This window comes from Cuculus canorus, chromosome 8, assembly GCF_017976375.1.
Source record: "Cuculus canorus isolate bCucCan1 chromosome 8, bCucCan1.pri, whole genome shotgun sequence".
NCBI classification, from domain to species: Eukaryota; Metazoa; Chordata; class Aves; order Cuculiformes; family Cuculidae; genus Cuculus; species Cuculus canorus.
The window spans coordinates 12808866-12930761 of record NC_071408.1 but is presented as its reverse complement, the minus strand read 5'-3'; the positions used below and the strand labels follow the sequence as shown (position 1 = coordinate 12930761).

Sequence of the window (121896 nt, the reverse complement as noted above, 5' to 3'; positions counted from 1 at the left end):
AGAACCAGGGGGGTGTTGGGATGGAGCTGGAAAAGTTTGTGCTAGGAAGCAGTGCAGCTTGCCTAATCTGCTCCAGGTGTGAAATGCTACAGCTTCCTAAAGCCTCCCTTGCACAGACAAAGAGAGCAGCTGCTTTCTTCTCTGATGTCTGCTCAGCCACTGCTGAGGGGAGGAGTGAAAAGAGGAGCTCTGGCTATACTGAGCTGGCAGCAGAACATGGGAAGCAATGAAGCAGGGCCCAGGGGCCTGGCCTGGAGACAAGCTGGCTCCTGCCTGCACCTTCACCAGAATAAAAACATTAAAAAAAAAAAAAAAAAAGCAAAGGGGAGCTCACACCTTCCCTTTGGCAAGGCTCAGCTGGGGTGCCATCAGGAAGCTATGCTACTGCTGGAGCAAGCAGAGATTGCCATTATCACATACAATCTGCATGAGGCAATGAGATGTGGCTGTCATCTCTGGCAACGGACACAAACAGTGGGGCTGTCTGTGGTGGCGGGTTGCCATGGCATGGGTGCAAACAGGCACCCTTGTCCCCAGCTGAGTCACCCAGGGCGGAAATGACCTCAGCTGACACAGTGTGCTGAAAACGGATGGGTGCATGGCTGTGCGACATCACATGAGAGCAGGGAACTGAGACAGCATGAAGCACTGTAACCTCCACAGGAGAAGGATTGGCTGTGGTGCCTCTCTTTATCCCCTCAGACCTTGTCTTCCCATTGTTGTCCCTATGGCTGCTCCCACTGCTGGGCAACCTTGAGTCTGGAGTAGAGCTGGGGAGCTTGGAGGGGCAGCCAGACAGATTGAGCTGGGCTCTTGGAGGCTTCCGCGAGTCTCCTCTGACCTCAGAGGTGCAGACAGCAACATCTGAGTTGTGCTGATGTCAGCCTGTCATCACTTGTTTGCAACTGTCAGTCCCCATGGGTCCAGGTCTTGGGACAGGGGAGGTGAGGGTGTCTGGGATGCAGTGTGGCAGTGGCTCTGTTCCCATGGGGTAGCATCACCATCCCTACTGGAACAGCATGCCAGGCCTGTCACACCATCACCTCCTTTGTTTGTCCACATCACAAAGTCCATCTCTGCAGCAGGAAACATTTGCCTTCCCATCAGTTTCTCCCACCCTGGGAAAATCGCCCAGGCAGACAGTAGAGCAGATAAGTGGAGCCTTGGTTGCTGGGACTGAGGCCTCACTGCACCATGCTGCGCCGGCGAGGCTGGGATTTGCTGCCTGGCGTCTGACTTGCCTGTGGCTGGGTGCCAACCCTCCACAGCACCAGGCATGTTGTGTCAGCTGCACCTACAGAGCTGCATGCCTGGGGAGCCATGGGACCAGAGACCAGGGGCAGCTGGCCGATGGGGCAGCTGGCCGGTAGGGCAGCCGGCTTCAGGGTGCCACAGGGCTGCTCCAGCCAGTGTGATGGAGAGGGGGAATGGGAGCTCTCAGTGTGGTGGGATAGTGTGCATTCCAGCTGGTGCTCCAACACTAGGTGATGATCTCACTTGCTGAGGGGCTGGTGCATTTGCTGGAGTCAGGAGCCCAAAGGGAGGGTGATGGACAGGACTATCCACTGGTGCGTGCACTGGGTGCTGCAGGAGAGCCCTTTTCTTGGCAGCAGCAAAGCAGGCAGCTGCCCTGGGGAGGAATAGGCCTAGACAGAGGAATGTGTGGAGGGATGGAGATGGCTTTGAGCAGGGTTTATTGAGTGGTCAGCAAAATACAGGAAATCATCCCCAGCTGAAGGTCCTCCTGCTGGGAGACTGCAGCAGGGATGGGAAAATAGCTGTATCATAGAGGGACCAGACAGCAGCCGATAGCAGCAAGGTATGGAAAGCTGAGAAGGGTGCCAAAGACAGCGGAGGATTATCTGGGTCTGATAAAGCTCTGGACAATAGAAAAGGACTTTGTGGCTTTTGGGAACCAAAGGCAGGAACCTTATGGAGATGCCAAACCTGTTAGGAAGGATAGCAAAGAAGCTGAAAGAAAATGCTTTCCAGACCATTAGGAATGAAGTAGGATGTGAGAAAACAGCTGCTAGAGAAGATCTTTTAAAAATACTTAAGCCTGGATAACTCACAACTGGGGTCCATTCAGGGCTGCTGGCTGGTGCAGCAGCCAGGATCCGTGCAACGAGGACAGCAGTAATGTAGTGCTCAGCATCAGAAAGGGCTGCTCTCCCCAGCACCAGGGTGGGAAGGAGAGGCAGCAACCAGAGGGAAAGAGTGCAAACGCAGTTCATGTTAGCAAGCAGGCTTTGCCTAAGGTCTCATTGGACCAGTGTGATTTCTCTCCTCATTGTGAGCAGCCATTTGGCTGCCAGAGGCCATTCCATAGCTGAAAGGAATTTCATGTGTTGTTTCATGGTGTTTGTTGGGGGGGAAAGAGGGAAAATCATAACGGTAGATCCAAAGAGAGCACGTTAAATGGATAATGAACTGGGTAACTGTCCAAGGAACCACCAGTGGGGGTTTTGAGCAGGTGTTATGTACAAACAGACGCAGCCCTGGTGGACCCCACTGTGTTAGCGGAGCAGACTGGTCTTCCTGGCAGGCACTGGTCATAGTTGCTCTGTACTGCCCGCAGTGGGAATCTGCCTCCAGACCAGGCTTCAGCCACGTAAACCCCAGCCAAGAGGTGGACATTCCATCTCGGTGACCCCCACTATCTCCCAAACAGCAGAACCATTTCCCCCCTCCTATCTACCAAGGATTAATCCTTGGGATTGCTTCAGTTGTGAGTCTGAGCCTGGGAACATGCGCTGCCTGCCTAATGTCCCATCAATCTGAAAGGAAAGCCTGAAGCTGGGTGAGGACCTGATCCCCAGGTCTTCTTCCCGCAGCTGAGAAATGATATCATGGTCTGAGAGCAGCAAGGTCTTGTTTTCAAGAAAGCTGGAGAGGGACTTTTTACAACAGCATGTAGCGATAAGGATGAGGGGAATGACTTTCAATTGGAAGGGGGAAGACTGAGATTAGACATTAGGAAGAAATTCTTTGCAATGAGGGTATTCAGGCACTGGCCCAGGTTGCCCGGGGAAGTTGTGGCTGCCCCATCCCTGGAGGTGTTCAAGGCCAAGTGGGATTAGGTTTTGAGCAGCCTGGTCTACTGTGAGGTGTCCTTGGCCATGGCAGGGGGTTGGAACTGGATGGCCTTTGAGGTCCCTTCCAACTCAAAACATTCTATGACTCACAAGGGCCAAGGCTGAGATTTGTAGTGACCCTTTCAGCTGGGAGGGATAGAGGAAGCCTGTCAAAGTTCTGGCTGTGGGGCACGTGGCTATGCTCCTGTGTGGTCAGCAAGAGGCCACCTTCACGCGTTCCATCCCCTGGGAGAGGCAGGAACGGAGCGCCGCCCCCGCGCAGGAACACGGGGAGCGGGGGAGGGGTGGGGGGCAACGCTTCCTCCGGCCGCCAGGGGGCGCCGCCGCGGGGGAGTGGCGGGGGTGGTGTGGCCGCACTGCGCATGCGCGCGCGGGGCAGCGCGGGAGGCGGCGCGCGATGCGGAGGCAGAGGGAGCCGCAGCGGGGCCGGGCGCTGCCGGGCGCCGTCGGGGCGCTGTGCCGGGCCCTGCCACCCCGCGCGCGGCCCAGCCCCGACACCCTGCGCCGCGCCAAGTTCGACCGGCCTCAGGCGGTGAGCGGCCGCCCCGCTGCTGCCCGCCCTCCTCGGCGCGGGGGCTGGGGCAGCGCTAGGCGGGGCTGCCTCTGTTGCGGGGCTGCGAGCGAGCAGCTCTCCAAAGGGCTTGGTTTTCTGGTGGCTTTAACGCAGAGCTCGGTGTGTCACCGTGTCTGCAGCGCCTTCTTGGCGTCACCGAGGGTCGCAGTGCACCCGCTGGGGCCTCTGCTTTGCGGCTGTGCAGGGCGATGCTTGCCAGCCGTCGTCTCACACCGGCTCCGTACCCTGCTTCTTTCCCTCTTTTGTTGCTTTACAAGGGCCGACTGGAATTCCAGCAGCAGTAATCGCTGTTTTGGTTTGTCAGTGCATTACCCTTGTGTGGCCAAGCAATGATTACTAGTTCCAGCTCATTGTGTGCTGCCTCTTGGTGATTTTTTTAATACTATCACAGTCAGATCTTTTCAGCGTCTTCAAGTTCTAGTTTGACTGCAGGTGACTCTTGCGCCATGGAAGCTGCGCTCCATTAGGGCTGTACCTCAAAGCAGAGGTGCTGGGTTGTGCTGTACAAGCAGCGTTAGTAGTCCTTCTCTTTCTGAGTGCACCACACTGTAGGTAGCATTCATAAGACAGCTGATACGTGAACCTGCCTGATCCAACAATGTTGGCAGGGTGCAGTTGTTCCATGTAACAACTGATGCCCAGATACCAGTTGGCTTACCTAATTAAGGCTAAATATATCTCTTGCCTGCTGATGTCCCCCACCCCTCTCTCTTTTGCAGAGCCTGGATTTCTGGAGGCTGCTCTACGCTCTTCTGAAACAAATCCACGGAGGCAAGTGGGCAGAGTCAGATGCCATAGGTAACTTAGTTTGGCTGTGCAATTTCCATCTGTCTTAGGGAAGTACTGGGACTGGTTTTATAGCATCTTTTCTTGGGCTTCTGGTTCCCTGTCAGGAGTGCTCCAGTTTGAATACCTGTGCCACCGACTTGCTGTTGCATCACAGCTGTGCAGGCAACTTCACTCCTGTTTGGTTTGCTTTGTCCAGGAAACTGGGGTGGTTTTGTATCTGCCAGGGGCTCTTGCTTCCTTTTGACATTTTACTGCAGGTAAATCTCTGCAGTGATATTATGCATTCTCAGCATCTGCAGAGATAATTACAGAAATAGATTTGGTTTTGCTTTGATTCCTTCTTTCCCCATTCCACGTATGATGCATGATTCTGTGGTTAATTTTATAGCAAGTCTTCTGTCAGAAATGTGAGCTGCAGCGTATTAGCCATAAAGGCAGTGTTTTGGATTGAAGTTCTACACAAAACGAAAAGTAAAACGTGTAAATATTTCACATGGACCAGGGCCATGTGAATATCTCTCTGGTCAGGGCCACTGTTCCAGAGAGGAGCTGAATGCAGTCAGCTTCTAGCAATGACAGGGCACTATTTAGTTCTTAAATGTATGTTATGCCAAGTACGATACTATTCTCAAAACTTCTTGAAAGATGCCTATCTAGAGAAGAGTTTTGAGAACGGACTGTCTGTGATGGATAGAGGTCTTCTCAGACTGAAACTACTTAAAATCCACTTCTGCCATTGAAAGCAAAAGAAGACCTAAACAATATTGTTTTAGCTCCTGAAGAGCTGGCAATATGGTGGCTCTGTAAATGGTGTTAAAAAAGTCTAAGCATTGTGGACGGCATCTCTTAAGGAGTGTGGACCTGAACTAGTGTCATTTTGCTGGTAGCTCAGTAGTAGTCAGAACAGTGCTGTGTTACTTGCGGCTGCTATTTTTCATTCAGCTGCTTTTGATTTTCTACTCATCCACAATCTGCTGTGTATGGTAGCTCAATTTATCACCTGTCTCCTACAGCTTTGTGGAGGAGGTCCTGCACAAGTGCAGCCTCATTGAATCCTCACTGCTCTGGTACTAGTTGTTTGTAGCATTGGAGACAGGATTTCCAGGTGTGTAGCAAGTTGCTGGCTCTACAGAGAGCAGACACAGCCTCTGCTGGTATATTGTGTGGTGGGAATATGTGGTTCTGATCAGAGCTGCTGAGCTGATTTTCAAGCAACTTGTTTAGTCACAACTCCGTGTTCTTAAACTTGGGTTGGATAGCCATACTGTTTTTCACATTACACTGATTATCTTTGCTTGGCCAAGTGAATGAGTTGTCTGCTGTGAACACAATATTTTACGGCCTTTCTTTTCTGTCCCTGTTCCAGAGCACTTGCAGTCATTCATGTAGTTGTTTCATGGGACCCTTGGGCATAGGGGCCAACTAACTTTCTCAGGTTTGCACACAATCCTGTAGCACCAGAAAGAATTGAAATGGATTCTTCTAATCCATGTTTAGTGCTTTAGTCCATGGATCTGGCTTTCCTTTCATTGCTGGCTTTGTACAGCCTCTTAATTACCTTAGCAAAAACAAGGAGAGCAGCAGTTGACAGATCCCAGAGGGGGGCTATGAAGACCTATTCAATGTGAGGGTCACTGTGTGCATAGGCATGGGAATAGCTTTCTGTAAAAGAGAACCCGTGCTCAAATGATCTTGTGCCCTTTTTTTTTTAGGCTTTTTTTTTTTTTTTTTTGAGCCTTGGCCTGTCTTCTGTGTGTGGTGTTATGATCACAGTGGTTCTTCCCACTGCTCTGTAGAGTGAGACCCAAGTTTCAAGGACTGCACTCCAGCTGTTGGCCTGTTTGCAGTTGTGAGGTGCTCAGAAGAAAGCAGTGCGTTGCAAGGAAAGAATGCTCTTGCAGAATTTGCCTGTGGTAAAGGACAGATTTTTCCAGAAAAGTTTTCCTTAATCTAGGAGATCCTCTGATCAAGTGACTTTTGAAGTTGCACCCCAGTGTGTATTTCTGCTTCAAGTTAGTAATTTTCATTAGTCAGCTTTTGTTTTTATCTTGTTATAGAAGTGAATTTTAGAGCAGATGAAAATTTGCTCTGAACAGAACAGCCACAAGTCATTCCCTTGTGGTTGTGATGTGTTATTTGTTAGAAAAGCGTTCTGCAGCATGTTTTTAAATGGTTTGATATATTTTATTGCCTAGCTAGGAGAAAATAGAATATTTGAAAAATCAGAAATGAAAAAACAAAATAACACAGAATCACAGAATCACAAGGTTGGAAAGGACCCATTGGATCATCGAGTCCAACCATTCCTAACACTCCCTAAACCATGTCCCTAAGCACTTCATCCACCTGTTCCTTAAACACCTCCAGGGAAGGCGAATGATATTGTATAATAAAATTTAGGAACTATTGTGTTCTTGCCAAAAGAAGCCAGAAACCCCACTGAAGCCTGCCAGTTTGTGGTTGTAAAATTCTCAAATGATTCTTTTGGTCTCCTGTTTTGGAAGAGTTTTTTCTTCACACAGTAAGAAGCACTGACTGCAAACCTTGATGGGAAGGCATTAATAACGCTCCAGCCCCTTAATGTGTCAGAACAATGGATCTCTCAGGGGGGTAGGAGGAAAAATAAGCTGTATAATAGTATCCCAGGCATAACTTCCTGATGAGGTCATGATCAGTGGTTTCTTGGTGCTTTTTCTTCACAGGCTGAGAGTGGATGGCCTTGGTGGTCAGCCTTACAGCCACACCAGGCAACACTCAGTATGCGTTTAGATAGCTGGGGAAATACTTTCTGGAGTCTCAATTAATTTTTTATAGTATGGGAAAGAGGTCTGTAGCTGCAATATATTTTTGTTTGTTTGACAAATGAAGCAGAAAATGTTCTTCTGCAGGAGCAGTTTCCCATAATAACACTTACCTATGCAAGTGTTTCTTGCCTGAGTGCATGAAGTAATGTATCTGTGTCTGTTCTTGTACTTGGTTTAGTTCCTTTCCATCACAGCCTGCCAGGTTCGTGCATAACCCTGATTTGAATATCATGTTGTAATTCACTGGAAATATTTTGCAGGACTCATAAAGAGGAAGAGCACAACTTGAGTGTAGTTTTAAGAGAGCTGAACTCTGGGGTTCATCTGTGGCATGCTCTTACTTGCTGAACGCACTTTTATAAATGATGTGCACACAAGAGATTAGTTGGAAGGACTGTGTAGGTCTTCATAAATTTCCTAATCCTAATGAAATGCTGTAAAAAGACATTAAGAGGAGGCGTTTGAGTGATTTGTGTTATCTGCTGTCTGAGTGTTGGCTTTTCCTCTCTCTTGGCTTTGCGTTACGGAGGAATTCATCTTCGTCTTGGGTACTAGTAGACTTCTACTGGCATTTATCTGAGCACTATTTCCTTCTAAGCAGAGAACTGTGGAGATGAGGAAAGCTAAGTGGCTCTTTGTTCCACTTCCATGGTTTGACTGCTTGCCCACAATTCCTGCTAAATACATCAACCATACCCTCTCATGTGAGGGCAATGTGTTGCAGAAGGAGAGATGAAACAGGGGGAGATAAAGGACCAGATCAACAAAGAAATTCAGGTGGCAAATTGCTTTGGTGAATTTGGTATGTCAGAGCAGGGAAATGGTGGTTAAGGGAAAAAACAGCTGGCTTGCTCTCTGTTCCTTCTCTTTGGTATATGATTTCTTGGGGAGGTCCCTGAACTGCAGATGGCAGCATGGGATGCTTGTTTGCTTTGGAAAAGGAGGAAAGTACTTGCTGGTCTTTCTTCCTGGTTGGAGTATTTCTGCCTTTGCCTGTTGTGGCGATTCCTTTCTTGACAAATGCACAAAGAAAAGGAAAGGGCAGCATGAAGACCTAGGTCATGTTCAGGAGTGTTCAGAATAAAATCTCTAATATCCGAGTGCTCCCCCTGTAATTGGAATGCATCTCTACAGTAAGATTGTTAGCAAAGCGCAGGCATTTCTGCCACCCTAGCATTGTGAAGGGAAACTGCTTGGCTTTACAGTCACAGGTTCTGGAAAAAGAGCAAATGGAATGAGTGATTCAGGTGTTTGGGTTTCCGTTTTGTGTCTGGAATGCAGAAACAAGCTAGGTTTAAAGCCACTTGTCCAGCTAATATATCTGCAGAAGTTCTGCTACGCAAAACACTAGTCCTGCTAAAATTAGTAGCTCTGCCCCATTATGTCATCTGCTTAATCATGCTCTTGATCTACTTTTTTGTTCTTCAGTCATGGTTAATGTCTTTGTCAGGAATTCATTTGTAGCTTTCATGTGGTGAACTATGTAGTCCTACTTCTTCTGCTGAAAATGTCGTAGCCTGTATAACAGTTTCACCTGTGGCTTTATGAGGCATATTAACAAGCAAGGACTCAACTTTCGTTTCACGCTAAAACCAAGTTTATTGTTACAAGCTCGTATTTACACCTTACAAAAAAATGTCAACACTGGTCCTACAAGTCCTTCATAAAAATTTCCACAGCATGTTCTTCTCCTTCCAAGCTCCTCGTGACCACTGTTGTTGTTTTCATGCCTTCTTGTTTTTGCTACCAATGCTGATTATTCTCAGGCTGGAGGCTCACTTGATATCAAACGCTCTGCACTCCTGCTCCAGAGGTCCAACAACACTTGTGGCTATTTCTTGCTTATTATGTCTCCTGACATCTCTCCCTTTTTTGTTTTTATGAACTACTAATATTTGTCTTAACACACTGTCAAACAAGCTTTGCACTAATTGGATTAAGCAAGGCACACAAATCAATATGCTACAAGAAAAACAAGTAAAATCATAAAACCTATCATGACTAATTTTATAATCCAGGGTCCAAATCCAACAAAAAGTCCCGCAAGTGTATTCCATTCATTCTATATCGATAATTTTTCTGTTAAATCTTCTAAGGTGTTAATACTTTTATGTATAAATTCTGAGTGATCTGATAAATTAATCAAAAGACTAGATAAAGTGAGCCTCCAGCCTGAGAATAATCAGCATTAATGCCAATGCTTGACGATGGTGAACTAAAGTGTGGTTTAAAATCATAGAAACATTTGGAGTTAATAATTTAAATTTCCCTAACGTACATAGGCCTCATGAAATATAGGTAGGAATATCTGCCCATGCTCTATCTCCTCAAATAAAATAAAATTCTCTTGGTAATTGCAGGGAGATATTGTTGGATTTGGATATATTTGCAAAACGTGTGATTACATCATATAAAATAATTTCTACGCACACTAAGTAAGGCCTTAACATTTTATATAAGCGTTACACTTTTGCCTATATAACTAAAATATTTATTAAAATCTACTTTTATCATACCTAATAAAGAACATCATCTATCGGCAAACCTACTAAACAGGTCTTAAATGGATTGATTAGTGTTGCTACTGACAAACACAATGAATCTTGTCCTGCCGCATTGGCTAGGGTTACCCAGATGTTTTCTTTGGATTGTGCTGGGATCCATGGAATGGTGGTTGCACAGCACGAAATTCCCACAATTACTGCAGTGCAGGTTGTACACATCTTGCTGGCATCCATTGTGGTCCACAATCTGTAGAGACACAAGCATATCCTCGCCCCCACGTTATTAATGGCCATGGACCTTCCCACTGTCTCGTTTCTAAGTTACATATCATTACTTTAGTTTTACTCATGTTATCATTTGATTTCATGATAAAATGTCGCTCTATTGGGGGAATATTGTCTTGGCAACAGTTTAAAAAATTTAGAATATACATAACTTTTAATAGTCTCTCTTGAGGAGTGTATCCCATGCTACCCTTTTTTTGTTTGCAATCATCACTGCCTTCAAAGAACTATCAATTGCTCATTGTAAAATTTGCAGAAGGCAAGGCAAACATGTGACTATGAATAGAAATATACCAATACAGAGTAAAGCTATTCTGACTAGAGATTTCAGCCATCCTGTTAATCCTCTGCTATTTAGTAAGTTTTCTAACCCAAAGAAACCATTATCCATTTCTAATTTTTTTGTTCTATGAGTATTGATATAGCCCTGTGAATGGACCGAGAATGATTACTTAAAAGTCATACAACACATTCCCTCAAAGTCCTCACATCGTTGCCCATGCGCTAGCAACAAAAAGTCGATTACTGCATGATTCTGTAATGTTGCGTGTCTTGCAGAATTGACATTATTCGCCAATTGTGTCAAAATCTCTGATGTTGTGTTTGTCTGTTTGGCCAACCAACATGCCATTCTGTTCAGCTGGATCAGTGCCTTCGCTGCTGCGGCATGTGGAAGAAATAGACTTGCTGCAAATATCTCTCTATGATTCCACAGCTGTATGTTGTCGTTGCAATCACTGGCAAATGCATGTAAAGATCATCTTTCTCTCTGGTGGCTCAAAACAGAATGATTAAACATCATTGCTGTATTAGGCGTAAGAATGGCTAATCACGCTAGAGCACACGGACCTCCCATAATGCTTGATGGTAAACCTGCCCAAGCTCGATCACCACATACAAAAAATACCCCTGGTGGGAGTTGTCTAGGCTTTATGTCTCCAGGGAATGTTGGTAAGCTCTTATTACACCGTAAACTTGCATTTTATCAGCGTCATTCTCTGCATTAACATCATAAAATGACTGACAAGTATACTGACTCCAATTGCCTGTATATGAATTACAATTGAAATCCATACAATAACTCATTTTTACCGATCCTAAAATCTCTAGTTCTTGTGGCTCTACTTTTGATTCCGGTAACTGATACATATTGTGCCCTATGATATGCAAACATTTTTCTGTCGTGTTGTCTCCAGCAAAGCAAACTGTGGGATCCAAACCTTTAATTATTCCAACCATGTTGTCAAAAGGAAGTGCTGCTAGACAAGTATTAAAGGGCTGTTGTGGCTGAGCCATTGACACACAAAAATTTGTCTGATTCAAAGTTTTCACTAAAGATACCCAAATATTGTTACTGTGGATGGGAGGAATCAAACCTTTACTTATCCCCAGCATCACTGCTGTCCATGTTAGTATTGCTGTCATCTTCATCATGATTACCACTTCTGTTCAAGTATGGATGGACACACTGTGCTGGCACACAGCTTGTTCCAGAATCTGTTAAAACACAAGCATAACATCTTCCCCAATTGAGTAGGTCAAATGGACCTTCCCATTGGCCAGACTGTAGTGATTTCACAAAGACCTTGTCTTTTTCAATTTTGCCCAAAGTTTGTTGTGTTTCACTCGTAAGAGTGCGAGGTGCTGTTAAAGCCATGTCTCCCTTAAGAAGAACAAATAATGGACTTAGTTCTGCATTAGTAATACCCAAATAAGGTCTAATTCAATTGATTGTTCCTAGGAACTTTTGCAAATCGTTTAATGTTTTAACTGCTGTTTGCAGTTTGACTTGCTGAGGTTCAATTGTGGCATCTAAAATTTTCCACTCAACATATTTCCAGGTTTGAATTTTTTCAGGTGCAACTTGAAGGACAACTTTCTCTAATACAGTCTTTGAAATGGTATTAATTGAGCAATTCAACTGCTTTGGGTGATATACGCAGGCGGAAAAGGAGTATAAACCATAGCTTGTATTTGTCCAGTTAAATCAGAATTAATAACATCAGGTTACACAAAAAGACCTTGCAAAGTATCACTCGAACGACCCACTAACCAAGCACTTAAACAATTACGGATAGGACCAAAAGTTTGGAGTGATAGCTTATGAATGCATTAATCCCTTATTGCAATTGAGGAGGCTGTGGAGAAGATCTGAGCGGAAGCATTTACTGTTGTCACATGTCTCCGCTGTGCCCTGGGTTGCTGGTTTCCTTGGTTCTTTGATGTTAACGGTTTACCCCCAGTATTGTATTTGAAACGGCACTGATTTGTAAAGTGACAACCTTTTCGATATTTATGGTAATGGTCCAGGCGTTGCTGAATTCCTGGCCCCTTTTGTCTGTTCTTACCTGTATTATAGTATCATAGTATAGTTAGGGTTGGAAGGGAGTTTAACGATGATCCAGTTCCAATCCCCTGTGCTATGGGCAGGGACATCCCACTAAAGCAGGCTGCCCAAGGACCCATCCAACCTGGCCTTGAACACCTCCAGGGATGGGGCATCGACAACCTCCCTGGGCAACCTGTTCCAATGTCTCACCACTCTCATGGTGAAGAAATTCTTCCTAATGTCCAGTCTAAATCTGCCCCTCTCCAGTTTATACGCATTCCCCCAGTCCTATCTGCACAAGCCTTTACGAATAGCGCCCCTCCAGCTTTCCTGTAGGTGCCCTTCAGATACTGGAAGGTTGCTATTAGATCTCCTCTGAGCCTTCTCTTCTCCAGGCTGAACAAGCCCAACTCTCTCAGCCTGTCCTGGTAGGGAAGGTGCTTCAGCCCTCCAATCATCTTTGTAGCCCTCCTCTAGACCCATTCCAACAGCTCCATATCCTTCTTACGTTTTGGATTCCAGAACTGGACACAGTATTCCAGATGAGGTCTCACAAGAGAAGAACAGAGGGGCAGAATCACCTCCATTGACCTCCTGGCCACGCTTCTTTTGATGCACCCCAGAATGCAGTTGGCCTTCTGGGCTGCGAGTGCACATTGTCGGCTCATGTCAAGCTTCTCATCGACCAGCACCCCTAAGTCCTTCTCTGCAGGGCTGCTCCCAAGCATGTCATCCCCCATCGTGTACTGAAAACAGGGATTGTCCCAACCCAGGTGCAGGACCTTACACTTGGCCTTGTTGAACCTCATGAGGTTCTCAGAGGCTTACTTCTCCAGCCTGTCCAGGTCCCTCTGGATAACATCCTGTCCTTCCGGTGTGGCAACTATACCACTCAGCTTGGTGTCTTCCGCAAACTTGCTGAGGGTGCACTCAATCTCGCTGTCAATATCATTTGATAAAGATATTAAACAGCATCGGTTCCAGTATGGACCCCTGAGGGACACCACTTGTCACAGATCTGCATCTGGACTTTGAGCCATTGAACACTACTCTGTGAATATGACCATCCAACCAGTTTCTTAACCACCTTACCGTCCACCCATCAGATCTGTCTCTCTCCAATTTAGAGAGAAGGATGTTGTGTGGGACTGTGTCAAAGGCTTTACAGAAGTTTAGATAGGTCACATCCGTCGATTTACCTGTGTCCACTGCTGCGGTTACCCCATCATAGAAAGCCACCAAGCTGGTCAGACAGGACTTGCCCCTGGTGAAGCCGTGCTGGCTGCCATTAATCACCTCCCTGCCCTCCGTGTGCTTTAGCATAGCTTCTAGGAGGACCTGTTCCATGATCCCAGGCACAGAGGAGAGGCTGACAGGTTGGTTGTTCCCAGAGTCATCTTTTCTACCCTTTTTAAAAATGGGCACAACATTACCCTTCTTCCAGTCACCAAGGACTTCTCCTGATTGCCATGACTTTTCAAATATCATGGAGAGTGGCTTGGCAACCACATTGGCCAATTCCCTCAGGACTCTGGGATGCATCTCATCAGGTCCCATGGACTTATATATGTTCATGTTCCTCAGGTGTTTGCGAACTTGATCCTCCTTTACTGTGGGAGAGAGTCTACCCACCTGGTCACCATCTTGCTGTCCCATGACCCAAGAGGTGTGATGAGAGTAGTTGTCGGTGAAGACTGAGGCAAAAAAGTTGTTGAGTACAGCCTTTTCCTCATCTGTTGATACGTGATCCTCATTTCCATTCATCAGTGGGGGTAGGTTCTCTTTGACCTTCCTCTTTTGATTGGTGTACCTGTAAAAGCCCTTCTTGTTGGTCTTCACTTCCCTTGCCAAGTTCAACTCTGGCTATGCCTTGGCCTTCCTGACTTCGTCCCTACACAACTGGGCAGCGTCTCTATACACGCCCCAGGTTACCTGTCCCTGCTTGCACTGCCTGTGCAGTTCCTCCTTCTTTTTTAGTTTAACCAGCCGGTCTCTTCCCTTTCCTGCCTGATATTCGACATACGGGGACTGAGCACTCTTGCGCCCTGTGGAAAGCTTCCTTAAATATTTTCCAGCTCTGCTCTGCTCCCTTGTCTCGGAGGACCACGTCCCAAGGAGTCCTACCGAGCGATTCCTTGAAGAGCTGGAAGTCTGCTTTCCTGGAATTTAGTGTCCTGACTATACTCCTCATCTGTCCCATATCCCTCAGGACCTTGACCTTCACCAGTGCATGATCACTGCAGCCCAGGCTGCCACCGATCCTAATGTCACTGATGAGTTTGCTTGTATTGGTGACCATAAGGTCCAGTATTGCTTCTCCTGGGGTGGGGGTGTCTATCAAGCTGGACTAAGAAATTATCTCCAATGCACTCCAGGAGTCTCCTGGATTGCCTACAGCTTGCTGTGCTACTTCTTCAGCATATCTCGGGTGGTTGAAGTCCCCGAGTAGGATGAGAGCGTGCGAGCGCGAAGCCTCCTGTAGCTGGTGGAAGAAGGCTTTATCAGTTGTCTCACCTTGATCAGGTGGCCTGTAGTATACACCAACCACAAGGTTCCTGTTGGTTCTTCCGTCTTTAATTTTTACCCGCATGCTTTCAACCTGTTCGTGGCTATTCTTCAATGACAGCTCTTCACATTCTATCCCTTTCCTGAGATAGACGGCAACACCTCCATCCCTCCTTCCCGGTCTGTCTCTCCTGAACAGCCTGTAGCCGTCAGTAGCCACATTGCAGTCATGGGACTTGTCCCACCACGTTTCCGTGATGGCAACCAGATCATAGCTTTCAAGTAGCGCAGTAGCTTCCAGCTCCTCCTGTATGGGAATTCTCAAGGCTGCAAATTCATTAACTTTTCTATTCCTTTGCAGTTTTTTAATCTGAGAGAGTATTCCTTTTGGACTCAAATTATGCTTTTATTAATGTCTGGCTAAAATCCCCTTTATGGTTGTCTGCACTAGGACACAGCAGTTGCTGATCTGATAAGGGACACTGGAATGCAGAGTGTTCTTCGTAAATTGTTACTCTTCTAGAGAGATAGAACGACATCCAAGCTGAAAGAAAAAAACTTCACATTTAAGGAAAAAGGGAGGAGAAGGGGGGGAGAAGTGTGTGTGAGGAACTCGCACACAGCCACAGGGCTGGTTTTTTTCCATTTTTGTTTTCTGTTTTCCATTTTTTTCTATTGTCTGTGTTCTTTTTTCTATTTTCTATATCCTATTTTTCAATTTTCTAATGTTATGGATATTTAAACTATACATAATTCTGAACACATACAACACTTAAAATATGCACGTGTATTATAAAATAAGGTTCGTGTCGATTATTTAATAGGTAATAGTCTTTAGTTGTTACAGCATTTTCGTGGCAAAGGACTGTCATGTGGTCGCTCTGAATTATTCATGCATGCGATAGAGCCGGTTGGCCGCTTCAGGAGCTGCGGCGTGGGGGCGGCCCCTCCTCGGCCAGACGGGCGGCACTAGGACCCTTGTCGGCGCTGGGAGGTGCGGCGGGCGTCTTGGTCGCGAAACGGTTACTACCTTCTCTTTTTACAGCTTTTCGAATCTCTTTTATCGCTTCATAACTAACTGATTCCTGTCAAGGATCTGCGTTTCGTGAATAGATAATGAGAAAAACTTGCCACATTTCAACCTTTCCCCGCAGCTGCGCCTCCCTCCCGACGTGTGCCCATCTGTCTGAGGGACACGGTGGAAATGGCTCAGGCTCCTTCTCGGGATCTGTCGGACCAAAGGATCAAAGGGTTTGTCGGCCTCCCCTTCGGGGGGTGCAGAGACAAGCGCAACCAGTTATGGGGGTTGAGGGGTTAGTGCAGCTGTTGACGGCCCTGCACTCGGTTCCAAGTCATTGGTGTGCTCTTTAGTGCTTCAGAAACAGTCTGCCAGGGACTGAGTGACTTAGCAGCCGTTTTATCCGACTGGGTCGCTTGATCCCATAGTCGAACTCTGATCTTATCCCAGGTTTCTTGCTCGAATGATGAGCAAACATCAAAAGAAGGGTCCTGATAGTGAGCCCACTCCAAAAGTGCTTTAAGATCATTAATTTCTAGTGTTCAGTTTTGTTTCTTTAAAATAGATTTAAATAAGTCTATTACATCTTTCTATTCCTGGGTTATCGTGTTCCCCATCACCTTATCAGCAGCTCACCTTCGGTCCAGCGGGCAGGTGTCTACAGGTGCACCTTGGGCTTCGTTTCAGCCCCTCCGAATGTTCTGCCAATGTCTGTCACTGGACTGTGTTCATCACGCGAGCCTCTGTTCAGACCCTAAATTGGACACCATTTGGGTCATATTAACAAGCAAGGACTCAGCTTTTGTTTCAAACTAAGACCAAGTTTATTGTTACAAGCTCGTATTTATACCTTACAAAAAATGTCAACACCGGTCCCACAAGTCCTTCATAAAAATTTCCTCAGCATGTTCTCCTTCCAAGCTCCTCGTGACCACTGTTATTGTTTTCATGCCTTCTTGTTTTTGCTACCAATGCTGATTATTCTCAGGCCGGAGGCTTGCTTGATATCAAACGCTCTGCAGTCCTGCTCCAGAGCTCCAACAACGCTTGTGGTTATTTCTTGCTTACTATCTCTCCTGACAAGTTTGGACTGAGGACCCCTCTGGAAGTAGGCATCTCCTTAGGCATCTGCACTAAACGTTAAAGTTGTTCCAACAGTACACTCAATGTACCTTCCTATGGTTTGTCTGGGTGCAAAGGGTTTGGTGACTTTCTCTGACTGCCAGCTTCCTCCCAGCAGAGCTGTACCCATGTGCTGCTCCCAGAGGGTTACTAACACAGGCCAGCTTACAGCTCCTGCCTGTGTATTGGCTTTGTATTACTTTTGGTGGATGAGATTCCTTTGGCATTTTGCAAATGAAGTTAAATTGGTCACTCTTCACTGTGAGAGTCTGTTGTAATTGAGAAAATCCTTTGAGAGAAACAGGATTGGGTTTTTTTGTTTTGGAATTGTTCATTCTGTGGTTTTTGAGCTTCAGTAGTTGATGTCAGACAAAGAAAGATTATGACATGTGTCAATGCTAAGGGATGTTTTTACCGCAAGGGGCAAGGAGCAGGTGATCGAGTGTGTAATGTGAAGAACTGGTGTGTTAATTAAGGACAGCAGTGACAATCCCTGACTGTGTGAGGTTTGTTCTTCTTTTATTTTTGTGTGTGTGTGAGTGTATACCTTTTTTTATGAAGCCCTACAGACATACCGAAGCATTACACTACACTGGATCAAACTAAAGGTTCCTCTCTCCATCCAGCTGTGGCAGCTGTTAAAAGTGGATGCCCAGGGGAAAGGAAAGAGCAAATAAAGAAGGATGCTTTTAGGGGTGAATTCTTTAGCCTCCAGTAATTTACGTCTTGGACTTCCTAAACCAGAGAGGATGTCTTTGTATTTCATAAGCTTCCATGAACTTCTGTTCCATAAATCCAGTTCCTCCTTGAGCCTGTGTAACTCTATGTCCATAGTGACCCATGACCAGAAATCTCAGAGCTTTGTTGTTTGTGTGAAGAACGTCTATTTAGCTTGTTTTGACTCACGTACTTATTAACTTTGATGGCTCACAATTCTTACATTGAATGTCATTTAATCAAATTATTCACTATTCACCCATTCCGCAGCACTCACGGGTTTGAAGAGTTTTGTCATATCCATTCTTGGTCGTCTTCTTGGTGTATGTTGTCTGTTTTTACAATAAAGCTGTCCTGTACTTGTGATCATACTTGTGATCTCTTTGGTTGTTTTCCAACTCTTCTGTAGTGTTTTTGGGACTGAAGAAGTGAAATAACACTGTGAATTTGGGATGTGGGGTCACAGTGGGCATAGACAAAAATGTAATGTTGTTCCCTGAGTTCTGTTTAGTTTCCTTTCTAGGTTTCTCACATTCAGTTTGCTTTTGGATGCATAGGAGAACCCAGTGTGCTATTGTAATGAAAAATCTTACCTTGTAAGATCATGATCCAGTCGTCAGTTCTAAGCCCATTCCTGTGCCAGTAAAGTTAGGATTGTTTTTCCCTTGTGCACATGGCCTTTCGTTTTCTGAAAAAGAATTATATCTTCATTTTAAATCTTGGCCTCGTTAGGTTCTGCAGTCCTTCATGATCTGCCAGCATGCCTTACTACTGACTAGTATCACATCAGCACCATATTTTCTGTTACCTACTTTGTCTGTTTGTTATTTTGAGTTGATTGACAGCAACTGCCTAGCACAGAGCTCTCAAGTGAAACCACTGTTTGTTCCTTCCCTCTGGTTCTTGCCTGCTTGGCACCTGTCATTGATTCAAGGGCCTTACCTCTCTCTCCACCACGGTGGCTCAGTTTCTTTGTTGAATCTCACAGGAAAGTCAAAATGTCCTGCGTTGGTTGCATCTTCCTTAATCCCTTGCTTGTTGTTGCCTTTGGAGAACTCAATGGCTTTTTGAGCAGGACTTCCTTTTACATCTACTGTTGGTTCTTCTCCACTATGTACTGTTTATTTTGCCCCAAATTTTGTTGTTATAGTTTTGACTTAGTACAGAGCTGAGACTTAATGGTCAGAACCTTTTTAAATAATAATATTCTTTGTTTCCTCAGTATCTTACAGTTCTGTAGTGATTGTCTTTTGGCTATCAGGTTACATTTGCTGGTGTGAAGGAATACATATCAGAGCATTCCTGAGAATTCAGTAGTCTGGGTGGTCTGGTATGAAGTGTGGTGTGCTGCATTGTCTCTGCCTGCTTACTTGCAGCAAGCTGTGGAACTCCTATCTCTAAATTCCAGTTTCCTTCAGAAGTAACTCAGAGTGTTTACTAATTCATAGCATGCTTGGTGGCTCATGAAAAATGAGTAGGTGAGTTGAAGTCCTGTTATAGAGAGGATGGCTATTTACCTTTTTTGCTATTGTTAATCTCTAGGAGGCCATTACTGGCCTTGATATTAACTTTCAATTCCTCCTTTTCTGTGAGCAGAAGTTCCTGTAAGTCAGAATGAGGCAGCATAAGGAAGACTTCTACCCTTTGCCTTCTGTCCTTTAACAGTTGTTGATAAAGACCATAATCTCCACTGTCCTCCACTAATCTTAGGCTTGATTAAAAATCTTGCTGTCAGAGGAAGCAATGGTTTCTGGAGCTGAATGGGTTAATACATTCAGTAATGCAATTCGTTATTCTTAATTGTTTTCTTCTTTTCAGATAACCAGATTAGGTTTGTAAAATCAGCATTGTGGTACCATGGCTATGGCAGACTGGAACTTTATCAGCTCTCATCTGATGGCTCAGCAGGTAGTCGGGAGCTGCTGCTGGCGTTTTCCTGGGTGCTGCACAGGCTCGACCTCTTGGAGCAGCTTTTGGCTCGCAACAGAGTAAAGACTGGGGATGAAGCCTCTGTCTGCACAGTGAGTGTGTTTGTGTCCTTCCAACTTATCTGTCTGTAAGTAATGTTCTGTGACAGCAACCATGTTATCACTAGCGTGTAATGTGTGGTGTCTTGGTACCTTTACAAATAAATGCTTTACTCCAGCTTTAGAAAGAACTTAACAGGGCCGGCATCTAGGACCTGTTTTCTTTTCCTTCTCTAAACTTTCTGGGTGCAGATGATCTGGGTTCCTTCTCTTTCTCAAATTCCTACCCCTGCGTGAATTCTTTGATTTTCATTTCCAGCATAGGTGAGACCAGTGTGGAGGAGTGCAAGTAAGTGAATGTCTTTGATCTCTGTGCTTCTGAGTTTTGTGCTTCCAGCATGGGTGGTTCTACAATGTAGGCAACAAGTTTGCTGTGAGCACTCACTGGCTGTGTTGGCATTGGACAAAGCAAGTAATCTTAATGCAGATAGTAACTTTCTAAAAACATCAAGATCTCAAATGGCAGCTACTGCACTTGGGTTAACTAATGACCTTGTAGCCTCCTTGAGAGAACAGCTTTTGTGTTTCCATTAATAAAAAGATATTAGCATGTAGAAAGCCTGCTCTGAAGCAAGCTAAGGATAGCTGTATGTCTGTTTTAGCCGCAGTATATATACCTGATCAAAAAGAAAAAGTCAAAACCATGCACAAATACACAGTTTAATAATGTTTGGTAATACTGCTTTTAAAATCCATTCCTTGCATTTAAGACTACAATCCAAATTGCTCTGAAGCAGAGAGTGAAAAGCTCAGGAGAGAAGATGGTAGTTTTTTCCATGTTCATATCTTGTTTGTTGCAAATAAACTGTCCCTGCTCTTAACACAAGTAACAGGTTGAATTTAAACTGATCAGTGCAGTGTGTTAGTGTGGCCAAGGCTTCTCTAGGTGGTTGTGAGTTTGTTCTAAGTTGTCTTCATCTAGTCAGACATTAATTACTGGTCGGTCTCATTCAAAATGACAGGCTCAGAGAACAGTCTCATTTTTTTGTCAAAGGATATTGTAGGTCAGAAACACTCACTGCTGGTTTCTTACAGCTTCTAAGACCTTGTGGTCTTCATGGTCACGTGTATGTGGTCTTGTGGACCGTAGGCTGGCTGGTTTTCTAGGATCTTTCTAGAGGACAGCAAAGCAGGAAAGCGAGTTTGGAAAGCTGCACTATGGATACGATGTCTTTGTTAGGAGAGCACTTGTACAAAAGGAAAGCAGTTCGAAGGGAAGAGTCACCTTTGTCACGACTCATGAACAGTACCTTGAGAAAAGGGACCACTCTAGTGCACTGCAGCTGTTAGCAGCACTGACCAGAGAGCACAAGAGGCTGTCCCTGGTGCCCTGGGTGTCAGTGGCAGTGCCCTCCTGTGATGTTAAGGGTGCTTTGAGACTTCAGGAGAAGCACGCTTCTGGAGAACTTTTTACTTTAGACTTCTCCTAACTTCTTCTTGCAGATTATTTTAATTGTCCTTAATTTCTATTACAAAAGAGCAATGAATGAAGTGTAGCAGCAACATGAATTCAGGAAATGAGGGAGCACCTGTCTTTTTTTTTTTCTGAAGGTCTTGTTTTGCATTTTCCAAATTCTTCCAAAGTTGGAAGAACTGTGGTAATACAATATTATCAGCCACACAGAAGGACACTAAGAAATTTATTGCTATGCCTTTCACTGTAATTCTCACCTTCTCTAACTTTATTTCTCAAAAAGCATGGAACACATTTCATGTTTTTGTCCAACAACTGTCTGAAACAGTGATTGGAAAGGTTTACAGGTCTGGAAAATGTCTTTCAATAGGCCAGACAAAAATATTATAGACTGGGAGCTGGATTTAGTATATGTATGTAAAGCTCATAGTATTAATGGCAACATTTCTTGTTTTGTGTTCAGCTAGCAAGTTTTCATGCTCCAATAAAAATAATGCTCATGGGGAAAAATGATACAATGTAGTTACAGTGGAGAATGTGTAAATTTTGTGTTGTGATTCTGCATCACAAGAAAGCTAAGCGGAACTGTGAGGGACAGGTCTTGTCATTTATTTGGTCAACTGGGCATTACAAAACCAATAAATACAACCAGTAAGACCCAACCACATTAAGTTCCATTAATGCACAGTTACGGAGGTAATGGTGACTGTGAAGGAGAGGGTAGGCGAGTCATGCGTTTCGTTTTACTTAATAAGGCAGTTTCTTGTAAATCACTCACGAAAGCCTGTTGTTTGTCATATGAAAGTGTGATAGCTTCATAATTGTTATATATTATTATTTGATATCTATTGTTATTTTATGTGGGACCTTCATATGGCAACCATATAACCCCTAAAATCATGGAAAGGAAGAAGACAAGGGTGTCAGTTTGATATTTGACATTTTGTGAGTTAAAGTTCAACTGGAACAAGTGAAGTGCTGGAATTTTGACTCTGGGAATGTTAAATACCAGGCATTTGTGGTACTTAAGATGAAGTGTTGGAAAATGTGTAAGAAATTGTAAAGGCATTGCTAAACATGCCAGAGGTGCAGCCTCTGCAGTTGTCTCTGCAGTTGTAACACTTCTTCTGTCGAAGTAAATTGAAGTAAAAAGGTAAAAGAACATAAAACCAGCTTCACTAGAGAAAAATCTGAGTCAATGAAGAAGAAAAAAAAGGAAATGCTCTTTAAATGAAGTCTTTATTTTTAAATTATTATAGACAACTGCAAATATTCTCCCGAAATGAAAATGTTGCAAAATTAAAATGCATGAAATAGTATGTTTCGGTGCATTGCTGAGAATTCTGCCAAAATTAGCAAAGCACGAAAGCCAGTACTTGCTGGCAAAGCACATCTGTTGGTGTGCTGGTGAGAATAAATGTGAAGAAAACTCTTACCATTTGTCTTCATCTAAAAAGCCGGATCCTCAAGACCTGTAGGCGTAGCTGTAGTTCAGAATGGTACTCCTGTAGTTTGCTTTGAATATGTTGTCTGAAATTCACAAAAGCAGGCAGGGTCTGTTATGTGAAGAAGTAGTAACTCAGAGAATCTCTTTAAGAGTGCAATCATTTTCTGACTATGCTTTCAAGCCTAAGTTTGCGACAAAGCCTACAGCCTGCTAAGTTGCTATTTATATGTCAAATGCCCAGCTTATCAGAGGCTAATTAGATTAATTCTAATTAATCTAGTAGTTCCTGGGGTCATCTTTTCTGCCCTTTTGAAAAATGGGAACAATGTTACCCTTCTTCCAGTCGCCAGGGTCTTCTCCTGATTGCCATGAGTTTTCAAATGCGAAGAGTGGCTTGGTCACCACATTGGCCAATTCCCTGAGGATTCTGGGGTGCATCCCATCCGGTCCCATAGACTTGTATATGTCTAGTTTCCTCAGGTGGTCATGAACCTGTTTCTCCCCTACAGTGGGAGGGGTTTTAAGCCCCTGGTCCGCATCTTGTTGTCCACTGACCCACAAGGGGTGAGGAGAGCTGTTGTGAGTGAAGACTGAGGCAAAAACATTGTTGCATACCTCAGCCTTCTCCTTGTCTGTTGATACGAGGTCACCATTTTCATCTGTCAGCGGGGGTACACTTTCTTTATGCTTGGTCTTAACATCTTTTATTGCTTTGATGATCATGAATGTGCAGATTATTCTCAAGTGCCATTAATTGATTGCTGTTTACATGTGAAAATCCTAGAGTACAAACCACATCTGAAAAGAGGGCTGTTGTTCTCTGAACCTGTGGGGTTCTCATATTTTCTGAGAAGCAGATAAATAGTATAAACCTGCCTTTTTTGTGTATTCAATATTTCATTAATTTCTTTTTTGTGTTGCTTTTTAAATTTTAGTGATATCATCACTGCTTTCTCCGAATCTGTGATGATCTATGCAGATAATAGCACTGCACTTTGATTATGTATTGCTTCTGTTTCCAGGAAGGAGTACTGTCTGTACTGTATTATTTCTACAGCTGAAATTAATTTTATGTGTGCCACATAATTAATTATGTTTGGAGGCTGTTGAGTTCTTTAAAGGAAGGTAGTGATGTTTTATCCCTCATTATCACCAGGTTGTGTTGTACAAACACTTGTTCTAGATTCTACTAATTTTCTCTGCCTGCCTTTTGCCCTCTGAGTGAAATTGGATGCCCCTTTTGTGAATTTATAGTAATTAACAAATAGAGCTGTTATGGTTATTATAATTATGTGCATGCCAAACTGAACTCAGTTTAATTTCTTCTAGTGGGGAAAAATGAAACTCATTGTGCTTTCTGACACTTAGGTTTGTGATTTAATTAATCTTTTGTTTATTGCGGTCCAGTTTGGCTCACTGGCTGTTTCCAATATAGTGTAAGGCTTACCTTGGTCTAATCTTGTTGAAATGCCTTTCTCTTCTAGAAATCTCTATCGTCACTGGTGTTCCATAAACCATGTTATTAGTGGAAGGCGTTAACGTAGCAGCCAAGCTTGATGTCCCACACAGTAGAAAGCCACAAAACCTTTGGCACTAGTGTCAGTAAATGTAAATTTTCTGGGTTTTTTCCCACTCTCTTCCCCTATTCCAGTGGGGGTGGAGGAGGGAATTTCATTAACCTATTGATTCAGACTCGGAGGCGTAATTACTTTCCAGATCTTTATGGGCTATAGTAGTCTGTCAGCTTTCATTTTTTGATTTCATTGCCTCACTCCCCGTGCTTACACTTGTATTCTCTTTGTCCTCCTGTCTTCCTGGTAACTATCACCATTATCTTTTTACCATTTTTTGATGCTGTTGTTGCTGTATTCAGTAGCTGTTAAGGTATGCTTTTTTAGAAAGCGGTCCCCAATACCTAAGCAGAAGGTACAGGATCTCTGAAGTTTCTTCTTCCTTGCCTCATTTTTGCCAGTGAGCAGTGCCACTGTGCTTACAGCAGCCTGGTGTTTGATGCATGCTGCATCCCCCTCCTTGCTGCTGCTGCTGCGGTAGCACCAGAGCCAGACCTTTGCAGTTCAAAAGGCTTCTTTGTGGCTGGCACATCTATTGTTGCACCCTTGTTATGATGCTGCCTGCCTTGAAAAGGCTTCTACCAGAAACTAAGGGAGAAAAATGCTTGCATTTTGCTTTCCTGCCTTTTGTACTTTTTAAGTAATTTTTCTGAATACTTAACTGTTCAAGCCTGAAGTGTTAATTTTTATCTCCATAGTTACTGGTATCACCGGTAGGATTACACATATTTTGTGGTCAGAGGTGATTAAATTTGCAATATGTTTTTGCCAGATAAGAACTGGAGCACATTTTAGTTTGGACTTTTGAAATGCACTTTTATTATTTTTGTTGTGTTCTGGATGCTTTCACATGAGGAGGGGAAAGTGAAGACTGGTGTGCTCACAGAGGCTTAGCATAGTCACACTGGTGGTCTGTGCTTCCTTGACAACCTCTCTAGGGATCTCCTTCCTTGGCTGTTGGGGAAACAGGGGTTTTAAGATGTTTGTGCCTCTCCTGCCCTCTTGGTGGCGGGCAGCAGCCAGTATCTCTAGCTTTGCTCCGTGGCCTTTTGATTAGAGAACATCCTCTGCTTTTGATGTCCTACTTCAAGTGATCAGGGTTTAACTCTCTTTGGAGGATCTTCTGAAATAAAGTGTTTTTTCCTCAGGTGGGCCTTCTGTGTATGGCAGAGCTCTGCCTCTCCTCCCCTGGAGGGCAGTTACTATTTCTTTTGCTGTCCTCTTGCTCCAGATCCGCTGCTGCTGAAGCATGCTGTGTCTTTCTGTCTTCACTGGTCACCCACCCCCTGTCCCGCAGCTTGCCACAGTGGAGCACAAGGGATATTGACAAGCAGGGCTGCAGCTGCAGGTGGAGGAAATGCAGTGCAGGGTGTTATCTATATCACAGTTCTTGAGCCCTGCAAAATGCAGTGCTCTGTGAGGTAAGGTCTACCTAGCCATGTGTTTTAGTGTATGTAGTTTCTGTGTTTTGCCTGAATGCATGATGCAGTGAGCTTCAGGATTTAAATGTTATTTCAGAACCTTGCAGCTTCAAAGCTTAGACAATGCTGCTGTGCTCTTTCAAAGGCAGAGTGCTTTTGCTCTATTCCAGAGCTCTTAATTAACCTACTGAATGAGTGAGGAGAGATAGGATAAGGAAGGGATTTGCTCTAGTGCCTCAGGCCTGTAGCTACTGCCAGACGGGCTTGTTTGAACAAGGCAGGAATGGGTAGGAGCTGTGTTCACATTTCTCTGCCTTCTCTCTTCCATTCTTTGCCAAGGCTGAACTCTTGGGAGCTGTTTTGAGAAGTAATTTTTGCAAAAGGCATTGAAATTTAAAAGCTAAAAGGCCTTGTGGAAACACAGAATTTTGCGTTATTTTTGTTTGATTGCAGAATATGCTACAAGCATACATTGAGAGCACTTACGTTTGTGGAAAACACATTATTCTGTGCAAATAACTGGGTATTTAATTGGTATGTGCATTGTCTGGGAGTGGGTTCTTACACCGTTTATCTTTCCGTGCATACTTCTAATCTGGATCCTACTTTGCCTAGGAGGAAATCCAATTAGTGTTGCTGATGGTGCTGTTAATGAAAATAGTGTTTTTCCTTCTGTATTCATCTGTTCAAATTGTTCATTTTCACATTCCCCTCCTGCACAGAGATACATGGCTGTATTAATTAAGAAAGCATGTCTGATACTGTTATTTCTGGTTACGGTGTTTAATTTTACAAAAAATAGCACTCCATTTAAAGATCTGTAATCAGCCAGGTTAACATATGTTACATCACATCAAAACCAGTGTCTGAATTATGAGCTGTTCGGAACGAGTGCTCAGTAAAAGCCACAGAAGCACTTTATTGGCTTGATTTATATGATTGCTTTGTCTTTCCTGAGTCCTTCAGCGAGGGATGCTCCTTCCCACCTTCGTGATACCAGGCTTTGTGCTTAGTGAGAGTAAATAGTTTCTGTCTAGATGTGTGTTAGCTCTAGTGAAAGTGAGTCATGAACTGGGAACATGCATTGATGGTTTCAACGGCAGTTGCTTTATTTCGCTCTGCTCAAGGATTAATGTCAGGGAGTTGACTTAATGCATATATTCAAGGGTTAAATGTGTTATCCATGTTCTAGTAGGGTTGTTTCTCCATGGGAAGAAGCTATTTGCAGACTGTCCAAATATGGAAGCAGAGAGCTGATTCTTGGAGGGATTTGGAAGACATCTGGGGAAAAACCGCAGCCATCTGGAGATGAGCTGGCAGTGGCTGGGAAGTGTCCTTTACCTACAGGTGGCAGCTTGCAATCACAAAAGAGCATCTCTTGGGGAACTAGCCCTGCCATTGCCTTGCTTTTACAGCAATGCAGACAGCACGGGCCTTTTCACTTCCGTTGTGTGCACAGGGCACAGTAAAGGCAAGAATTTATAAGCATTAAGTTACCTCTGTGAATTGGGAAAGTACAGCAAGTATAGGAGTGTGATGACGTTGCACAACAAAAGGGTTTTTTTTTCAGTACTGCTTGTAGCATGTTCTGATATCTTCACTTTAAAACAATCTTTGGAGTTGGTTTAATTCAAAGTGTGTGAACAATTTGAGACCAGCCGCATACCAGGTTACTGAAGTCCTTGAATGGAGTAGGAAGTGCAAAAAATCCCCCTGCTCAAATGTCTGCAAACACATTGATGCTTATGTTGTTCTTTGATAAAAAATTTATATGATGAAGTACTTGTTTAATTTATCTCCATCCACTGTTGGTTGAACTGCTCTCTGGTTTCCAATGCCACGGAAGTGCTCTGTATTTCAAAGGAAAACCAAAAGTTTTATTTCTGCTATAAAGGTTGAAACTTCTGATCTTTAATTTCTCTCTAAGCAAGTTGCATACAAGTTGTTTGCTCATATTTATGGAATGTGAATGAAAATTGCTACATCCCCACATCTTGTTTTCATGCCATCCTTCCTCCCACCCCTGATTCTTTTCCTCTAAGTACTTAGGTGGCTTTTTTACTTCCATGTGTTTCATGAATCTTTCTTGTCTACTCAGAGCACTTGTGCCACAAGGACCATGTTGGCTGATTTTGCACTTGCTGCATTGTCTTACCACAAGTGCATTCACACATTTTGAAGAATGATCTGGCATCTTTTTTTCATATCAACTGAACTTTAAATAGCCCGTGGAGGAGTGTTGAGAGCAAAATTCATGTGGAGCTGGAAACTGAATTCTAGGCTCCCTTGGAAAATTTTAAGTGTACGGTCTTAAAACAAATTGTGTTTAGCTCTCACTAAGCCAGAGATGTATTTAAGGGCTTCCATTATGTTTGTGAGCTATCTCAGTTGGGATGTTGAGGCATGGTATCTGGAATGCGTATTTATTATGGGGCTTAGCTGGTTATTTGCCTGGATCTTTTTCCTCAGGAGAGATGGGTTTAAGTTCTGCTCAAGTGCGGGTCGGGTGGTAGCTCAGGAATTGGTTTGAGGAGAGTTCATGTAAATATATGCATGTCACCTTCATCAGGCTTATGCTTGTTTTTCTGAGTCCTGCCAATGAACAGATATTGAGATCTTCTAACAGAGCTACCTTGAGCTTTTAGAACAGAAAAGTTAATTTGGGGTGGGTTACAGCAGGAGTAGAATTGAGGGGCTTCATTCTATCTTCAGCTTAAGTGACGCGGATCACAAGTGCTCTGTCGAGTCCACGTCATACAGTTTGATAAAGACCAGCTCTCACATTGCCAGTGTAATTGGAAAGACTCTGACACTGCAAATGAGGATGTCAATACATGTTGATGTGGCTTTTGTACTGAAAACCTGTGGCAGTGTTCTGTAGCTGGAGTCTATGCCTCCCTTCTCTGAAACAGAACTGTGGAATCTTAGAATGGTTTGGGTTGGGAGTGACCTTTCTTCCGGTCCAGCTGTCCTGCAGTGAGCAGGGACTTCTTCAACTCAATCAGGTTGCTCAGAGCCCCATCCAACCTGGCCTCGAATGTGTCCAGGGATGGGGCATCCAAAGACAAACATTAATTGCAGCAAACTGTACGCAAGCAAAAAGCTTTTCTGGTAAGTGGCTATGAAATGATCTCTTCCAGAGCTGGTGTGGAGCATTCTAAGTATGGGAAGACCACTGAGAGCCCTGGGTAGTTGCCCTGGCTGCTCTCTTTATGACTTTAACTAAATAAAATGCACTTCTGTGTCTCGGAAGTGAATGTAGGTGTGTACGCATATTGCTGCATAGATTAGATAAATTCACAGTGCTATCTGAAGTGAAAGCTCTGGCTTTGGCTGGTATTTTAGTGATTTTTCTCCCACTGGGAGAGCAGTAAATAGTCTTAGATTGTAAAGATGGGACTAGAAATTGAGGTCATAGTATAATATGCAAGACCTTTTTTTCTTACCTTGTTTACTTTATGCCAGGCTAAGTATTTCATAGCAAAAGTACATTTTTTGTGCAGTTTGTGAAATAAATAATACAGAGAAGCTGTTAAAAATGCATTGACTGGCTTCTTTTATTTTAATATTAATAAGGCAGGTTGCTACAATAAAATTAGCTCTGCATGATGTCTGTCACTGTACAGCCAAAGCAATCAAATCTAATGCCATTTCTTCCTGAAATGAAACCCCAGGAGAGCAGAATTTGTGCTGTTCTGAAACCTCTAACCAGGGAAGTTAAGTTATGGAAAATGCAGATTTTAACCTGGGAATTCCAAGCCTGTCTTTGGCCTTGCAGCTTTCCAGCTGCTTATGTGAAGTGTTTTAATGTTTTGTCTGCTGTAGTGACTAATACCTGATTGCTTGGTTCATCATGTTTATGGACAACTTGGTAACCACACCTATATGGCTTCATAGTCCAAAAACCTCTCCTGGTGGGGGCAAGACAGTCCAAACTGTTGAAGGTACTTAGTGAAGTTCACAGTGCCCTAGGACACAGTGCCTTCTGATTTAGGGGCGAGGTGCAAAAGGCAGCTGAGGAAAAATACTGGTGTTGCAATTGGCACAAAGGAGAGACTCCTTTTTTTTTTTTTTTTAAAGATGAATCTGACTTTAAAAGGAAAAGCCTTTTACCAACTCCATGCCCCTGTGATTTATAGCATGCATTTATCTGAGCCACAGAGCAAAGGGAGAAAAACTAATATTGATGCATTTTCTAATGTGACTAGAACAGCATTTTTGTGCTTATAAATGACTTGAACACTCATTGTATTAGAGGCTCTGTCAACTGAGGTTGTATTTTGGTTAAAACAAGCATTAGGGGATTATTTGATCATGGTTATAGATAACACATGCTGAAAACTGTATTTAAGGCAAATTTAAACTCTATTCATTTTACAGTTTGCGTTTTAAGTTTAGTATCCAAATTGGAATTACATTCAAGCTTTGCCTGCCAACTGAATCTTTATAAGATTTTATTGAACATTGAAGTCTGTGAAGCAGGAAAGCACATATGTTTAAATACCATCAAGGTCTATGTGGCCAAGTATCTGCTTAAGCATTTTCTTGAAAACAGTCATGTTTCAGGTAGGCTTTTTAAATTTCTACTTTAAAGAAAAGTCTTGAACTGGAAGACACTTTCTTAGCTGGCAGACATTCTGAATAACCACGCCTTTGCAGTTCTGTGTTATTTATAGTTCTTATAATAATGCTGCAATAAAAAATTACAAATTGTGTTTACTGTATGTGCTTTCTATGGACTGGATTAAGATGACGGCCCAGCTTTACTTTAAGTGGTATTAGAGACATCAGGAGTAAAACAGCCTATTTCTTTCTCCGTTCTTAATTTGTAATCTGCAGAAGTCAGCTGAAAATGAAGAGAGATCTGTTTGTAAACGTGAATGGTCTCTTTGTGCAAGAGGCCAGGGGAGGTGGAATTCCCTCCATACTCCTTGGGAAAGAGATAAGACAGAAACTTATTGCTTGCTTTATGCCATTAGCCAAGGAGAAACTTCATTCAGAAGATGAAGGTGCTGACTTTTTTTCTGCAGCAGAAGTGAGATGAGATGAACAAAAAGAAACTCTTTGCCTCTCATTTGTTTCCAAATTACTGTAGAGGAAGGCAAAACAAGGCAAGATGGGGGAGGGCAACTGTAGCTTGGAGTACCTAAGACTTTTGACCAATGTCAGCTGGATGATGTATCTTTTCATCTGCCCTACGAGAAGGGAAGTGCTGGATGGAGAAAAGAAAATAGCTGGGTAAGCACAGGCCCACAATTTTGTCCCTGTAAAAGGCACTGATTTACAAAATGGAGTCACTGAATACAGCCTGCAGCGCTTTTGGGAAGACACTGGATCAGCTAAGTCTGGTTTTTGTGTTCTTTGACTTATTAGTATCTCATAAAAATGTGATTTTTCCCATCTGGGTAAAGATCATGCTTGCTGTCTCAGGAACACTATGTCTTCCTGGTTATCGAAAATGAAAGATGAGAGAGGAGACAGCTTACTATGTCACAGCTGAGAAGCTGGTCTTTCTGTCTTTATTCCAGACTTCAGTGCTTCTTTAGGCTGTTCCCAGTCCTGTAGTCTAAAATATTACAATTGCTTTCTACTGCTGGAACTCACTTCCTTTTTTTTTTTTTTTTCCCTCTTTGACGTGTTTGGCTTATATGTGCTTTGCTACTGAATCATTTGAAAGTGTTGAGGCTAACTTAAAACGTTTTGGTATTCTCTTCTGCTTTTAGTGTGAAGATGATCAGCGTAGCAGCCAGAAATGTACAACTGAAACAGCACCTGAATATGGGCTAGGAGGCAGAGTAGATGTTCGATACCTCCAGTGGTTAAATGGGAGGCTGAGGTTCCAGTGGTGGAATTTGCATGCTCAGCACCAAGAGCAATGCAGCCTTTTGCACAAGGTAAATTACTCTTCTAACTCACTATGGCATTGTTTATTATTTAAAAGCCTCGTCAGCTAGTGCTAAATTTACAAATTATTCTTGTTCTGCGTTTTCTATAGATAAAAGTGAATTACTCTAAATATAAATGCCCCCACCTTTCTCCAGTGGGCAGAACGATGAGAAAAAGAAGTATGTATGGAATTTGTAAGGTTGTAATTGTTGTATAAAAGTTTATTGCAGGCTGGCATGAGTCACTTCCACAACCATAGGCTGCCTCTGTTTTTCTCAGAAAATGCCTACTTGAAGCAAGACAGAGCATTCTGGTTCCACAGACAAGAATTAGTGATTCAGAACTATAAATTAATGGAAATGTGGATTCAAAATATTAAGCATGTATGTTGCAAGTAGTAGCAGCAAAACAATATGCAGCTTCCCTTTCTGAAGTACTAGGGAACATCTGAGCAGAACCACAGATCTACCTGCTTTTAAGTCAGGAATCAATAGTGGTCTCTCTATTGCTAAGATTACAGTTCTGTTCCCACTTATGAATAATGTCTATATGCCTGTCTGAAAATCACAGGCATCTGGGAGCATCCTATCTGCTTAGGCTGGAAGCAGCCTGGAGTCCCAAAGCTGACGATCATGGTGGCTGCAGAGACAAAATTGAAAACAAATGCTTCTAAAGATAGTCCTAAAAGTTCTTCCCTAAGGAAGACTTTCCTAAAGTAAGAGTTCGCTTTCTCCAATCATATGTCTTCAGGTAACTTATATAAAACTAGTTAGTGTTGTACCCAGAACCTTGACAGAAAACCTTTTTGAGACTAAGAACAGTTTTGAGAAATTTCTCCTTGAAGAACACCATTTATCAGAAAGCTGTCAGAATTGGAACAAGGGGGTTTTGAATGGAGATGCCTTCCTTGGCTTTAATCCTGTGTCTGACAGAGCAATGCTGAAAACTATAATGAGATTACATTTTGTTCTTTACCTGAATGGATTGCTAGGGAAGATGTCTGATGAAAGGTAAGGTCCTGTGTGTGCAGCATCGAAAACAGCCTTTTGCTTCTCGCTGCCCACTGCAAATGTGCTTGCCTGATCTGGGAATGAAGACAGCAATTCACTGTAAGTGCAGGTGCAGTCCTTGGCTTTTGCACTGAAATTACAGACAGGATTGCTATTGGGAAAGGTCACTTAGTGATAAAAACATCAAATGAAATTATTGGCATCTTCTTCCCTTGATAAGCTACCTCTGTTTAAGGTATGCTGATTTTTATAGGAGGTGAGGCTTGTATCTCATAACTCACCATCAGTGCTCTGATTTATATAGTACTTGGCAGTAACAAATCATTAGGCAACTTCAATGTCTCACCTTGCAGTTAATGGGGCCAAGGAAGAATTAAGAGCGGGTCAAACCCAAGGCCTCAAGTACAAACAGAGATATTCTCAGTGGTCCGGATTACGCACTGAAATGATAAAGAGATGTGCTGATTCAGCAGCATGCTAAACTTGTTGACAGGGGAGATGATGACCTCCTGTGGGCAATGTACTTTGAAATAAACTTGGACTTTTTATTTCCCAAGGAAAAAAAATTTGCTAAGTTAGGACTGTTACAGTCAGATAAATATAAAAGACAGCTTGCTTAGCTGTCACGATTTCCAGAATCTGGAATAATAAGCAGGAGGGAGAATGTTTTTCTCTTCATGCGGCTACCATTTCGGCCTTCTCCAATGGTCATCATTGGACTAAGGTGAAAGCCATAAGTGGTGCTGGTGATGATTCTTACCATCAGACTGTTCTGCAGTGTACGCGGAGGGCTGCCATCTCATATGTGTACATAGGAGTATAGACTGAAGCCCAGCTCCTGCATAGGTGATCACACGATGATATGTGTGCTCAAATATCTGTGTTCAACTGTGGGAGTTCTGTTCAGAGCTATAATGAAGCGCAGTGCTCTGATTTGTATTTTAGTCTGAATTTAAAGCAGGAAAATTGAAAGGTGAAAGTGACTTTGGAAGGGACTTCATTACAGTGCCACACTAATGTTAACTGTTATGGTAACACAAAATATAACATACTAGCTGTATAAACAGTAACAGATATTTCCTGACTCTCTATAGAGAAATTTTGGATGTGCTACTGCATTAATTTTAAAACTTTTAAGCTAGTCTGCAATATGTTAGAAGATTGAACTGACCCCATGTGACCTCTATATGAGCTGCTGCTTTTCTCATGCAAGCCACACAGTACGCAAAAGGCTAATGAGTGTTTATTAATTATGCTGATAGATTTGCAGAGGGCTTTCTCTACAAAATTCTAATTATGGCTTTTATTTACTCTGTTTAATAACTTAACAGGTTTCATATCTCAGCTGTGGAACAGTCTTATTTACTTCTGATCACGTGCTATAGTTTTTGCCAAGTAGTGGTGACGCTTGCATGGATTTCATTCTGTGACTCACATAGGCTCTGAAATAACATATTCTGTATTTGGGGCTTTCTGGAAAAAACAGATCACAGTCGGAAACGATGTTATTATTCAGGAGATGAGTGGTTTTCCGCTCTATATTTTTTAAGTATGGATATTACCTACTGGAAGTAAGAATTGTACATAGAAGAGCAAGAGGCTACCAAGATAGTCAAGAACTAGCAAACTTGGGCATCACCACCGGGAAGAGGTTGAGGGAGTTGGACTTGTTTGCTCTAGTGGGGAGCAGATTGAGCGACAGAGCACCTAGTAGATGCTTCAGCTGTTTGGTGACTGGTTATAGGTATGGATCCATGGTCTTCTCTGCAGTACCAGAAGACTAAGGGGAAGGGGCCACTGATTATACCCTGGAAGGTTCGGGCATATCAGAAAAAAAAAATCTGAGGTGATGGGCAGCATTGGACCAGGTCACCAGAGACATGAATGGTCTCCATCCTTGGAGTTTTCCAAGGCTCACATATGCAAAGCCACAAAGTGATGCTGGCAGTAGTCCTTGTTAGAGCAGGAGGCAGGACTAAAGACCTCCAAAGGTCTTTTCCATCTCTGATTTTGTGAAAAAAAATCTGAATCGATTGGGTGGTCAGGGAGGTGTACTTTCAGGTTAGAAGTAATGACTCATATCTTGAAGACATAGTACTGTAGTGCCTGAAGAAAGGGTAAGGGAGAAGTAGGAGGGAAAGTTCAGCAAGAAATGGATAAAAATAAATGGATGTTCTTTCTCTAAGGGGTGCAAATGATAACTGAAACTGATTGCTGGAGACCCTATTGACTCTGTGTTGCCTGCAGCCTCTTCAGGTTGATGGTATGAAGTCTGCAGTAACCAGTGTAGGTTACTGAAGAAGGAAGCCTCCCTGGAGCTACAGCCAGTCCTGTGTTGGGAATGGCTCGTTAGGTGGTCTGACAGGCTGTGCCTCTTTGGTAGCTCTTCTGATAAGCTGCTTTTCAGTGCCTTCAATTCCCAGAAGGCATATTGAAGCTTACAGACACACACGTCCTGCTGTAGGAGGAAGACTTCCTCAGGGAAATCTCAACCTCTCTGTGGCTGAGGAATTTTGCAGCCTGAGGCTAGGAGCTGTTGAATAACGTTATACTGGCTTCTCGACATGGACAGCTTGGCCTGCTTTGAAAGTGTAATATAATAACACCATCATAATTCCCTTGAAATTCTCAGTGGTACATATTTACCTGATACACCTTCAAATATATGGAAGTGTGAAGGGTAATTACTGTGTTAAGGCATGCCTCTTGTTCCCTTCTGTTCTGTTTTTTCCTCTCTCCGTCAAGGGCCAGAGGAATATCTGTCTGCATGGTGTTTGATCCCTCATGAATTCATAGGGGAGAACAGCTGTGTTTAGTTAGGTTTTGTGTTTCCACTTTGCCTTAAAAAATGTGAATGAGAAGCCTTGCATAGCTTCAGAAAAACAGGAAGGAACCTGTGTAGTTTAAAACTGGTGTTGATTTTTGCATCTGTTCAATGATCTGTGCCACAACCAGCATGTGAAAAAAAAATAACAGAACCAAGAGAGTTTCTGCAAAGCTGCTGGTTTTCCTGTGGGTATTTTCAGCTGTCCTCCCTCCGCTAAAGGCCGGGACAGAAATTGCGCCTGAAATGGGGAAGGTTAGTTTGAGTTCAGAGGTGAATTTTGTTAAGCAGGTCAAAATCTGACTCTGGGCTATGGATTTAAGTTAGTAGAAATAAAATTATATTAAATGGAAGTCTTGATGATAGAAGAAGAGTTTAACATTGACAATATTGGGTCATGGTAAAATGACAATAGTGGTTGTAATAGGCTTGGAAACTGTAAGAGCAAGAGTTATATTGTTTTGCGGAATCAAACCCTATAACCCAAAATGAGTTATAAAGCAGGTATGTTTATTTCCAGCGCTGGGGTGCAAGGGGGTTCTCCTCCTAGTTTGCACACTGTATAGCTTAATAAGCAGCTACTTATAGTGTAAAGACATGCACAGGCATAAGCGCCTACTCCATATTCATACCCTATCCCTGATTTGTATTATAATTAGATCTGGAAAGTTCACTCCAGTGTTGCACCTGCATAGTGCCTCCTGGTGGTCGTGGGCCGGGGTCTTAGGGATGAAGTAGGAAGTCTTCCTCGGGATGAATATATTTCTTTTTGATCTTTGTGCAGACGCAGTCTCCTCTGGCTGTTTTCAAACTCCTGAACCAAATGCAGCCAGTTTTCTGCATTCCAATGCCTACTTATCAATAAACTGCTGCTAGCTGGCTCCTTCATTATCAGCTTTCAAGGTCTTCAAGGCGAACAACGCCAAGCTCTAACGAACACTCCCAGCCCCCCTTGTCTGCTTTCGCACATCAATATTCTGTCTGTAGGAATGCAGAACAGCACTGGCAATACCTCCTGTGAACACAGTGGTTTCTTGTGCCTTCTTAAATAGAAACAATATAAAATAAGATGTATTACAGTGGATTAGATTGGATATATCTATGTATCTGATGTTGTAGTAAAAGAGTAAAGGGACAAGAGCAAAGTCTTCAGCTCTGAATAAAAGAAAGCAGAGACTGGTGCTGAATGATTTCCTCATTGTCAGTAATCTATGAACGAGATAAACTGCAATCTTTGTCTTAGCATGACAAATCTACCATGTTATTCTGTAAATTACTACATTGGTTAATTATACCTTTTCTGTCATGTGATATTTGGTTTGAAAATCTTTGGTTTTTTTCCTAAGGTGAATTTGCCATTAGATCTCAATAGCGCTCTCTTTAAGGCAGTAGAAGTTTTTCCTCTGGTGCAAGCATGTGTGAGATATGAACGAGCCCCCTTTTCACCTTATCTTAGATGAATCAAGCTCCTTTTCTGCAGGGTGTCTGAACTCAAAGGTGCTTAGGAACTGGTACTGGAAACACCTTAGAAGTTATTCTGAGTCGGGGGCTGTGCCTGTTCATGCAAAGATTGGTGTAAGGTTAAATTAGACCTGCCTCCTCCTCAGTCCATTCTCATGCCATGCGGTAACAGCTACACGTGCTCTGTCACTTACCCTCTCACCTCCTGCTTTTACCTTGGTACTCTTTCCCCCTTCTTTCAGCTTCAGTGTATTGTGGCTATCAATTATAGATTGTAAAAACACGAATATTGGATTATTTCAGTTACAAGTACTGGATTATTTCAGTACCCATCTAATCTGGTCTCAGGAGAATCCCTCATTCCTCTGTTTATACAGCTTTAGAGTATTTGTTTTGGGCTTTAGCTAGTGATGCTGCACAGCGTGCTTTTGAAGAGGAGCTGAAATTCATCCCTGGTGCTTGTAGGCCCAAATGTTTGGCAGCCAGAGTTATGCAAGAATGCCGCAGGGAGAGGAGTGGCAAGTAGGAAGAACATCATGTGGGGATGTGCTCTTTTATTTTTAAACTTGCATAGCTCTGCACATGTGACAGATGGTTGTCACCAGAAGGAGTTTTGGAAGAGGAATACTAAAATTTTCTGAAATTTCAGGGAAGGGTTGATAATTACCCAGTGCCTGTCAATTTTAAAATAGTTGTCAATACCCAAGTGTATGATAAAGTTTATATTAGAATAAAGGAAGAAAAGCAAGAAACATTCTCTGTCTTCTGGCAGAAATATTAATGAAATACGAGCGATGGTCTGACAAATGAGCACTGCTATCTTGTTTGGCAGCTGCAATTATTACAGTAACAAAGGGATCAGCTCTGAATAGGAGGAATTGCTTTTTATTGTTCCCTTGACTAACTTTGGGAAGCTTCTTCGTCAAATAATTGATGATACCGTCACCAGTGCAACTGGGACAAGGTCCCAGTAAGTGAAAGACAATTTATAGCAGCAAAAGAGAAACTCACTGTAACTAGGTGGCAATTTCTGCTTTAACAGAAGAAATAAAAATGATATAGAGGGTTTCCTTTACCTCTGTGGCGACTTCTGCTATCTGTGTATGTGATTTTCCCTTTTGTGCTATGCACAAGTGCATATGTAATGTAAGGAAAAAGACTTTAAGACAGGATGAAGGGAGAAGTCTCTTAGTTTTGCTGTAGGACAGCAGTACAATTCCTGCATGTATTTCTGGTAGCAACACCAGGTGGGCCATTTTGTAAGACAATTGTGGTGCATGATCATAATCTCCTGCAGGCTGCTTTAGAAAGATCTGTTGTATTGGTGTGGTAGTAGTTATTAAACAGTTGTACTTGTCCATTGGGAGTGGGCTTGTTCACATCAGCTTTCCTGTGCATGTAGCTGTTAGGGGTAGCTGATGATGTTAATGATCTGGTTGTCGTACTTACAAGTACCTTTAATTTAATCTATTCCAGATCCATTCATCCACTAGTGGGTCTCATATGGACCAGATCCTTGGACATTTTTCTGTCACAGAAACAGATCTTGTTAGACACCCGGAGAACTACAAGCAGGTAATACTTCTGTAATTCTTCCATGCTTAGTATGCTTTACACAAATGTTGTTTAGCGGATGACTATACCCTGTGTAACATGTTTTTAACTTGGTTTCCAACAGAAATATGGGCTGAAATATTGACTTGTCAGTTTCCTCAGTTATAACTTGTATTCACCGAGTTTGTTTCAGTTTGATAGAACATAGACACAAAGGTATTAGGCCAAGTTTTGTAAAATCTACTAAACAGGGCATGGGGAGAGGCATGACTGAAAGTGCCGCTGAGGTAAAGGTTTCTAGACTAAATCATTCTAGATCAGTTGGCCTACTGCTGTTGTATACTACGAGGAACCACATCTGGGCCAGCCAGGTAGCATGTTGGCCTGTGACCTTGCCTGAGCAAGTTGTCAGTGAGAACATACCTGATTTATCTCTCCAGGACAGCCAAAGCGCATCTGATGCTAGCATTCATTAGTTCCAGAAATTATGCAAGTCAGCTACCTTTTGGATGGTAGTAGGGTGCTTTATTTTGAGAAATATTTTAGAAGTGCAGAATGGTAAAGGTTGAAAGGAACCTCTAGAGGTCACCTGGTCCAAGCCCCTGTTCAAGCATAAGTCATCTAAGAGCAGGCCGCCAATGACCATGTCCAGATGGGTTTTGAATATCTGCGAGGATGGAAGCACCACAGCTTCTCTGGGTGACCTCCATGCTCAGCCATCCTCACAGTAGAAAATGTGTTTCCTTATGTGATCAGACAGAACCTTCTAGGACAACATCATTTTTTTCTAGTGTACTCTTTTACCCTTAAGCATATATTTCTGCTGCTCTCAAATATTCAATTCTCATAAATCTTTCAGTCTATTATTTAAGTAGCAGAATTCACTTCTTTTAATACACTATAATAGATTTGTTTTACAACTCAATTTTTAAAAGTTCATTCTATGTGAAACTTAAACAGACTGAAATGTTAAGCTTAGCCTTAATGAAATCAATATTTGGCAAATTTCTGCAGTCTGCTCAAATGTGTTTACTCAAAGAAGATATTCTTTGTGCTGCTACCTTAAGAACAGAAGTGGACATTGTAAATACCATACACAGAGTAATTCAGAAAAGTAGATTTGAAGGTGGGAGATAGTCTTATGTTCAAACCCTTAGAGTCAAGTCCACATTAATCTTTAATTATTGAGCATTCTTTGGATGAGCTGTTCCCATCCAGCCTCTTGATAAGGTTCAGCTGTTTAGAACATTTTCCTGCAAAATTGTTGATTTTTTAGAGCAAATGGTTAAGTCAGCATGAGATTTCTGTTTCATTTCTGTTTCACGGTCCCCCTCCTGTGTTTCGCTCAGTAGCTCAGAACACACAGCAGCAGAGTCCTCTGAAGCCTATACTTTATAGGCTTCCAGAGCTTAGCAAACATCCAGAAAGGTCTTCTGGGCTGGTAATAGAAATTTCCAGGCTTCGTAGGAGAACTTTGCAACTCCTTTTTTTTCCCCAAAGCCTTGCCCTGGATACATCACTGATCTGTTACAGTAAAGCATAGTCATACTGTAATAAAGCCTATTTGGTTTTGATGGCACTGTTAATGAATTGTTCCAGGAGTTTTCTTGCATGCTGCTCCCTTTCCTGGATGTCTGCTCCAGGTGTGCTATTCAACAGATGCTCAGGATAAAATTGAATGAAGCCTTCATTCCACCTTTGCCAGGCTTAAACAGCAAATACATGAAACATGGGACACGTCTTTAAAACGCAGGTAATCATGGAGAGGGACAGAGGCAGAATGGCAGAAGATGTTTCCTTCAATCAAAGTGTGAGTGGCCCCAGTCTCCATCTCCAGTTTCTGGGCTCCAACAGATGCCATCCCAAAAAGGCTCCAGCTCCAACGCACGAGTGTTGGAAATTATTTTCTTATGTCACTTACTGCTTGTACTGGTCCAAAACTAGAAGTGTTTGTCAGCATAATCAGCTGTGAAATTCTTAACCTCTTGAAACTCTTGAACCTATTCAAAAGAAGGGATTCCTCTAAGCTGCTCTCTTGTGCCTGTTTTTAAAATCGACAAGGAAGACTGAAGGAAATCATCACAACACTTCAGTATGTGTATTTTTGAGAGACCTAAAATTCTTCTTGTCATCATTTGAGCAATCCTTGTAGTTTTTGTTGCCCATTACCTTTATTTACCAAAAGCAGCTTCCAAAAGTTGTAGGCACAGTGTGCATGAAGAGCTTGATATAACAAGGTGGCATGGACTTAAAAGGCAATGTTGTTCCAAGTTTCATTGTTCCATATGGATATAATACTTGGTATGCAAAGTGATGTTTTTTCCAAAATGTAATAAAAAGCCTCTAATTTTCAAACATCTTGATAAGATTAAGTAAATTATGCATATTTGAATAGTTTGGTTTTCAAATATCAGTGCAGATGGCAGCATTCTGCTGAATGTTTTTTCCATAAACTGTGAAATTATTTTTTCTTTCTAAGTAATGTGACATTTGTGTTAATGTTACCTCAGATAGCAACCTGCTGCATGGATTAATAAGAAGAGCAAGTGTATCGATATGTTTTACTGTCATGCATCCTTGTTGGTGGGTCGTGTTAGGAATCCCTTCTTAAGTAGGGCATACTTTAAAGGATGGAAATGCAAACTAGATTGAAGTGTCAAAAATAAGCTATCACAGAAAGTATATTGGGCTCTTTTTACTGAAGCCTAGAGTTCATTTTCATCAAAAATACCCTGTGAGGTAAGTTGCTTTACCTGTAATAAAACAAGAAATGTTTATTCTGACAGGAAAAGTATGATGGGATACAGATAGCTGTGAGTTAAACTTGAATTTATGAAATGGAGAAGTTATGCTACTCCTTTTCTATAGAATTTGGACACGAACCTAAAAAAAATGTTCTTCCCTTGGATTTCTGACTATAAAACTCTTGTAGTGCTTTTATGTACAGGAATTTTCCCTACGTTATTATTCTTTTATCACCATAAATGTCTTTGTGAGATTGATAGAGCTGGAATTTTTCCAGGTGTAATATTTTTAATTATGTTTTTTTTCTAGTGAGGCATCATTGAAATTCCAACTCTTGCTGCAGTTTTCCTTGGCTGTAGTTATATGTATGTGTGGCTGTGAGTCACAGGTCATGGATCTGTTTAGTTCCTGTGCTGCCCGGGGTGTCTGTGAATGGGAGGTGGCGTTATTTCAGCTGGTGTTTGATTTCCAGTTGAAGTACACATGCATGCTTATGTTAGCTCGTGACGTGTATCTTTTCTTTCCTGAGATGCTGTCATGTCCTTTTGAGCACTCCCTGGCTTGCACAGTGTTGCGTGAGATATACACCAGTGGTCATTTTCTCAGCAGAAGCACCTCTGTGATGATGGTTATGGAGCCGTTGAGGTTAAGCAAGATCTGCCCCAGACTTTACAGGGTAGTGTGGTCTGTCCTTGAGTATGTGGTCACATTCCTCTTGCAACTTTGAGGACATGCAACTGATTGGGTTGGTTTTCATCATTGTGAGCATAATACAATCCCGTTATTGTCTATGAAGCTCATTTCCCTTAGCTCTCCATTGCAGTGTTTCCGGTTCTGATGTTTTACCTTGAGCTCAAAAAAATGTATGTTGCGCTTAAGAGTCTTATTAAATTAACTTTCTCATAAAATTGTTACCATATAGAGATCAATAAACTCTGAAGCAAAGCAGCCTAGTCCTTCACTTTCTTCTGTCTTTTCATATACTACTTTGTATGTGGAATTCAGTCTTGCAGGTTTTGTGATTAGCAGAGATTACAAATCAGGACTCAGGTCATTGGTACAATGCTGGTGGTGCTGGAGTGATCACTGAAATTGTAATGAGTAAAGATAACACCTTCAAATGCAAGTAGATCAATTTGCTGAATGTGACAGCAAATAAACAACACAGCTGTCTGCCAGATGGACATCGGAGAAATTCATGGAACTTGGGTGTGAATAGCAAATAATTTTGTTTCAGAATTTTATGAAAAATATATTTACTTATTGTCTATAAACATGTTTTAAAGGGAATTTAGTTGGCTTAAGGAGCTAAGGTCCTTGGTAGCAAGTAAATAGGAGCAAACAAATTGTCTTTCTGACTTTACGTACATTAGGTATGGTCAATGCTGTGCTCATAAAAAATTCAGGAGAACTTTAGCTCTCCAAGCAGCAGGGACTAGGTGTGATGGGATATGATAGTATGGACGTAGTGTTGATCTGCTTTGTGGACTGTTCATGTGTCAGGGAAGGAATCCGATGTATGGTATTTGTAGATTGTACTCCATAATTTCTTATTGGGACACTCAAGGGGTAAATGATCAAGTTGTAAGACAAGTTGATTGTGGACCATGAATCTTGTGGCATCTGTCCCAGATGGCTGTTATAGATGGGTGACACAATAGGTTTATTCTCTATGACTAATAGCCTATGTTTTGAATCCATGTGGAGCTCTAAAGAGCTTCTGTTCTTTTCAGAAAAAGTACATTCAGGTTGGGAGCATTAGGAATTCATAAGCTTTCAATTTTCAGAAATGTTAAGTGTGCATTTACTAGTTACTTTGCTTGAAATCTCAGTCTTCAGTTTGCATTACATGCATCCACATGTGGTCTTGTGTACTTTTTGCATAAAGCCATCCTGATCTGCTGAAGTATTTTATCTGCATAGACATGGTAAATGGTGAGATCAACCAGTATATCCAGTGTACAAAGACCATGTGAGAGTTTTTGGCGCTTTTCTGTCTGATTGATGGCACCTCCTGGAATGTATGTGAAGGCAGAGCATCAGAAGTGAAGTCTTATCTAATATGAGCTATTCATGCTTACTGAATAATTGAGTTATCTCCAGAAATGGATCCCAAATTGCTGACCGCCTTGGATAAAAATGGAATAACTATGGCAGGATAATTCCAGCTGCTTTGTGCTGGGCTATATTTGTTGTCCTTCTACTGGTTGTTGAGACTTCATGGAACATTCCTGGTGGTGGCAGACTCAGCAGGCAGGCACTAAATGAAGGTAAACATTCTAAGCTTGACACTGCTGCTAAGCTTGACACTCTGTCACCTTTCTGATTTGACACAGACCTGTCCTGGTATGTAGTGTTTCTATAATCGACACTGTTATGGTCTTGTGTGGCAGGGGTGAAGAATATGCAGCCTTATGTTCATTTCAAAGTGCCTGTTAGAGGATCATCTATATTTTTTGATGTCCTTCATTTTTTGTACAAGAAGGAGTTGAACCAACGCATTTCTTGGAGTGTAGGTACCAGTGCGAAAAAAAAATCACATTCATGCTATAGTCTGTGGTCTGCCATGTAGAAGATTGATTCAGGAAGCAAAGGCTTGTACTGCATGCAAATTCCAGAAAAAAAAATGTTCTTTTCAAGAAAAATGACCTTGAGCTTCAAGGACAAGCTGCCTTTGCTTGTACAAATTGTCATAGATTCATTATCTTCTGTGATGCTCTGGCAACTAATTCTGTTTCATCTGGCCCTCAGCTTTTTTTATGTTCATTGCTTCATTCCCTTGGTAAAAGCCATAGTTCTGTCATTTCTATCCTGGAACAGGACCAGTATTTCTTGTTGTAACTGCTGTTCTAATTAAGGACAGCTTTGCCTGTTTGTCATTGTGTTTCAGTTTCTTGAAAGGAAAAAAATATTTGAAATTTCTTAAGTGGATCCTGCATAAAAAACATTGGGACTTGTGAGTGCTAGTGAAAATGTGGGGATTTTTGTTTTGAATTTTTTTCCTGTGCATATTCTGTCTGAAGTATGGGGAAATGTGGGGAAAGAACCAGGTTGCTGTGAATGAGATGGGAAAGTTGGAGAACAATCTTCCTCAAAGGAATAAAAAGGTGTGTGACAAGGTTCTTGGAGCAATAGGACAGAAGAGACAGCCAAGCCCTGAAGGATGTAAGCACAGTGAGATTTTAGACTTATTCTATATGCTACCAGGATAAACTTAGTTTTATCAGTAGTGACTTCTGACAATGTACTGAATCTGCTCATAGGGCTTCAGATGACTAGAATCTTTGGGCTCTGGTGTGGTTGAATTGAAGAAGTACACTAATAGATTCTGAACAAGAACACTCTTTTCTTTTCCTTTTACAGGACTTCTTTTAAGGTACAGTTTTTTCTAATCCAATGCATCAAAATTTTTACCTGTTTTTATGCAAATTTGTTTTTTTATTGATGATTGGTGCTGGATTAATCTTAAATAAGTTCTTTAATGATGAAATGAGAGGAAGTTCTAGAGCTTCTGACTTTTAATAAATTTCAGGGTTCACCAATGGATTGCGTGTTAGACCCATAGACACACATGTTTTGAAAAGATCAATTATAACAAGCTTTTTGAGTTTGCATAATTGTGCTTGCCACAGCACTTTGAGTAAAAATAGCAAATGCTTTGTCCTTTTAAAGTATTCGGGGTTTCCTCTCTTGCTGTCTTTAACTTGTGTTTACTAAGTCATTCTAACTTTTTTCATTGAAGAATATAGGGAACATGGACTGTGTTAGGAGCTGCAGGCGGGGAGTGAAGCGGGACTCTGAACAGGAAAGGAGTACAGTGGACAGTGGAAAGCCTGCCTGCTCTGGCTCTTGTTCAGTGAAGTCAGGAGCAGGAAGACACCCCTGGACAAGAGACCTTTGTGATGGTAGTGGGGAGTCAAGGTGGCTCTGATGTGAAATAATTCATACAGTCTGGGTAAAAAGAAAATGAGTGAGGCACTGAAGAGAGGCTTTGGCAGGAGGGGTTGAATGTGGACAGAGAGGTTGTTAAACCCCACTGCTTAAGTACACTACTAGTGTTCGGGCCTTCTCCAGCGTGCACAGTCGAAGAAGGAGGTTCGTTTGATATCCAGAGGCCGACAAGTCTCTTAAGGGTGAAATCAAATGCAGGGTTTATTTTGGGCACAGCCAAAATAATTATCTAGATACTCATGTGCAGGGCCAAGGGAGCAACTTCCTGAAGCTGCAAAACTCAGAGTTCAGTCTGTTCAGATTATGATCTGATACCAAGGTCACAAAAACAGCAACTTGAATTTAATCCAACACACACACCACAAGTGCCATTAAACGGAGAGAGGAAACACAGTAAAATAAGTGAGAGGAGGGGAGAATAGAGAGAGGAGGGGAATAAGGGGGTCACCACTCCAATGAGCCACAGCATTTTCTCGGGAACACGTGGTCTCTCCAGCAGCTGCTTCTTCCAGGCCGCGTGATCCAGTCTGATCCGATCGGGATAGTGAGCGTGCCAAGTGCCTCCTTGCAAGTTCTTTTATAAGGCCAGTTTGTGCCCCGTTAGCATGTATGGGGTGGTCTTGCTGTGCGTGCGCAGAAGCTCCTTCAGGAGGGTGTGGGTGTTCCAAGCCAGTCAGGTGTGTGTGGAGGGGGAGACAGCACCTGCTGCTGAGGCAGTGGAGCTTTCTCCTATTGATCTGCAATACTTCTCTGCCTTTGGATTATCAAGTTCCCCATAGCATCTCACAGGATCATAGAATAGCTTGGGTTGGAAGGGACCTTAAAGATCATCTAGTTCCAACTCCCATGCGATAGGCAGGGACACCAAATATTAGATGAGCCTGCCCAAGGCCCCATCCAACCTGGCCATGAACACTTCCAGGGATGGGGCATCAACAGCTTCCCTGGGCAACCTGTTCCAGTGCCCCACCGCCCTCATCGTTAAGAAAATCATAGAATCATAGAATCACTAGATTGGAAAAGGCCTCTTAGGTCATCGAGTCCAACCATTTCTACCTGCCACTAAACCATGTCCTTGAATCTATGTCTAAACCTAGTGGTCTCATAGTGGGCTGCTGACAGGGTGTGTCTTATTTTTTCTGTGTCCATTTTGATGCTCAGTGGTCTGATTTGTGGAAACGTTGAGTGGTCCTAGCTCCTACTGAACTTGATGGGACCTCTACGTGGAGCCCTTCAAGAGTTTCAGCGGTGCAGTTAGCATTAGGCAGTAAAGTCAGGTTTAACGCTGGATGGTGTAGTAAGTCCTTGCAGCACACTGTTCTGCTGAAGGGTTAGGCTGAACCCCAGAGTCAGTAGTGGCGTGTGCTAACACAGCCTGGGCCAGCTGGTCAGGAGCTTCACTTCATGAAGAGTACCTAAACATCTCTGCAAGCTGCTAAGTAGCGCAGGGGAGATGTATCCATGATGTGCTTTATAGCAATTTTTAAATTCTCTGAAAGTCAAGACTTGAAAGTCTCAGTTAGGGCATCGAGAAGAACTGGAAGTGTTTTACTTCCATCTCTTTGCTTTCATTTCCCAGTTTTAAAGTGACAATAATACTGTTGTCTGATCTCACATGGGTCATTAGGAAAAGATAACTTGTTTATGTCTTCAAAATGGGATTTGAATGATGCATGGCAAATAAACCCATGGCTTCCCTCTGAAGAACAGACAGAATAATATGCAATTTAAAAGGAAAAGGAATAGCTTGTGGAGTGAGCACTAGCCATTCTGTGCCCTTGGTGAGACAGGTCATGAAAGGAAGTATTTTGGTCATGTAATTCTAGCCCTTATACACATGTGATCATCAAATTAGTGTTGTTTAGACAGGCTGAATTCAGGACTTTTATAATTGAATGCTTCAGTTTCCGACATTAACAGTTATCTTGCTGGACTGTGCATTTTAAGAGTAAAACGTACTTACTGCCATGTAATCTGAACAACACTGCCAGTCAAAGCCAGTCCTTTTTATTTTTCCCCAACTTTAATTACTTAGTGTTTTGTGTTGTTCTAGCCACACTTACTTTAGAATCATGGAGTCATAGAAGAGTTTGGGTTGAAAGGGACCTTAAAGATCATTTAGTTCCAACCCCCTGCCATGGAGGGTTTAGACATTTTACATGCATGGTAATCCCATTGGTGAGAACTAACATAGGAGCTGACATGTTAGTATTGCAGAGGAGAGCAGATCTGATGACTTACTGAATTATATATGGAGCTCCAGCACTAACATGCAGGACACCAGGAGGCTCACACAAGAAAGCTCGAGGGAGCTGAATGATCCAGAGTGCTTGATTTGTGATGGTGGTTGTTCAGATAAAAAAGAGGGGAGGCTATACGGATGGGTTTAATATGAAGATCACTAGCAAGCTTAAAGAAAACACAGCCTCTGTGCTGCTGTGTGATGAGCAAAGCCAGGAGAGTGGCAGTGACACTGAGCTGGGCTGGCTTTCTTGACCCTGCCTGAGAGTCCTGCCCTGCCTTAGCTGCTGCTTTCCTTGTAGTGCCCTGATATTGATAAGCTGGACGATGGAACAAGAATGGGCATTAAAACCTGAAGTCTTATGTCAGTTGAAGGATTTATATTTTCTCTCTAGATATCTCTAGTTTGGTCTTTTGGTGGTGTAATGCCAGGAGCGGAGCACCTGACGTGGTGCTGCACACACTGAAAGTGGCTGCATAGAGATGGGTAGAGTCTCAGAACCTGCCAGAAAGATAAACTGTACTGGGAAACCCACACTTTCCTTGTGTGAGAGGATGTCCAGCAAAATACATTAAAGCATTTCGGTCCTCTTTGCGGGGCTTCCTAGATCACCTTGAAAATCCAGAGTACCTAATACTTAATACTGTACATAATACTTAGTACTTAATACTGCTGCTTTTCTGGTAGAAGGCTCTGTTGGTTTGAAGACTAATCAAAGGTTATCGAAACTGGAGAAAACTGTCATATTTTCTTTCTTCCGGCTGTGTACATAGGAATCCCTCCTTACAATTACTTGGAGCAGCTGTGAATACCACCTTACAAATGGAGTGATTTGGTGGTGGTTGTGCATTTCCTGTAGAGTAGGAGAGTGGTACTGTGCAAACAATGTGAAAATGAGATCCAAAGCCCCTTGGTGATTCAGAAATAGTTTTTCCTTCTCACATTTCATTGCAAGGAAAGAATAAGCACTAAGAAACTCAGTGACAGCATGTGTTGCCCACTCTGTGTTGCGTGACAGGAACAAAGAATTTTATTCCTGCCTTTTTTAATGATTCACTCTGCAGAAGGAGAGGGTAGGCTGCCATGACATTTTCCTTCTGAAATGCTGTAGGCAATTGGTTTTCAGTTCCATTTGCTGACATTTATCACATAAAACATGGTTTGCTATAGTAGTTATTAAAACCTGTTGGAAATGGTGGATCAGGTGCTTATTTGCAAAAATGAGGCATAGTAGATGTGACCCTTGCCGTCCATGTAAGATCAGGAGGAATTACAGAGGTCAAATGGCTTCAAAGCTGCTTTTAGACAGTTTCTAGTTGTAGCTGGGTTCCTGAATCATCTTAAGAAAGGCTGTGGTCAGCTGGGCACTGTAGAAGAAAGAACTATCAAATTGTGGAAGATAACGTATATTGATATTTCTCTGGGACAGGCATGTCTCACCTGTGCAGTGTGGAGTATCCGAGCCCAGAAGAATGTAATTAAAGAGCTTTGAAAAAGTTAGATAGGGACAAGGAGATAGGCTGGATAAGTGAATGATGATGTGAGTGGAAAATTGTTTGGGCCACTGAACTAGTGTCTGGCTGTCAGTGGTGTCCATCTGCGATCAGCTTTTGGGCCAGTACATCATATGATGGGATGGAGCACACCATCTACAAGCATGCAAACAGTATCGAATTGGGCATAGTAGTGCCCGTGCTGGAGGGCGGCACTGCTGTTCTAGTGAACTGAGGTGGGCTGGAGAAATGAGCTAAGAGGAGCCTTGGGAAGCTCAGTAAAGGCTAGTGTAGAGGCCTGCATCTGGGGTGGGGCAGCCCCTTGCAGTAGTACAAGCAGAGCGCTAACTGTTTAACAAACCGCTATGCGAAAACAACCAACCCTGGGGGTCCGGTCTCTTCTCAAAGGTGCATTGGGATAGGAAAAGAGGCAACATGAGAAATCCTGGCCAGATGTAAGGGAAAAATTGCCATGAGGGTGGTCAAACACTGAAACTAGATCCTGGAGAAGGGGTGACGTCATGTGTGGTGTTGATGTTCAGGGCTTGCTGGACAGAGCCCTGAGCACGCTGTTTTCAGCAGGAGATTAGATTAGAGACCTCTAGAGGTCCCTTCCCACCTCCATTTTTCTACTTGGCAGCTGACGATGTTAGCACGAAACCAGCTTCTTCAACTGAGCTTGTCACCCAGCCGTGAGTCATTTCATTGTTGAACTCTGTATCCCATTTTACTTTCCCAGTGCCCCTTCGTGGGAAGGATGCTTTATAGTTTTATTACTCCAGACAGTTTTAGTGCTAAAATATTTCTTCAGATATTTTCTAAGCAAGGTGGCCTCCTCTGGCTGCAATTAGTGTCCATTTGGAAGAACTGGCAGCATTATATAGCAACACTAAGGAAAATCATTCTACTTCATGGGATTATTACTTTGATCTGAAAATTTCCCCAGGTTGCAATTTGTCACTAATATTTGTCACTAATATAAGCATATTTGTCACTAATATAAGCTAAACTTATCCATACAGAAAAAAAAAAAAAAAAGGAGTTAATAGAGCTGCAGTTCTGGTGTTGCTATTTTTCTGGAGTGAGTTATTACTTAGTACATTTTATTGACCAAGAATGTTACAGTTCTTGGTCTTTGAAAAATGATGCAGTGGTTTATCATGGACTCTGTAAATTATTGAAGTGTGTAGCAGGAATATCTTAGTCTCTTACACTGTAAGAAGGGAAGATGTCTCTGAAATACAGTACATATGTACTACACTGAAGTAGGAAATGCATTGTGTAGATTGACTGATCTGCACACTTGGTTGAGATTGCCAGTGTATAAAAACTGTAAGATGATACTAAGTTTCGCTGCTGCTTTTCTGCTTTTGCTTGTTTTATGCCATACTTAACATAATTTGAATGCTGTGACATACTATAGTATAATTCTACCTGAGACAATGCAGCTGGAATGAATAAGCTGGAGAGACAGGGCTGAGGTGCTTTGACGATGGTTGGCCATGGATGATTTTTTTGTGTGGAAGTGCTAACAAACCCCGTGGTGGGAGCAAGCTGCCCCAGCTCCAGTGATGCTTTGAGCCAGCACAGGGAGGCTAGGCACGCTCATGTGCTTGCACAAATGTACAAGCATCAGATGTGGTTCTAAGCTGAACGATGACATTCCCGCTTGTCTGCTGGAGCTGATGTGCAGAGGCGTGTGTGGTGTAAGAGGTGTGTCTTGTCTCACCTTTGTATTGAAATAACCTGGTCATGCTGCCTCTTAAGGTTGGTAGGAGACTTCAGAGTGAAAGTTGCTGACTTGCTGCCATTCATTGATGTTAGAGTCTTGAAAGGGTCTCATTGGTCCAGCCTAGTGGATCTTAACTGAGCTATTGGGCCATGAAGGAACAAATGAAATCTAAGGGAACAATCTTAAAGTGAGGAGCTTTAAAAGTCATAACCCATCTCTTGAATTGTGCCTTGAAGTAGCCACTAGAGAGTGCAGAGTGTCTTTGCTACTGGAGTCATTACTGTTGATGTTTCCATTCGAAAGAAACCAGTTATCAGCTGTTAACCAAAAAAGGACTTTTGGCTTGTTACTCTTCTCTTGCACCAAAATATGGCTGTAGATGGAGGCTGATCCTGAAGTACCTCAGAGCTGAGATGATCTTGTGATCCCTCACTAGAACCTCTGTTGTCCTGCATCCACCACTGCGTCAAAGACACTTCAGACGCCTGGAAGGTCAAGCAGAATATGACCACTGCCTTCTCCAGCCTCGTGCAAACTACAGCTACATTCATATGTTGCAGTATCTTTGCTCACAACTGCACTGTTACTGGAAAGCTGAACTGAATGAAAATCTGTTTTTAAAGGTGAGAATGCAGCTAAGATTGTGAGGAGACCAATACAGCCTTTTTTATAACCTTCTAAAATTGATCTTTGTGTGCATTTGGCCCATGATGTTAACTTGGCTCTATTGGCAGGTATTTTTTTTTTAAATAGCTGAAGAACTAAATAATTTTTTAAATAGCCAAGGATTTTGTTATGAAATCATCTGATATTCATGATTTGCAAGTGGTTTTGGATCTGCAGTTCTTTTTAAATATGTTTTGTCACTTAATTTAAAGGACTGTGTTAAGAGACTAGCAAGAGAAATGAATTGACATAAGGGAGACTGTAGCAGGCTTAAGATTAGTGGTTTCTCTAGTCAATAATGCATATTTTAAAATATATGAAAATACCTGCATGCATGACAGGCTATGACGGCTTGTCAAAGAAGAGCTAGGCTGGGTGAAATTGTATTCATATCAAGTTGGCAAGCCTAGACCAATTTGCATATTGAATAGCTTTTAAATTTCATTGTTTAACTAACATATGAACATCTATGATAATTCTATGTGCTCTTGGGTCTCCAGTGGTGGAAGCCACTCTTCTTTGTCTTTCTTTTTCTCTTGTGGAGTTCCTGGATTTTCTTTCATGCATTTTTTTTTTTTTTTTTTTTTTTTAGTACATAGGGGTTGTATTTCTGGTGCTGTGGATTCTGTAAAAGCCAGTCCTAGTCCTGATGTACACTTGATGGTACCCCAGGAGTGCTGGGGGCACCGTCCCAGGCTGTCCCTCCCTGATGAGCTGGGGAAGCCCTGCACATCACTGCTCAGGCACCCATGGGGACGTCTGCAGGAGGAAGGCCGTTCACTTGAGCCTCCAGGCCCCTGTTCTTGCAGAGAGAATGTGGGGAGGGAAAAGGAGACTTGCGAGTATTACATGGCCTTTGGGACTGATAGCCTGTGGTGTACTTCACTGAGAACAGATGAACCTAAATGGAAATTCTACTCCCCCCAGAGTTTAAGACATCACTTGGATACTTACAGAAACCAGTAGTAGCATCAGTGTAGCATCAATACGAATTACTTGCTCCTGATTTCTATGTACATTTTTGTGGTAAAACAGGGAAGTATATAGAGGGGAGGGAAACCCTGAGTATGCATAATGCTTTGTTCTGTGTACAGAAACAGTCTGAGTAAAAGCAGATAAATAACAGTCTTTTTTTTGACATTGGCTACTTGGGGTTCTGGTTGGCAGTACCAGATGCACCATCAGTACCACCTAAGTTTTTAACTAGTGGTCTTGTCGCGATTGGGCTGCAGTGTTTCTGCTGGTCCATCTGAACCCTCAGCAACATTTCTCAGAGAGAGAAATTACTTCAGTGGATCTGGATTCCCATCCCTGGAGGTGTTCAAGGCCAGGTTGGATGAGGCCTTGGGCAGCCTGCTTTAGTGGGATGTCCCTGCACATCATCCCTGATGATCTTTAAGGTCCCTTCCAACCCTAACTATTCTATGATTCTATCTTTGTTTACCCTGTGGCTAGGGCCTGCTTTTTGCTCTTACTGGTTTCTGCTCTTCAGCTGCACACTTCACCAGTGTGACTTTCTAGTTTTCAGGCCTATTTATTTTTGCATCAGCTTTGAAGGGATATATCAAGCCAGCTTTGCTTCTGAAGAAATCACAATGTGGAGCTGAATCTTGGAATACCATACAGAATCACACAGAATCACACAGAATCACAAGGTTGGAAAGGACCCATTGGATCATCGAGTCCAACCATTCCTAACACTCCCTAAACCATGTCCCTAAGCACTTCATCCACCCGTTCCTTAAACACCTCCAGGGAAGGCGACTCGACCACCTCCCTGGGCAGCCTGTTCCAGTGCCTAATGACTCTTACCATGTCCACCTACAGTATTGGTTTCTGTCCCAGTGGGAGATATTTATGATATAAAGATTTTCTCTGTTTTTTTTTGTGAAATGATGTCAAAACATAGCTCTTTGAAATTTCAATTTGGGCAGTAATGTGCCATTTTAAACCAAATGTCATCCACCTAACAGCCTGCCTGCTGAGACACTGTCATTAGTCAAGATTTGCGTGGTTTTTTTGGTAAGAGGGTTTTGTGTGGGGAGCAGAGATGAGCTGTACTGTAATTTGTTTGGTTGTGTAATTTGTGCTGAGTTACATCTCTAAAGCCTTAATCGTAAATCACTTAAATTACTTAAATCCTTAAATTACTTCTAGCAATGTAAACTTTTTCATGAGTGTTGGCCTCTTTTTTGCATTTTTTTTGAAGGAACTTCTCCATGTATCTTCTCTCCTGCAGTTGATAGATACTCAGAACTAGTATTCAGAGTACCAAAATCCAGCTGAATAAAGCCATTCCCTATTAAACAAATACAAATATGAAACAGTCTATTGATACTTTCCCGATATAAGCCAACCCTGTCTCAAGCCCCTAGTCACACTTCAGAGATGTTGGCATTTGGAGTGAAGTCTGCCATAATCTGGAGTCCAATGCAAATGTTCTGTCTACAGATGTATGAATATGTGATGAATCATCAGTATTTTCCTCTGAGCCAAGAAACATAATTTATTGCTGAAAGACTGTTTTTTTGTCTGTCTAACAATAGGATAATTTTCTGAATATTTAGGCAGAGCAATTTTTGATTAAAATACTTTTGACACTGATATGGTAGTTGGATTATGATCTGTGAGCATCAGAGATTAAATACTTGTTTTGCGGAGCTCTGGAACTAAGCCTGTGAAAAGGTGCATTATGCTGCAAATTATTAAATACTGATTTCTGCAACTACCAATGTATTTAGCAACATACTGTTAAATAGTATGGAAAAGATTAATAATTTAGCAGAAAAAGTAATTACAAACGTTTAAATAATGATTTTGCTGCAAGTTTAGATTTGTGGATACTAAAGACAACTCAACTTTGGCCTCTTGTTGGGCATGCAAAACTACCTAGATGATGTTGTCACATAAGACTTTGCAGCTGAGGTTCCTGAAGCTCATTGAGCTGAGTTGGATGTGGAAAGTTCGGCTGCGGAGATCACAGCTGCGTGTCATAGGAAGCAAGGTGTGTTCTCTGCAGAGATTACATCCTTCTGCATCACTCTGAGGTCTCAAGGCAGCCAACTCTGAAACAGCTCAGTTTAGCACAGTTTAGCCTCTATAGCAGCACTGTTTGCCCCAGTGATTGTTTCTTTACAATGGTTTAGCGAAGTTGTTACTGCAAAGTGTTTGATCTTGGCATTTGTTATGGAGTTACCTCTCCACAGAGATTAGCAATTTGAATTTGTCATCACTTTTTCTCTCATTGTAAGTATTTTAGAGCAATAACTTCTTCTGGAAGAATGAAAGAAATAGATTTCATTCTCTTAATTTTGTGTGGACAGAAAGACAATTTTCATATGTCCCCAAGTATTGGTTAGTTAGTGAGTCATGTTTTTTACTTGCTGCTTCACTTTGTTCACGAGACAAAATTAACGCTCTTCTGCAGATGTTAGTCCTTAAATTTCACTAGAAGGCATGACAACATCTGGGTCCTTAAGTCAGTGGAAACGAGCAGGCAGCTTTATTTGCAGCTTGTGAATGGCTCATATTTTGAGCGGTTTGTGTAGCAGCAGAAGTGGAACCTCTCCAGTGACACTAAGATTAAAGATCTTAGTGATTGTCTAAGCCCCTGAATGTTAAAAAAGCTATATGCCACTTGCTTTCACACCACAACTGAGAGGATATGTTTCTGAAACTTCATCAACAGATCATTTACAGGTTTGGAGTTAACTGCCCTTAATAACAACCAAGGCTTTCTGAGCAGTATCCCTAATCTGTTTCTGAAACTTCATCAACAGATCATTTACACTAAAATTACACTAAGATTAAAGATCTTAATGTCACACAGATGACTGTGTTGTTACCAAGATTTTTTTTTGAAGGCTTAAAATGAAAAGTTCCCCAATCCAACATTCTGCCTCCTTTAGCTGTCATGAGGCATGTTCATACTGCAATCACACGCTAGTCATGACCGCATTACAAAGCTACTTTAAAATCAAGTAACTTAGCTGTTGCCTGAATATTTAATCAACTTTTTGACTGAGTTTTATTGCCAGCATCAAGTCCCATAATGTAAGCCATTTGTGCTGTAGATGTGCCTATGAAAAATGGAGAAAAGGAAAAAGAAGAGAGAAACCCATTCTTCCACCTTCCGTACACCAGCTGAGCTTGAAACAAGCAGAGTCGTTTGAGTGTAATGCATAGCATCAGTTGTGTGAACAAATGTGAAATAATTGTATTTTGGATCCAGCAGTGCTTTAGAGCAAACTGCTCATAATTTCCAGCAGTTACTCTTGCAAATTGTGCTCCTTTCTTTCATTTCTTTAACTTCAAGTTATATATAAATATTTAGTCCTGGAATGTATCTTTCTCCATATAGGTATGTGCAATACATGCATGTTATGTGAATATTTATGGAATATTTATAATTTGCAGAGCAAGAACATAACCTCTGTCCTCCGAGTGCTTTCAGGGGAACGGAAGGTTTCCTTGTGCAATGTGTCAGACATTTTATAAAATACATAACATATTTAGAATAAGTTCTTCCACACTGTTTTGGAGCATCAGAGATCATCTCAGTTTGAGTGATCTGAATAAGGGATGAAAGGTTTTGGATGAGGAGGCAGAGAGAACTGGAGATACTGGAGTTCTGAGTTTTCTGCAGGTATGGGAGCAGGATGGGAAGGACTAGTGGAGGGGAGAGATTCCTGTCTCTTGCAGTTGGGGTCACTACTGCTGAGTATGATACCCAGTCAAAGCCCAGCTGTGTAAGTTTTAGGTAAGAGAAGGCTGTACATAGCCTGGAAGAGAAGGTGACACTTAGACCTTACAGCCTTGATGAATGTGAGTGAATGAAAGATGAAAATAAAAACAAAACAGTTTCTCTTGGAGAAATACAGCTTATTTTGGTAGTGAAGAAACGCAGAAGATTTGAAGATGGTCATGCACCTCGACCGTACTTATATCAGAATTACGGCCCTTTGATCCCTCAGTACAATATGGAAACTCACATTTATGTATGTAAAAGCTGAGGGTGTTTGTACATTTGGGAACAGGAATAATTCAGTGATGCTGGGAAGGGTGTTTCACATTGTGTTTCTGGAGTCGGTGTAAGTGTTCTTGTAAAGTAACCCACTGTTGTCCCAGGTGCCAATGGCACTCTTTTATAACTTAGACCAAACGTGCATTTCATTTAGTTCACAAGTGACCAATGTGACCTAATTTTCTTTGCTTTGTTTCCTTTTCTCTAGCTGTTACAGATTCTGGAGTCTGAAACCAGGCAACTAGAAGCCTTTCTGGAGTGGAAGCAACTTGAACCAGTTTATTGGCAGTGGATGGTAATCATTCGAACTAATTTCAAGGGGTGCAGCTTTCTTGGTTCTGACAAATAGCTGACTGCTTCCAAAGCTGCCTTCCCACAAAATAAATGCTGCAAATAAACTGCTTTACAGTACTTGAAAAGGGGGAAAAGCCTTTGGTAAAGGAAGGAATATTTTCATAGCTCTCCTTCATCCCTCTGCTTTTCTCTCTGAGTAAGACTCACCCAGCTAGACTGAGGAATTGGAAGGCAGAGTGGTGGAATTCCATACAGTTAACAGAAATTAAAGTGTCTGATCTTCATATCTTTAATGTTTTTTAAATGTAGCAATTGTACACTTTGTTAAAATTAAATGGCTTTTCAGAAGAGAGCCTCTAAGCTTTATTATAGCTTTGAGAATAGCTAATTTGCAAGCAGTTGATATTGGAAACAACTTCATTTTTTCCAGCCAAATAATGTGTTGAAATTGCTGATTTCCCCTTGAACTGTGTTGAACGATCATAAGGAAATCAATAAGCCTTTCCCTGAGCATCTTGCAATTTCTCAAGTGAGTGTAAATGGTACCATTCATCTCTCTTCTCTCTGCAACTTTTGCCCATTCACGGTTGCTGAAAATAATTCTTTACAGCACCACATTAGCTGGATAAGTTTACAAAATTTTGAGACTCAGTGAGCTGACTGTTAATTGCCCATATGCCTCATTCTATTCTAAAAGCAAGGCACAGGAGTATAAAGTGACCTCACCTGGCTGAGTATTTCCAGTGCAGAGCCATGCAAATTGCAGTTTGGTATCTAATGAGGTTTACTTTACATGAAAACCTTATGGTTATTCGGAAAGCATCCACACCAGCATAAGCTTGGCTCCAAACAGGTAAAATAAAACTGCAAGTGTGACGGCATTTCAGTGTACCCACCAGAACGTTTGCCTCTGACACATTGAACAGTGTCGGGAGTATTGTGAATGTTAGTGTGATTCCTAGGATGAAGTCCTGAACAAATCATCAAATCATGGAATGTTTTGGGTTGGAAAGGACCTCAAAGCCCATCCAGTCCAACCCCCTGTCATGGGCAGGGACACCCCCCTGGATCAGGTTGCTCAAAGCCTCATGCAACCCAGCCTTGCAGAAAACCTGAGCAGCACATCTTTTTAAATCATTTAACAGGCTGCATGGTGGCGAATTTGCCTTTCTTTTGTTTTTCTGATGATGGTGGAGATTCCCTGATGCTGTAGGATGTATGGGAATGAGATGTTCTTTCAGGATACAGTAGCTTTCTCTTTCCACTTACCATTGTTTCCTCTTTCCACTTGCCCTGTGTTTTGCTTTGCTGATCTGATGGATGGGATGATTCTTGCATAGCTTGTTGTGGACAGAAGCCTGAGTGAGCATGACATAGCAATAGCAATGGAGTGACTGCAGTGATTTAAGTTACTTTAAAATTAAAGTGACTTTAAAATTATATAATTTGATTAATTTCAAATTAGAATTAAACAAAACAACTGAAAAAAACAAGCTTTGTTTTAATTACAGCAGTTTGTTAGCCTGTTGGTGCCCAGAGTATGTCTGCTTTTTCCAGAGCTGGGTCTTTGGTCAGCATGAGCTGCTGGCTTCAGTGCTGCTTTGTGCCGATTTGCAGTGCTGATGCTTGCTGAGAAAGGTTTTGTTAGGGTATCTTCTGCCATTCTTACCTATCTTATGATGTTTTTTCTTTTATGAGCCTAAAAGTCAAGCCAAAGTTTTTAACCTAACTGCAGAAAAGAGAAAGAGGGAATAAAAAAAAATATTCCCATCCTCTTTATAGCAATCTTGTAAGTGTAGGCTGTTAGCATGTCACTACCTTCCCAGTCCCTGTTTCTAGGCTAAACAAAATTGGTTCTCTTAATGTCTTCTTTCAAACTTCTGATGGTTGGTGCTGCTCTCATATGGGACTTTGCTTCTCATTTGTCAGTGTTTAACTTCAGAAGTTTCACCTGCTTGTTGGTGTTATGGTCAGCGCTGTTCTGTCAGAGACTTGTGTTTACACTTTCTAAAATAGTACTTGAATTTAACAGCATGGCACTGGTGACTTCTGGTGCTCTGACATCTCTTCCAGCAGTATTGCTGCTGAGCCAGTAATTATTCATTTGGCTTTTCCCTGCCTGCGTGGACACCATGCTGCACAACTGCTGAATTTCCTCTTGCTGTTTTCAAATTACTTCTTCAATTTCTAAACAGAATTTTGAATGCAAATTATGTAGTTGAATAAGATTATGACCTCTCCTATTTAACATCTTCTTGATGACAATATGGAAATAAACATTTAATAGTCTTTGAGCAAGGAAACCTGGGTCCTTTCATTATGCTATGTTACTCTGACTTGAGAACTATGTCTACATAATCTCTGCACCACAGTGTACAGGTACCTACATTTCAGGACTCGGAAGATATTTGGTGCTTTTTTGAGTATTTCAAATAATGGTTGCTGTCTCCAAAGGCAGTTGAAGAATTAATTTTAGGACCAGCTAGGTGATCATGGTCAAGCAGAGCTGACAGAGCTCCTGACCCGTCTGGAGCAGGTATCTCTTGAGGTTCCTCAACTTGTACAGTTTTACATGCATAAGTGATTGCACAGGTGTTACAGCTTTGTGTGCCACAAAGCCGATGGAGCTTTCTGGAATGATGTAAGCCCGTATTGCCTTCCTGGTCATCACTTTGTTACAAAAAGCCATAGAAGTGCATCCAGCCTCAGAGTCTGAGGGAAAAGGGCATATCTAGAGCTTCTGCAGTACTAATGATCTCCATCCTGTGAGCATTAGTTTATACTTGGATGCATGGAGAGTAGCTCATGGTAGGCGGTGCTTTCTAAAAGAAGTTCAGATAGCAAGATAAATTTTCTACTCACTTAGAAATACGTTATAGTGAACTGAGGAGATTATCTCTTAAAGTAACTCTGAAATTGTGGAGCAACTGTTTACTGAGATGGCGGCTGTGGATTCCTTATTATGAATTACCAGGAAGATGCTTGGGGGGAGAGAATGATTTAGCTCCTACTGAAAAGTAACTTTTGTTGTTTTCCCTTTAGGAAACTGTGTTAGATAATGTGGCTGAAGAGGGAGCTGTGTGCGAGTCCCAGGACACACATGTGGCGAAAATCAGACTGCGAAAGGTGACCTCACGCTGCCTCTGGGCTGACAGTCTGACTGGGCAAATTAACAGATTATCCAGAGATCTAAGGGCTCTCTGTGACCAACTGCATAAGCTTGTAACGCACCAAAAGGCTGTGTGGTTTGAGAAGGTAAGGCTTTGGGTGGCATTCTTGATCATTAGTAACTTTTAAGATCCTGTATTTTTCAGCTCTCTCACTGCAGCCCATCCAAGGGCAGCCTCCCTCTTGCTGCTCTGTATCAACCTTGACGCAATCTTGGTGTCACATCTACAGTTACTTGTCTGTTTATGCCTACAGCATGCCAGGTTCTCTTCAAACATATAGTAGGCTTCCATCCCAGCATGCTCAAAGAAAATAAGTGTTCTTTTGGAAGGGAAGACATCAAAGGATAGGGGCTGCAGAGGAGAGAAGAGGAGGAAGTCATGGCAGCTCCCAGAGAGGGCAGAGGCAGCAGGTGGAAACCATCAGTAATGGTTATAGTGAGGAAGATAAAGATAGGTATTAGCAGGGAAAGGAGGATAGGAGAGGCCAAAGCTTGTTGTCTGTCACTGAATCAGCAGTCTTTGAAACATCTGATGGGGGAAGGAATAAGATGGATTTCATGCCTGTAAAGTGAGAGAAGGTACTAAGCACAAGATTTAGTAGAAGAACAGACTGGCTGTGGAGGAAAGCAGGGGATATGAAGGAAGTGTCCATGGTATTTGCTGACATAGGGATGGGGAGACGCCAGGAAGCACCCAGAGGGAGGCGGTGGGGCATAAAAAAAAAAGATGTAGATGCAAATATAGATGTAGGTGTAGATGTAGATGTAGAAGGTGAATCTGAATATTAACATGCTGGCACAAAGAGAAGATATGATAAAGATGCAGGCATAAAAACTAGTAATTTTTTTCAGGCATCGAAAAGAAAGAACACTACCGGGCAATCTGTGAAACCTGTGAATGGATAAAAACTGAAAGAAATGTTTGGGGCAGATACAGCAGTAACAAAATTGCTGTATCACTATTTTGTGTCTGTATTTACTGGGGCAGGAGGGAAAGGGGAATTTGCTTGTTTGGGTTTTTTTTTGTTTTATTTTTTTTAGATTGAAGTGTTGGTAAACAGGATTATAGATTAGCTGACAAAACAAAAAGTGGCAGGTTGTCAGAGCAAGAGATATTCACCGAAGAGTTCAAAAGGATCTGGCATGGCGAACAGTGTGTGGAGAGCTAATTGCTTCCCCTGTAAGAATAAAGAACTAATTAGAGTCAGTTATATAGGGACAGGCAGAAGGATCTGCTGCTTCCCACAGAGTACAGAACTTCATCCCATGGGACACTGTGACTAGAAGCATTGTACGTGGATTTGAAATCTGTTTGACACATTCTTGGAAGATGAAGTCCATCAAAAACTTAAATATATGGATATGAATTACAAGCTTAGGACTTTGAGGGATGTACAAATCATTGCAGGCTGGGGTAATGTTCTGAGAAGTATCTCCATATATTTCCCCTAAGTCTTGTAGTCTTCTCTAGGCATTTGCTGTTGGTCACTGTCAGTGATGGAGTACTGCACAAGGCAGGCTGCTAGCATCGCCAGATTTGCTTGCTTTTGTGGTAAATCAGACGTGACTGTTGCAGGACAACTCAGACCTTTAATTCTAAAAATAAAATTTCTAATCATGATTTCCAAAGCAAGATATGCTCTGATTCCTCTTATATATAACACTATCTGTGCTGTTAAATATTATGGTATAATAATCACACTGTCATTTTTTGATGTTCAGGTTTGGAGATTAGGTACAACAAGATCAACTGATGAATTCTTCATTGTGCTTTGAAATAGATGCACTGATTCGATTTGAATGATGGTTACTCAAGTTCCAGCATTTGAGATTCAGTAAATGTCATATGAGTTTTGGAAAGTGGGAAACAAATGGAGTGCATCTTTGTGTTGTTTAAAGAATGGTTTTTCACAAGTGCCTTCTCTTCTGTTTTGTAATGCTACACAGTGGCATTTTTTGGAGTGCTAGGGGTCAGATGACTCTCCATCAATCCTCTTTATATCAGCCCTTCCTTTGAATAGTGTTCTTCATGCCTGTAGTCTTTCTCTTTTCCCCATGGTCAGGACGCGTGTGGGATGCAGGCTCCTCTATCAGTTGTAGGTTTCTGCCCTGTTCAGTCTTTTCTCTGGAGAAATAAGCTTATCAAATCTTTCCTTCTATATTATTTTTTTAGTCAAACAAAGAGAAGATACAGCAGTAACTGAAGTGGCCATTATCTCTAACCTTGTACCTTGTGATACTGAGATGCCTGAGAGTTATTTTGACTCTCACAGGCATGCTCAGCTGAGGGACAGTGTGGTTCACTATTGCTCTTGTGCCCACTACCCTGTACTTCTGAAAAACATAGTCCGCAGAGTAATTGTCTGTTGGTACCAGTAGGCCTGATGTCTGTGCCAGGCAATTGGGCAGAAACTGTTCTGAAGCACAGAATTGAGGGCGCATAGTTAAACTTGATTTACTGGGGAAGAGACAGCACAGTTTTTGCAGAGAGCAGTTATGAATCTGAAATCTGTTGAAGCTCTTTGAAGGGACCAGTGAGCACACTGGCAAGGCAGGTTGGATTGACGTCATTTAATTGCATTTACAAACGGCATTTGATAAAGTGCCTGAAAAGATTCTCAACAAAACTAAACTGTCCACGTGGCTGTCTTTCCTCTTACCCTCAAGCAAACAGATGTGCAGGCAGCAGAGAGGGGCTGACTGTGATTGGTTTGTGGAGGTGGTCACCGGTGGAACCATACTGCTCGGTGCTGAAAAGAAAGTGGATAGCGAGGCTGGGATGAGACTAAATCCCTGAGAGAACAAGTGAAGGACAACAGCAGGGATTATAGAGTGCCCCTGTTTGAGTAGTGGAGTGGTAAAATGTTGGATAAAATTGCATGGAGATAAATCTAACAAAGTGCATCTGAAAGGAGAATCATCATTTTACATGCTTTTTTTTTTTTTTTTTTCTGATCTGACTGTCATGGCATGTGAATGAGCTGTTGGGGCTATAGTGATGGTTCTATGAAAATGCCAGTGGTCAGACATGGTAAACTGAGTCTGGAGAATTGGTAGGAAAGCAGAAGAAAGCAAAATTTAAAAGTTTTAAGTCCATTCCTGGAGTGCTGTGTGCAGTTCTGGTGTCAGCTGTAACTCAATAAAACCTCCCTGTGGTTGAGCTGAAAAGGCACAAAGAGAGCAAGCAGTGACAACCCAAGCAGTGAAAGGGTTTCTCTGCAAGGAAATTTATCTTGGTTAGGGCTCCTTGCACTGCAAAAGGAGAGAATGAACAGGAGGATCACGCTGGAGTAAGAGGGAACATTTTTTTACTGTTCTTTCTTGGTTTTTGTGTTCCTTGGTTTTCATGATGGGTGAACCCAGACAGAATTAATGGACAAAGTAATGAAAAAAAAAATAATTGTTAAGCATGAAATATGGAAAGTATTCTCTAGTCAGGAAAGTCCTCAGCTGCAAACTCCTGGAGTTCAGGAATTTATGTCTTCCTGTGAGGAAGTGTTACATATTTGTCTGGTCCTAGACTCACTACCTAGCTATTTGCTGTGAAGGCTGTTGGAGGCAGTGGTGGATTAAATGGACCTGATAGAATGCTCTTTCTTTGCATTTAGTTTTCTTTGCATTTAGTTTTGAGCATCACAGTTTAGGAGAGAATTTGGGGAGAGTCCAGAAGAAAAAAAATAAAGTAATTTTATAAAGTCTGGAATGTGAGATCTTTGAAAGTCTTTGTGACAAAGATGGAAAAAACTAAGCTGAGGTGTGTGAGTCTTTGAACATGAAGTTGTTTTCTGTGGGGGGAAGATTTTGATTTTTATGATTTTCCCCACATTCTCAGTGAATGGGACAAGAATGTTTGTAAATTAAAGCACTGAGATTCTACTTAGATATGAAGGAAAAAAATTCCTAATGCCCAGGGCAGAGAAACATTGGAGTAGGTTGTCTGATGAGCTGTGATGCCTCCATTCACGGACCCTGCACAAACCAGATTATGGAAGTATTTGTCAGGGATGGCTGAAGAGGAGTTGGACCTGGTCTAAGACTGTGAATTGGACTTGAAAACCTGTTGAAATCTCGCTTATGCAAGCCTGTGATTGATTGATTGATTGATTGATTGATTTTGGACTGTGCAGTGGTATTTCAGGTGTCCTAACGTCATTGCTACACCACGATGGTTACACACTGAACACAACTGCATGTTATTCAGGATGTGCTTTGAGGGGCAATGTGTCCATCTGTTGCAAGTTCAATCATTACTCATAGGTCCTCGCACACTGTAGTTCTGATAGTTAAAGCTATTCATATTAAAACTTTCAAAATTAAGGAACTTATTTTCTTTATTTTCTTTTGTTTCTTTCCTTCCTTATTTTATTTTGTTTGTCTCTGCCTGCTCCCAGCACTTTCTTTGATTATGTGCTTGGAATGATCCTGAAACCATTTCCTTTTTCAGGGATGTTCACTAGAAGACATCTGAGTGTTGCCATGGGATTTGGGTGATTTGTGAAACCCTGATTAATATGACATTTTAACTGATATTTATCTCTAGGCAGCACTGCATTCAGTATCTTGGAGGAGGAAAGACACATGACAGAGGTGTGATCTGAATATGGGACTTTCTTGTTAGCTTTGTTCTTCTGCATGCACTTCTGGGCAAATAATCGTTGTTTATTTGGTGACTTTTTGGGGATTGTAAATGATCAAAAAGTTGAGTGAAGTGGTTAAGCTTTAAAAAACGTTTCTCCTCTTAGAAATAAATTTAAATGTAACAGATGAAACCTCCTAATTCCAGAAGAGAACTTATCTGTTTGTTTGCTTTTTCCTTTCTGAATATTTTGTGATGCCTATTCCTCTGTTTGAGAGGAGGATTTGATATTTGTTTGTGTTGAACATTTGGCATCCACAAGCTGGATTGCAGAGTATTTGACTCCAAATGGTGATTGCTTCAGTTGTCATCACATAAATGCTCACAGCATACTGAACTTTTGTTGAGACATGGGATAGTGTATCTTGGATCCTCTGTCCTCTCTAATGTTTAAAAGCAAGACAGACTCCTCTGAGATGGCACTATGATGAGATGGAGCTTGTTCATGCATGTATCTTTGAAGCATGGCACAGAAAGACTTAGAGCCATTAATGTGTGTTTGAACATGCTCTTTCCACACTGGAGTCCTCTCTAGAAGTACTGATGGTGTTGCTTGCATGCTTGGTTCATGCTGTGCCTACGTACCCAGAGCTGAGACATTAAGAGCTTGTAATCCCTGGCCCATATCAGGCCTCCTTAATTACAGTGGAAGAGCACACTGAAATCTACATATTGTCTTTATTATTCTGCTGATCAGTCACCTCCCTTTCCATTCAGTAAGCTCTAGCCTCCCCAAACTGTTGCCTTGATAGGGATGGGGGGATGCAGGGCTGCCTGTTTTGGAAGAGATGTCCATTGGATTTATGGTGTTGGAGAAGGGCTGTATGGGACAAGGATGTTTTGTTTTCTTTTGCTGGGGAGAAGGGAGGTGTGGGGATGGTCAGTGGTGGTGGCAGGAATGGCGTGGATCACCCCATCAAGTGAGGATGGCAGAGTCTAAAATGCAGAGAGGCTTGCACTCCATCCCAAGAGTCCTGTGGTTCAGTCAAACTTGTTGCCACTGCTAGCTCATTGCTGCACACTGCTGGAGACCTCGTAGAGTCTCCTCATAGAGGAGATTTTTTCCTAAGATTCTTACATTTATAGAAGGCTGAATGGCTTTTGATGCGCTTGGATTTAAGGCTTCCCTATCTGAAGTAGGAAAGCAGCTCCAGAGGCTGATGCTGAAACATAGTCCTACATCCTTCTGGTTTTGGTTGGGTTTTCTTACCAGCATTGAGTTGGATTTTATTGACTCAAACAAGTGCACTTCCAAAGTTTTTCTATATGAATTGTCAGGGGACGTGAGGAGCTATGGGTACCCCAGTAGCCACTGCTAGCACTTGGTGGCTGTGCTGTGTGTGGCTAACCTACATGTTAATAAAGGCATGTACAGTGTATGTGTATGGGTGAGGGAAATTTAAGTGTCATTATTTTCTGCACTGTGTAAATGGTGAGGAGCACTAGTGGAAGCTGGACTAACTCCTGGTCTGCTGCATTCCCTCCTGCACTGGTTTGGGGCCGAGTTGTGTTCCTGCTGCATTAAACCCAGGACTTGTTGGCAAAGAGGCAGCTGAGCTCTTGCTGAAGGATTCTCTGAAGGCTTGTCAGAAGCTCTTCATTTTTCAGGGAACTGTTCACATTGCATCTTTCCTATTTCTGCTGTTTATTCTAGGTCTCTGAGCTTTCTGCTAATATGGAGATGTTAGTGTAGTGAGTAGTTAATTATCCAGGCTGTCTAGGGTGCAGGAAGTGGAGGAGCGGTAGGAGATCGTTCAGTGCTGCTGTATTTCCTCAGTTAGCACATTTCCTTCCCCAGTCCCAGAGCATTTCTGCGTTCCACTTTGTATTTGCAGACCTCCATCTGGAGCACTGATCAGCTGTCAGTGGAACTTTTCGTGCTAAAAGAAATCGAAGAACTAGCAAAACCACAAGAGCTGCATTTGGAAACACAAGAGCTGCATTTGGAAACACGCTGGGCCTGGATGTCTGGATAGTGGGAGGAAACTCAGAGAAATCCCCAGAAACATACATCAAAGGGAGCAGTGGAGGACATGTACAAGAGTATGGCAAGAAGGGACAAGGCTAATGGCTTTTGTGTGTAGTTCTTATTTGTTTAAATGTGCAATTAAATTTCCTGCTGATGGAATTGCCATAGTATTAGCAGATTTAGGTTATTAGAAAGCATGGATGTAGAGAGTAGGAAGTAAGATCCTAATGCTTGCATTCACTTTTTGCTCATGTATTTTCTTTCATTGGTTTATTTGTCACTCATCAGTATTCCTGGCAGGAGAGCTGAGGCTGCTTGTTTCTAGTAAGTGCCCGTGAAGACTGCATTGGAGATCCATGTGATTGATCCCGGATGGCAATGTGCTCTCTCTTGTGTTGGAAGGAGAGAAGAAGGCATCTCTGTGCATCAGTTCTCCTTTTAACAGCAAGATTTAACATTTGCTTTAGACCTGAAGCTCCCAGGTAGCCTGGTTTAAGCATGGGAAGTTACTGCACATAAGCAGAGCTGGGAGACTTTTGAAACAATCTTGCTCACTCCTGAGAACTCTGTGCCAGTTGCTCAGACTTGAAAAGTCAATGTTAAGCTTGCAGCATGCAGAGAGATGAAACAGACAAGTATTCTTCGTTTGCAGATGTAACTTGCTATGCAGATTGCTGAATGAGTGCTGAACTGTCTGAGAGACAGAGAAACTCTGTGTATTGCTTGCTAAATCAGCAAACCCATTTCAAACACGCACAAAACCTGCAACTGAAAATAAGTTACCTGGTCTGACATTTTTCATGGGGCTTATGTGTTCTAAAAGACTCCAACTCCTTAGGGAGGAGAGAAACATTGAAGCCTGGAGTGCTATCTCTTGTTTTGCATGCAGAACTCTGAGGTTTTAAGCAAGTGTGGGTGAAATTTTTTCTTGCTTCCCAAATGATGCTGTTTTCTCTTCCTTTGCCAAAATGCAGAATGTTTGCTCAAGTGACAGGATCAGTTAAAGTACAATCAGTAAGCAGTGTTAATATTTTACTTGCATTATTTGCCAAGATGTTGGGTACCAACCAAAACAATGAAACATGTAGTAAATGCAGCTGAAGAATTATAACCCAATAAATTTTAGATGAGCTTTATTTAACAATAAACTGTAAAATAAACCCATTCCAGTGGGAGAATGAGTTTTGTAGCCGCTGTAAGCGTTTTAGTGCCTTTTTAAGAAATAATTGTAGTTCTTATGTTTTCAAGGTTAAAAAACAATAAAACATGGACAAAGACTGGAAATGCCTGTAGGCGTCAGATGCACAAGGTACATAAGAACACAAGTCCCAACATAACCTTTACCTTTTGAATATGAAAATCGTGAAGGCTGATGGGTGGGATTTGAGGTACTTGTGGCCACAAGGCTGCTGATTTCGAGAGTCTTGCAGGTGGTGAGCCACTGTAACAAATGTTGTCATCCCCAAGAGCAATATCTTGGGGACATAGCTAATTCTGGGTGACAGAGGCGATATTTAAACACCGGTGGTTGTATTTTAGAGCATCTCTACCTGAAACACTACCAGTGTATTTTACTGAATCTCTCAGAGTGGGTTTCTGGGACAGTAACTTCCAGGAGGTGTCTGGCTTACTGTACAGCTCCAGGCAGGCTGTTGGGATGGATTGCTTCTCTGATAGCAGGAGTTACAAGTGCTGTGTACTTGGCAGTACTGCTTGGTTTTCAGGTGTGTTAATAGAGGTACTTTTGGAAGGACCATTTGTGTTCATGTGTTCAAAGCTTAACTTTAAATATTTTTTTTTCTTAAAACCTTGGCCCTGTTGTCTCAGTCATCTGCCCTCAAATCAAGGGTATGGGAGCATAAGAGAAGTATCCGAATAATTTCTTTGTCGTTGTCCCTTGTGCTTGTAGAGTATCTGACATAAAAGTAAACCTGTACTTGAATATTGAGACATCTCTTCTTCCTAGCCATAAATGCATCTAAAGAAAGCTTTAGTAAACGTCTGCGCTCAGAACTCACAACATCTAACTCTTCATCTTACCAGCTCTCTCAGAACTGTAGGAGAGCTGTTTGATGTTTTCCTTTTGCAGGTTAGCTGTAGGATTCGCCCTTTGACTGCTGCAGAAGTCACGATGGCCGTTCAAGCAGCCTCATATCCATCTGGGGCTGCTACTTGTCATCAAAACTGTGAGAGGAACTGCATTTTCAGAGTACTGGCTTTAGAAAATATCTGCTTTTTCACTGAAACTCTGAAAATGTTTTATGTAGACAAATCTCCAAGTGGGAGTTAAGGTTCATTTGCCTCCATGCCATAGCTGTAGGTTGCTGGCGAGGCCTTTGCTGTTCTGGATGTGCTGCTCCTGCTGCCTCCAAAAGCAGAGAGCAGAACTGCAGGGCTGCAGAATGTTCTGCAGTAGTCATGCAACGACCATGGAGGGAACAAGAGAGGGGTTTTTTTGTTGTTTGTTTCCATTTTCCTCATAGCTTTTCCACAAGATAGACCTATTTCTGAAAATTTGTATGAATAAGTGGTAATAACTTTCTCTTATATGTGTTTTATTTTTAGGAGTGGTTTGTATAACATTCCTTCTTTTGGGGGACTACATTGCCTGAATTTGTTTCACATCCTGTTCTCCCAAAGCAGGGTAATGCAGAGCAGTGCAAGTCACAAGCAGCGCTTGGTTTCTGAAGTGCCTGCTTCCATGTTGCACAGTGGTAGAGCTCTGCTTGAAACAAAGTGGGGCACTCAAAGCCTCTGCAAGTCGCTCATATCTGAGATGATATCTCATATCATCAGTGTTGTCTCTGCTGGCCAAGATAAAAGTTTGGAAGAACAAATTGAAAAATAAGTGATCAATTTGTTATACAGTGCAGACTTGTCTGTTGCCTTCCTTTGTAATTTGTAGTTGTCAGGGTCTGTTTCAAAGTAGCTCTGCAGCCTTTTTGCAAGTGCCTAAATTACTTACACTGACATACTCTGCTTTTCATACCATATATTTTCAGTATGTCCCTGTTACTACATTAATTTGTGTGATCTTCTACTTGAATTCAAGGATTTTTAAAAGTCTAGAGATAAAACTGTAGTTAAAAAGAAGTGCACTATAAAAGGCTGGGTTGTTAGAATAGAATTGTTATTACTGTAAAATGCTGAAGATTTATAATTTGGAGAAGGAAATAGGTGTTTATCTCTTATTCCCTGTGGTGCACATTCAGATTTGTGTGGCATATGGGACTTCGACAAGTCTGAACTGCGTCTCCTTATAGTTGATGGTAAAGAACCTGCACATTTGGTGCTCCTACCTGGGACTGTCCCACCTTCCTGAGAGCAGTGGGATTGTACTGTTTGGTAGGCTTGCAGATCTTCTCAGGAAGTAGATGAAGAGGTTTAGATGAGCTCCTGGCCCCAGAGCATGGTGATTCTGCTCATCTTGTTGTAAGCTTGTGCTGATGCTTTGTGTCTGCTCTTTTTGTGCTGGTGTCCTCTTTAGCTGAACAGAGGTGATGCAGAAATTATTGATGTCTTTGAAGACCATTTATTATTCTAAGATTTGTCCATGGCTGGTTTTGCCCACAGAGTTGCTGCAACAGAATAATCACATTACATTTTTCACTCCAGTCTGGGGTTTTTTTTGTTTCGTTGAGTTCAGATGTTCTCCTCCAGAGTGAACCACTGGAAAAGCAAGTTACTCATGCCAAAAACTCAGGAAAAGAGAGTTCAGAAAATACCTATGTAACAGGAAACTTTTTTGTAGGTTTAAGGAAGAGTGATGTGTCTCATGAGGCTTTCAGCACAGCTGCCTTCATTCTGGGCAGTTTGCCTCAGGTATGTCTTTCAGCAATCCAACCTAAAGGCTGTCCTTGAAGCAACTGCCTCTTTGTGCATCTGTTCAGGGGTAGGATCCAGTGCAGCCCCGTTGCAGGAGGAAAGCTGGGTGAAGCCCTTTCTGTAAGCAAGTCTGCTCACAGGGGCTGGCTGCACAGCAGTCACAGCATTCTGTTGCCTATAGGCATAAGAGAATTAATTTCCCTTTTTGTTTCCTGCCTGATAGAATCATAAAATCATAGAATAGTTAGGGTTGGAAGGGACCTTAAAGATCATCTAGTTCCAACCCCCCTGCCATGGGGAAGGGACCTTAAAGATCATCTAGTTCGACCCTCCAACTTGATAGATGTTTGTAGGCTTAGCAAGCAGGCAGTGCTCTTATCAGATGTTTGCTTTTGTCTTGTGTATTGGTATTTGGAGACATTAGCGTTTTTGTGGTAAGGACCCTGAAAAATCTTAATGGTATTCTTTTCCCCTTTCTTAATCTTATATCCTTTTCCTTTATCATTAGCTAAACTGACTTGTCTGACTCCTATCAATGGGGTGTTTAGATACACGGGCCTAAATACAGACTCATTTGATTATCTTAAAAAAACAAAGTAAACCCCCCTCCTCCCCAAGCCAAACAAAATCATCAAAGATACCATTCAGACAAGATCAGGTGACTCCTCTTTATGAAATTATCTCATTCAAATACTTCAACTTCTAGTTTTCCATTACCGGGTTTCCTCAGCATCTAAAAGCTTTCCATTGGAGAACAGCTTGGATGCTGTTCTAAAGGCTGACCAAGTGCCTCACAGTATTCAATGTCTGATAAAAACAACACCGCGCAGCAGTGCTGTGCCAGGCTGTGGTAGCTGTTATTCCTTGGATGCAGCTGTGTGCATTCCTGCTGTTAAAAACTATATTTTTAGTTTCGCCATGGAGGACTCCTCCCCCTGTTAAAAGGTGGCCTTCTGTTCCTAGACAAATAGGTACATTTCCTCTCTGTGGCTTCCCTGCCCCTTTGTTTTGGAAGGACAATAGGTGTGCCTGGGAACCAACATTTGAATAGTGAATGTCTTGCTTAAAATGCATAAGATGGAGATGCATACATTCTTCTCTAATTGCAGGAAATTTCAAATTTGGGCAAAATTTGGAATGCAGCTGCTTGTATAATTACATCTTCCGTCAGTTCCTTTAGCTCAGTTTACAGCCCTTCTAAATGTCTTCGTAGTTTATGGTACAAATAATACCTCCATTAATGCTACTCTACCCTCCCTGCACTTGTTCTCCACAAGTCGCAAAGGCCTAAGGGTTTTCCTCTTGATGAATTGATAATGGGTGTTAGTAATTAATAATCATATTATGGTGAAATTTTGCTGTAGCTGTTGTCATTATTTTTAAGCCAAAAGAAATTATTTGAGTTTCTTACTGTGGCTGGGGTTTGATCATGTTCTGAAGTGCCTATGCATGTACCTTAGAAGGGAGTGGTAATGGATCATGGAAAAGTAGTTACGCTATTGGCAACTAAGTGTTGCTGTCAGCTGCTGGTCACTAATTGACAGATAAGATGCAGATCATAATTCAAAGCTTAATGAAATGTATTGGCCCCACTTAAACCATCATAAGAGTTAGGAAATGAAAGGTTGGAAAGCATTAAAGGAGGGATAGTAAAGGAATTATTCAGTCTGTCTTTTTGAGAGGTGAGGGAAGTGTAATTTAACCAAGGCAAAGTTATAGCTGAACCATGTTCTGTAAGTTCCTAGGCAGAAGAGACATTTTAAGGGTACAAGACTCTTTAGATGAAAGAGGATATGAGAAGACCCGGTGACTGAGGCAGAACTCAGTGGATATTTTTAACTGTAAATGTATTTCTCTGCTGAAATAACACTGTGATAGAGTATTTTATTGATCTGCTGGAGCTTATGTTTTAAAAACCAAATGCATATGTTGTCTAGAAGACACCTTCTCACCAAAATGTAGTAGAACATTGCAGAAATTACTAGGTGAGATAGTGTAGCCTGTGCTTCATGGTGGGTTAGACTAATGAAACAGTTTATGATGACTTTAAATCCGTAAATGTATGAGCATTGGTATTAAATGGGCTATTTCAGAAGAACATCAAGTACAATCAAGGATCACACAAAAAGAAAGAAACCTCATTTGGGCAGGACAGTGTGGGAAGTGTTCAGCTCTTAAAATAGAAAAAGATGGGTTTCCAGCATTTTTAATCAGTTACTCTTCAGTGTGTAGAAACTGTTGCAGAAAATTAAAAGCCTAGCAAAGAAACTTGAAACAAAATTTACAGAGCTGCAGCACTAAGTCTGCAACTTTCTTAGAGGTTTGAATTACGTTTGGGCAAGTTACTGTAGGATATGAATGTGAAATTAGAGGAATATACTTTTTATAGTAAAACATCTGCTTACTCAGTGCTGTAGTGTTTCTAGAATAGCTGACTGCAGATATTGGATTTGCTTTAACTCATGGGTTTTTTTTATAAGCAGCCTTTAGATGCTTTTCTGAAGGTTAGGGGTCTGTTTTTTTGGAAGTCACTGTTCAGCATATGTTTGAACTTAGGCTTTGCAGGGTCATGTCTCATTGCCTGGCTCTAAAGAAGTAGGAGCTGCAGAACTCGATTTTTCATCACTTATGCGTTCACAGCATCCCTTGAAATTATGCCTTTCTCTTAGGCTGAATGGGTCACTGTCTAAGGAAGGGAAGCTCTTGTCTACACTTAACCATGAGGGTTCAAAAAAAAAAATACTTTTATTAAAAGAAACTACCTCCCCAGCCAAATGAATGTTTGTTTATTGTCAAAGCAGCGTAAAGCCCTCACCCTACTTACACGTGAAAAAGTTTATATTTTTATGCCTTTGAGGACACACGAGTACAGAAAACACTTGGGTTATTCACAACTGTTCTGCACAGAAAATAGTGAAAAACATGAGAATAATAGAATCATAGAATGGTTTGAATTAGAAGGGACCTTAAAGATCATTCAGTTCTAATCCCGCTGCTATGGGCAGGGACACCTCCACACTCGATCAGGCTGCTCATCCCAAGGCTGCCCCATCCAACCCAGCCTTGAACACTCCAGGGATGGGGCAGCCACGACTACCTTGGGAAACCCGTTTCAGTGCCTCACCACCTTCATTGTGAAGAATTTCCTCCTTATGTCTAGTCTAAATCTTCCCCTCCAATTTATAGCCATTCCCCCTAGTGCTATCACTACAAGCCTTTGTAAAAAGTCCGTCCCCAACTTTCTTGTAGGCCCCCTTCAGGTACTGGAAGGCTGCTATAAGGTCTTTTCAGAGCCTTCTCTTTTCCCAGCCTGTCCTCATATGGGAAGTGCTCCCATCCTCTGATCATCTTTCTAGCTCTCCTCTGGACCGGTTCCAACAGTTCCATATCATTCTTATACTGAGGATTCCAGAACTGGACACAATCCTCCAGGTGGGGTTCTCACAAGAGTGGAGTAGAGGGGCAGAATCACCTCCCTCGACTTGCTGGCCATGCTTCTTTTGATGCAGCCCAGGATCTGGTTGGCTTTCTGGGCTGCAAGTGTGCGTTGCCAGCTCATGTCGATCTTCTCATCAGTCAGCAACCCCAAGTCCTTCTCTGCAGGGCTGCTCTCATTTATGTCATCCCCCATCCTGTATTGAAACTAAATATTGCCTGGACCCAGGTGTCGGACCTTGCAGTTGGCCTTGTTGAACCTCATGAGATTCACACAGGCCCACTTCTCTAGCTTGTCCTGTTTCCTCTGGATGATATCCCGTCCTTCTGGTGTGGCAACCAAATCACTGAACTTGGTGTAATCTGCAAACTTGCTGAGGGTGCACTTGATCTCACTGTCTATATCATTGATGGCAATATTCAACAGCACTGGTCCCAGTACGGACCCCCTGAAGAACACTGCTTGTCACAGATCTCCATCTGGACATCAAGCCATTGACCACCACTCTCTGAATGTGACCATCCAACCAATCCCTTATCCATTGGACAGTCCACCCATCAAATCCTTATCTTTCCAATTTAAAGAGAAGGGTGCTGTAGAGGACTGTGTCAAAGGCTTTACAGAAGTCCAGATGGATTACATCTGTTAGTTTTCCCATGTCCACTGCTGTGGTTACCCCATCATAGAAATCCACTATGTTGGATCTGTTCCATGATCTTCCCAGGCACAGAGGTGAGGCTGACAGGTCTGTAGTTCCCAGGGTCATCTTTTCTGCCCTTTTGAAAAATGGGAACAATGTTACCCTTCTTCTAGTCACCAGAGACTTCTCCTGACTGCCCTGACTTCAAATATTATGGAGAGTGCCTTGGTCATCACATCGGCCAGTTCCCTGAGGACTCTGGGATGCATCTCATATGTCAGAGTGGTTGAAGTCTCCTAGTATGATGAAGCTTGTGAGCGTGAAGCCTCCTATAGCTGGTGGAAGAAGGCTTCATTGGTAGGCTCTCATTGATCAGGTGGCCTTTAGTGTATACCAACAACAAGGTTCTTTTCACTGCCTCGGTCTTTTATTCTGACCTACAAGCATTCAGCCTGTTTGTGGCTACTCTTCAAAGACAGCTCTTCACATTCTATCCATTTCCTGATCCAGAGGGCAGCGCCTCCACCTCTCCTTCCTGGTCTGTCTCCTCTGAACAGCCTGTAGACATCGATAGCCACACTCCAGTCATGGGATCCGTCCCACCAAGTTTCAGTGATGGCAACCAGATCATAGATCTAGCATAGATCTAGCAGCACAGTATCTTCCAGCTCCTCCTGTTTGTTGACAAAGCTGTGTGTGTTTGTACAGAGACACTTCAGCGAGGCTGTTGGCCGCGTGATCTTCTTAGTGGAACACCCCTTATATCCTTTAAGGTGTTCTGCAGAAGTTTCTGTGTTGGTGCCTACTACATCTGCAGCCTCCTGCTCGTGTCCACAGGACTTCAGCTGTTCTGTGGCATTCCAGCATGCCCTGGGGCAGAAGGCGGAGGGCCCATACCAACACTCCATCCCTCTATCCATTAGGTGTCCTCCTGCAGCTTGTCATAGGTAAGCCTGATATTATCCCCCTCCCCCTTCATGTCTAGTTGAAAGCCCTATCAATGAGCCCTGTAAGATCCTGAGCAAAGACCCTCCTTCCCCTCTGCGAAAGGTGGCTCACATCTGATACCTGTAAATCTGGTGCTGTCTAGGCCATCCTGTTTTCAAAAATCCCAAAGTTGTTATGGTGACACCAGCCATGGAGTTATGCATTAATAGACTGGACCAGTCTGATCCTTGCAATGTCACCTGTAACTGGAAGGAGGAAGGGAAAAAGCACCTGGGCCCCTCACTTGCCGTCCCAAGGCCCTAAAATCTCTTTTAATCACCCCTGGGCTACGTACTGCAGCTTCATCACCTCCCACATGGAACAGCAGTGATGTATTGTAGTCTGAGGGCCTTACCAGAGTGGAGAATTTCCTAGCTATATCCCTTACCTGGGCTCCTGAGAGCAGGGTCTGCTCGACATATTGGACCCTCTGTTTCCCTCAGCAGGGAGCCTTCTACAACTGTGACTCACCGTTTTCTCCTCATGGCAATTGTAGTAATATGGGGTGCATGTGTCATTCTGGTCTTGGCCTTTCTTCTGATGTAGAAGAATCATCACCCACATTTTTCTCTGGTCATTCTTCCACAGCTAGAGCCTCATATCTGTTGTGCGGAGGCACCTGGGGAGACGTGGACAAGGAGGGAGTTTGTTTTTTGCGCCGTTGATGGACTTGTTTCCACTCATAACATCCCTTTAAGTCCCTGCGTACATCCTGCTGGGGGGAGGATACCAAATCCCCTTGATCAGGGGCTTTTTCTGGTGGCTGTCTCTGTTCCTGTATTGAGGATCTCAGGGTGTGGTCCCACCAGTCTGTTTCTTGCTTAGACTCCCTCATGCTCTTTAGCCTCTCTACTTCCTCTTGCAGGTCTACCACCAGGCTGAGGAGATCTTCCACCTGCTCAGACCATACACAGCTGTTGCTCCTGCTGCCCTCTGTTTCCAGGCAAGCTAGTGGCACTCCCTGCATCTAGAGGCCTGGATGGCAGCATGGTTTCCTGGGAGCTCAGTCTGGGCATCCCTTCTGTCAGGTTCAGAGGATGCAGCCTCCTGCCAGGTGGACACCATAGCTGGGCTCCCTCTCACCAACCGAACTTGTCTCATGACCACAGAGACTGTGCCCTCCCTGCATGCCCTGCCTTCGTGAACTGCCCTCTCAAACTGCTGAGCCTGCCCTTCTGATGAGGCCTGTCACTCTTTGTGCACTCCTGTTCGCTGCACTCCTAAGGGGACGTTTAAATCTCCCACGGCTGCTTCTGGTACTGCCCCACTACATCAGCTGCCACATGGCAGCTGTTGTGACTGAGAGTCAGGAGCCACCCACCCTCACTCCCTGTTGTGGGGGTTCCCTTGCTCCACAGACATGCTTTCTGCCTCAATCTAATGCCCAGCTGCTGCACTTATGGTGTCTTCTGCCATATCTCTCTGATTGAGCAGTGTTGGCTTGCTCTGATGATGTTTGAGACAAACTCTGCTTGAGCATCTTCTTTCACAAATAGTCTGTGGTGCATGTTTTTCAATGCTGCTGTGTGTGCACTAGGTGCAGAATGCGTGTTGTATAGTCAGGAAATTCTTCTGTAGGAGCACAAAGAGGTGGCTAGAAATTGGGGGATCCTTGTGACTCTTTTTATTGTATTCCACTTCTATTGAATGCTTAACAGATCTTTCTGCTACATTTGTAGAGGGCTCTGCTCTTCCTCCTTCTGTTATTGATACTTATTATTTCCTTTGCTCTTTTTCGTTTTGTACATAAAAGTAGTCTGTAAATCCTTCTCTGTCTTGTTTTCTGGATCCCAAATAGACTGTCAGCTAGGATTGCATTTCTGCAGGGTTTTTTGGGGGGGTGTGTGGAATAAAAACTCAATATAAACTGTAAAACAACAAAAAGCATAAATACTAATAATTTCTGAAGTATTATCCAGGCTTTTACTGATTAAAGACAAGCGCTTGCAAGGCTGAAGCCTGTGGACTGATCTGGATTCTGATCTGGAAATGGAAAACTACTAAACTAGCCTTAATTGATTTTTGGTTCTCCGCTGTCTGGATTTCTGTGTGATATTCATGTTGTCAATCTCTGAGCAATGCCAGTATCTCTGTACTTATCCCGCATTCATTCTTTACTTGGAGATCTTTTATCTATAGTTGATGCTTGTCTGTTGAATGAAAGACGTCTCAGTGTATGAGGAGGCCGAGAGCTCTGGGGAGCATCTCTAACCTGGGAGCCTCTCAGTGCCTGTGCTTGGGATACTGCCGTGTGCTGAGGAGCCGTTCAGAGTCCCACAAGGAGCACACCGGCTGGCCTGGCAGGTCCTTTCTGTTTCTGCAGTCTGGACCCTCATTAATCATATAATTCCAAGCATGTAATATTTCACCTTTTTCAGCTTCCCAGGTACAGGAGCCATCTTAGACGGGTAGCTTTAAAATAAAGCTCAGAAATGAGCTTCCTCACTAAAAAAATTCTGCAAGTCAAATGCTGTTTGGTGAACTAGATGAGTTTATGAAAGGTGTTGGGTGATTATGCCCTGATAGCTAATGCAGTCTGACTTGGTGGCTTGGTTATTGCATCTGTTTATATTTCCTAATTCCCTTTCACTCCCCAACCCAAAAAGACAAGATCTGAGATTTTTCTGTTCATTCCTCGTGACTCGAGAGCATGAAGGAGCAGGTGGCACTTTGTTTACCAGCAATGGCAGGCATTGTGGTTTGTAGTATCTGTACAGAATGGCAAGAATAATTTGTATATCATGCTGTATGCATATGGGGTCTTCTCCCTGTTCATGTGGGAAACAAGAGAGAGGATGAGTGGACGGGTAGGACTGGAGGCAGAAAATGTGCCATTTCCAGACTTTGCAGTTTGTTTTTCTGAACAATACCACTATTATAGCCATTTCTGCAAAACTCCTAGAATAATTTGAAGAAATTGGCATTTAAAAATAATGACAGGATTCTAGTCTTTGTCATCCACTTCAAAAGGAGCTCCAACAATTTGGTTTGCTGCTCCTTCCTCAAAGCAGGTAATGGTGTGATCATAAAATGGCAATGCTCCTGTGCCTCCTCCCGCTTTGTTCCTCAAAATGAGAGGTGTTTGGACCTCTCATTGCTGCAGCATTTTAAGCTTAATCTCTAGCTTGTGCCTTCCTTCAAGTATGTAACAAAGGCAGAGTGTTCGTTTGCTTTCCTTGGCTTTCAGTTTGCTGTGTGAAGTTTGAACAAGCTGAAGTGTTGACTTCCAGCATTTGGAAGATCATCAGTTTTGTTGGATCATTACTGGAAATGCTTTAAGTAATGTGATGTGGCTATCTAGATCTCTTAGCATCTCTTTGGGACATCTTGCATGTTGGTAAAATTCTCTGCAAATAAGTTTATGTCCAGCTTGCTTCTCAGCCGAAAAAAAACCCATTTTGTGCATAACTTTTACTGCAGTTTTCATGAGTGAAATGTTAAATCACAGATGGATCAGCCTTTTGGGGATGTTTTTGAGCCTTGTGGAATACAGACAGAAAGCTCTGGGAAGCGCATTGCTGGCAAGGTGCAGGGAAACATGAGGGAGCTGAGGAAACCACAGCAGTGATTGTGAAGGGGTGGAAGGTCTCCTCTTTGAAGAGAGATCAGGTGGGATAAATGTGTAGGTCCGCGGATAGAAGTAGAGCTTTATGAGATGGGCAACGAGAAGACTGAGGCTGTCTGCATGTCAAATTGGAACATGTCCAGAGGAGGTGAATCTAGGTCTCAAAGCAGTGGAACATGCAAAGAAACTGGAAGGCAGCTTATTTAAAATGTGTGATGCATTACATTTTCCATGTTTTGTCTGCCTAACTTATCGCTATAACATTTATTCAAAGTCAGAAGATTCCCAGGACTGAAAATAGCTGAGATAACTGTCTGGATGAAAAGGAGAGCCAATAGTATCCTAGGTGAGAAGAGACAGCAGAGAAGGTAGGGGTGAAGAAGTGCTGGGGAAGTTAATCATGTGTGTAGGTGTTTGCAGGCTCTCCTGTGCATAAGTGGTGTACTGTGGTGGGAAGTGAGCCAAGCTGCCTGCTCAGCCTGATTTTTGGATGTACCTCACTTCACTGCCGCTTTCCAGCTCTGGACTGGGTCCACTCGGTTCTGTTTTGGCCTGGATGCTTTCCTGAACCATTTTAGGAATGCAGCATCAGTCATAGTGCTGGCCCTGAGGAGATGAGAAATCCTTTCTACAGTTGATGCATGTCCCGCTTGGCCTAGTTCCACCAGGTCAGGTACTGGAGCCCACCCTCCAGCCTATGTTGAAGAGATCTATTTTATTCTGGTACTTACACTTCTGCATGTTCTGGTGTGTGAATCTGGCAGCACTGCAACCCTTCGCACTGTGCCAGGTTTGGGAAGGGCAGCACAGGCTGTCACTTCAGTCCCTTCCCAGTCTGTGACCTAAGATGCAGTATCCTGTCTGCAGCTACACTAGATTGTTGGCTTCTCCTCAGAACATGAGAATTATTATAGTTTTCCTTTTAGCTTCTAGTTTTTAATACCTTTTGAAAAACTACAGTGGTCTTCAAAGAAGACTTAAATTATTTTAAAGGAAACCATCTCAGAGTACTTGGAGTGGTTTGGCCATTGTTCTGTCCGAAACAGTGGTCAGTGACATGGTGAAGTGAAGAGCTGGAAGGAACTCAGAAAGAGTACTTGCCTCAGTGTACACTCATGGCATTTGTCCATCGGCAGCCCTTGTAGGGTTGGTGAAACTGCATGCCATGGGTGGTTCCTGCTAGCTTATCATGGTTTTGGGAGTGTGAAACCTGGTAGGGTACATTGACCCTGGAGTGCTCAGAGGGAGCACACACTTCCGTAGGCCCAGTTATGGTGTTTGCGAGTGACTGCTCTGGTGAACAGCTAACCATGTACTCATGTCAGAGCGGGCTGTGCATCAGTTTGAAGATGCTGATTCTTCATGAGCTGATTTCCCCTATGTTTGGCATGGCTTTTCTCATAATGCACCAGGTCCCTCTGAGATGAGGTTGGCTCTGTAGAAGTGGAAACTGTGATTATCATGTTGTATTTATTTGGAGAGAATATGCTGCAGTTGTCAGACAGCACTATATACCTAATTGGGAATTCAGCTTCCAGCTGGTAGATTGAGACTGAAAGGCAAAGCTGTGGGATAGAAATGGGCAGGCACAGAGTGCTGAGGCTCCTTATCTTTTACAATATGTTTGTTTAATACAAAGTAGTCTGCTGAGATTGTTTTGCGGCGTAGAATAATCGTTGTGTGCTGACTAATGGGAGACAGCAAGCTGTTAAAGAGCGTCAATTAGCCATAGAGGAGGAGGTTATTGACTGTTTTCACAAGTGTTCAGATTGTAAATAGTAAATAATATTACTTGAAGGTAACCCTCAGAGAATCTTTAGCTGTTGAAATTCACAAACCGCAACAAGTTGTGTTTGTGGACATAGATATGGGTCTGCAGCTTACCAGGAAGAACAGTGCAGAAAAGAACCTGAGCTAGCTTTCCAGCTCCAGGTTGTCTGGTACAAAGTAAGTAGTGCTTTGCTAAACTTGTCGTATTTCCTATTCATTATTTTGAAATTTTCCCCTGTTAAATTTATCTAAATTTGTCCCAGGCAATATTGGTCCTCTTTACAGAAGATGGCATGTGCAGTGCTCTTCTGCTAGTTGGACATCAGAATTTGTTATACTCCTGCTTCCCTGAATGCTTGGCTGTAAGGATGTTATCCTTGTCCTTACTGGAGCTCCTGCTTCTGTGTAGTCATTGCTGTTCCCACTGTTGCTATGAGTTAGAATTCAGTGCGCTTAGTGCTGAAAAGAGCATGCTCTTCCATCATGTGCTTTGCAGAATAGATCGTACTCCAATTTTGGCTGGTGGAGAGTATGAAAACGTATGTTTCATTAGGAATACTTTTATACTGTCCTGCTTGTATTCTGCCCAAGTTTAATGTGAAAAATAAATAACATTTTTTGTTCTCTGTTTGCTGTGTGATTTTGTTCTTTGTAAGTAATGGGAATTTTTCCCATTCCAGTGTTAAATTCAGTTTGTGCAAACATCACTTTCCATTTATTCATTGGCAGTGGGGACACCAGACAACATTGAATTTATTTTTTCAGTTTTGTTTGCTCTCAAGTGGGATTAGAGAATGGGACCTCAGATATTTGTTTACCCAACAGCAAGAGATGTCCTGGGATTCATTGTGGATTATAGATAAACAGGGAGTCTTAGTTCTGGGAGAAGGGTGATATACGCTTCTCTTGGCTACAGCACTCTATCAAGTGCCTTAATCAACAGTGATCTCCTTTAACAGATGGTTCTGCATTGATAAAGCCTTTAATGTGTTAGGAAAAATACAGAGAAATGTACTAATTTTCCGATTTGATTGATTTTGTTAATCTTTTTTGAGCGGGGGTGGAGTTGCAGGAGAATAACACATCAGAAGACTATGGAGAGGATTAATTGCTTGGCTGCAAAACTGATGAAGATGTTCTGATGAAAAATGTGGGGTAATTGAGTGAAGCCCCAATGCTTCAGTAAGGAAATTTAACTGTGACTGCAGCCCTCACGCCTGCAGTTTTTCACGCTTGCAAGAGAACATTGTCTGGTCCCCTATATATCATAAGCATCTGGATTTCAGACGTGAAACCTCCCTACTGGTCTATGGAAAAAATCCCTTTGGCTGCAGATATAGCAGTTTGACCCTGAGCACTTGTAGCTTGGCAGTGGCAAAGGCAAGGGAGGCTTTGCTGCTTTAGAACCGTTGTCTTTGAGGCTGGTGACTGATCTCTGATGCTTCAGAGAGATGCCTGCCTTTACAGGGAACTTTTCAAAGCCCCAATACATGAGGCTCCACTATCTTGATGCAGATCTGCAGATTTAAAATCCTAAAGAGTTGTTCAGCTTTACCTGTGGTCGGGGAAGGGAGTGGTGTTGGGGCTTCCCTCGCCCGTCGCAGAGTGGTTGCAGAGCAGCTTCAAGGCTAGAAGGAGGTATCATTAGCACTGAGTCTGACCTGAGCTGAGCTTTGGCCAAAGGATTTATTCCTGGAGCAGCAATGAAGCATTTAATGGTTCATTATTCTCACAGTAGGAAACAATGTCTTATTTTGAAGCTGAATATCTAACTCAAATTTTCACCTATTTGATCATCTTATGGCTTTTTCAGCTATCTGGCCTCTCACCACTTTCTTTTCCACTTTCTTTTAGGATCTAAACCAAGTTATTTGTCTCCATGAATGGCATAGTTTGAGCTCTTGGAGTTTCATACCGTAATGCTTGTTTTCTGGTCTGTGAAGGGTGACCTGCCTTTAAATCCTACTCTCTGTTTCCCTCTGGTTTTTTTAAGCATGAACTCCAGAACCACACTCTTTCTGGGAGAGCTCAGGGATTTGTGCAGGTTGCAGAGGCAGCATCATTCTCTGAAACTTTGCTGCTTTTTGGCTGTGCTGATTTAGCTACTTGTTACCGTATCAGAAACAGAAAACACCATTGGACCAAGAACTGTTTCACTGAAGGCCTTAGTGGCCTTAGTACCTCTTCTTGTGGATGTTTCCCCACTGACAACTACATTTTGAGTCACTAAATTCATGTTTAATCCACTAGTAAAATTGGCAAAGCAGTTGCCATCTTGCAAGTTCTTAAAATCATTTTATTGGAGAACATTAAATTAAATGCTTTGGAGAAATCCCAGCTTATACAATTGCTTTTATCATCCTGACTGTGATTCTGTCACCAGAAAAGCTTTGCATTATTGGGCCTGTCTTCAGTGAAAGTGTGCTGCCTGGCACTCAGTTTAGTCTTAGCCTCTACTTCTTTGTCTCTGCTCCATTACTTTCCTTTTTCCATTTGTTACCCTATAATGAGAATTGATAATTGAGGAATTTCTAGCTTTTTAGCATTGCCAAGTATAGAAAGCATTTGCAAACTAAATTAATACTGTTAGTCATGAGGCAATTAATGTTATGATGACATGATTGCCTAAAGCACAACAGTGATGAAGGTCAGTTTGCTGGGTCTCCACTTTTTCTCTGTGTGTTTTGTTCTGAAGTCAAACTGCCCACTATTCAGTAAAAGATGCGTGTAGAGCTCTTGTGTTTTAGTCATTAGTGGAGGGGCTGGTAGACTGTGAATCTGCAGACAAATGACTACAGGCAGCTTTTTGGTCACTGGGGCTACTATCTGACAGAAAGCACATGTGACCTTAGTTCAGTTTTCACTGCTACGCACTTAGGTGTACCCTCACAGCTGGCTTGCTTCTCTTTGACACCTCCTAGTCCAACCATGACATGATGTGTTGTTTCCTGGCAGGAGGATTTTTTTCACAGAAATCTCCTATACTGGCTTTTTTCCCCCTCTTTTTTTCTTCTCCCTACAGGTGAAAACAAGAGAGGAAGAACTACAGAAGGAGGAGTTCTCTGCCACTGCTAGAAAGATGCAGGAAAGTGTTGAACTAAAACTGCTAGATTTTACATACCTTTGTGCTCCCCAAAAAACTAAAAAGCATGGTTTGTGCAGACTGGTGTTCAGGAGCAAACGTCCTGCTAGCAAAATGGGCGTCAGTGAGTCTGTAGCCAAGGAGGCTGTTCCAGCTGTCACTGCTACAGAGGTGATCAGAGAACTGCAGATGAAAGAGGCCAGCCTGGAGAGAGAGCTGAAGCAGCTGCAGGAAGAGTGCAGGCAGAGGCTGGATGAAATTGCAGAAGGGTTGGATGGAGTGATTTGTATCTCCCCTTGAAGAGATAAAGCTGGGCTGAGAAGAGCAAAGGTATAGACTGACTTGATCAAAAAACATTATGCAGTTTGGCATGGGGGAGTGCGAGGTGAGAAACCAAATGTGATTTCTAATTTTTAAGCCTTGGAATCATAATGTGTTACTGCTTCTTGACTTGCGCTGGGGCCATAACCTTGGTGGTTCTGTCTGCAGCCCTTTTATTGCTAAACTTGCCAATTAAATGCTGCAGCAGGCCTTAGTGAGAGTGTGTGTAAATCTTCCTTTTGTCTTTTGGATTTCTAGTTCTTCTGCCAAGCACTGGGCTCTTTTACAGTGTTCAGCTGCTAGGCACAGCATATATTGATGCTGCACATTGAAGTACTAATAGCGTTCAGTGGTTTCCAGCAAATGGAAGAGTTCATTATTCAGAAAAATGCAGATATTACAGAACATGCAAAGTACCAAGGCTTAGAGAGATTGGAAATGTTTGAGAAAGTGTGTTGTTCTAATTCAGCTGGTTTGCATGTTTGTGGCAGCTATAAATGCAGTCACCATAAGGAAAACCAAATGCCTAATAATAAATAAAGGAGCGCATTGATTTCATCTATTAGCGTCGTGCGCTTGGGATAACTGGGTTCTCAAAGAGAACAAACCAGAAACTCATTGCACCAAGTTATGAGTTACAATGAGGTAACTTATGGATCTGCTATGGGAAGTCTGTAACATAGAAATATGACCTCTGCTTCCAAGCTTGAGGAATATCCAAGCTCTGTCTCTAGAGGCTACTTCCCCTGGAACAAGCGTATGTTTTTCACTTGGCATTCATTTCCTACCCATTTCTGTTTTGCTTTCACCAAGGAATATTTTTATATCCTAGTTGTGCACTTTCAAGAATAAATAATTTTTAAAAAAAAAAAAACAGTTTGCTTTTCATCTGTCAATTGCTATGAGCAATGGGCTTTCCTCCATCTGGATTTCTGTCTGCTACCTCAGCTCCATAGTGTTGCTGATTACCAGCTGCTCTGGCCTCACTCAGCAGCCAAAAGTGAGGAGCCATTAAGGATCTTTTCCAGGCATTAGTATGGTTGCTATTTTGCAGGTAGACCATGTGCAGGTGGGAGTGGGTGGACCAGTGGTGTAGCATCTTCTGCTACACCAACTAAATGTCAGATGCTTGCAGACCCTGCTCACCTACACCACCCTTTTCTTGCAGTTCTCTTGCAGTTTTTTCAGAAGTGAGAGGCAATGGAAACAGCAGTGGAGAGCCACACAGGGAGGGCCGGTATGCCCTGATTTCACCCAACTGAGCACAGCATTGCTGGTAAGCCAGGAGTATACAAGCTCAGGTTAATATGGGCCAAGTTTCAGACAGCTTTTCATCTGTGTGGCCCTAGCGGCTTGTCCAAGGACCAAGTTTAAAGCAAGGCTGGTGAAAAGTATCTCTATACGTGCAGGGTACCAAGCACTGAACTGTTTAAAGTTGGTATAGCTTTGGAGAGTGTTGGCTCCAGGGCTACTGAAATTCAGTGTGTGAGAGGACTTGTTCAGACACAAGTTTCACAGAAAATTATTCATGAACAGGAAAGAAACAGTATATCTTAGAACTAACAAGAGTGGCAGCACCAGTCTCTCTCTGAGCATTTTATATCCTCCTTCAGCTTTTAAACAAGGGAATTTTCATACTGCATCACATTTATGTTTAAAATATTGCCCTCAAAAGATCCTTAGTTCTTCTGTGAGTTTCAGCAGAGAAGAGTGGGCATATATTCTTGAGCATGGCAAGACCACTCAGATTTAAGTGCAGTCTAGCTTGTGTCTTGCTTTGGTTTATCAAGGTTGGCCTAATACATACTAGAGTGTATTATGCTGCTGTCCACTTAAACTGCTGGGATGACTCATTTCCTAGTACCAAACATTTGTTACCACACAGTGCAGGGTGCTTTAATATTCATCCAAGGAATCCTCTTTCAGCAGAGACCACAGCTAGCAGCACCTTTCCTCTGCTTGGCCCTGATTTTTCTCTCTGGTGGAATGCAAAAATGACAGCACTCAGTATATCTGTGTATGTGTGTGTGTGTGTGATGTATAGAAGTGCCTACAGTGAGTGACAGACGGCTGAACTTACCACAAGGCACAAATTGCTGTACCAAGGTGGCCATATAGGGAAGCTGTCAGCAGAGATGCTGGGGGGTTGGAGCTGGAGCTGCTTGTCCTGGCATGTACATCAAGAAGGGCTATAGCTGAAAGCAGCTTAAAGGAAGATTGCTTTTCCATCCATGGTGCTGCGCTGGTGTTTGGCACTTTGGACACCTCATGCAAAGAGCATAGGCAAGGATAGTTTCTGTTTTCTGGCACTGACTTCCTGCTCCCTTTTGTTTAGCCAGCTTAGCAGTTTAAACCAGAGCAGATATTCCATGGTCCTCTTTGAAGGTGTCTTGAGCTGGTAGTGGTTTTAAAACAAATACTTGCAGCGTCTTCTTTCCTTTGCCTCTCTTCTGAGCACCAGTCCAGAGAGCATGAAACAGGAGGTACTGTAAGGGCTCACATGCACCAAAGTCTGGAGGGCATTTTCCTGTGAAAGCTGCCTTTCAAAATCACAGTACCTCTGCAGGAGCTGGACACAAAGGGAGTGAGCTGTGTTCATGCCTCAGTGACGCATCACAGCTTTGCTTTTGAGAGGCATATCAGTGCCTCTGAAATACAGATGCTTTCCAATCTTTGTGAGCTTGGCATCAACTATCCCTCCAGTACTGCTGAGAGATGCTGTAAGATAAACACCACTTAAAAGGCTAAGAAAATCATCCTGGGATTAACACCAGCTGCAATGAGGGCAAAAAAGTGAACTGGGTGACTGCAGTCACTCTTAATGGGATATAACCTAGGAACAAATAGATGTTTGTTATCTCATACTATCACTATGGCATTTGAAATGTTTTCCTGAAATTGTTTAGGCTGACTGTTCCCACCACAATAGCCCACTGGTTTTAAAGGCTGCAATGAACTTCTTGGTCACCAGGGCTTGGCCTTGTATCAGCAGTTGAAGGTGGGGGAATGACTGCCCTGGGACACACGTGGCAACCAGAGACCAAATGACTGCTTGGTCTCTGGCAGACACTGCGACAGGCAGAAGGTGACTCAAGCGGTACATTTTCTCCATGGGTTCAAGTATGCTCAGTAAAAGCTAAGTATTGGTTCACAGAAATTGGAGAGTGTTGTAAACAACCCACTACAAACTGAATGGTAAGATAGAAGCTATTAAGTGGCTTGTCCTTTGCCATATCATCATATGGTTGTCCATTGCCTTGTGAAAGCAGGAATCTGCCCTAAGGTTATTGATGGAGTTGAACAGAAAAGGGTAGGTATTGGACAGAGAAGCTGGTAGACAGTGAGCTGCACATTGTGGTGATACTGCTCTCACATCTGAAATAGGTAGCAGAGTTCACTTTGTTTTGTTTTTTTTTAAAGAGGCTACAGTGGATGTTCTCCCTGTTGGTGCATCCTTAAGGGAGTTAGTTTAGTTTGTGCTTGAATCCAGGGTTTCTAAACAATCTCAGGAAGAGAGTAGCATATTAGAGGTGATGGCCGATGCTGGAAAAGCAGGAAACTAGGGTTAAATCAGCACCTACCAGAGAAGAGATGCTGCTCAGATGGGGTACATCTGATAAGGGTCAGGCAGTAAAGAGCTGTCCCTGATGTTCACCTGGCCCAAAGCCTGTCCATGGGAAGACCCCATAGTGGCTAATGCTCCTTGCAGGGCTGGGAGCACCTGGTCTTTTGCTCCATGCTCTGGTAATGCTTCACTGAAGACAGGCTGAGTTACTGCTGCAGTGTTTCAGCCACACTCTCTGGTGATGGATTACTTTCAAGCATTGCCTTGAGAAGCTTTTAAAGTCCTTGTATGTGTGTCGTTTCTGGTGGGCCAGCATGGAGGTGTTCATAGAATAGCACAGTTTAACCACTTTCTTTGATGTAACTGGTACTTGCTTTCCAAACATTTTACTGGGAAAATGGATTTGGCCATAAATACTTACTTGGCTTATAACTCTGGCTCACACTATGCAGCTAGAAATATTCCTCCCCAAATAATTGAGAGTCAGCCAGCTTGCAGTCAAAACAGGACATTTACTTTGCAAAATGCAAGTGAGGCATCTGCAGTCACTGCTCCTGACAATGTTGCACCTGCTGGTACATGAGGGCTGCAACCTATATTTAAAAATAAGAGCTGCTTGGAGTAGTGATTTCCAGCCTAGAGTGTTTTGGGTTTCCTGTGTGTCCTCCACCAGCTCCTGTGGGAGGACAAGCTGATAGCAGCTGCTGTGAGTGTGTGTGTGACAGCTGTGTGTGTGGCAGCATGGTGGGAGTTAACACGTTGATGATTGCACTCCTTCTCCTCAGCCCCTCAGCCACTTGCAGCGGGAGCCTCAGTCTTTCACCCTTCGCCTCCTGGAGCCAACAGCTTGTGTGAAGCAGTCTGCCAGCACCTGCTGCTCCTCCAGCTCAAGTCCTTGTGGCTGGCATCCTGTCCTTTCCAGACTAGGAAGCTCCTTGTCCTCCTAGCTCCTTTGTACATGCCTGGAATCCCAGCTGCCGTGCCGTGCCCAGAGTACTATACTTATCCCTATTCAAGAGGTTCTGTTCCCGAATTCTCTGAAACCAGTACAAGGAAAACAGAGCCCAAGGGGACTATGCAAGCATCCAGTCTTGTGCAGTGCAAGCTCCAGGTCCAGGCTGGCGATGCCCGTCCCAGCCCCAGCTTCTGTCTCTAATGAGCTTTGTGCCTATGAATGGGCTCTGCCTGTCTTGCACTGTTATCTCATAGCAACAGCATAGTCATGCCACTGCTAAGCCAAGGTGTTCTACCAGCTGGGTACCTTCCCTGTTAACTGTGTGACTTATCTCTCCCCTCCCCTGAAGCTGCTGAAGAAGGCTCTTTGTGAAGCCACAAGGTGGAGAGGAGGTAGATGGAGGTCTAATGGCCATTCCACCTCAGCAGCCACATCAAAGCCCACGTGTGCAGCAAGAATGAGTTGGGGAGAATGAGCTAGCCATTATGTCTCCATCACTCGTTTGCCTGTCAGGATGACTAAACTGGCCTCTGGTCACACACACCTCCCACCGCTCCCCCCACCCCACATATCAATGCAGGTATGCAGACTTCCACCGTAGCCACAGAACAAAGAATCAGAGATGATCCTGAAAACAGAAGTATTACTAAGATTTATGAATAGAAACCAATATATGTTGTACTCGGATGACTTATGGATATGGAAACCATGAGTTTTGGTTGTTGGAAATGGCTTGATGTATGACCCTGGAGTTTTTTTGATCCATCCCTACACATTGGTGGAGGTTGCACCAATGGCAAGGGGGCAAAAGCAACCCACCATGTCCCTTACTAGCAGCATCACTGGCCAAAGGTAAAGAAGTTAAGGAGCTGGGCTGACTCATACCCCAGATGTTATCACTCCAGCAGGGACTATAAGAGAATGAGAGGAACGGGTCATAATTGGAGCTCCCTCTCAGCTGGTCTGAGACCCCCACCGATGTCAACGTAACATCATGGATCTAATCCCTCTGAGCACCGGACCATCTGCAATAACTTCACCTGTAGCAACCTTGTGGAAACATCTAAAAACATTATCACTGAACCCTGGACAGGTCTTATAGTCCCTCACAAACCCTTATAGGATACTAATATTGGTCTAGACTTAAGCTTATACTCTTGACTTAGAATTGTAACATTGTAGGTAATAAATCAAATGTTTAAATGCAGTTCTGGGTCCTACTCTGTCTCCCTTGCTTGTGACACCGTGCCACCTTATTTCCCAGCGTGAATCTTCAGGTCTGCTTCCAGTCCTTCTGGTTTGCTTTCTTCTGCAGGGCTGGAAAGCCCTGTACTTACCAAGGAATATTTCTCATGCAGGTCCATCTAAACATTGAATGTGAATAAAGGGTGCGGAAGCACTTTGCATGACTGTTAAGTAAGGCAGGTTACCCAAGCATGAGCTTTCCTTGCCCTTTGGCTCTCATTTGTTTCACCCTTTTAAAGCAGGTAGCAGAGGGCTGGTCTCCCATCAGCCCTGCAGAACTCTCCTGTGGGTGTTTGTGCAAACCCCTGCAGTTCCTGGGGTCTGAAATTGGCAGTGGAGAGGGTGGGCAGAGGCAAGGCCCCAGCAGCCAGCCTGGTCGCAGGGCAGGGGGCAGCTGGTCTGGGAGGGAGCGGTGCTGTCTTGGAGGCTCATGCTTTGATTTAGCATCAGGTACATCTAAGAAATGTTTGAGCACTAGCTTTCTAGCCTGGCTGACTGTCTGAAAGACCAGCAAACAAGGAATTTGCTAGAGTAGCTGTCAAAGCAGGCTCAGAGCCGCTACTATTTCTCTCCTTCTCCCATCTGACCTTATTAAAGCAGCCTGGTTGTTTTTAAAGATGCCTCCTCTGCCTTGCAGCAGCCCACAGCTGCCCTGGAGGGAGCGGAGTGGCAAAACCTCTTGAAGAACTGAGTGGCTCAATGGAGCAAGGCTGAAATGCTGTGAGGGAGCAGGATGCGGGAGATGAGCCTGTGTGGCAGGACCATGCCTACCCTTGGGCTTGTCTTGCAGGAATCACCAAATGCACTTCATGTTAGGAATACAAATCCAAAGTGGTATTTGTTGCTATTCTGACTGCTCAGTGGGCAGAATCTTCTCCAGCACTTCGGGGTCAAGTAAAGGATTTTGCTTAATCATGGCTGCCTTTTGTCTTCCACGTGGGATTTGCAGCTTCCCTGGTCCATATGCTGCTAGTGGCAGGGCTGCACTAGCAGCCAGGTCTCAGGAGGATGCAGGGCATCAGGAATCTGGCCATGGGAAGAGTACAGGCAGAGTTTTTCTCAGAGTGCTTTTACATGAAGGCTCCCTGTTGAACTGGGTTGGTCATGGAATATAGCAGGGGAGTCTCCCAGCCCCCTGTTATCTGGCTGCTGTGGCCTCCTTGCATCCCTTGCTGGGGAGGAATGAAAGGCAGGTGAAAGCCTGCATGTATTCTCTAAACGCAGTGATCGCTGCCTCTTGCACTGGCCCAGCCCCACCACTTGACAGTGTCAGGCCCCTGTAATGACTCCGTTTCTCCAGCTTGCACCAGTAATGCCGTAAAATGCCTGCTCCTGCCACGGGCTTAGTAGGAAGGTGGAAGAAGGCTTATGCTGACTGTCAGCTCTGACACGCAGTTCATCCCGTGTTTGGCAGAAGACAGTTTGTCACTCCTGGAACAGGATTAGCCACTGATCAGAGCTGGAATGAGGGAGTCCCTGGATGAGGTGTGGGAAGAGTCTGTACTTAAGAAGTGTGGATGAGCCAGGAGCCTGGGGAAGTTCACTCTGTGAAAATGTTTCACAGGCCTGAGATGTGATATTAATTCATTCTCATCCTCTAAGTAAATAAGCTTTCTGATAAGCTTTTTTTAAAGGATTTTTCTTGCTTATGCTGATTAATAGTAAAAACATTAATATGTATTTTATAGTGCTAACCATCTGCAAGGAGACTATGCACAACCCTTGATTAGCACCAGCTTTCATGGCACTGACATAGCATCTCTTCTCTTTACAAACCCTTTTTAAAAATGAAAATACACTGTAAAGCCCACAGCTGAGGGTCTGGGCTGTCTGCAGGGTGGGGCAGGCATCCGGGCCAAGGCTGTGTGCTCATCCTGCTGCCTGCTGGGTATCACCATGGAGGCTGGGGCAGCATGGCCAGGCTGTGCCGTGCACGATGGCATCCCCTATTAATCTCCAGCTCCTTATGGTTTCAGGGCATGCATTTATTTCAGGGTCTTATAGGTTTCCACTTGTATTCTCCCTTTTTCATTGCCACCCTCTCAAGGCCAAGACCAGCAACAAAAGCCATCATAACCATAAAGCTCAATTGCAAGTTATTTACTTGGCATTGTTGCATCTGCCAAACGATTATATTAATTTTGTCTCTCAATGAATGAAATATTCTGCTGATTAGCCACAGGGGCAGCATTTGTTCTTGAAGCAGCCTTTAATATCATGCTATAATTCATATCACTAAGTCTAGAAGAGCTTTTCATTGACACACTCAGGGTCTGCAGCTCCATTGTGTGGCCACGGCTGGGCCAGGAGACAGTGGCTCAAGGCGGTGATGGCCACAAACCAGCATTACTGTGGAAGATCAGACAGCTGTGATTTGGGCTGTAAGAGCTCTGGGGAGAAAAGAGGGCTGCAGAATGGGAAAGTCAGGACTGCAGCAGGGAGGAATGGCTGCCGTCCCCATGAGGGTGCCGGGGGACATGCTGCTGCTGCTGCCTTCACAGCATCCCCAACAGCAATGGGGATGGGGACAGGCTTTCTGCAAAAGCATGCCTCTGCCCATGAGCCATGGCCACGCTCCATCCTCTGCGGCTGGCAGAGATAGAAAGGGAGTGATTTATGGTCTCACTGCTCAGTGGGGTATGCCTGCCTGTATTTAATTGTGTTTGGAGATGATGGAGAATTTAAAAAAAAATAAAAATATCTCTTGTACACTTGAAGATAAAACCTGGGGCTGAAGCTTCCCAGTGCTGTCCTGGCTGTGCTTTACACAGTCGTGCTGTGATTAGTTAATGTGGAGCATGCTGAGCCCTCACTGAGAAGCTGGTGGGGATATTTCCTCCTGTTTCAGCTATAGCTCAGCATTGGTGGCTCCATTTCTGCTGGCCTCAAGATCAAGCCCCAGATGGACGTGTACTTGGCCCTCGGGTGCATCGCCAAGGGCAGCAGTGGTGGGTCTGGAGCCCCCCAGCAGCTCCCTGCCACCCTCCCCGCTAGCAGTGCTGCACGTTGCTCCCCTGAGTACCATTTTCCTAAGTACAGCAATGTGGCACTCAGCTTTAAGCTCCATTTTTCTTGTGGGGACCCTATGGATCACTGTGGTGCCTGTGGCAGATCTGCGTTCCCAGGGACACACCAGGAGTGCCCTGAAGCAGCAACCCGTGGGTCCCAAGTAGGCGTGGGTGGGAGAGAGCTCTCCTCCACTAGCTGATCAGGGGGATGCGAATGCCCTGGGCAAGACTAAGGGAGTAGATGGAAGTGAATTTCTAAGGGCAAAGATGCTTTTTAAAACATTTTTTTTGCATCAGTTGCTCAGAAATTGTTTGTCTCAAAAGAAATGAGTTAGAACAGAGGAGGGAATAGGTATTCTGCTGTTTTGGCTGCAGGGACTGTGTGCTAATAAATTATAAAAAGAGCCTGAGTTCCCCTAATAGTCCTGCTGTAAGAGATGCTTCAACTGCCATTCATCCCCCTCCATGGGCATGTCTGGCTGTGGCAGTGGGGCTCTCCCTGTTTCCCTACCTCAGGTAGCAACCTCAGTGAGAAAAAGTGAAAAGGGTGTCATTAGGCTGTATCTCCTCCCTTTTCACGTATTGCTTGGAGTTGGAAACTGCAGTGTATGCTACTGTCCTGGACTGAAGGCAATGACATGTTCTTCAGCATGATAAAGGCAGGCAGAACCAGGGGCTCTGCTAATGGGGCCATGTGGCCAGAGGAGGACAGGACAGGGAGCTCCAGGGCAGCATCTACCTGCTTCATGCCCTACCAGCCCAGTCCTACTGCAACTACCTCATGCCCCAGGGTGGTGTCCTCCAGGGCTCAGTGCTGGGTCCAGTCCTGTTCAATATCTTTATCAATGACCTGGATGAAGGCATTGAATGTACCCTTAGCAAGTTCACAGATGACATTAAGCTGGGAGGAAGTGTCGATCTGCTTGAGGGTAGGGAGGCTCTCCAAAAGGGTCTGAACAGGCTGGACCAATGGGCTGAGACCAATGGTATGAGGTTTAACAAGGCCAAATTCCAGGTTCTGCACCAGCAACAGCAACCCTGTGCAGCTACAGACTAGGAGAAGAGTGGCTAGAAAGCTGCCTAGAGAAGGACTTGGGGTGTTGATTGACAGCCTGGTCAATCAACAGCAGAAGAGGTGACACAGAATCCATAATGAAAATAGCGATGTCAGCCTATCTGCCTAACACATTAGTGCAGGATTGGCCTGCTGGTTTATCAGCCTCCTGAACAATCTTTCATCCTGCATCCTGTTTCTCTGCTGACCTTTGAGACTATTTCACATGCTTACCAATCAAAGGAAGAAAGAAATTACAAATAATTTCAGGTGGGCTTGAGATATTTAATAATTTAAATCTCCAAAATACTCAGTGAAGGGTCTACAGTTAGCATCCCCAAAATATGGTCCAATAATATCTAATCAAATAACGGAGTGGGTTATTTTTCAGGGCTTTATTTGAGGGGGATATTGCTGCTGTTTATACAATCTTCTCTGTCTTTCATGGTGACACGCACCAAGGGAAAATCCACAGCATCTCTGCCAGAGCTGCATGTCCCTGGTGCACTTTGGCTTTAGAAATAAACTAGGATAAAAGGGAATGACAGTTTAATGAAAAGGATTATTTTTCCACAGGACAGGCTGTGCGCGGTCATCACCATTACACAGAGCATCTCTGAGCCTCACTAAGTGTCAAATGAAACAGGCTAATGAAATGGATTAGAATCTTAATAGCACATTTGATTAGTGAAGATCTCACCTCCAGGCACACTCTCATGTGTGTTAATGGGTGCTGTGGGGGACAGCTGCCTATATGAGCCTATTAATGGGGAAGAGATGATGCAGGCTCCCCACCACCCTGGCCGCAGCTGAGTGGTTTGCCCTGGCTACAGCCTCAGCATTCGGCAGCCTGCAGAAAATTCATGGTTCTGTCAAGGGAGGGAAAGTGTGATTTTGTGTAGAAATCAACAAAAGGAGAAATAGTAATTTTTTATCTTGGTATTGAACAAAATGGCTACTCTATCCTTAACATAAAGGACATCACTCTGGGAGGAATGACCTTTTGAGTTGGGTGGGGATTTATGAATGAAGCTGCTGAGCTAAATGTATTCATGGAGCCCAGTAAGAATACATCATGATAACTCCTAAATACTGGCACAGCACCTGTCCTCTCCAGTGTCTGGATGTCACCAGCATCTCAGGCACAGGGAAAAATGCCTCTGTGTTATTGCTACCTTCTGCTGTAATTCACCACTTCCTAGAGTGGTGCAAGGGTGATATCAGTGTCTTCTCTAACTAGCATGATTACGCGCAGTCAGCACCTGCTTCTTGTCCTCAAGGGCCTGTCCTGCCCTGCCTGCAGGCTGGGCAATGGAGGGTTAAAGATGTTAGAGGGATGAGAAAAGTGGTGTGTTTCTGGCTGCATATAGGGTACCTGAATAACTCCTTAACATATTTTCATAATGTTTCTTATTTCAGTGTCGGACAGTAAATAATACATAGCTGTAAACAGCGAGAATGTTGTAGGGAGCCAGGAATTATAAATTGCTGATGCAATAAGCTATCATGTTTTCTTGAGGAAGGGATTTAAACTATATAAATGAATAAGCAAACAGAGCTGGCCTGTTTTTTTTCACATGGCTACAGAATCCAGCAGATGCCAAGAAAAGGAATCTACAAGTGGTCCGCCCTGCACACAGATGCTATCACCTGAAAGCAAGGCTTTCATCATCCCGTCCTATAAGTTGCCTTTGAGTGGCTTCAAAGGAAGCCATTAGGAATTATTTGAAATACAAGGTCAGGTGAGTTATGGCCTAACTGTTTTACAGTGTGCCAGCTGTAAGGCACACTGTAAGGTGAGTTATGGCCTAACTATTTACAGTGTGCCAGCTACATAAGGCTATTAATTCTACTTTTCACTGTAGGTGCTAGGTTAGCACAGAAGCAACACCTTGCTGCCCAGAGCTTGCAAGGCACCAGGCATCCCCCAGATACCTGGAAATCTTCTGGGATGGGAGCAGAGCCAGGCTGAGTCTCAGGCTTCAGAAACAACACTGAAAGCCCTGGTTAGGAGCAGACAGTAAGCACAGGAGGGTGGCTGCATCCCTGCTTTGCAGTGAAGGTCTCTCTGGTCTTTCTCTTTCCTAAATTACCCCCCTAGTGAAGCTGGAAGAGGACTTCTGCCCAGCCTGATCAGTTCCTGGTGCTGTACTGCAGACTGTGTTAGGGATTAAGGAAACCTGTTCCAGCCATTTGCATCCCAGCAAGGTATGATGGGCAGGGCAGCCACTTTTCCACCTCCTGAGCACTGAGATTTAATTCATGTTGAGGGCAAACTTAGCAAGCTGGTGGAAAGTGTCTGTTGGCGAGGTACAATGAAGGCAGAGTGCGTAATGCAATTGCTTCATTTGAAGCAATTAGAGCGGAGCAAAAACATGTTTTCTTAAATGGACTCGATATTGGTAAGTGATGCACAGCTGCTTTTTGTTAGTGTAGAGTCAAAATGCAATTTTCCTTTGCATTAGGGTCAGTACAGAGGTTTAATGTGTTTGCAGTGTGGGCCATAGTGGGAATTTTTGGTCTGCATTATAGCCAGCTGCTCTGTTTCCCCATGATTTAGCAGAATACAGGCAGGGAGAGGGGGGAGTCGGCAGCACCAAGCAGTTGCCAGGCTCTTGATGGCACTTGGCACAGCTCAGGTAACAGCAATGCTGCCCGTGTTTGTGCCATCCTGTCCTCCTGGGGCATCTTCTGGCCTGGAAACTGCTGCTGTGGAGGGATACACTTGTTGCCCACTGGGTTGCAGCATGAGATGCTGAGGAATATCACAGTGCATTACTTAAGTCAGCTCTAAGGAGAAAGGTTGTAAGGCAAACTGGGAGTTAATCCCATTAATCCAGCCTCAGGATCAAGGCTAGGAGAAGATAGTGTAATGTATTCAATCTGCGGATCAGGAGATAGCAGCAAGAACAAAACAGCATGAAAGTGCTGCTATTTCTTCTGGCACTTCAGAGATGGGGCCAAGGAAATTGATACCCAGCTGAGTCCTTTTGCATGCAGAGATTAAGTGCAGGAGTCGGAGGCAATTTAAGCTATTACCACAACAGCACCTGATAGCCCGAGGTGTTTCTATACCTGGAGAGAAGAAGATGATGATGACAATAATAGGAACAAAGTAATTAGCACTCTAAAATAGACTGAAAGGATGATCCAATCATTTGTGTGGGAAATGCGGGGATGTTTTCTACCTGAAGAGATCACAGATATGTCCAGCTGCCTGCAAAGCCATGACCATCTCCCTCTGACCACACTTCCCTAATGCACCATGGCCCTGAGGTGTTTCTATACCTGGAGAGAAGAAGATGATGATGACAATAATAGGAACAAAGTAATTAGCACTCTAAAATAGACTGAAAGGATGATCCAATCATTTGTGTGGGAAATGCGGGGATGTTTTCTACCTGAAGAGATCACAGATGTGTCCAGCTGCCTGCAAAGCCATGACCATCTCCCTCTGACCACACTTCCCTAATGCACCATGGCACCAGGCATGGTGGTGTGAACTGTGCCCCTAAATCCACACTGAGCCACCAGACAGCTGCCCTAGCACTACATTCTGCCCCCGTTTCAACTCCCTTCCTCCTCCAAAAAATGAAGGAGGGCTGGATGACACTGGGGTCTGCAAAGCAAAGTGGATGTGGGCTGTGGATTTGTGATGGGGACCTGGCTGCAGCTACCAGGGCTTGGGGCTTGATAGGCTTGTTTATTGGGGCTGAGCCACATGATGGTGACTGCCCTTTCACAAGCACAGGCAGAGTTATTTTGCAAGGGGCACTGGCATATGCAGATGATGGAGGACTGGGATAAGGAGCTTGCTGTGCACAAATTGCCCAGCCACAGGCTTCTCCACAGTGAAAACAAGAGGTAAGTTTCTGGAGAGCATCACAGAATGGTTTTAGTTGGAGAAGACCTTTAAGGGCATTCAGTCCAATCATTGATCCAGCCCTTCTAAGTCTGCCACCAGACCATGTCCCCAAGTACAATATCTACTCATCTTTTAAACACCTCCAGGGATGGTGATCCAACCACCTCCCTGGGCAGTTTATTCAAAAGTTTGATAACCTTTTCAGTAAATAAATTCCTCCTAAAATCCAATCTAAATCTCCCCTGGTACATCTTGAAGCCATTTCCCTTTGTCCTGTTGCTAGCTACCAGGAAGGAAACACCAACCCCCACCTCACTACAACCTCCTTTAAGTATTTTTAGAAAGCAATACGATCTTCCCTCAGTCTCCTCTTCAAACCCAGACTAAACATTCCCAGCTCCTCAGAAGTCTTGTGCACCCTTCACCAGCTTTGTTGCCCTTCTCTGGACACTTTCCAGCATCTCAGGGTCCTCCTTGTAGAAAGAAGCCCAAAACTAATCAAAGGAGAAAAGCAATCATGCATTGAAATCAATAGCTAGGAGAGAAAATGGGAAGAAAAGTGCTTTTTTTTAGAGGGGGGCCCTTTCTGTGCTGACTGCGGGCACCCTGCACGGTTTGGCTCAGCTCACACCCACCTGGATTGCTGCCCTGTGCCAGGCAACTTCGGAGCTGATTTGGGTCAGTGACACTTGTCCTTGTCCCATCAGCTACATCCATGCCAGCTGTGTACAAAGGGACACAGAGCTAGGGGTAATAAGGTGGGGACAGCCCATGCATACCCAGGCAGTTATGCCATCACTGGGACTGGTGGGCAGACTGGGGCACCGTGCAAGGCACCAGAAAGAGACTTGATGCACTGGGACAGCAGCATCTTGTAATGCTTATTCAGCCTTTCTTGCACTCTTACCAGAGCGCCTACACTGACAGCCCTCGTTTAAAAGTCACAGACTGCAAGATTAATTGGGCTGGATCCTTCTCCAAGGACCTATTGTCAGTGGGCAGAAATGTCATTTCAATATTTGGAGAGAAATATAGATGGGAGCTTCATAACATCTTGCTCTGTCTTAAAGTGAAGATAGTTGAAGCAAGACTCGACGGCTAAGGAGCTGATATGTTTAATTGCTTTGAGTTACTGTGTAGCTGCAGGGTGATGTGAGCAAGAGTTTTCCTGTGGAATAGGGAAAAGTGAGACTTCTCACGTAGAAGAAGTGGGCTCATTTGTGTGAGCTTCAAGTCAAAATTTTTCTCAACTCTTTTCTTGACACTAGCCAACATTTCCTTAAAGCCTGCTTTCAAGAACCTGCAGTTGTTCATCCCTGACATCTGCTTGCTGCTCACCCAGGACCTCAGCAGTGTCTGGGGGGTCACTGGCCAGGTAAGGACATGTGGCCAGTGGGAGTGCTTGTTGAAAGGAGTGATTTGGTTCCTCTCCCTCCCCATCACCACTGCAGCATCTTCCTGTCTTCAGTCACAGCAGGGCTCACCACATTCAGTCCGTTAATATCTGTCCAGAAATTAAGCTCTATTAGCCTAAATGCAGTTGCCTTTTCAACAGCCTGCTAACCTTTTCCTTTTGAATTTGCTTATGACTTAAAAATCCACTTTTGGCTTAAAACTGTCAGATTTAATCCTTTTTAAATATAATTTTCCCTGGTAAGGCAGTAAGATTTCCCAGGTAGCTCTGAAACTTGCAGATAACATCTTACTAGAATAACACATCCAGATGAAATGAAGTCTCTATTTAAAGCAGCCCTTTGGGAGTATCCCACTTTGTCTGTGTTTGACTATAAATTTTAAGCTTCTGTTTCCTCACAGGACTGCTCATTTAAACTTGGTTGTATAAAATAAAAGCTCTTTCTGCTTTACAGCTGTGTCCTGAAGCCTGGTTGTAAGGTGGGCTGGGAAGCCAGCAGTTCTCTGGCAGCCATCCATATCCATGAGCAGGCTTTGTGCCCATCACACAGCTCCAAAGGGCTCTGCTGGGATCTCCTGGGCTTTTCCTTGCTGATAAAGGCCACAAGGAGACAGAGTAAGGGGATGAGTTAAGCGGGTGGATGGCCTCTGTTTCCCACCAGGGCTTGGGCAATGAGGCCTCAACATCAGAAAACCAGGCAGAAGCAGCTGGCTGCAGTGGTCGACCAGCCATCAGACTTTCAAAGGCATTTCACAGCCTGCATTTTTGAGGTGAGGAACAGCCAGTCCTGGGGTAATGGAGACCTTCCAGCAGTGGCTTCTTGGACTCAGGCTGCACAGTGAGTGTTTTATCCCAATTAGTTCTTATCCCCAAGGACAAAGAGACAAGGCTCTGCAGAACTACTAACATAAGACAAAGTTTATTTAATAAACCACCTTTATCCACAGAGATGAAAGATTCTGGGCTGTTGCATGGGGAACTGCAGCAAAGCAAAGTCTTAGTGAGCGGGAAGTTGCTGTTTTGATTCTTATTTCACCCCCTCCTTGGCAGGTTGGTGCTGCCCTGTTCAGTACAGGCAGAAGTTTTTTCCCTTCAGACGTGATGCCAGCTGAGGTATGCCCAGCCTGGGAGTGTCCATCCCAGTCCTGATATTGCTCTTGCATCATTGTTATGTATAGAGCAGTGCTGATGAGTTTGGGGACATTCAGGATGCATTTATACCATCACCTGGGCTCCCCCTGTCACAGGCCAAGGTTTGGCTCAGACCATGCCATGGTGCTTAAGCCCCAGGTACAGTCACACCCACCAGGACATGTTTCGATGGGGTAGTAAGACCTTGGCTCCAGCCACCTCCACAGCATGTGGCCAAGCCAACAGGGCACAAAGCCAAGCAGCTGCATTACTCCCCTCAGACTAAACCCAGCTCTCTCTGTTCAATGGGAAGACAAAAAAAGGAGGATTCAGCTAATCAGGCAAGAGCAAGCCTCTTCTTGGCCTTGGTACTAGACCCTATGGGTCCCATAGAGCAGTCACTGTGGATATCTTTGCTCAGCCAGGAAGGCATGGGCATGTCCTGGGGGAGCAAGAGAGCCAGCCAGTTTTGGATTAACAAGCTTGTTTTGGGTAAAGGAACACAGCAAAGAAAGCAAAGGCCATATTTCAGCTCACCTTTAAAATCAGGGCTGCCGACAGTGAACTTCACTATGACGCACTTTGCTGTCCGAGGATGAAAATTGCTACATGAAGGCTTTGTACTTGAAGCAAAAATAATATACAACTGTTATAATTTAAAGTGATTTTTAGTGCCTGCTTTTGACATCTTCTTTTCAGCCTTGCAGACTTATTTTCATTGGCCTGAAGAGTGAATATGGCCATTTCTGAGCCAAAACAATATTCTGGTAGAAATTGCAACAAGGTCAAAATTAAGGCTAACACAACATTGTTTGAAAACATTATACAGAAATGGTGTTTAGATGAAAACAAACATAAGGAAGACCCAAGAAAACAGCCAGTAAGTTACAGCACTGAACTGTGACAATTTTTCATTACAGCTGTATTGCTACTTTTGAGCTGGCCATAAATTTAGAAGTCTTTAAAAAAGAAGCAGCAAGACCAAAGAGGGAGGGGGGGCAGGAAGGGAGAAAGGCATCAATAAATACAAAGGAATGTAAGGCAGCAAGACTATGCTTATATCTAGGCTAACGTCCAGCTCAAAATAATTACACCTTCACTGCACTGGCAGGGTTCAGGAAAAGAAATGCCACTCATCAACTCCTGGCTGCTCTCCTTGGGATCAAAATGGAAAGATTTAAGCCAAAAGTAAAACATGATCAAGTAATTTTGTCTGATGGCAGAGCAGGCAGCTCTGCAATTAGGAGACCTTAGCTTCAGCCATGCTGGCAGCTCTCCAAATTGTGCCCCAGCTAGGCAGCAGATCTGCTTTTTGATGCTCAACTGAAACTGAATATCAGGTTTCTGTGGTGCTTTCCTCCAGAAAGCTTCAACAGGGGAAGGGCAGTGAAATACTGAGCAGTCACTTACCAGAACAGTAGATTCCCTTGATTGAGAAAAGCTGCCTGGAGGAAGGTGGGTGAGCATTTATGTTCCTGACATGACCTGTCTGTAGTGGGTCCTGCCTCTCCCAGCAGGGAGGATGCTGCTCAGTGGAGCCAGCTGGCCTCTTCCAAAAGGGACATTGCACCCAGCATCACTGGGTTGCAATAGACCCGAGAGCCTTCTTGATTTACCCTTGATGCAGAAGTTGAGCTCAGGTCCAGCCATGTCAGCATCATACCTGGCACCTTAGGGCCCGCAAGCCAAGGCTGGAGTGAGATCTCAGCTCCCAGCTGGGTACTCTGCTTTAGGCCTCTACTTGCCCAGTCTGCAGGCACTGAGAAGCCATGGGTGCACATCTGCCCTCATTTCTACCACTGATATCTCCTGGGAGATCAGCCCTGCAAAAGCCATAGGGAGTAGGGGGCAGAAGGGTGGTGGCAACACCATGTCTTGGGCACAATCCCCATCACCATCCATCCCTGGATGGTTTCCACAGCCCCAGAGTTTCCATCCATTTCTATGCTCCAGCCAGGGGAAGGAGGCTCCAGTTTGGTTCCACTGCTAAGTACCAGGCAGAAGTTGCCCAGGCAATGCTGCAGGCTCTGGAGAGGCAGCTAGGTCAATCAGCCAGATTTAAAATATGCCTCTTTAGTACAAAAACAAGAGAGAGCATCCGTTGTCTTTAGCTGATATAAATGTGTGCCCAACTTCTTTCAATCACACCTGCCTGCTCCTTCCAAATCGTGAACCTTTCCTGCCCACAGGAGGATTCAATTTTCTGTTCAAATTCTCCTCCTTGGAACAGTGGCATGTACACCAACACTGAAAATTTTATTATTTTGCTTCCCATCCAAATTTCCCATGCTTCTCATAACATCTTCTGCACACACATCTTTCCCTTCCTTGTTTTCCTATTGTTCAAAGCTGTCAGGCTAAATTCTGGCAAAGTTACTTCCTTTACTGTTTCTTAAATGCTTCTTAAAGACCACTTTATCTTTCCTTTCACAGTCATTTAGTTTTTTCCACCCAGCCAGTTTTGCTGGTAACTGATTTATGCCACCCCCTTGGAGACATTGAGTAGCTGTATTACTGACTGGGCCTGCTCTTTGCTTTCTCACACAGACTGTAATCAGGTCATGGTCACTATTCCCTAAGCAATTACCATTTTTTTCAGCAATTAAATCATTGCAGCAATACAGCATCCTCCTGCATCCAGCATAACAGTTTCCACATCAGAAAATGTCTATCTGAACCCCTAGGTATCTTGTCTGACACTCACCGCAGTCACCTACATCTCTGGTAGAGGTTTCCTACAGCATCACCATCACAGACCCCACAGGAGAGAGGGTGATCAAGCGGCTGCCGATCTCTGTCTTAACTTGGAAGGCTTTTTCTGCTTCATTCTTTTTATTTGCACTCCCCTCTCTCCCCAAATTTCCCAATGATGCCACATAAATGACCAATCAGGAGCCCTTGCAGCTTTCAGGCACATCTAATGCTGATTGCACCATTTTCATGGCATAACCCAGTAACACCTGCTGGGGCAGGAAATATTTCTCAGCTGCTGTATAATTCTCTTACATCCATAGAGCAAGCAGCCAGTCCCCATTTGCCCATTTACCCTAGATCAGCTGTAATCCCCAACACAAGTTCCTGCATTGATATTGCACAGGATGGCTGTTAAGTATTTTTGCTGCAAGATGAGTGATTTATAGTCAGGGATTTAGTGACATCTTTTCCTTGTCTAATCATCTCTCTCATTCAAGGTGTAGGATTCTGTGTCTTTCTGACAAGAAAAAAAATTTACTTTTTGTCTTTCTAGTTCCTATGGCATCTTACAAGGCTCTTTTTTACTATTACATCTTCAGTGCAGAATTCTGCTGTGCTGAGCAGTCCAGGAGGACCTGCTTCTCAGAGCTGAGGTGAGAAGAAAATCTGGCTCCTTCAGCCTACTTTTCTCTGCCAACATGCTCAGCTCCCTTCAAAGTTTGGGTAGGGGGATGAAGGACCCTAATTACCTTGGATTTTACTGCATACCTTCTCCTTTCATAGTCGCTGCCCTATTCAGATCCACCAGCTCATGTGGAAATGCACAGCAGCGTAAGGGAACGGCTGCTGCGGTTCACCTGCATCCCGTGCACAGCACCTCAGGAGGTGAGTGATACCTCAAATGTCCCAGCTCTGCTTTCAGCAAAATCCCAGGCAGAAAGCCCCAACCCTGCTCCCTTTATAGGAGATGGCCTCAGCTGGCTCTGGGGATGCTCCCTCTGATGCTTCACAAGCTGCGCTTGTCTCCAGCCTCCACACCTCTACCCTGCAGAACAAAGGTTTGCACACAAAAAAGGGCTTTGCAGAATAAAACGAAAACCTGCTTTGCTTCTCTGTCCCAGTTCCAAGCAGCCTTTAGAGCCCAGAAAAATAATAACTCTGTGCTATTTTTCCTCCAAGAGGCTTTCTTCCTTGCCCTGGTACCAGTCCTAGTTTGGATGGTTTTAGCCCAATGCCTTGCCATGGTTCCCCTTGTCCTGCCACATCTACATGCCCTGTGGAGGTCCTGCTGGGCTGGACACATGCGATTGGTGGCTTTGCAGCCCTGCGAGGGTGCATGTGGGGTTATTGCCACATCTCTCTGTGGTGTGATGGCCGGGAGGACTGCTGTCATATTTTACATGTGGCTCAGCCTGTATTTGCCAGGTTTTATGCTATATATTTTCATAACTGAAAAGAGCTACGGATGCTTAAGCTGTAATAAATAAAGAAATTGTTGCTGAAGACTCTCAAACACCATGATGGAGGTGTAGAGAAGACACAATTACCTTACAGTGTAATTGAAACCCTTGGAGAGGTCACTTTATTTCCATAGCCCTTAAATTTTTATGACGAATGTTTCCTATTATGTGTCTGACAAAGATGCTCATTTAGTGTGCTAAGTGAGAATATGAGAAAAGGGAGGGAATGTGATTATGGGACTGCAGAGAGTGACAAGCCATCTTTCATGGCACCACCACTGATGTACCCCTTGACAAACGTACACTGGAGCAGAAACAGGCAAGGGACAGGCCGTCTACTGGGAACCAGAGCCCTCCCTGTGCAAAAGGATGTTGGCAATGTGACTGCATCTTGTAGACTCAACTTTGGGGACCCTAACTCTTCCCTTGTGGCCTGCTGGGGCCATGAGGAGGAGGGGGTGAACTCACTGTGGGTGTCCTGAGTGGCTGTGGGGCGGCTGCCAGGCAGTGATGGGGAGGCAGCCTGACAGAGCTGGCTCCTGGCAGCAGCATATGCTTGCCCAAATGGTCCATTGGAATCTTCCAACAAACTAATTAGTACAACCTGGAACATGTTTGTTGCTAATTTGTGAACAGGGGGAGGAAGGAGAAGTGGAAAAGTGAGCGAGTGATAGCCTAGCCAGGGGACGAACGTGCACCCTGGGCTCATGGACAAATGTAGTGTTGTCCCACAGGGCCAAGTGATGTGCCCTTTCATTTTGGTGGAGGGAATTTTGCTAGCAGAGGCTTACACCTCTGGTAGGTGGGCAGAGAGTCCCTCCACTGCCCCTTCCCTAAGGTGAAATGATGCTCTGGGAGCTCCTGTGCAGCAAAGCACTTACCCAGTGCATCCTGGCGGGCAGGGGGTGGGTGAGTGGGACAGCTGCTTTTGCAGTGCTGCTTCACCTGCTGCATTAACTCTTTGTGACTATTAGTTATTTAGCTTTGAAATGGAGCTGGGCAACCAGACTGAAGGACCCGACAGCTCAATGTTTCAGAAATTCATTGTCCCTGATTAATTATATGACCTGCTTCAGTTGCAGGCTTTTATCTTTGCCTGCTATTCATTTTGCTGTAAATCTCTGTTTGGGAATTTTGACTCATAGGGTACCATATAATTTGTTTCTGTACATTCATTAGTGCTTTCTGATACTGCAGTAAAACCTTTTTGCTTATAAACGGATATTCATTTTCCTGCAGTAAGTGTAAAAGACAATGTTAACCATAAAAATGGCAGTTTATTTCAGGAGCAGGTGTCTCCATGGGAAGCAAATGCATCATTGCCAGATCAGTTGGCTGATGTGGTTAAAAAGTGCCCCCTTACAAGGAAAATGTATTCCAGAGTGGATACTGCTCTGTCCTTGTGCAGAGGGAACGGCTGGTGTCGCCTGTAAAAGCACCCAGGGGACCTGCCAGGCCCATCCCTGGTGAACCTGGCAGCTGGAGGCCAAGCACTGCAGGAGCAGTGATGTGTCAGGATGAAATGCAGAAGCTGGGCTCTTCTCATATCAGTGCAAAAGGACATATTTTGTTTATCCTCCCTCTCCTCAGCCTGAATAAACACAATACATTGTGTCTTCAGGCTTTTCTTCACACTGTTTGTTGTCATCTCCCCTGCTGTAACAAGCACTTTCCGTTTTATCCCAGCTAATAAACGACAGGGGGACTGACTGCTCTTTTCCAGCATGGACCGATGCCATGCTCCTCCTTAGGCAGCACAAGGATGCTGCTGGCACAGGGTCCTGGTGGCTCCTGGGATGTGGGCAGTCTTACTGCTCCCCATCTGCGATTAAGAATTCAGAGGATTCATATGAGAGGATGTTATTGCATTCCCACACATTTCCTGGAGAAATTAAACAGTGAAAAGATTGATTTTCCAGTGAATGCCAATTTGTTTTCTAACTGGAATACCAAATTACGGTGGGCTGGGAGGAGGGGAGCACAGCACAGTTCAAGAGGGGGCCTGTTCTAAATGGGCAAACAATTCCCAGATTCATTACAACGATTTCAAGTAAGAATACATAAAAGCGTAAATGCATTTCACTTGGAGCCTAGCACTTCCTATGATGAGATTGCCTAGCACTTCCTATGATGAGATTGGGAGTTTTAATAGTCTCTTGCCATCAGTGAAGCTTTCCTTCTCCTGCAAAATTTAATTACTTTAATTACTTCTTCATTACTTCAGGAGACTGATGTGAGGCTGGAAACTTCACAGAACACTCCCCAAATAGCCTCCCCCATCCTGCTCCAAGGGCTTTTGAAACAGGACTAGGGGGGACCTCACAGCCCCCTGAATCATTTCCCTGTCTGCAGGAAGAAGTATAGCCTAGATCCCCTGGATGTCTGCGGCAGCTCTTGGGGATGGAGACCCTGACTGAACCAGGGCTGGATGTCCCAGGCTGCTGGCAGGGAAGCAGCATGCCAGCTCCCAAGCTTGCCTTGGTGTACTAGCAAGAAATCAGTGTGCACAAGATGGGCAGCAGCTGGAGCACGGGACAAGATCCCTACATGTATGCTGCCCTCCAAATGGGCATAGAATGGGTGGTTGTGCCTCTCCCAGCACTGCTTTCTGCTCCACCAGAGCTGCTCGGTGTCTTCTGATGCAGCTTCTAAGGGCACTGGCAATATCTGTCACTGCCTGGGAGAAGCTCTCCACAGTTTGTGGGCCTGGAAGAAATCAGCAGGGTGGATGTGTAAAAAATCCATGAAAATCCAAGTGACTTTCCAGACAACTACCTAATGATTAACTGAGAGGAGCACAACAGCTATAACAACACAGTTTCCAGGAAGGCCTCTCCTGAGTTCTGGCACCTCCCAGGCGTGGCAAGAGGATCAGGTATGAATGTGGCAGATTTGGACCTGGCTGATGAGACAGGCTCAGAGGGTGATGCTGAGCAGGGATGCTGACATCATCATAGCACCAACCACCCCTAGAAACATAAGCCTAGCAATGACTGATAAGGATGCAGCTGCCAGAGACTGCTCTTCAAAGAGGAGAATCCAAATCCCACTCCCAGAGCAGGCAGAACACCAGGGACACAGACACAGACCCCCAGTCAGTCACCTGGGACTGGTTTTGTCCCAGCAAGAGTAAGGGTTGAAGTGTCCCTGTGCTCAGATGCTGATTAAGAGGTTTCAGGGGTGGGCAAGTGTATGCAGATGCTTTATCCTTCCTACAAAGTCCTGGCACCACCTCCAGCACTCTTCAGGTGCTTTCCCTGAAAAGTCAGCTCCAGACAGAATTGTCAGCAGTGCTGATACAATAAGATTTTGTTGGCAGTGCTGGTAAACAAATGCCTTGGAAACTTCAACTGAAAACTGACTTGTGGCCCAGATGAGTTTGAGATTACCTGCCCATGTCTTTTAAGACAGATGATGTGTTTAATAGGCTGCCATAAAATCGCAAGGAAACTCACACAAATCAGGCAAAACTGCCATTTTCCTGGAATGATCCTTTCATCTTTCAGCAACAGCGATCTGTGGAGAACTCATGAACAATGCTCCTTGGAGACCCTGGCAATGCTGGGGAAGCTGCCAAAGCATGCAGCCCAGCACAGGGAGGTGCCTGGAGAGCTCCTAGTACGGCAGCTATCCCAGCAAATAGAGCCCCCCTGGACCTGATAAAGCATACCAGGAATACCTGGGCACTGCAAGACCCTTTGGATAAGGTTTGGTTTCCTACAAACAGATACTTGTCCTGCAGACTGACCTTCTGACTTCCAGACTGTCCCTCCTGTTAAAATGTATTTTAGTTGTATACAGTAAGAGGAAAGAAGCACAGGGATTTGGGGAAAGGGGATTTTCAACATTATTTATTTTGCCACAAAGCAAATGGTGAAATTGCTCCTGAAATGCCTGCCCTGGCTCCTCCCAGCTTCACTTTTATGTTCAAAGCCCACAGGCATATTGAAACCCTCAAATTTGAAACCAGCAAGATATGATTCTGCAAGGCTATTGCAGCCCTTCTAGGTATGAAATCAATGGTGTGTAATTAGAATGGCAATAACAAGAAGTTATTTAATAATTCATTTCCTCTCATGAATTATTTGGTGTATGCTTCATTTCAGGGCTGATGTGTTATTTAGCAGAGAACTGCCCCAGAGCCCTCCTGGGGCATCCTCTGGGTGCTGCTTAAGCATCTTGCTCTGAGGGCCAGCACCGACGAGCTCTGATCTGATTTTAGGGTTCCCCAAGTGCATCCCCAAATGCAAATTCTTTAAAACACAGAAAACCTCATTTCAGGCGACATTGCAGCAACAAGACAGTTCTTATGCAGAGGGAGGAGAGACCCATCATCTGCATGTCTGTGTTTATGGTTTGTGCCTCCATTAATTGTTGTTAACTCTGAGTTACTAAATTTATGAGGAAGTGAGTAAATCAGTCTTGGCCCTTCACAGCAGCACAAGAGGTTGTTTGCAGTCTTGGTTATTCTGACAGAGGGACTGAGCTCAGCTCTCAGAATAAATGAGCTTTGGCTGTAGCCACAAAGCCATCTGTCCCTCCAAGTGCAAAACCCAGGGGAGATGGATGTACTCCTGGAGACTCATGGGTGTTGCCTGATTATGCCAGCCATTGCCTTTCCTGCAGCCAAGGCATGCCTGTCTTACCTGTTCAGCCCTGTGAGGTGCCTGAGGCCAGAATAACCTTGGCTTTCTAAGCCTCTTCACCCTATTCTTTTTGACACCAGCATCCCAGTTAGATGTTGATGCTAGCAAGACCATCTCCGACTGTGTTTTTCGCTGCAGTGTTTTGCCTGGCCTGGTTAGATACCTGTTTCAAGGCTCATCTTCTCTGAAGCAGAGTAGCTTCTCCTGTGAAGCTTGAGCACATCATTAAAATCATCACCAATTACTGACTCGGCAACACCAGACCTACCTCTATGGCAGGGTCTGGCTGACCACATCTGCTCCCTGCACTGCTCAGATTCGTTGGCTCAAAAGATGTTATCTCCATCAGAAACCCTGAGCACTGGGGTGCTGCAGGCCGTAGGCAATTAACGCTTTGCACACACAGCTGTGACATCCCTTGCTGGAGGCCACTGTGCCAGGCAGTGTAGCCAAGCATCCTTCACCCCACATGCTTTTTACCATTTGCACCATGCACACAGTCTTCCCATGCAGACTGAACCTCAAATTCAAGTTCATGGCATCTTGGGATTGTTTGAGCCACTGAGACATTAAAGGTAAGTTGCTGACTTATGCTGATGGTCACCTGAGCGTGGGTTTTACTCCATTGACATCATCATCCTCATCACGTTTCCTGCTTCACTTTTAATTGCTGCTCATCTAGCTGGAGAGTCACACTTTCCTACTGAGCTTTTAGGGTACATTGGTAATGCTTACCAGCTCCTTCCCTCTCCTTCCTTCCAGGCCTTGGCTCCACAGTCATTTCTCCCCACTGCATGGCAAGGGAAGAATGACATGCCAGGACTAAATGTTACCTGCACATGCCTTAAGCCACTGTTGCCACATGGCTTGTCCTCAGTCAGCCCATGAAAACCTCAGTATTTCCAGACCCAGCCTTTCCCCCAGCCCCTCTAGGATCCAGCTGCAGCTCTGCAGAGGTATCCCTGGTGTCTGAGGCAGTTTCCATCCTCATCTGTCTCCCACTTCATGCATTATCTGACTGCAGGTATTCAGCACATAACCCTGTGCTTAAGCTGAGGACTTACTCTGCTGAAGTTTTGTGGCTGCTCCCAGACTTGTCCCTCCTGGAGGATCTTCCTCATCCCTGCCCTTTGCTGAAGTTGAAGTAGCAAGGGAGCTTGTCTGTCACAGTTGTACCTGCCTGAATATCCAGCCTGGCAGAATAAGCTCAAAGCTTCCATCACAGATAACTTGAAATTCATAGCTTTTTCCCCCCTCCCCTAGATGCATGTTATTGTGCAAAACCCCAACAGATTTTCATTGCATAAGTCTGTTGGCACAAAGCAGTCAACAAACTTCAGCCCTTGCCCTGCCTGGACCCTGTGGAAGACATGAGTTTGGAGCATTAAAATGATCTTCTGGCCCTCAGTAGGATGGCCAACACAGCACAGTGAATGTGTAATGGAAATGTACTATGAAGTCCTAATCATGTCCTGAGCAGCTTTCATCTCTTGCACAGACATGACTCACCCGCAAAGCATGCCAAAATCAGCTCATTCTGTTCTTGGGGTTCCCTCGTTCAGTGTCTCTCTATTTTCACAGGGTTTGCAGTGGGACCATTCACCTCCTGGACTTGCAAAAGGAGACGTTAGGCATTTAGACTAGGATATCATTATTTCTGACCAATATATTTTCTTTTTCAGCCCTGTGTTAATTTCCTTTCATTTTGTCTTCTTTGGCTGCTCAAGAACAATACTGAGAACCAAGATAAACCCAATAGAAAAAGGTCATTTTAAAAGAAATATTTTTTTTCACACTGGCAAGGATTCAAGCAACCACCCACAGGCTGGTTTCAGTCTGAATTTAAGAAAGCATCATGAAGAGCCTCCTCCTCACATCAAAGGACTGCTCTTGCCACTCTGGAAGGCATCCGTGCTGCAGTGATGAGGGTGCTGCTGCCAAGGTGAGATGCTGCTTCTGGGTGAGGCACATGGTCTCAAGTGTGCACGCTAGAGCCACAGCAGCAAACCTCAACTCTTGCCATCTTTTGCTCCATTATCTGACGTGATATGGACACACATTACCTGACAGTAATTCTCTAAATATCAATAGAAGCATTGATTTTCAATATTCAGAAGTACTTCTCCTCCAAGGGAGTGCAAAGGGCAATACATTCTGTGAGAGTGAAGACAGTAGCTGAATCCACTCCAAAGGCAATTAGTTCTTCTCCTTCTGTTACACCTTTCTCAGCACTTACTGCTGTGCCGTGCCTGTCCTACCTGCCTGTTTTCTGCTTTGCCATACAATTTCTGTTCTTCAGGACTGCCTCCCAGCAGCATCCTTGTGAAGGAGTCTCCAGGCAGGTGTGGCTCCTAAACAACATTGTTAAAATAAGCTTTTCTAAGCTAATAAATAGAGACGGTCTTGTCTTCTCTTCTCTTCTCTTCTCCCTCTGCCTTCTGAAAGCCTTTTCCTGCAGCATCCGGTTAGTTTCCTTCCTCCTGAATTTAAATCTCTGTGACTGCAATAAATTGCAAAGGAAATACTGCTCCATATATCCAGGAACTAATCAAGTGTGACTGTGAAGCAGCAAAAAGCCAGGGCAGGTTCTTGGTGGAGTAAATCCCAAGAGAGGACCAAGCCATGCTGCTTAGAGCTGGCCCACACCCGCCTCTGTCCAGCCAGGAGAGTGGGGTGGATGGACAGGAAACACTGGCTTCCCTTGCCTTCACCCTTCCCCTACTGTCAGGGACTGACTAAAACCAGCACTTTTAAGCACTAGATATTGAGAAAAAAGGCTGCCTCTCATTTTATCCAGTTTTCAGCCATTTATTTGTTGGAACCAGTTGCAGTCCAGGCTTGACGTGTGTAGAAGTCTTCCCACAGAGACCCTCTGGGCAGGGCTGGTGACTAGGGAGCTGCTAATATCAGCACCAAGATGAAACAATTTGGCAAGTTCTGAAGGTTGATGTCAGTCATCTTTCCCTTTGGTGCTTCTCTCCCTGCAGGGAGGTGCAATAAATCATGTCCATTTTCTGAGTGCAATCCTGTGCTGCCTTGTGGGCAGAAGACAAAGACCAAGCATCATGTGAGTGGGAAAGTGCAGGCACTCCTACGAACATTAAGGAAAACACCTATCTGTACCTGGTGTAAGCCAGCAAATCCAGCCATGCCTGATCCAACCCAAGATCCTGTGCAGTTGAAAAGAGGCTTTAAAATGTCCTGGGGAAGAAGCAGTGATTCAACTTGCTGTGTCAAAACTCAGGATCATGTATTATGTATTTCTCACCAGAGCTTCCATAAGATCAATGAGATCACATCCATGAACAGCTTGCTCTTTGATGAACGCTGCAGTGAAGCCTGCACACAATGGCTATGGCTGGCAGCAGGAGTGTGGGTTGGGGGAGGGCACAGCTCAAAGGCAGAAGGAGCAGAGGGAGAGGAGGAGGACCTGCCCCAAAGCCCTGGGCAGTCACTGTTATGCTTCCCTGGGTTAAAGTGCAGAGCAGTTCCCTTCTGACTTCTGAATTCTTTGCTCTTACTTCTAGACTTTCCCTTACACACTTATTTATACACACAGGTGAAAGCTAGGCAGTAACCCACTACTTTATGAAAAATCCCATCATGTCCATTTTAACTGATGTAGGGGATGCTAAGTGATTTTCTGAAGACAGGCTTAAGGGCTGTTTCACATCTCTTCTTTTGGGAAACCCTGTACTTTTGTGCACCACAGCAAAGTGAGTTCCCTCCAGCTACCCCTTAGCCACAGCGAACGAATTTCAGAGGTTTTTTTTTTGGTTTTGTGTTTTTTTTTTTTTTCCCAGCTCATTGTTCTAAGCATTTCTCTTTAGGTGTCTGAACAATTATTCACAGGCTTTGTTGCGCGACCATATCTGCACCTGATTTGGGCTACTGGTAGCCAGAAGAGAAATCCATTGCATTTTAGATTGAGATAACAGTTTAATCTGATCTGCTCCTGGGAAAGAAAAGTCTGCCAGGGCAAGTCTAGCATGCAAGGCAAAGGCACTGCTGGCTTCCGTACCCATCCCTGCAGAGATCTGACCTATTCTCTAAAGAAAGCAGTGCGCAGTATTTGAGCTTTCGTACTTGACCATTTTTCAAGCTATCCTTAGGCCTGTGATAAGCCACACACACAGGCTGTGTGCCATGAATGAAAAGAGAAAGTGAAGCTTTCCCTGGCTTTATGGAGGGCTTGATGCTTAACGTAGAGAAATCTCTGGGCATTTGCAAATGCTGCAGGTGTAGCAACAGAAATGGGTTGTCCTCAAGAGGAAAAACAGCCTGTGGTCTGGAAGACCATGCATGGTTCCCTGCCTGGCCAGGGAGATGACTCTCCTCTCATGCACCACATCAACAGCTCACTCTCTGCTTGTCTTAATCTACGTCAGCCTTGAAACCTCAAAGTTGTATGTAATTTTCAGGCGAGGTTAGCCAAGAGCAGTAAAAAGATCTGTTCATGTTTGTAGCCAAAAGTTTTTAAGCTTATTCCTATTTTTCCTACTGGCTGTAGTTATATAGAAAATCTAAACAAAACAAAAAAAAAACCAAGAAATTTTCTGATTAATGATTTCTTATGTTTGAAGAAGAAATGCTTTGGGTTTGAGTTCTTCTGAAAACAGTTACAAAGCAGAGAAACATAAAGGGAACAGGATGAGGGGAGAGGAGCAGAGCCTGTTTTCCCCCTGATGTCCTTGGTGTGCAGATGTAAGGGTAGGTGTCCTGAACTGCTGCATCTCCTGGGCCATCAGCTTCTGCCTGGCTGACCACTGTCTTCTTCCTTGGCATACCAACACTTTGGTTGCAGAGTCCTTTGGTTGCCCACTCCTCAGCAAGGAATGGAGACACTAGCAGAGCTGCCTATCCCCAGCCATTCACGGATGCTCCTCGCTCTATGGGAGGGCACCTTCATCGAGAAACCCAGCACTAGGCATTTTTCAGACCCCTCAGAACATTGTTTGATTCTTCCACCCAGCTTAGCAACAGGTTTTACCCATAACTACATCCTGGATCTTCAAAGAGTCATCAAAATCTGGCTGTGTGAAGGAACATCTTCACTGTGTGAAGGAACATCTTGTCTGGAGTTGTGGTGGAGCATCTGAGGGTTAATTATGCTCCCTGCATAAAAACATTAGGGCATCCTCTCCTTAATCTTTTTTATGGGTTTGTCTGATAGATTTAAGAGCCCTGCATACAAGCAAGCCCTTAATAAATAGAGCTGGAAGTAAAACCTGCCCACATATATTCTTAAAAAACTTTGTTCAAATCATCTCAATCTTCAGGCAAACTTAATGGAATGAAAATATTAGGCTACTCCTTGTAAAGTGGCTTTTATAGATGACCCTTCTCTAAGCTCTGCAGGTTTTCTTACATGTGTTTTTGGATGCGTAGGCAAGTCAGTAAGTGCCATTACAAACCCATACCTTTGCTTAGCTTTTTCCTTTTTATTTGTCCAAGGATCTCATCAGCCCATTGTGCACAGCATTAAACTCCTCATCAGTACTCATAATTCCTTTGCATCCTGACAGCTTCTTCATTCACAACTGCATGGCGCTTTGAAAGAATTACACCGTATTTGCTACCTGGCTGCTGATCATATTCCTCGATCGTTAATAAAAGCCTGCGTGATCAATGACCTACTGAGTCATGAATGTGACATTTTTAGAGGGATAATCCCTAAGAGAGGTTTGGGGCTAATCTATGCTCACCCAAATAGCAGCTGGAAGCTGAGATCCTCATATTCCTGACCAGGACAAAGCGCTGCTTCCACAATTAAAAGAGAAGTCAGGCACATGATTTATAAGTAGAGTTCATTGTACTTCCAGCTGGCAACTTCATAAGTCAGACATAACTTATCCTTCTGTCACATGGCTGCTGGCATTCTATTTAAAGAAGAAGGAATTGTACCAGGAGGAAACAACTGGAAGTGTATAAGCAAAACCTATGTGAGACACTGTCATTTCAGAAGGGGCAGGAGAAAAGGAGCACAGAGATTTGGGCATGGCATTTCCTTCTGGTCTGTTCCTCAGTAAGCTTTCCACCGAATTTCTTTGTGTTGCATTCAGCTAATCTCTCAATAACCCTATTTGGTAGTTGAAGACTGCAGTATCATCCCCAAAGCCTTCTTTTATGAGCAGACCCAGTACTCTTGGCCACTCCTCATCTTTCCAGTGCTCTGTCCACCTCACTGCCTTGGTGGCCTCCACTAGACTCACTCAAATATATCCACATCCTTCTTATGATGCTCATATTTCTTCTGTGTCTAGGGCAGAAATGGTTACTTTGCTCCTCTCTGAGCCTTGCATTCATGAAACCAGGCCTGGTTTAGAGATGAAAGGCTTTCCTGAGAGCTGGCCTGTGACTGCTGCTCCTTAGATATTGTTGTACCTCCTTGTGCTTGAGCCAATATAAATATTCGTCCAAGCCTATGGAGAAGAAAATCATTACAGAGAAAGAGCTCCTCCTCTCTTTCACTTAGTGAAGAAAAATTAAGCTGGCAGCAGATCTGGAAGCAGTATATCATGTACTTTTAGGCATCAGCTAAGTCTTTCCCACAATGAGAACAACCTTAAGCATCCAGGGCAGACAGCCAAACAGAGGACCTCCAGGCTCTGCAGGGCCAGAGTTTGCAGAGTCCTTGCAGCACAGCTGTGGTAGAGACAAGACAGGACCAGTACTGAAACACAGGCTGCTAGGTCACTAACCTGGCCAGTCACCCAGCTTCTATAGCTGGCTGTATAAGGATGCTAGAGAGCAACCTGGGTTAAGTGCTCCAGAAACAGTCTTGATGCAGAACATACAGCTTTGTTGCAAGTGGTCTTTGAGCAGGAACGAAAGCCACCATAGCTCCTCTCCCTGCATGGCTCATCTCTGGCTATTCCCTGATTTTATTCTCTCACTGGTCCTTCCATTTATTTCTCCCTCCCAAATGTCATGTAACACCCTTCCTCTGTGTTTCCCCATTTCCTCTCCTGGGCAGACAATCAGGTACTCGCCAGTGCTGCCCAACATGACATCTCATCTCCAGCCACCTTCAGCATCTGTACATCTTATCTTCCCCTTTCCCTTCAGGTGATTAGGCAAGCTGGAAATTATCTTTTCAGTCCCATGGAGCAGGCTAAGCATTTGTACGTAGGCCCATATGCAAAAGTCATCATTAGCCTAATTCATTAATCCATTAATGATGTCACAGCATGCAAAGTACATTAAAAAACTTTCTTTAAGTGGCAAATTCATCCCCTGGCTTTTAGGGTCAGTGCAAATTGATATGGATGGCATTAATGCCGCTGCAAAATTTAAGAGCTCTTGCACAGTGCTGGGCAGTGCTGCCCTTTCCTCCCCATAGCAAGACACTGAAACCATTGATCTGCAAAACAGCCCTGAACTTCTACAGCAATCTACCCTACAAGGCACACTTGACCAGAGAGATCTATTTTTTCCTTTCTGCAGGTGACAGCAGTTGTATATAATCTACAGTGCCAGGCCAGAACACAAAAATGCAAGCAGCATCACTCACAGCACAGATCTAGCTGATGACATAAGGGTCACAGAGCCTGCATACCTGCCCCAAACACATACTCAATGAGCACTGTGCTGTTGGGGGTTGTCTGATCCCTTGAGGGCAGGATGTGGGTGCAGGTGCTCAGGGCAAAGGCTGTGATGGCCACAGTATGAGGAACACCACAGAGAGCAGGTGCGGGCAGAATGTCCACAATCCCTCAGAAGTGCAGGCTCACACTGGAGCCCAGTAGACAGAAAGTTTTCGAGGACTACAGTTTGGGGGTAGTGCACAGGCTGCACATCTCTTCATCGATATTTAGTTGTGTTTTTTCTGGACAAAGCCATTCATCTTGCTCTGGCCCAGAGTTGCTGATTCACGGGACTTGAAGTGTTAGTTATCATTTGGTGCACAAGCTTTGTCAAAGAAAGATTACCATCTTTTGAAGAACTTCAAGAGCTGTCTTTGGCTTTTGAATTAGTGCCCAGGTGAGCAGAGGTGCTGAGCAAAACCTCTCCTATGTCAGACAAGAAGACCCAGCTTTATTCTTGGTATATTACAGTATGTGAGAGCATAGAGGGACGAGGCAGCAGGTCTTTATGTGGGTGAACTTTAAGAGATTCTCTGAAGTCCTAAATGACTGTGACTTCCAATGCTTACTCTTCTTTCCCAATGTCTGAAGTTACAAAGATCTGGCCACCTCTGTAAATAAACAGGTCCATATCAAGGGAGTCACCTGACAAAAAAAAATTGAAGAATTTATGGGAGTAATAAGTATAATCATATCAAATTTCCTTTGGTGTCCTCTGTCACAGGGACCTGTGACATATTGTGTGGTGAGGTTCTGAGATATTGAGGCACCTCATCTCATTTTGCCACCTCCAGCATTTGAAAGGAACATCAAATTTTATTCTTCTTGAGAAGTGCAAATTAGCATGCCTTTGGCATGCATGGATGTGGCAGGGGGCTAGCAGGACTGCCACCACCAAACGATTTGGTGTTCACTGTTGCTGCCTTTCTCTTGTCCCAGGGCACTCCATCAGAGCAAGCAATGGGAGGCAAGAGGATACTTTAGCCTCTGCCACTTGTTACACCCTCAGGTGATGCACAAAGCACCGCTGGGAGCCACAACTCCCCCAGTTCAGGCAGAGGATCACCCTGTTCCTGGAGTCTCAGCCTTTGTACGTAGTGCCAGCCACGCTAGATCAGTTGGTTCCAAACCCAGCCTCTGGTTCACAAAGCAAATGCAATCTGTGAGGTCTCTGCCGCTTCTCCCAGCACCATATAAAAGTAGTTTATTGTGCAGCACTAACAATGTTACATGTTAACACATTACCCAGAGGTGGCAAAATCTGTACTGGTTACAGGGAAATGTTGAAACTGTCACTTCAACAGGAGATATTTGAATGTGCTAAATGGGTCATGCCATTAAAACAAATATGCCCAACCTCAATTTATAAAGCACTGTAAAGGGACAGGTATCTGAATGTTGCAGCACCCATAGCCTCTACCTAGCCAGCAACTGCAACACCACTCAGATACCAGTGCATGGTTGAGGATCCTTTTGTGCAAACACAGAAATCCCCATGCAGGACAAGTGTACTGGCAAGGTGATAGCAGCCAGTTACTGCAGCCGAAGGGGCAGGTTGGAGAGGTTCAGATAGCACCAATGGCAGGAAATAGGAGCAGGCTTATACAGGGCAGCACTTGGCCCAGGCAGGTGGGAGGGCGGTGGAAAGCAGGGCTGCAGAGCCTTCCCCCAGTGCTGGAAATGCGTGATTGTAAACTACACAAAAGTACCTGCCCTCAACATCTTAGGATTACGGAGCAGAAAACTGTGCTTAGCCCCCAGAGTGCATGTTTCCCTGTTAGGTGCAGAGGAGCAAGCATCTGGTTTTCCCAGGCAGAAGCCCACACAAGCAGCTGCCCACTGCTGCCAGCCTGGTTGCAGGGCAGGCTTACTGCTTATGCTCTACCACCAACTGCCTGGTACTTTGTTTCCAGACACTAAATCAGTGACCCTTATAGCACTGGAGTCAGATTCCCATCACACTTCGGGGCTAAGCCAGCTACGGAAGATGCTCCAACCTGGCACCAGCCTGAAAGCTTGGCAGGACTGTGCGCTCCTCTGCCAAGCAATGCAGCTGAAACAGCAGAGTAAAGAACAATAGCTTGTCCTCGGAGCTACCCCAAACAGAGCATTGCTGCTGAAGATGGGAAGGTGATGTTCCCCAAAGGTTCTCAGTGGTGGTCAGATTAGCCCATTTAGTTGCAAGTCAACTGGGGTCTCTGACATGGCACCTCATGTGCTCAGGTGCCACCTACCCAACAATGGGTTGATAAGCACACCCAGGGCTGAGGGGACAAGGGGGAAGGACATCATGGGATTGGTGTTCATCTTGCAAGGACACAGCATAGGAGGTGTGTGGTGGCAGGGGGTGGGTTGTTTCAATGCATCTCAAAATAAAGCCCGAAGGGCTCTCCTAGCAAAAGGGAGAGTTTCTTAACAGCTCTGCTGGAAAGACTTGGCAGGGAAATGTGCTTGCAGAAATGACCTTGTTTTCAACCAGACATAAGGAGGGACTGTCACTGTTTCCAAGATTTCCTTTTCTCCCTGAACTATTCCACACCCTCATTCTCAGATGGCCACTTCCATGGGAAATAAAACATTTGAACCAGTGTCAGACATTGGTGCTTGCCTGGCCCATGATGCATCTTGCCAGGGGGAAAGCAGAGACCCAGCCCAGCGCTTGTGTGATCCACAGCTTGTCCTCTCCTCCTGGCTGCATGGTGCCCATGGTGCATAGAGATCTAAGCCCACGTGAGTTGGTTTATCCCTCCTGTGTCAGCTCTGCTGAGCTCTAGTATTTAGCCCTCACTGTTCAGAAGAGCAGACAACTGTTGCCCACACTGCCTGCAATAGAAATCCTGCCAGTGCCACCACTGAAGCTTTAGCCAGCAGCACTTGGTAATTGGGTGGGAACAATACATCAGAAGGTGAACCTTGCCGTTCCCATGGATGAAGACAAAGATTCCTCGAGGGTCCCTCAATCTTCCTGCTTATACAACACCCCCATCAACTGAGCTATGCTCTGCTACCCCCTCCTGGGTCCTGTTGTGCTTAGATTAAAAAGTAAAAAGCCACTGCCTCATGTCCCAGCTGCTTCAGGGATGGTAGCTTTTGGGTATAGGAGTGATGTCTTCTTCTGCAGCCAAGGGGTTTGCATAACCACCTGAGGATGCCTGGGAACTTCTCTGATTTCCAGCTGATTCAGTCTCTGGACCCCAACAAATATTGTGCTTCTGATCCCAGTGAAGAAGCTTTAAACACTGGAAGCTCCTGCAACATCAAGGGACTTTGAGACATTCTCTGTAACCTTCACATGCTGCTACCCATATGGCACAGCTGAATTTGCACACGTCCAGTTTCCTTCCCCCTTCATTTTACTGCATTACAGCTCTATTTAGTCTTTTCTTCCTTGGACATGCTGATAAGCAGGTAATGAAAACCCCTCTTGTGTTATGAGTTGGAGCACAGTGAACTACACACAGCAGTTTGTATAATGCAGTAACTATTTCAGGCTCTCTGCAAATCCTGGCAGCTGTCTCCAATCTGATTACACACTTTCCATTCTGAAACCATTAGTTGCAAAGCAAGAAGCCTTTTTTCTAACACAAAAGGTCATGGGATGGGGAAGAATTTGCATCTTTAGTGGAAAAGCCAAAAAAAAAGTATATATTGAACTCCTAAGCTCTAAAATAATGCAATAGTGAGCCAAGTGAATATACTGCTTCTTAATATAATATAAAGCAATCAACAGCAATAGAAAAGTATCTCAAAACTAGATATTGATTTTCTGTCCAGCAAGACCTCAGCCATTTCCTAGTATCACTGAAGTCACAGCCCCTTGGAGTTAGAGCACCACGCTCAGGTTGGCACAGGTAAGGAGAGCCCTGGCCATGAGAGTCATCCTATCACCTCAGAGAGGTGTAAAACAGGAAAAATGCAATGAGGTCTGTTTCAAAAGCATCAGAAGCTGAAGTCCCATGCCACCAGCCTAGAAACACTATTTTGTAGTAAATTAAGAGCCATTATCTAACACAGCCTCCAGATGCTTGGCCTCCAGCTGCTTTCTCATCTTCTGTCCCCTTGTGTCTGTTTGCAACAGAAGTGCTGCCACAAACCTGCGTGTCACAGAGCACTGGAAACGCTGCAAATACTCCTTTGGACAAATCTCCTTTGTAGGCATACCTGTGCAAAAACCTGGCCTGCATACAAGCAGCTTGCTGCAGGGCAGCACCCAAACTTGCACAGAGATGCCCATGCAACAAGTGAACCCCATCAGTTGCGTAGCAGGTCATGGCCTACACATGGTGCAAGAGTAAAACCAGCCCTCGTGCTATGTATAATTGCATAATTTTCAATCAATTGCTTAGAAACTTCTCAAAGCCAAGCAGATACTTATTACCCACTGTACCCTGTGACTCTGAAATACCCACTACATGGAAAAGAGTAAGGAGGTCCAACATACAGAGACATGCCCTGGTCTTCCAGCCTCGTCAGCTTAAACCTTCCAGCATAAACTCCTAGGCTGGCACCTGGAATCATGCTGGTATGTGCAGTAGGACACTTTATTCAGAGGATTTCAGGACTGGATCCCTGCCCAAGCAGGGCACAGCCACTCCAAATGTTTATTATTGTAATATCAGTACAAAAGAACTATTTCATTTGGTTGTTATTTTTGAAAATCCAGAGAGGTCTAATAGGCCATCAAAAAATGCAAAGGGACTCTTGCCCATCATATTCTTATTCCTGATTGGATCATCCATTCCTTGCTGCTCAGGTTACCTTCAGGCACAAGCCAGCCTTAGTAAGCCCTGGGAGCACACGGCATTGAACAGCAATTGAAGGGTTATTGGGCTGCTTTGATTGTCCTCTGCTTTCCACGGGATTTGTTACAAAAGGAAGAACTAAGATCCATTCTGCTGCCGGCAGAGTGTTCCCACCCATGGGAATGCCTACTGTTGTGTTGATTTGCAGGCAGGCAGGCAAACTGGCATTGTCTTTCTCTAGGCAGAGAGACATAATTAACTGGCATAATGAATAGCATAAGGAAGGTCTTTGGTTTATCTGCCCATTGATGTCTAGCAGAGAATCTGTGGGTTGCCAGCATGGCAACATGAGAGAAGGAACAGACATTTCCAACTTTGCCCTTTTTAGTCTTTCAAACATTGTACTGAGAGTCACTAAAGATGGATAAAGACAAGCATTAGTTGGATAGTAGGGTCTAGGTTCATAAAAGCTAGATTCAGTAAAGAAGAACATCGATGTATATCAGATGAGAAAGGGACGCTGGAGGGAAGACCAAAATTTTCCCTTTTTTTTTTTTTTAATTCTTACCTAGGATTATTAAACCCTGATTTGCTCGTGATGTAAGACATTCTAAACACATTCCCATGG

General features: G+C 43.8%; 1 protein-coding gene across 6 annotated transcripts; it reads left to right on the top strand.

Annotated features, from left to right (window-relative positions):
* Positions 1–3473: 3473 nt before the first annotated feature.
* Positions 3474–106614, top strand: TEDC1 (tubulin epsilon and delta complex 1). Of its 6 annotated transcripts, XM_054072536.1 has the most exons (9): positions 3474–3627; positions 4389–4467; positions 19561–19763; positions 31346–31516; positions 38280–38378; positions 56418–56504; positions 59546–59758; positions 103618–103719; positions 103799–106614. In XM_054072536.1, the coding sequence occupies exons 1-9, from the start codon at positions 3493–3495 to the stop codon at positions 103922–103924; spliced, it is 1215 nt and encodes a 404-aa protein (XP_053928511.1). In that variant the 5' UTR covers positions 3474–3492; the 3' UTR covers positions 103925–106614. The 6 variants fall into 6 exon arrangements, with proteins under 6 accessions (XP_053928511.1, XP_053928509.1, XP_053928508.1 ...); XM_054072534.1 differs by lacking the exons at positions 103618–103719; positions 103799–106614 and adding an exon at positions 83523–87242 and having other exon boundaries at positions 19648–19763; XM_054072533.1 differs by lacking the exons at positions 103618–103719; positions 103799–106614 and adding an exon at positions 83523–87242.
* Positions 106615–121896: the final 15282 nt, after the last annotated feature.

Bases quoted from the DNA above. Each gene is read 5' to 3' on its own strand.
- TEDC1 (XM_054072533.1), top strand. From the start codon at position 3,493: ATGCGGAGGCAGAGGGAGCCGCAGCGGGGCCGGGCGCTGCCGGGCGCC. The intron at 4,468-19,560 runs GTAACTTAGTTT...TCTTCTTTTCAG, and splicing joins GGCAGAGTCAGATGCCATAG to ATAACCAGATTAGGTTTGTA. The intron at 31,517-38,279 runs GTAAATTACTCT...AATCTATTCCAG, and splicing joins AATGCAGCCTTTTGCACAAG to ATCCATTCATCCACTAGTGG.